Source organism: Balaenoptera physalus (assembly GCF_965194825.1).
Source record: "Balaenoptera physalus genome assembly, chromosome: 14".
Taxonomy (NCBI): domain Eukaryota; kingdom Metazoa; phylum Chordata; class Mammalia; order Artiodactyla; family Balaenopteridae; genus Balaenoptera; species Balaenoptera physalus.
The window spans coordinates 39,032,039-39,173,037 of NC_138893.1; the positions used below are offsets into that span (position 1 = coordinate 39,032,039).

Below are 140,999 nucleotides of genomic sequence, written 5' to 3' on the forward strand. Positions count from 1 at the left end.
AGGGGATTACACAAGGATGTGAATACCAGGAGGTGGGAATTCCTGGGGGTCGTCTTAGAAGCTGCCTGCCACCTATCGTTCTGTGACTTCTGGCTTAGCCAGCCTGGTGGTAGATTTGGAGGCTGCTGTTGCGTCGAGGTCATTCCCACACCACAGACCCTACAGTCGTTCCCACTCTAGTCTCACAACAGCCTTGAGTGTAGGTATTATTATTACTGTTGTTATTATTTCCATTTTATAGCAAAAGCATTGAGAGTTAAATGACTTGTTTAACTCCTCAAAATTAGTAAGTGGGGTCAAGCCAGACCTTGAACCCAGGTCTTCTGACTTTTAGGCTATGGCCTTTGCAATTTACTGTATTGTACTCGGTTGAATATGTCCCCCCCAAATTCATGTCTACCCAGAACCTCTGATATGACCTTATTTGGAACTAGGGTCTTTGCAGATGTATTTAAGGTGAAGTCATACTGGATTAGAGTGGGCCCTAAATCTAATGACTAGTGTCCTTATAAGAGGACCCTGTGAAGACACACCCAGAGGGAAGATAGCCATGTGAAAGTGGAGACAGAAATTGGAGTGATGCTGCTACAACCCAAGGAATGCCAGCAGTGCCAGCAGCTAGGAAGAGGCAAGGTAGGACTCTTTCTTAGAGCCCCCAGAGGGAACACGGCCCTGCCATCACCTTGATTTCAGACTTCTAGCCACCAGAATCATGAGACAATAGATCTGTGTTGTTTTAAGCTCCCCAGTTTGTGGTTATTTGTTACGGCAGCCCTAGAAACAGGACATGTATTATCTCCCTGGAAAGATTCCAGCCAAACTTCCCCCGTGTCTACAGTGTGTTGAAGGGGCTTCTGATAGTGAGTCAAGATGCACACCTATCCTGGTTTAGGCCCCATCTACCAGACCCCCGGAGGCTCCATCTAGAATTCAGTCTCCAGTTCCTGTCTTCTCTAATCCCAGGCCAGAGCCCTAACCCAGGGCTGGAGGAGGAGAAGGGACACAGCGAGTAGATTCATTGCCTGTGATCTCAGATGGTAAACATCACAGGACAGAAGCATGGGTACGTGAGATTTTTTTTCTTCTTCCATGTGACAGACCAAAGATTAGAATGCCTCCTCCCTTCTCCCCCTCACGTTCTTGAACTTGAATGCACTCGGGGCAGTTTGTTCACAGCAGCTCTGTGTATGTGTGTGTAAAGTTTTTGGTCATCTCAGCTTCCTCGTAATTGTGCTGGTTTATAAATAAGAAGCAGAGGTCAGGGTTCAGAGGGAATAGAGGTCGGTGTGGGGAGTGGCTGTGGGACACATCGTTCTGTGCATTCAAGTTGGCAGGTTCACACAGAGGAGTCAGCAGCGTTGTGCAACGGAGAGGGAGGCTAGAAGGATGTTCTCTAGATTCAGTGCCACGGCAAGGGGCTTGTGTTCCTATTTGCAGAGTCTTTGAACTGCAAGAATTTCAGAGGAGGACAAATAGCTCATCATGTGAATTATGATTAAGATTTAAGGATTATCTTTAAAATAGTGCTTAAAAATGACCGCTACTCTCCAGCTCATCTCCTGGTGAAAGTAGTTGGGCCACTTGTGTCCACCAGCTCCCAGTGACTAGTAATTCACAATCCATGGCCCAAAACGCTCTCGGGCTGCAAGGGACCTTAGAGTGATCTGCCTACTCATTTGGCAGACAGAGTAGCAAAGGCACAGAAACCCGCTCCTGTCTACTCAGAACCTTCCCTGTCCTACCCCCGAGTCAGATGGGCCAAGGGCTCTGCTCTGTTTCTCTCCCTACTTGCCTCTCTGCTGTCTTCTTCTTAAATTCAATCTCCATTCCTACAGCACCTATAGTTTAAGTTGTGGGCTCCAGTGGGGTGTAACCATCCATCCAGCATCCATTCATCCACCCATCACATAGTTATTGAGCAAACTGCTATGAGTCTTGCACTATGAACAATGGATATGGAGATTATTAGGACAAGATCCTTGCTCAACGAGCTTATAGTCTAATCAGAGAGAGGAAACTTGTCTGCAAGTAGCTGGACCTCCAACAAGACTCCTTCAATGGAGTACAGACTAGCTCCCCACCTATCAAACCATTTGAAGAAGTGGAGAAGAAATTGTAACTAGAGGACATGGTCCTCTGTTGACCTATATCATTTGAAAAATTAGTGGAATATATATTTGAATTTTTCAAAATAGCTCTGATTTAAAATATTCTTTTCAGTTCATGCGTCCTGACTATTGGTCAGGAAAAGCTGGATGTCATGCAGTCAAGGGTTTTCTCTACCCAGTCTATCTTCTCTGCTGCGTTCCTTCTCTGACTCAGACAGATTCATTCTTTGGACTTCAATCTTGTTACAGTGTATCTGTCCTTGGAAGGGTAATGCCCTAAGCCATATATCAGGTCCATCTTCATCCATCACCTGAAGCCCTGCTCTGGATGGGCTTTGGATGGGGTACTGCACAGGTGATACAAAGGTGCTTAAGTATGTCCAGGAGCCCTGGGCTACTGGGCTGAATAGGGGATGGAATCTTATAAATATCATGAAAGAGGTACCAACTGAATGCTTAGGGAATATTACCACTGGGACTTGGTACAAGTATGGGGGATGACTGGGAAGAAACTGAGAGAAGATGATGGGAAGTGGGAGAGAATCAGAGAGATTCTTTTGGCCATTTCATCACTTTGCCCAGCGTCAGCTCTGTTGGACAGGAGCTTACCAGATGGGGGCCTGGAGACAAACCATTACAAGGCAGCATCTTTCAAGTCTCTGTGTTTCAGTTTTATAGATAAAGGGAGCTCTGCTCTCTCTTTCCCCAACAGCTTAGAGAGAAAACAAGTCAACATTGCTTTTTAGGTTAGTGCAAATACCTTTTCTCTATGTGTAGGGACAAATGGTTCCCTGAGAGACAAATATTCACACAATCATGGAAAAATTTAACCAGAAATCAGGGAGCATGCCAGGGAGTGGCCACAAGGCATCAGAGCTTTATCCAGCCTGGTAGCCCTGACACATGTCCCTGTGCTGTCACAGAGGTCCTCATCCCGCCAAAGACTTTGCCTTACTGCTGTTTCAACTCCAATTGTCAAGGTAATTTAAAAATAAATATGTTCTATAATGTGCATATCTAAGTGGATGTACAAGTTTAGCATAGATTTGTTATAAACAGACATTTTCCCTCAAGAAAACATACTCTGGACTTCCCTGGTGGCGCAGTGGTTAAGAATCTGCCTGCCAATGCAGGGGGCACGGATTTGATCCCTGGTCCGGGAAGATCCCACATGCCGTGGAGCAGCTGAGCCCATGTGCCACAAATACTGAGCCCACGTGCCACAACTATGAAGACTGCACACCCTAGAACCCGTGCTCCTCAACAAGAGAAGCCACCACAATGAGAAGCCCGCGCACCATAATGAAGAGTAGCCCCTGCTCGCCACAACTAGAGAAAGCCCGCGCACAGCAACGAAGACCCAATGCAGCCAAAAATAAATAAATTAATTAAAAAAAAAACATATTCTGTTCATCTAAACATATTTGGAGCACCAACTGTTTACCAAACACTAATGGGGCTGAAAAGCCAAGAGTCACCGACGTGAGGTGTGGTGTCACAGTCTTCTGGGAAAGAAGCAGGAGTTGTGATTCATGCCTGCTGGGGGTGTTTCCTCTTTAGACCTAAAACTGCTCTATAAGCTACACCATCAACTCAAGGCTCCTGATGGGCTCTCTTAAATGCCACAACAAGGAATCTAAAGTGTTGTACCAATGTTCCTCTCCCTTGATATTGTCTGAAACAAAGTTCAGAAAACCTCTCTTTTATCAATGTTTCGACTTCAGTCAAATGACCTGTTGCTTTCCGCAGTGGTGCTTCAAGCACTCGGTGGGCTGTGTTCTCCGTCAGCAATCTTGTCAGGAAGACCGAGGTCAGGAAAGACCTCGGAGCAAGGTCCAGAGAAGGTCAGTGACCTCTTCCTGGTTGGATAGCGAGTGAGGATGCCGGGCATGGCCTCCCACATATGCCAAATTTACCAGACGATACGTTTATCTCACCTCTGGCTGGGAAGAACCTTAGATGTCTATTGTGTATCAAAGCCCTCACTTTCCAGATAAGAAAACTGAGACAACTGAGACCAGAGTGGGCTACTGACTGTCCAAAGCCATGGAAGTATATGTTTTTAGAAAGGGAAGTCACCTTTGGTCTTTTATGATCTAGTTTCATCTCTAACCCAAAGGAGAATCACTTTTCACATGCTCTTCACCAGGTGATCACCCAGCCCCTGCTTGAACACCTCTGGCGGGGACGACATGGTTTTTCCTGCCTATTCCATTCACAGATGTGTCTAATTGTTGTCTTGCCCTTCTCTATAATAAGAGGGCATCTGCTTTCCTGCTGCATCCATGGACAGCTGCTTCCAAAGCTACCAGAACAAAACCTGGAGACTTCTGTGTCCCAGGGGAGTTACTCTCCCCATGGATCCCTTTACTGACTTGATTGCTAAGCTTGCCTTGCCTTAGTTTCCAGTGAGGGTTAGGTCCAGATGGACTTTATTTAGTGTAGCTTAGTATGTTTGTTTATTTTGCTTTTATTTATTTATTTTTATTTTTTTAAACATCTTTATTGGAGTATAATTGCTTTACAATGGTGTGTTAGTTTCTGCTTTATAACAAAGTGAATCAGCTATACATATACATATGTCCCCATATCTCCTCCCTGTTGCATATTCCTACCACCCTCCCTATCCCACCCCTCTAGGTGGTCACAAAGCACCAAGCTGATCTCCCTGTGCTATGCGGCTGCTTCCCACTAGCTATCTATTTTACATTTGGTAGTGTATATATGTCCATGCCACTCTCTCACTTCGTCCCAGCTTCCCCTTCCCTGTGTCCTCAAGTACATTCTCTACATCTGTGTCTTTAATCCTGTCCTGCCCCTAGGTTCTTCAGAACCTTTTTTTTTTTTTAGATTCCATATAGATGTGTTAGCATACGGTATTTGTTTTTCTCGTTCTGACGTACTTCACTCTGTATGACAGACTCTAGCTCCATCCACCGCACTACAAATAACTCAGTTCTTTTTATGGCTGAGTAATATTCCATTGTATATATGTGCCACATCTTCTATATCCATTCATCTATTGATGGACACTTAGGTTGCTTCCATGTCCTGGCTATTGTAAATAGAGCTGCAGTGAATATTGTGGTACATGACTCTTTTTGAATTATGGTTTTCTCAGGGTATATGCCCAGTAGTGGGATTGCTGGGTCCTATGGTAGTTCTATTTTCAGTTTTTTAAGGAACCTCCATACTGTTCTCCATAGTGGCTGTGTCAATTTACATTCCCACCAACAGTGCAAGAGGGTTCCCTTTTCTCCACACCCTCTCTAGCATTTATTGTTTCTAAATTTTTTGATGATGGCCATTCTGACTGGTGTGAGGTGATACCACATTGCAGTTTTGATTTGCATTTCTCTAATGATTAGTGATGTTGAGCATTCTTTCATATATTTGTTGGCAGTCTGTATATCTTCTTTGGAAAAATATCTCTTTAGGTCTTCTGCCCATTTTTTGGTTGTTTGTTTTTTTGATATTGAGTTGCATGAGCTGCTTGTAAATTTTGGAAGTTAATCCTTTGTCAGTTGCTTCATTTGCAAATATTTTCTCCCATTCTGAGGGTCATCTTTTTGTCTTGTTTATGGTTTCCTTTGCTGTGCAAAAGCTTTTAAGTTTCATTAGGTCCCATTTGTTTATTTTTGTTTTTATTTCCATTTCTCTAGGAGGTGGGTCAAAAACGATCTTGCTGTGATTTATGTCATAGAGTGTTCTGCCTATGTTTTCCTCTAAGAGTTTGATAGTGTCTGGCCTTACATTTAGGTCTTTAATCCATTTGGAGTTTATTTTTGTGTATGGTGTTAGGGAGTGTTCTAATTTCATTCTTTTACATGTAGCTATCCAGTTTTCCCAGCATGACTTATTGAAGAGGCTGTCTTTTCTCCATTGTATATTCTTGCCTCCTTTATCAAAAATAAGGTGACCATATACGTGTGGGTTTATCTCTGGGCTTTCTAGCCTGTTCCATTGATCTATATTTCTGTTTTTATGCCAGTACCACACTGTCTTGATTACTGCAGTATAGTCTGAAATCCGGGAGCCTGATTCCTTCAGCTCCATTTTTCTTTCTCAAGATTGCTTTGGCTATTCGGGGTCTTTTGTGTTTCCATACAAATTTTGAAATTTTTTGTTCTAGTTCTGTGAAAAATGCCATTGGTAGTTTGATAGGGATTGCATTGAATCTGTAGATGGCTTTGGGTAGTATAGTCATTTTCACAATGTTAATTCTTCCAATCCAAGAACATGGCATACCTCTCCATCTGTTGGTATCATCTTTAATTTCTTTCATCAGTGTCTTATAGTTTTCTGCATACAGGTCTTTTGTCTCCTTAGGTAGGTTTATTCCTAAGTATTTTATTTTTTTTGTTGCAATGATAAATAGGAGTGTTTCCTTAATTTCTCTTTCAGATTTTTCATCATTAGTGTATAGGAATGCAAGGGATTTCTGTGCTTTAATTTTGTATCCTGCTACTTTACCAAATTCGTTGATTAGCTCTAGTAGTTTTCTGGTAGCATCTTTAGGATTCTCTATGTATAGTATCATGTCATCTGCAAACAGTGACAGCATTACTTCTTCTTTTCCGATTAGGATTCTTTTCTTTTTCTTCTCTGATTGCTGTGGCTAAAACTTCCAAAACTATGTTGAATAGTAGTGGTGAGAGTGGACAACCTTGTCTTGTTCCTGATCACAGAGGAAATGGTTTCAGTTTTTCACCATTGAGAGCAATGTTGGCTGTGGGTTTGTCATATATGGCCTTTATTATGTTGAAGTAAGTTCCCTCTATGCCTACTTTCTGTAGGGTTTTTATCATAAATGGATGTTGAATTTTGTTGAAAGCTTTTTCTGCATCTATTGAGATGATCATATGGTTTTTCTCCTTCAATTTGTTAATATGGTTTATCACATTGATTTGCGTATATTGAAGAATCCTTGCATTCCTGGAATAAACCCCACTTGACCATGTTGTATGATCCTTTTAATGTGCTGTTGGATTCTGTTTGTCAATATTTTGTTGAGGATTTTTGCATCTGTGTTCATCAGTGATATTGGCCTGTAGTTTTCTTTCTTTGTGACATCTTTGTCTGGTTTTGGTATCAGTGTGATGGTGGCCTCGTACAATGAGTTTGGGAGTGTTCCTCCCTCTGCTATATTTTGGAAGAGTTTGAGAAGGATTCAAATTCTCTAAATGTTTGATAGAATTCTCCTGTGAAGCCATCTGGTCCTGGGCTTCTGTTTGTTGGAAGATTTTTAATCACGGTCTCAATTTCAGTGCTTGTGATTGGTCTGTTTATATTTTCTATTTCTTCCTGGTTCAGTCTCGGAAGGTTGTGCTTTTCTAAGAATTTGTCCATTTCTTCCAGGTTGTCCATTTTATTGGCATATAGTTGCTTGTAGTAATTGCTCATGATCCTTTGTATTTTTGCAGTGTCAGTTGTTATTTCTTTTTCATTTCTAATTCTGTTGATTTGAGTCTTCTCCCTTTTTTTCTTGATGAGTCTGGCTAATGCTTTATCAATTTTGTTTATCTTCTCAAAGAACCAGCTTTTAGTTTTATTGATCTTTGCTATCGTTTCCTTCATTTCTTTTTCATTTATTTCTGATCTGATCTTTATGACTTCTTTCCTTCTGCTAACTTTGGGGTTTTTTTGTTCTTCTTTCTCTAATTGCTTTAGGTGTAAGGTTAGGTTGTTTATTTGAGATGTTTCTTGAGGTAGGATTGTATTGCTATAAACTTCCCTCTTAGAACTGTTTTTGCTACATCCCATAGGTTTTGGGTCATCGTGTTTTCATTGTCATTTGTTTCTAGGTATTTTTTGATTTCCTCTTTGATTTCTTCAGTGATCTCTTGGTTATTAAGTACTGTATTGTTTAGCCTCCATGTGTTTGTATTTTTTACAGATTTTTTTTTCTGTAATTGATATCTAGTCTCATAGCATTGTGGTCTGAAAAGATACTTGATATGATTTCAATTTTCTTAAATTTACCAAGGCTTGATTTGTGACCCAAGATATGATCTATCCTGGAGAATGTTCCATGGGCAGTTGAGAAGAAAGTATATTCTGTTGTTTTTGGATGGAATATCCCATAAATATCAATTAAGTCCATCTTGTTTAATGTATCATTTAAAGCTTGTGTTTTCTTATTTATTTTCATTTTGGATGATCTGTCCATTGGTGAAAGTGGGGTGTTAAAATCCCCTACTATGATTGTGTTACTGTCAATTTCCCCTTTTTTGGCTGTTAGCATGTACCTTATGTATTGAGGGGCTTCTATGTTGGGTACATAAATATTTACAATTGTTATATCTTCTTCTTGGATTGATCCCTTGATCATTATGTAGTGTCCTTCTTTGTCTCTTGTAATAGTGTTTATTTTAAAGTCTATTTTGTCTGATGTGAGAATTGCTACTCCAACTTTCTTTTGATTTCCATTTGCATGGAATATCTTTTTCCATCCCCTCACTTTCAGTCTGTATGTGTCCCTAGGTCTGAAATGGGTCTCTTGTAGATAGCATGTATACAGGTCTTGTTTTTGTATCCATCCAGTCAGTCTATGTCTTTTGGTTGGAGCATTTAATCCATTTACATTTAAGGTGATTATCAATATGTATGTTCCTATTACCCTTTTCTTGATTGTTTTGGGTTTGTTATTGTAGGTCTTTTCCTTCTCTTGTGTTTCCTACCTAGAGAAGTTCCTTTAGCATTTGTTGTAGAGCTGGTTTGGTGGTGCTGAATTCTCTTAGCTTTTGCTTGTCTGTAAAGGTTTTAATTTCTCCATCAAATCTGAATGAGATCCTTGCTGGGTAGAGTAATCTTGGTTGTAGGTTTTTCCCTTTCATCACTTTAAATATGTCCTGCCACTCCCTTCTGGCTTGCAGTTTCTGCTGAAAGATCAGCTGTTTACCTTGTGGGGATTCCCTTGTATGTTATTTGTTGTTCTTCCCGTGCTGCTTTTAATATTTTTTCTTTGTATTTAATTTTTGATAGTTTGATTAATATGTGTCTTGGTGTGTTTCTCCTTGGATTTATCCTGTATGGGACTCTGTGCTTCCTGGACTTGACTATTTCCTTTCCCATATTAGGGAAGTTTTCAACTATATTCTATTCAAATATTTTCTCAGTCCCTTTCTTTTTCTCTTCTTCTTCTGGGACCCCTATAATTTGAATGTTGGTGCATCTAATTTTGTCCCAGAGGTCTCTGAGAGTGTCCTCAATTCTTTTCATTCTTTTTTCTTTATTCTGCTCTGCAGTCGTTATTACCACTATTTTATCTTCCAGGTCACTTATCCGTTCTTCTGCTTCAGTTATTCTGCTATTGATTGCTTCTAGAGAATTTTTAATTTCGTTTATTGTGTTGTTCATCATTGTTTGTTTGCTCTTTAGCTCTTCTAGGTCCTTCTTAAACGTTTCTTGTATTTTCTCCATTTTATTTACAAGATTTTGGATCATCTTTCCTATCATTACTCTGAATTCTTTTTCAGGTAGACTGCCTATTTCCTCTTCGTTTGTTTGGTCTGGTGGGTTTTTACCTTGCTCCTTCATCTGCTGTTTCTCTCTCTTCTCATTTTGCTTAACTTACTGTGTTTGGGGTCTCCTTTTCACAGGTTGCAGGTGCGTAGTTCCCATTGTTTTTGGTGTCTGCCTCCAGTGGCTAAGGTTGGTTTCAGTGGGTTGTGTAGGCTTCCTGGTAGAGGCGACTAGTGCCTGTGTTCTGGTGGATGAGGCTGGATCTTGTCTTTCTGGTAGGCAGGACCGCATCCGGTGGTGTGTTTTGGGCTGTCTGTGAGCTTATTATGATTTTAGGCAGCCTCTCTGCTAATGGGTGGGGTTGTGTTCCTATCTTGCTAGTTGTTTGGCATAGGGTGTCCAGCACTGTAGCTTGCAGGTCGTTGAGTGGAGCTGGGTTTTTTTTTTTTTTTTTTTTTTTTTTTATTAATTAATTAATTTTATGGTTGTGTTGGGTCTTCGTTTCTGTGCGAGGGCTTCCTCTAGTTGTGGCAAGTGGGGTCCACTCTTCATCGCGGTGCGCGGGCCTCTCACTATCGCGGCCTCTCTTGTTGGGGAGCACAGGCTCCAGACGCGCAGGCTCAGCAATTGTGGCTCACGGGCCTAGTCGCTCCACGGCATGTGGGATCTTCCCAGACCAGGGCTCGAACCCGTGTCCCCTGCATTGGCAGGCAGATTCTCAACCACTGCGCCACCAGGGAAGCCCATGGAGCTGGGTTTTAGTGTTGATACAGAGGTCTTTGAGAGAGCTTTCGCCGTTTGGTATTACATGGAGCTGGGAGGTCTCTGGTGGACCAATGTCCTGAACTCGGCTCTCCCACCTCAGAGGCACAGGCCTGACACCCGGCCGGAGCACCAAGACCCTGTCTGCCACTCGGCTCTTTTGGGAAGTCTGAGGTCTTCCGCCAGCATTCAGTAGGTGTTCTGTAGGAGTTGTTCCACATGTAGTTGTATTTCTGATGTATTTGTGGGGAGAAAGGTGATCTCCACATCTTACTCCTCTGCCATCTTGAAGGTCTCCCCCCTATTTTGCTTTTATATATTAATGATAACCATCACCTTCAGAAAGTCCCACCCACTTTCTCTAATGAGAAAGGCTCTCATTAGAGCCTCAGTTAGTTCACTGCACTGTTTAAAACCAGGCAACAACAACAAAAAGCTTGCGTGTGCCTCCCCTGACACGCCTGCTTAAATATAATTATAGATCTGTCACAAAATGTGCGGGCTTATGACGGGTTGTCAAAGTCTTTCCCGAAGTGGGAGAGGTTGGGGGAAAAATTTTTTTTAAGTTAACTGAAAAGGAACAAAGAGGAACAAATCAAGGACCAAATGATTTTATGACAGTTTTGCATAACTACAACGTGGCAAGCTTTGCCTGGATCCATGATAATGCAGAGGATTCCTGGAAGGGAGAAAAATGAAGTTCTGTGCTGTACACGTAATTGGTCTTGACATCTCTCTTCTCTGAAGTTTTTCTTCTTTTAGCCCAGTGAGGAAGCAGGTGAGGTGAAAGGACCAAAAATGTTCATTTTCATTCATCCAGATGCAAACTGTGGGTAGACCAGAGAGCAGCCACTGAATACACACTCGGGTTTCTTTAAATGATGCCCTGCTCAAATGATTCCTGTTATTAGTTGCGTTTCACATCATGATGCCGGAGGGTGATGGGCTCTTAAGGATTTCTTGAAAAAGATTTAAAAATTTCTCTTTAAAGCCATTTGGATTTGCATCACAACACGAAGGGGAAGAATTCAGATCCTTCTGGGTTCCGTAAATGAGATCAGCGGAGGGTGTTCTAATTTTCTTCATTTCTTGGGGCCGCCTCTTTGAGGTCCTATGGGCAGCAGCCCAGGCCTCCAAACCCTGAATGGATTCCTCTCTGGCCCATGCATCCGGTTGCTTCAAGGGCCGGTGTAGACACAGCCCCACCTTGCACAGCATTTGCAGAAGCAATTTCATGTGGGATGTGTGATTGACCTGGTGCAGTGGCACCTCTGCGTCTGTTGGGCTTTTCCATGGGCTTCCCTGCATCCTTCCCTCCTTGTTGTCCAAAGCTGAATCTCCCTAGCGCTCTAGTGATTTGGCAATGACTCAACAGAAATAAGATTTCAGAACTCTGCCTGGTTTAGAATGTGCTTTCCACTTTCTCACCACCCCACTTCTCTGACCACGCCTTGCCCTGAATGAGTACATCAGCAGGAAGACTCACTGGTCCTTAAATTGCCCCAGTGGCATATTTCTATTTAGTTCTCCAGTGAACTTCCCCATCCTTCTTCACGCAGCCAGGCTAGAGAGGGCATTTCATTCAGACGTGGCTAGAATGCCCTGCCCCAAAAACAGCATCATGAAAATCAGCTTACTGTTTCCTCCAAATGAGAAAGCAATCCCACCCTTTTAAACTCCCAGGAGCAATTGTAATGAGGATTATGAACAAGCACCACAGATATCAATTTTCAAATGTAAGAACCCTTTCAAGTGCCCTAACCTTAATTGTAGACTACAGCAGTATGATGGTTTTAAAAGCCAGGTTGATGATGCCTCAAATTAAGTTATATTATACCTGCACGTGCAAAGGAAAGGGACATCAAAGAAAAAATGGATTTGGATGGCAAACAGAAATAAATGCCGGGCACAGACATTGAAGACATCTGGCTTTTCTGGAGCCTGATGTTTGTTTCTTAGGCGAGGACAGTTAGGGACTTTCGTGAGAGCTGGGTGTGGCTTTGTTACACCCTCTTACTTTGCTGCGAGTCTCTGAAGGCTTCTTATTTCCAGGCACCAAGGATGTATCAATTGTCTTAATTGTTACCCTTTAAAGCCTATTCTTGTATTTTAACAAAGGAAAGTAATCTTTCAGGTGAGAAGTCAAGGTTGATCCAATGAATGCATACAAAGTCAGGATTAGGTTATTATCAAGGAAATGCAGCTTCCTTACTCTCAACCTAGGGGACTAGAAAATTGCTTGGGAGAGGGAGGTCTTTGGGGGAATTGCTCAAGTGGAAGAATAACAACTGTTTGTAATTAATATGTCATTTGTCTTTTTTATGGGCTTTGAGTTTTTGAATTCTTGTATGTAACTTTAACGCTGCCTCTTAAGATCTTTTTACCCTTTGATTTATCTAAATGTATCAGGTTCTAAAGTGACAACATCTTAACAGAAAGGGTTTGCCCACTATGAAGCAGTATTGGTGGCTGTAGAGTCGCAGGGACCTGGGTTTGAGTCCTGGCAGCACTCTCTGGGTGACATTGGGGGCGTGACTCCTAAGCGCCGTCTCCTCGCTGATTAATGGGGGATAGTAACACCCTCACTTCCTGTGGTGCTGTGAAGGGTAGGATGACATAATGCACACAGCCACTTATACCAGGGCTGGGCACATGATGCAAAGAACATTAGCTCGTACCCAGGGATTTCCGAGGAAAATGGCACTGAGAGTTTCCGATTCATCAGGCAAACGCCTGCATCTGTAAAGGTCTCTACTCTCTATCACGCTTCCTAGGACCAAACCAGACAGCAAGAACACCCCGTCTGTGCCCAGGTTTAAGCCCTAAGTAAATAACAGATATAATCTCATGGGGAGCAAGTGCATTTTGTTATGGGTACGGAAATATTTTATCAGTCTTCAGACAAAGTAAACAGTAGATGAAAGGACGTTGTTTTTTTCCAATTTTTCTGACGTGTACAGCGAGAAAATAGCAGTGTGAGCATCTCAGCAGCTTTAGGGGCACCTGGGGTACAGTAAATAGGACCACGATGGTGTTGAGTGCAAAATAAGAGTCCTGGATGGGCCTTTCTAGACGCCTGGGTTCTAAGCCCAGTTCTGCCACTAACAGTGGGGCTGGGATAAGTCACAAGCTCCATGGGTCTGATTCCCCCTGAGAATATGATGGCTCGCCTCGTCGGTCCCCATGGTCCAGTGAACCTCTGAGTCCTCAAATCGGCTGTCACCGGCTGTCATTTCCCACTCGGGGGGTTAGTAACAGCGTTTATGACAGCAGCAGACTCATCTAATAAAACCTACCTTAGAAAAAGGCTCGAGGCAAGATGTGTTTTTCTTCCCAGATATCTGTGTCTAGGGAAAAAGACTCCACTGGCTATGCTCTGGGGTGACACAAGGCAGCCCCGCCACCACCCCTCATCGGGATCCACCTGGGGGATATGAGGTTGATGGGACCTATGGTCAAATGGAGTCTTCTCCATTGGGAGGAGAAACACCTTTAACTGAAGCCTGCGGTGATTATCCAGATGGCCAAAAAAACCTCCCCAGTCTCCATCAGCGTGATGGAAGGTCTTCACAGGGAGTTTTAGAAACTTCCATATTTAGTTCCAAACTGCACATACGAGTCAGTCTTTTGCAAACCGGCCAGCTGTCTCTCAGTGGGAGTGCGTGCTACTGTTTCTTCCTGACGTGGGTTTACTTGACACTGTCGTGCCTTTGCTCCGTCTGAAAGCAGGGTCCACTCGCCCTAACCAGAGGAACTGGAGAATCAGATGCAGATCTCTGTGGCTCTTATATGAGGAAGCAGCCTTTTGCAGGAAAACGGGCCACCAGTGCGGTCGTGTATCTGGTTTAATTGCTCATGATTTGTCAAGGTAGAGCTATCCTTTTAAAGTGCTACGTAAGCAGAATGGAAGCAGAATTAACCCAGAGAATGCCTCATTTCCCATAGTTCACTCTCCGAGTAAGCTGTTTACCTTCCATCCGCTTGCCAGCTACTGTGACATCTGTAGTAAGGATGTCACGAGAAGTCCCTCGGTTTTGCTGCCGTGATGGGCTTGCTTCCCACAAAGTGAGTGACACTCTTGCTGATCTCTTAATTATTTTTATTTTGATTCTTGACAGATATGACTCCAGTTTAAAGACTGAAGTCCTTATTTAGTCGATCGTTTTTTAAAAGCAAAGGCTGGTATTGAGACTCGGGGTTGAATATGTGGTTATGAGGGGCACACCTGTATACTGGTGAAGCTAAGTGCAGGATGGTGCTAAAAACAAAAACAAAAACAAACCCCAGAAACAATGAACTTGTGAGACTATGACAAACCGTCCACGAATCAGTGAATGAATGCCTTCCACCCAGGCCTGGTGCCTGTATATAGAGCACACAGCCTGGGCTTCAGACTCCTCACCAGCCTTTTCAAGGAGAGCAGCTTTATAAAATAGGTTGATACAAGATGGCAACACATTTGCTGGGCTAAGACGAGAGAGGCTCCAAGGCCTGCTTTCCTTTTTTTCCCCTCTCTCCTTTTCTTCTTCTTTTTTCTTTAAACCAGAACTTCCTACTTGTCTTAGTTTCCTGTTGCTGCTGTAACAAATGACCACAAACTTAGTGGCTTAAAACAGCACAGATTTACTCTCTAACAGTTCTGGAGGTGGGATATCCAAAATGTCTCACTGGGCTGAAATCAAGGTATCAGGACTGCGTTCCTTCTGGACGCTCTGGGAAAGAATCTGTTTCCTTGCCTTTGCCAGCCTCTGGAAGCTGCCCACCTTCCTGGGTGACATATTCAGAGGTTCCAGGGGCCGGGATGTGGTCATCGTCAGGGAGCCCTTATTCTGCCTTCCACGTATGCAGAACCACTGAGTGCTCTGAGCGAGGGGGTGGGGATGGGGTAGGGCAGTGATTCCACACGCCAATGATTCTCAGCACGCTGCTCTAGCTCTTGGAGTCAGCTAGGAGTCCAGAGCTTCTGGAATGGATTCGGACCAAACCTATCATTCTGGATTCTTTCTTGCAAAACCATGCGGCCCGCTGTGCATTTTACCAAAACATGAACTCAGGGCCCGTGACAGAGACAAGTGTATAAAAATATATAAAGAATTATCCAGCATATTTTACAAATCTGAAGGCACCCAGAGACAAAAGGAAAAGATTTTCTGTTGAGTTTAGCCCTTATTCTTCACAGGTAGACGAGTCTCTCAGGTAAGAGTTTAGGAAGGGAAACCTTGTCTGCAGCATAAGATACGAAAAATCCCAGAGTGCTTTTGAAGCAAGGATAAAGGGAGTTTTCACCAAGCGAGTGCATTTATTTTGACCCAACCCATACTTACCATTGTCTGCACCTGTTCCTTACCCTACGGTAAATAAAATTAGGATGTTTTTCTTAAGCAAAGACCGTTGCTGAGTTTCCCCTTAGAAAGCAAAGGGCTGCCACTACCACCAAAAGCAAGAGCAACAGATATATTCTAATGCCTTGGGACAATACACATTTTTAAGGAAAATATTTTCTTTTGGGGACCTAAAATTGTTTTTAAAAGATTCTTTCCCTTCCCGCCCCTCCTCCCCCCACAGAATCACAATCTCCAAAAAAAAAAAAACCATTTTAAAAGAGGAGGAGGTAGGTTGGATAAATGTCCATGAAACTTCTGGGCTATTCTCACTTCTTTTTGAGGGCCAGCAGCCTGCTGTGGGTTAGAAGATTATGTTCATTTGTAATAAATTTTGAGGCTAGGAAGAGGCAAGCTAATAGTCCTTTGACAAAGACCAATTTCACGCCCTTGTTTTAATCTTTAATCTGGTCACCATATGTTGTTTCTGAAGGATTAGTTAATTAAAAGACCTTATTTTGAGGATGAGCTGGACTAACATTGGCAATATGCCAGAAAAATGAGAAACTAATTGCAGAAATGTCTGCAAACATGCTTAATAATTTATTAATAAAAATTTTAAAACTTAAGCTGGACTGGAAAGAGAATATAGATTTTACTCCAAATTCACGAGCTTTTAACCCACAAGAAACAAATGCCCACAATTCTTCTAGAGAGCACAATTAAAGGTCCACAGATAATAGTAATGACAGTACCTATGGGGTAGAGACACCTCTAAATCAACTGTATTTCTGAGGTAAAATTTAAACCAGTAAGCAAGCACTACCCAGTTAGAATTCAATATTGCCTGCTTGTTATTTTTTTATACAGTAGTAAATATTTGCATAGAGTTAATTTACATAGTTGCTGTATTGTTTTCCTAAGGCTGCTGTAGCAAAGAATCACAAACTTGGTGGCTTAAAACAATAGAAAATTTTCTCTCCCAGTTCTGGAGGCTGTAAAGTCCAAACTCAGGATGTTGACAGGGCCATGCTTCCTCTGAGTCCAGAGAAGGATCTGTTTCATTCCTCTTTCCCTAGCCTCTGAGGGCTTCTGGCCACCCTTGTCGCTCTTCAGATTGTAGATGCATCATTTCAGCCTCTGCTTCTGCCTCTGCCTTTATGGAGCCTTATCTCTGTGTGTCTCTGGATCTCTGTGTCTTCACATGGTCTCCTCTCTCATGTGTCTGTGTCCAAATTTCCCTCTTTCTATGAGGACACCGGTCACTGGATTAGGACCACCCTAATATATTATGACCTCATCTTAACTGACCACATCAGCAAATATTTCCAAATAAGGTCACATTCTGACCGTTACCATTTCACTGGCTCTGCGTTTCCATCCGTATAATGGGAATCACATTTCTTGTTCCTGTCTGGTTTTAGTGTAATGGATGTATTATTAATTGTTCTCCAATAAGATCTATTCTTTGAGTCTTACTCCTGAGATCTAGTAAGATGGGAAGCCAAACTTCCTGTGGAATTAGTTTCATGTAACATGAAAATTATTAAGCACGGAATCTTTTTTCATATAAGCTTTTCAGACTTGCATTTCCTAGAACATACCTTGGGGAAGATCAGTTTAAGAATTTGCCCTATGTATCCAGTAAAAATAATAAAACTAGAGACGTTAGGTATGAGGTCTGAATGCTTGTGTCCTTCTCACCACCCCCCACCAGTTCATATGTTGAAATCCTAACCCCCAAGGCAATGGCATTAGGAGGTGGGGCCTTTGAGAGGTGCTTAGGTCATGATGGTGGAGCCCTGGTGAATGGGACTAAGCTCTTATAAAAAAGGCCCCAGAGAGCTAGCTCCTCCCTTCCACCATGTGAGGACACATGAGAGATCGACAGTCTGCAACCCAGGAGAGGGCTTTCACTGGAACCCAACCGTGTTGGCACCCTGATCTTGGACTTCCAGCGTCCAGAACTCTGGGAAATTTATATTGTTTACAAGCTACCCAGTATATGATATTTTGTTATAAACAGACTGAACAGACTAAGAGAGTAAGTAATATTCTTATCTTCAAGTCCTAATCCTTTACACACACACACACACACACAAACACTTTGAACCACTGAATGCCGCATGAGTTTTTGGCTTCGGGAGACTGTTTGGAGTTTCTACAAGTGCTGCTTAACATTTTCATTAGCTCTTGGATAAAGGCCTTCTTTCTTTGACAACTTTAAAAGATTTATGATGACTTTGGAGATGGTTACAGTTGCCAGTCATAAAAGAAAAAACAACCTCATGAGCACAACACACGGAATGATGGTCCTTGTCTGGAGTACAACCCAAGAGGATGGGGGAGAGGAGGTCGCCTTGTGGAATGACAGTGTGCAGAGCTTGGCTGACTCACTTCCCGGTGAAACTGGTTAAAATTATAAGAAAGGAACCATCAAAACCTCTGGAAATGGTTCTAAGGACAAACAATAAATGAAGAAACGTCTATTGAAGAAAAATCGACAAGAATGTGGTGAAGAGTTGAGTCTGGGGTATTTGAAACAAGACTGCATCCTCCCTCATCTCTCCAGCTCAGTGAGGTGAAGACTCCGCTCCAGACTGCTGTAGCCAAGAACACAAGGCTGCCTGACACCCCAGCTCCGAAATGGGGGGGGGGGGGCTTCCTGCTTCCTGTGAAGAGCAGGACTTGAGTGTTTCCAGCTCCCAGCTTCCTGCTGCTGAGGCTTTAGTCCCAGGCAAGCGTTGTCAGGAGGCGGATGCTCCCTGCTTCTATCCAGCCCTCGCTCCTGGAATGAAGGCTCTACCTTGGGTAAAGTGCACCAGGAGCACTGGGGCCCCTATTGCCCTTGCCCGGCTCATGAGGTATCGGTAGAGGCAAGCCAAGAGGACCTCAGGCTGCGGCCACCCCAACGTGCACTGAGCACTCAACCCCAAAACAGGAATGTCACTCAGGGAGAAGCTGTTGTGTCATTCCCAGTTCCAGAGCCCTGGCTCAGAGATTTTGCCCCGGGGGAGAGGGAGAGCAGGCTGTAAAACAGTTAGCTCCTAATCTCTTTCCAAAGGAACTGATTTTATTTATAACAGGGTGAAAAAACGCAAGTATAAAGACACTCTGAAGAACAGCGGAGGTTGTGGTTAAAGGCAATACAGAGGTGATTCATGGATTTAAAGGACAGCCTAGATTGAAAAGATTTGGCTTAGACCGTGGGGTGGCCAGTTTGGAGGAGAGAACTGAGAAATAAGACAGCTGAGGAGGAGCCCTCCTGAGGTCAGAACAAATAACAAATGCTGACTTCAGAAACTGTTCCTTTAAAGGAGCCACAATTTGATTGGACTCATTTGTAGAGCAATTGAGTACACTGTTGAAAACAATAGAGCAATCTGCTGGAAATTAGTGGAGTTTAACAGTTGGGTGTGGTCAGTGACAGAGGGGGAGAAACCCCTCTCGATACCACAGTCACTCCAGGGTTACTGCAGGCACACCCAGAGCTGCAGCTTCCTAAGGAGCAAAATCAGAGGCTTATCAATGTGTGTATGTATTGGGTTGGGGAAGGAGTGGAGAGACTATAGTAAAATAATCCAGCCAGTTACTAAAATTAAACAAGCAAAACAACAATAAGAAGTGGATGTCAGTATCCAGAGTTGCTACAATATGTCATTTAATATGTTCAGTTTCCAACAAAAAAAATTATGAGGTATGCAATGAAACAGGAAAGTATGACCCAAACACCAGGAAAAAACAAAACAAAACAGCCAACAGTAACTGCCTGTGACAGCACCAGATGTTGGATTTAACAGAAAAAGATTTCAAAATAGCCACAATGAATATGGTCACAGAACTAAAGGAAAGCATGATTAAAGAAGTAAAGGAAGGTATGTTGCGTTAAATAGAGAATGGAAATGAAGAGATAAAAATTATAAAATAAGAGAAGCAAATGGAAGTTCTTGAGTTTAAAAATATAAATAATTGGAATTAAAAAATCACTAGATCAAGAGAATGAGAAGACAAGTGACAGATTGGGAGAAAATATTTGTAAAAGACTTACCTGATAAAGGACTAAAAAGTCAATAATAAGAAAAAGAGCAAACTGATTTAAAAAGGGCAAAAGACCTGAATAGACACGTCTCCAAAGAAAATATACAGATGGCAAATAAGATGCTCATCGTTACATGTAAAAATGCTCATCATTACATGTAATCAGGGAAAGGTGAATTAAAACAACAATGAAGTATTACTACACACCTATTAGAATGGCCAAAATCTAGAACACCAACAAGACCAAAATCTGATAAATATGTGGAGCAACAGGAACTCTCATTCATTACTGGTGGGAATACAAAAACGGTACAGCCACATTGGAGGACAGTTTGGCAGTTTCCTTACAAAACTAAACATACTGTTACCATACAATCCAGCAATTGCATGCCTTGGTATTTACCCAAATGAGTTGAAACCTTATGTCTACACAAAGACTTGCACACAGATGTTTAGAGCAACTTTATTCAGAATTGCCAAAACTTGGAAGCAACCAAGATGTCCTTCAGTAGGTGAATGAGTAAATAAGTTGTGATACATCCAAACAATGGAATATTATTTGGCTCTAAAATAAATGAGGTATCAAGCCATGAAAATGCATGGAGGAATCTTAAATGCATACTATTAAATGAAATAAACCAATCTGAAAAGGCTACATATTGCATGATTCCAACCATGTGACATTCTGGAAAAGGGAAAACCATAGTGAGAGTGAAAAGGTCACCAGTTGCCCAGGGTTAGGTGGGAGGGAAGGATTAACAGTAAGAGCACAGAGGATTTTTAGGACAGGAAACTATTTGGTATGATACTGTGATGGTGGATACATATCATTATACATTTGCCAACCATAGAATGTACAACACCAAGAGCGAACCTTGGTGTATGTTATGGACTTCGGGTGATAATGATGTGTCATTTAGGTTTATCAGTAGGTTTATCAGTTGTAACAAATGTACCCCTCTGGTGCAGGATGTTGATAGTGGGGAGGCTGTTCCTGTGTTGGGTCAGGGCACATATGGGAACTCTGTATTTCCTGCTCAATTTTGCTGTGAACCTAAAACTGCTCTAAAAAATAAAGTCTATTAAAAATTCACTAAAGAAGCTCAAATGTAGATTTGAACTAGCAGAAAAAAAATTAGTGAACCTGAAGATAAATAAGTAGAAAATATGCCAGCTGAAGAATAGAGAGCAAAAAGAATGAAGAAAAATGAATGCAGCCTCAGAGAAATAGGGGAAACCATCAAGCACGTCTGTGTACACACAATAGAAGTATTGGAAGGAGAGGAGAGAGAGAAAGGAGCAGAGAAAACAAAACAAACTTTCCAAATTTATTGAAAAACAATAACCTACACATCCAGGAAATTCAATGAACTCCAAGTAGGATAAATACATAGAAATTCACAAATAAACATATCATGGTAAAAAATGGTGACAGTCAAAGACAAGAGAAAAATCTTGAAAGCAAGAAAAAAAAACTTTGTCACAAGGGCATCTCCATAAGATTAAGCACTGACTTCTCAGCAGAAACAATGGAGGCCAGAGGTTGGGGAATAACATTTAAAGTCCTCAAAGATAAAAACTGTCAACCAGATGGAGTTACTATAGACCCCACTAGTTGAAGGACATGGTCTACAACAAGACTGATCTTATGTCAGATCAACTGACTACAATCCTGATGGGATTCAATATCAAGCCACAGAACTCAGGACAACACTATAGTTACATGCAAATGAAGACACATGTAGTGTGAGGTCTGGGAGGACCCCAAACACAGAGCTTCAATGCCTTTTCCCAAGGGAATCAGCGTATGTCACCCTTCTGGCTCAATGATGTGTTCACCAACCAGGAGCTCTACCATTCATGCCCAGAATTTTTATTAGGTTATCATTACATAGGCATAATATAGTGAACATTGGACATGTGATTGAACTCTGTCTCCAGCTCTTTCCTTCCCTCTCCTCCCTGGAAGTCAGGAGGTCAGGCTGATATCATGTGGCTCAAAGTTCCATCCCTCTAATCACATGGTTGATCTTTCCAGCATGACCAGCCCCCATCCTGAAGCTATTGATACCTAGGGGCTCACTGTGAGTCAACTCATTGGCATAAATTTAGTTGTAATCCAAGGGGCTCATAAATAACAAAGATACTTCATCACTCAGGAAATTATAAACGTTTTAGAAGCTCCATGCCAGGAACTGTGGGCAAAGACCAGATAAATATAATATTTATTATACAACAGTCATGGTGTGTCATTCTTTTTATATGTTGCTAGATTGAGTTTGTTGGTATTTTTTATTGAGGATTTTTACTTCTATATTCATAAGAGATATTGGTTTATAGTTTTCTTGTGATGTCTTTGTCTTGTTTTTGGTATCAGGCTGATATTCCCTGATGAATTGGGAAGTATTCTGCTATTTTTTGGAAGAGTTTTGTGAAGAATTGGTGTCAATTCCTCTTTGAACATTTGGTAGAATTTACCAGTGAAGCCATCTATTGTTGGGATTTTTTTGTGGGAAGTTTTGCAATTAATAATTCAATCTATTTATTTTTATAAGTCTTTTAAGGCTTTTGATTTCTTCTTGAGTCAGTTTCAGTCATTTTTGTCTTTACAGAAATGTGTCCATTTTATCTGTTAAAATATTCATTTTATTCATTCATAATCGTTTTTATTTCTGTAAGTTCAGTAGTAATGTCCCCTCTTTCATTTCTGCTTCTTTGTATCACTGTTCTGGCGATGGTAGTGGGGGTAGTGCCCTACGTTTTTGGAGCGACACTCATGCTTTGTGAGCATGGCACTGAGTGGGGGTGGTAGGCTCTTATCTTCTTGGCTTGCGTCTTGTGCTGTGGAACCTCTGTCGAATGAGTGAGGTGGGGTGAAGTGTTCAGGGCCCCAGTGTTCTTGGCTTGCTGTGCCTGGGGTAGAGCCTCTACTGTATGAGTGAGGCTGGGTGAAGGAAGGCAGCCCTTGACTCTTGGCTGCACTCACCTGGAATTTAGCAGAGAGGCAGGGATAAGAGGGAGGTGGGGGGGGTGGGGAGGGGGATAAGAATGCAGGCAGCCTGCCCTCCTGGGGAACTACTGCAGCCCTTACCTGGGAACTGGAGAGAGGCCACACCCACCCAGAGTGGGGCTTCTGTTATACTGATCTGGGGCAAAGGGAGCAAGGGAATGGGTCATGGCTCTAGTGTCATGGATTCTTGAGGTTTTAGTAGATTTTCTTTTCTTTTTTTTTTTTTTTAACATCTTCATTGGAGTATAATTGCTTTACAATGGTGTGTTAGTTTCTGCTTTATAACAAAGTGAATCAGTTATACATATATTCCCATATCTCTTCCCTCTTGCATCTCCCTCCCTCCCCCGCTCCCTATCCCACCCCTCTAGGTGGTCACAAAGCACCGAGCTGATCTCCCTGTGCTATGCGGTTGCTTCCCACTAGCTAGCTATTTTACATTTGGTAGTGTATATATGTCCATGCCACTCTCTCACTTTGTCACAGCTTACCCTTCCCCCTCCCCATATCCTCATGGATTCTTGAGGTTTTAGTAGATTTTCTTGAATAAATGTTTCTTCCTTTGCTGTATGCAATTGGGACAATTTACAGAGATAGTTACTTATAGATAATTTTCACCAGTTATGATTCACTGGAGAGAGGGTCCTCAGAACTCCTCATGTGACATTCCAGAAGTATGCCTAATCTCCAGCATTAGTTTGCCTTTCCACAGAATGCGCTTTAAGTTTTGGCTTTATAACTTTAGGTGGCTGTGGACAGTTCAGGGAGGTGAAAAACAGGAGACTAAGAAAGACAACATAGGAGGCATATATGTGGGGAATGAATATTGAATTGAAGAAAATGTTAAAATATGATATGATTAACTTTGAAAAGAGAAGGTTAAGGTTATGAAGAGCTTAGTACAAAGTGGAATGCTTATAATGCAGAGCAAGACACATAAGTTAGACACACATAATCTCTTTGCAAGGTTGTTATATAATAGAACATATTGCCCATAAAGGTTGCAGAATAGCATTTTAAAACAGACTGGATCCTTAACTTTAGATGGTTGATCTCCTGAGTGACTAAAATGCAGCTTCCTCATCACCACATTCATTATGGTAGAATTTGACAGAGGTACTTTATTAACATAAATGATTAAAATAACATCAGTGTTGTACCTTTTACCTACAACACTGAGCCAGAGTGAAACACCCACGAATACTTTAAAGTTTTTAATAGCAAAGTGCAATTAAACCAAATGAGGTTCTGGGCCACGCGGGTGATTATTTTGTTCTTCCTCCAGAAAGCTAAACAAATAAAAGCAGCTGTCTTTCCTACTTGACTTTCCGCAAAAGGCTGAGTTGGGCTTGTTGCTCCCCAGACTGGGGCACAGGGTAAACAGCCTCGTTAGATCCCTGGCAATGCTTGGATTCTTAGGGCATGTCAGCTTCCTGAACATGGGTAAGCTATTGTTTTTCCCTTTCCAGGATGAGGAGATAAACCCTATTTCAAATATTTATCCTCCTTATCTTGCTTACTCTAGCAAGGGACTTGGTTGTGGTGTCATTTCAAATGAAATGCCAAATATAGAACAATTTCCATTTAAAAAGATAGATATTATTTAATGAGATGCCTCTTTTAAAATTAAAATCTCAAAAATATTAGGGGAAATGCATGCTCTCATATGTTGGTAAGATTATAGAACTTGGCCTTTCTTTGGAATCCTCCCACTCTTCCAATGGCAGTTCAGTAATTTCTTCAATAAGAGGAAGAAGTAGCAGATATAGTGATACTATCTGACAGCTTCTCTTAGCAACTGAAAATATATGGAACATATATTTAAATGGTAATTTGCAAAGTTTGGTTAAAATTACTACTTATTAAAATTGTGCTCTAAGATCCTAAAATTTGACTTTGGGGTCAAAAAGGGAAAACTAGTAACTACAGCTGGTGAAATATATACACAAATTATACATACTAAATTATATATGTATGTCATGATTATATACATATAGCTATATAGATTTAGATAGTGATCAATATATATAGTAATATATATTGAGTACTATAGAGTCCTAAGGCATAAAAGTGGTTTAAAGTTTATAGAGATGTCTTTACGCTAAAAAGCTAAATTCTCTCTGAGCTAAAAGTCAAAGTGCTTTGATGAACAGCAAAAGTACAGTACTCACTAATGTGAAAAAAATTCTCATCTTAGTTTCTCTAAAACCTAGTGATTTAAAAGCTGATTTGAAGCAATCCTGTTTCTTTATTTTGAGGGGTTGTCTCACTCTTGGAAAATAACTAGCTGCACTGAGACATCCGTGGATGCTGACAAAGGGTTGTTTCACATACTGAAAGGCAAACTTCAGACTGCAGGAGTTTGGAAATACATTTGCCTGTCATTTCAGTTATCCAAGTTCCTTGATTATATCTGCGCCTAGACAGTTGACAAGATAAGAACTGAGCACAAAATCTCATCAATGTCGATGTATTCCACGTGTCATGAAAAAAATCACATAACAAAGAGCAATATATTCTTTGGAAAGCTCTGAAGATCAAGGTCACAAATCTGTAAAATAGCACAATTACTGTATGTTGGATAGCCCATGATTTTCTGCAAACCTTCATTTTAATGGAGTTTAAAAATATCCTAAGGTTTTATATACATAAAGGATATTTAAAATATTTATTGTTGCATATTCATAAAGCAAAAAAGGGGATGAATATCCAATTTTTTTTTTAACTCAAGATCCTTTTCTTTGTAAGAAGTTTCTTGCCTCGTTAGGAGTTCAAAACCGCAATTGCATTAGGTAGAGATTGGATTTGCACAAAATTATAATAACAAAGTTACATTTGGTTACCTAAAAGTGTTTTAAATAATTTTCTGGGTCCTATTAAAAAATCTGTGTATCTTTTTTTTTTTTTAATTAATTAATTTATTTATTTTTGGCTGTGTTGGGTCTTCGTTTCTGTGCGAGGGCTTTCTCTAGTTGTGGCGAGCGGGGGCCACTCTTCATCGCGGTGCGCGGGCCTCTCACTATCGCGGCCTCTCTTGTTGAGGAGCACAGGCTCCAGACGCGCAGGCTCAGCAATTGTGGCTCACGGGCTTAGTTGCTCCACGGCATGTGGGATCTTCCCAGACCAGGGCTCGAACCCGTGTCCCCTGCATTGGCAGGCAGAGTCTCAACCACTGCGCCACCAAGGAAGCCCTGTGTATGTTTATGAACGTATCGATATTTGAATTGGTTTATAGTGTGTGTTTCATTCTAAAAAATGTTATAAAGTCCTAAGGCATAAAAAATTATTATTATTTTGAAGTAAAACTAAACAAACAGATTTTTCCATATATATTCCAAATCACAGAATCTTAGAATGATTCAGAACTTGAGGTCATCTGGTTTCATTTCCCACCCACTGTGATAAATACTTGATCCAACTATCTTACAGCCTCTCTTTGAAGACATTCATGGGCAGAGAACTCAGTGCTCTCCGTGACATGAATGACTCAATGTTTGGAGCAAGGACTAGTTGTTAGTCACTGGGCTAAGTGCTTTTCTAATATTATCAAAAAATAATTCCATGAGGTATTAATATCCAGTTTGACAGATGAGGAAACAATGTCAGAGGCGAAGTAACTTGCTCAAGGCCATTCTGTTATTAAGTGACAGTGTCAGGTCAGCTGGCACAAAATTGGTGTTTTAGACATGACACTATGCTGTGTGACAAATTCACTCTCATTTTACATGAATTCTCTTTGCATAATGTAAGATAACCATCACAGGCTTTCCTCCCTCCTACCCCCAAAGAAACATTTTCTTATTCAACACTCTTTCTCATATTACTTCTCATTACCCTCTGGTTACCCTTCCCAGGACACCCACAAAGCTAGCAGTGCAATTGTGGGAAATAGAAGTAATCTTTTTCCCACTTTAATTTGCTCTAAAAAGTTAGAAATATTAATTTGCAAAAGTTCAAACAATACAAAAATATATCAGGTCAATAAATACTAGTCTTTCCCTCTCCTCTATATTTAACTCTATATAGTCATTAGGAATTTGTTGTGTCCTTCCAATTAGCTATTTCTTGTTTCTCTCTGTATATGCAGGCAGCCCTTGCTCTGAACAATTCTGATGTGCAGTTTCAGTGACTATAGTTTAACACCAGTTCCCCAACAACACAACTCCAGTTTCAGTTATCACAGTATATTCACTGTAATTACCTATGTACAAACCTCACTGCCAGCTCTTCAGTCCACACATCACTCTGTAATAACAGATGTGTCCCATGACCATGACTAATAATGTCGCTTTCAAAGTCTGTTAGTGACTAGTCACTCTTCATGTTATTTAGTTCATGCACAGATAGCAAATCATGCAGTTGTGTTGCCTTACTGTTTTCTAGTGATAGAGCCATGTGACATTTTACAAAAGTGGAAAATCGAAAGAGGGAATTGGCCTAAAAGACAAGAGGTACAGCAAAGAAATGAAAAGTGAAAACACTGGAAGTGAAATTTGAATGGAACATAAATAGAGTTACAGAGGAAATAGCTGCCCATGGGAATGTTTGATGGACTCTAGGTACACAACCAGAGAAACGGAGTGAACTTATTAACATAAATGAGGAAAGTGGCTGTGATGAAAAGATTGATGATGTCTCAGAGGAAGTGACACTGGCAAAAAAAAAAAAAAGAACTTCACATGAAAGGAACTCTTGGAGAATATAGCACAGTACTGAAAGCACAAAGATTAAAATGTTGGTAGCTCGTCCAGACTTAGAAAGGAGTGTGACAATTTGCCAGGGCAGAGAAAAGGTACTTGCTCTATCTCATAAATTTATGATGGGAAGAAAACAAACAATGTTCAAATACTCTTGATAAGTTTCCTTAACAGAGAAATGAAAACTTTATAACTCTCAATATTTGTAATGTTTTAAATTAGTGTGCTAAATATTAGCTTTATTTTTAAAATTTTCCCATACATTTATAACTAAGAGTTTTTAATATTTTAATATTTTTAAAGGTCATGGAAAGTAATACTTTCTCCCATTGATTATTAAGATTGCTTTGCAGTTTCAGCTTACATGCATGGTCTTTTTTAAAAAAATATTTATTTGGTTGTGTGGGGTCTTAGTTGCGGCACACGGGCTCCTTGGTTGTGGTATGCAAACTCTTAGTTGCGGCATGCATATGGGATCTAGTTCCCTGACCAGGGATCGAACCCGGGCCCCCTGCATTGGGAACACAGTCTTATCTGCTGTGCCACCAGGGAAGTCCCTGCATGGTCATTTTTATAATCTTGCATTACTGTACAAAGATTGTCAATGTCATTTGTGTGTGTGTGCGTGTAAACAAATATGCACCTGTATAGAACTAGTTTTTTTTTTTTTAAACTAGAAGTTGGTACCTTTTGACCCTCTTCACCCATTTCGCCTATCCCTCACTTCCCAGCCACCAATCTGTTCTCTGTATCTATGAGCTCAGTTTTTCGGTTTGTTTGTTTGGGTTTTTGTTTGTTCTTAGATGCACATGAAAGTGAGATAATACGGTATTTGTCTGTCTGACTTATTTTGCTTATCATAATGTCCTCAGGGTCCATCCATGTTGGTGCAAATGGCAAGATTTCCTTCTTTTTTTATGGCTGAATAATATTTCATTTTATTTGTGTATATACGTGTGTGTATATACACACACGTATATACACGCACATACATGTATCACATCTTCTTTATCCATTCATCCATAAATGGACACAGGTTTTTTCCATATCTTGGCTCTTGTAAATAATGCTGCAATGAACATGGGGGTGTATATATCTTATCAAGTTAGTGTTTTCATTTTCTTCAGATAAATACCGAGAAGTGGAATTACTAGGTCATATGGTAGGTCTATTTTTAATTTTTTTAGGAACCTCCATACTGTTTTACATAATGGCTGCACCAATTTTAATGCATTCCCACTAACAGTGCACAAGGGTTCCCTTTTCTCCACATCCTTACCAACATTTTTTTTTTTTTGTCTTTTTTGATAATATATATAGTTAAAAAAATAAAATAGGATATTTACATTAATTCTGTTGATGGACATTTAGGTTGTTTCCAGTTTTTCACTATTACAATTGCTGACACACTTTTGTGCACATATGCAAGTACTTGAACAAATCGATTTCTGTTAAGTACAACTACTGGGTCAAGACATTTATGCATTTATAATTTTGATAGATATTGCCAAACAGCCCTTGAAAAAGATGTATAATTTATATTCCTTTAAACCATTACAAAAGTGCACATTTCCATGTGCCCTCACCAAGACCTCTTAAATTTTGGCAATTTCATGGGCAAAGAGATCTATCAGAAATCCTATTGGGTTTACCTCCACAGTGTGTCAGTTCTATCCACTTCTCCCATACTAATCCAATTCATAATCCACTCTTTATTGCTTGGGCTAATAGCTTCCTAACTGCTTCCTCTCTCCTGGCCCCATTCCTCATAATCCATTTTTCACATAGCAGCCATAGTGATCTTCAAAAACATAAACTAGATCACATGACTCCCTGTTTAACATTCCTTAATGGCTTCTAGCTGAACTTTGAAAACTCAGAATGCAAATCACTCCAAATTTGGCTGCTGCCTACCCTCTGACATTGTCCCCATCCTCCTGACCCCCACCCAGTTCAGCAAGTTTGTGCCAGCCTCATTGCCTTTTGTTTCTTAATGGAATGCAGGTGCACAAAATTGTATTATCCATAACCCTTGGTTTTATCACTCTCAGTAAAAACTCCTGAATCACTTAACACACAAGCTAGGCTGTTGATACAACTCACATCTAATGGTCACCCTCATCTCCCTGCCTCCTCCCACCCAAACTACCTACCAGTCTTAATCTGGTAGTTATCATTTCCTTGTTTCTCCTTTCTGACAGAGTTTTATCTATATGTATTCCTAAAATATTTTCAGTTGTTTAAAATGCTATAGAAAGCGTATCATGACTTATAGGATTCTAAGCAGTAAAATTATCTCATGATATACTTAAAACAGCACAAGAGAGAAACATGGCTTTAGAGGGAAAATATTTAATCTATTTCATGAAAATAATGTACAAAGCTTTAGAAGAGCGGCATTAGGTTTCAGTGTACAGTATAAACAGATTCTTGTTTTCTATAATCACACATATTATACACTTCGAGTTGGTAACGAAGGCCACTGTGCACTCATTCCAAACCATCTTCTGTTAACACACGCACTTGAAAAAGTCACTGAAAATAGACTTGAAATAAATGTAGAAACAGTGTTGTATAAAAATATATTACTCTATCTACATGAAATGCTTAAAAATGCAGACGAAGTAAATCCTTTTAGAACTTGACCATGTCTAGAAATATCAATATATGACCCTGTAAATTGGATTTTCATTTCTTTTTTTATTTTTGAAGAAAAAATAGAAATAATCAAACCCTTGGAATGACAGAGATGAAGTTAGCACAGCAGACCAACTCTATTCTCAAAAATAAAATCACAAGTTTATACACACAAAAGAAGGCAAGAGTCTTGAGTTTTTAAAATTTGACAAATTTATGCAGTGTTACAATTTGAGTGAGTGTGTGTATATATGTATGTGTGTGATATATATGTATCACAAGCAAATTTTGATTTGTCCATAATCCACACATGAAGTAATGACAGCAATTAAAACATTTCTAAACTGGCTCTCGATGTACCCTAAGAGTGAACATTTCAAACTTTTAAAAAAATATTAACCTATGTATAATATAATTAGAAACATATACCTCCAAGTAGAGAGAAATTACTTCTAAAGTCATGTCGGGTACTGATCTCCTCCTTTGGAAACTGACGTATTAGGAATTTTAGAAGAAAAATTTACCACAGCAAAACCAATCTACTGTATCTGTTATTCTGGAACCATATAGTTCCTCAGTGAAAATTCTATAGAAACTACTATACTATTGTTTTCCAAGAGCGGGAAGCCTAAGGTGTAGAGAGGAAGCGGTCATGTGTTTTTACAGGTAAATTTGGATGATGAACATCAGGGGCACTCGGGGAAAACAGATTCCAACTCCATACAAACACATACTTGTTAGTGTCTGAACAGTGCAATGAACACAAAAGGTAGCCATCCTGCACATGCTCACAGAATGAATATATTTCTGGTGGGATTAAGAATAATGACTACAACATCTAAAAATGGAAGATAGTTCCAAGGCTGAGCCCTTCTTCATTTTCAGAAAGGAACGTGTCTATTTTTACCCTTCATTACCATAATTTATCAACTGTTTTGCCCTATATACCTTAACACATACTTTTCATACTTTTCACTAGATAAAGAATCAAAAATACTGTTTAAACTGGTTCTATTCAAATCTGAGGGCTGATTTTTTTTTCCCCTCTCAGTATTATGAGGTCTCATTTCATTTTATTTCAAATGTAAATATGTAACCAAGTATATTAAAAGCAAAAGGTAATAAATTCTGCTTGTCCATCTAACTCATAAAAAAATCTGACACTTTTGCTTAATTCTGTATTACTGAAAAACACCAGGTCTGCAAGTTGCTGCTTAAAGAGGAAGGAATTCATACCGTGCCCTGACATGTTACAAAAATACTTTTGACTATATGGCTGTTAAGCGCTCCACTGTGCTTGTTTAGTGCTTCTTAGTATATGGTTGTTGGTATAGGTCGGGAAGTAGATTGGGAAATACTTGGCGATTCTTTCCTTTTGGTCGTGGGGCTTTCAACAGAACAAAATGTCCTTCGGTCCACTTGAGAGCGACATGCCAGTGAGGAAGAGGGACACACCAAACAAGGAATAACTATAGCCGGACAAACATTCCACAAGTATCTAGGGTTCTCATTTTCCAACTCCAACCTTTGAAAAAAACTAAACCAAATCAGCACACTAAGAAATGGAGGGGATGCAGTCAGAGAAGCTGACCACGCTGCCTCCTGTTCCGCTTTTCCCAGGCTGTGGTCAGACCGGCAGCCTCGGCCCGAAGCAGCCAGGCTGACCTGCAGTCTAATAATATGTGAAAGGGCCAAGGTCTGCTGGTCACAGAATACACACAGGAGATCAGTCCAGCCTCTACCTCTTAACGCCATGCTTTCTATTACCCTACTGCAAGGAAATGGGGGGAAAGAAAGCAAACTTTTAATTATTCAGGACAAAATCATGACTTGCGGTTAGTGTGAATTCATTAAAAAAAAAAAAAACCATGTGCCACAGGAGGAGGAAGACGAGGAAACCTTGGTGATTAACAGTGAATTCTAAAGTATGACGCTATCATTACCTTTTCAAGTTGATGTACATTTCTTTATGGGTTTCAGAAGTGGAATTTTATAACAATGTTAACAAATTATAATATTTAAATTAGCAAACAATTTAAATGAAAAAATCTGCATTCTTGTATTTGGATGATCACGAATCATAATCAATGGTATGTAGCATTTTACTTCATACCTTCTAACAGTACCTAAAGCTGGAATCATAGGTTGACCTGCTGAAAACTTTACTGTAATAGAATTGCAAATATTTGAGTCTTGGGGGGGGTGGGGTGAGGCCTACATACTTCAGTGCTATTTATGAATCAAGTAGGCAGATGACTTTGTGTTAACAGACTGGCCAAATATTATGTTTCTAGAGCTCACTTTGGTTATTAAAACGGTATTTTCTTAAATATGAATAAGCTTTTAAGGGTTTGAGAGAGTCCTGTGCTAAGAATTCTGTGAGAAGGTCTTACAATCACCTTCTGAAGACCAATTAAAATAGCACTGTTGGAACTAGAACTGAAAAGCTATTTAATTCTTTAATACATCCATCTGCCAAGAAAAACTGGATAATATCTGAATTTAAGAAAGAATGGTACATAAAATCTTCTGGGAAAAACAACTACACAGACTGTTCCAAACCCTGAAGGATAACTATGTACAATGAAAAGTCCCCAAAGCTAATATAATTAAACGGATTTACTTTACATTTCAAAAACAATCACCACTAGGATTTTTTGGGTTCTTTGTGTTGATTAGTTACTATATATAACTATGAAGATTTATGCTTAAAAAAAAAAAAAAAAGAGAGAGGCAGGCATCACAGCATGGTAGTTGAGTAGATGCACCAAGGCTCGGCCAGTCCTAAATGTGTGATCTCCATTATACTGGTGTAACTGCTTATAACTTCTTTATGTCTCAGTTTCTTCATCAGGGAAATAAGGAAAAATAGTACCTCCCTCATAAGGTGGTTGTGAGGATTAAATTAGTTAATACACAGAAAGCACTTAGAAAAGTGTCAGGCACATAGTAAGCACTGAATAAATTTAGCTATTATTACTTTATTTAAGTATTGCCAAAGGCTTAAGAAAGCATTCACAAAAGTAAGTACTCTTAATCCCAGTCTGTTTTCACTCTACATCTAGGAGTACAGCTAGGAATCAGGAGATCTGTGTTCAAATAAAAGATCCATCACTCACTAGTCACCCTTAGTCATTCAACAGAACTGGCTGAGCAACTGCCGGCACCAGGCACCACTCCAGCAACAGCCATTATTCGGGGGGGCGCTGACCTTGAGACACGTTGCCAACATTCTAAAGCTGCTTCCTCATCTGTAAAATGGACATAAGATCTACCTGTCTGATTCATAAGGTTATTCCAAAGCTCAAATGAGGCAAAACGCATGCAGGCACTTGGAGGATCTGGGAAAGCACCGTCAGAGTATGTTCCAGGAATGTGGTTTAGGGTATGTCTGGACCCTCTAAGGAAGTTTATTACGCATAGTTCCAGGTCTTAAAAAAAACTTTAAAAAACAGAACTGTAGGTACATTTCTTTATAACAATGTTTATAAAATAGTAATATGTTTATTATAAAACTTTCTCTTCTTGAATTCCAACTCTATGGAGTGTATTAAATACCAACTGGTTGCAAAGAAAATGTGAAACCATGTGTTTATAGACATAAGTTATTATCATTATTATTAACTAAGCCAATAACTAGCAGTTTCATTATTTACTAACTGCTCTACAAACACTATTTCATTGAGTCCTTACAGCAACTCCATAAGGCAGGTATAGCAACCCCAGTTTATAGGGCAGAAGCCAAGCGACTGCAAAGTCTGTGCTCATAAACGCTACGCTACATCACACAATAAAAACTCCAGCAGAAAAAGCCATAATCATTTCTGTCTCCACCAAATCACATACTTAAGAGAAGTGGTAGATCAAAGAGCTCTAAACTGTGTTCTGATCTTTGGTAATAAAAGTGACTTTAGAAAAGCTATTATAGAGCAAGTCCTTACTGTTCACTTCATTTTAAATCTTTAAAGCACATTCCCAGTTGGGTTTTGTTTTTTTTTAAATAACCCATTGCTCAATGAAAAAAAAATTACGGAAAAGCAGAAAACAAAAATATTCACAAGACCACCATTCAGAGTCCACCACTGACACAGTCCCTCTGCGTATATTTTTATGCAATCCTTGAGCTATGAAATTTAGTTTTTGATGATTGTTCTTAAACATGATGCCAAATATAATGGCTAGACTGTTTTTAATCGGCAGATATAAACTAATGCTAAATGCTGGGCAAGCAGAAAATTATATTACAGAGGTATGTATTATTAATGTCCTCGCAAATTTTCCAACTATGGAAAAACAAGCAGAGAATAACTTATTTCAGTGGTACCAGCTCCAAAGTATATTTGCCATGTGAGAAATTGAGTTGATCTTTGTATCTGCATAAGTATACATACACATACATATATACATACACTCATCTACATATACTACGCTTTTTTTTGGCTGTTTTAAGATTTATAGCTTTCTGCAGGCCTGATAACACTATAGCTAAATATATTATTAGAACAGTTAAGGAGACAATTATTTAGTCATTGAACTTTACCAAAAAGTTACACTTATGGGTGATTAAACTGTAAAGTTTCCCCTTGTGAAAAGGTTAAATATTTGCTTCAGACAGCATTTTCAAGATAAGCAAAATTCTTTTCAGAGATATCAATCCTGAGTACAAATTCAGAAAAGAAAATTCTACCATTTGTGAAATGATATCATAACGAGTGGCAGAAAAAATGGTGACAAAGCAGCATAATAATTTAGGGCAAAGATCCCAGGTATTATGTCTAAGTGTATGTAATGCCACATTACTGGCACTTTGATTACAGTGACTAACACTAAAATCTTTTTTTAAACTATCACTGAACATAACTTTTGCTTTTCCTCATGCATAAATTAAAAAATATGCAGAAATCCTTATAGAAAACAGAAGTCAGGAATCACAAAGTTTTTAAAAATAAACTTTCTAGTGCTTCCTCTTATGTAAGAGATTTATGTTAGTCATAAATTCTAGGAACCTATTTATACTGCTTAATATGATTTACAAAAAAATCATACCAATCCATATAAATAATATTTTGAATGTAAAAAACAATGCAGACTAGTGGCTGGCTAAGAATAAGAATTTTCAGTAAAACTGTACTTTGAAAGTCAAGAAGAGCATAAGCTTAATACTAACAGAAAACTCTGTCTAGACGAAGTGAACATTAATATATTCTAAGAAATTTTTGGATTTTAGTGTACATGAAAATACATACTGTGTGTATATTTGTGTATAATACTGAAAAAATAGTTATCAGGCATTCCTGAAATAGCAATTTAAAACTGTATATACTTCTTTCAGAGTGAAATTATTGTCCTTAAATAGGAAAAAATTAAGCCAAACTATCCTGTCCAACTGGAAATGAGAACTATAATAATAAAATGAGATTAAAAAATTACTATGGCCTATTCTCCATAAAAGAGAAAATTAATGTTGTATATCCTTTTATTACAGAACATATTTTTTTTATGGAGAGAAAAGGTTTATGCGGTACGTATATATAATTTTAAACAGAATTCCTTTTAACTTTACATTTATACTACTTCTCTTTAAAAATATCTTTAGCAGGCTACAAATTAAATGAAAGTCATGATCTATGCATTTCCTTACTTCAGATTTAGGTAACCTGAATAAAAGAAGTGTATAGTATGTTCAAAACTATAGTTCAAAAAAATATAAAGATGATCATGCTTAAAAAATTACACTTCAAATTGAGCACTGGTTTTGAAGGGAGAAGGCATATTATGCTATATTGTCTATAAATATTTACTGAATAAATGTGATTCACCTGTTTTTAAACATCTTGTAAGCTGATTAAACCACAAACATGTTGAATCAGTTTTAGTAAAAAGAAGCGCAGGGGCTTTTAGAATAGTTATAAAGAGAAATTATGTTTAAAAAACCTTTCAATATCTTCTGGTGACTATTTCTTTTAAGGTTAAAAAAAACCCCACCAAAAACAGTGTCATCAAATCACTGTATGTTTCCACCTTAATATTTTAAAGTAATATATTAAGATATACTATACATATTAATAGCATGAAAGTGCTTCACATTGAAATTTTCACTTTGAAGGCTTGACAGTAATTTTTAAAAACATCACAATAAATGATCATAATTTAAATTCTGAATATGGGAACCAAAAAACCCCCCAAACCCAACAAATCTGCATTTAATGCTTCAACTGAAATGTAAACTTCTAAGACAACATACATACCCATTTACATCAGATTCAGTGTCACAGTTCTTTAAGTGGTATCACAGTAATGTGTCCCAAAGTCCCTTTCTCCTTGAAAGTCATAACATTTCTGTGGATTCATCCGTTATTTGGTAAGACTGTTCAATTCAGAAAAAAGTTAAAGGAGTGAGCCTGTATGTCCTTAGAGACTCTAACTTTTAGAAATATAGAAATATATTTTCTGTATATAGAAATATACAGAATATTTAACATACCATTAATAATGGTATGTTAAAATAGCAAATAATTTATAATAAAATAGACTGAATAAATATATCTCAAATGAGAAAATCGCAGAAGAGAAGAAAGAACATTTTTACCACCTAGGTACTCTTTAAGCTGCTACTGTGATGAAAAGACGTTTTTGGGGGCCTAAAGCAGAGCTTACACCTTGAATGGCAGGTGTCCTTATAATATGTGGACTGGATCTTAACTTCTGTTTAAAGTTATTGTGAAATCTACACATTCAGAAGTGCTGCTTGAAAAATGTAAAAAAGTTAGTTAAAATATTTGGTATCATTATTGTTACCAGTATTCACTGCAAATTATCTCATGATGATATTCCGTCCTATAATGTGGACTTAAGTCTTGTGCCAAATAGCAGCACAGATTACAGGATCATGGTTCAAATCACGGTCAATGACTTAGCTGGTACACAGTGAGAATGAAGGAATTTGTCTATAATAAATAAATAAGGAGCATAGCTTTATTTTAGTATCAGTTGCGAGAGCTCAACAATGGGTTTCTGGGTACCCAGAAATAAAGCTTCTTTTCATAAATTACACAGTGATGGTGGGGATGGAGAAGAGGAGGCACTGGCATGCTGGCCAGCTTGCTAAAATATATACTTGAGTTCTACTGGAGGTATGTAGTCTTGTTGTGTATCGGTTATTTGTAAAGGCTGACTGAACAAAACTCCCTTCATCATACAGGCACCGCTGTCTGCACTACAGTAATAAAGAAATACGCTGATAGACAGAACTGCTTCAAGTGATAAACAATCCCCAGGAATCTGCAGTGAGATTGTTGGTTGACTGGAAATGCTCTCTATCTCTCCAGATGGTATCTGTCCTTGAAGAAGCCATTCATTGCCTAGAAAATAAAAAGGTAAATTATTAAGACTGTATAAGAAGTCAAGTAGGAAATTGGACAAACCTTACGAACACTAGATTCATTCAACAAATATTTACTGAAAGCCTCTAAGTGCCAGGCATTGTGCTCTGTGTGAAGGATACAAAATAAGATATAAGAAGTTCCTAGTCTAATCATCTTGATGTCAAATTAAAATTCTTCCTTTGAACACTGTAAAATAAATTATAAAGTTATTTCTACTGAAATCAAGATGAATATTGCCAATATGGTTATAGATTTAAAATGTGATTATAGAATTAAAAATGAAAACTATTAAGTTCTAGAAATAAACATAGGACACTTCAGAAAATAGATCATTTTTACCAGATAAGTGTCTAGAAATATAATATGCAAACTACAAAATAATCTGGGGAATACAAATGTATGTACAACTCTGCAGTGACTTTCAAGTTAAGACAATGATGAATTATTGAATATCCAAAGGTGGTAATAAAAAAAAGCCACTGATTTTTTTAGAAACAAGTAACACTGAATACATTATTCCAATGGACTCAATGTAAAAAACGAATAGATTTTGTCTACCTCATTTTAACACATAAAACTCCTCTGAGACTTAAATACATAGATTATCTATGTAACAAAAGTCTAAAAAACCACTAAAAATCATTGAGTCTTCTAGTATTAAAGTTTTTAAAATGTTTTTATTCACCCAGTGCCTTCTCTCAGAAGGAACATATGCGTCATATTGAGGAAGTGCATACTTAGGCTGACATTCAGCATTAGCTATTAAGAGCCATCATTGGGAAATGCAGGACCTGCTTTCCTGCCATCTTAAATAGAATACATTGAACGTAATCTAACAACCTAACAATGACTCAGGGCCATCTGTACAAAAACTGGACCATCTACTGAGTAGTGATGAAATTCTATGTCTACTTTTTAGCTTTTCTCTCTTTTGACCTCAGGATGAGTCAACAGACTAGAGCACCTGCCTCTACTGGTCCTCTTCATCTCTCCTTTAGTTCACTGCTTCTAATATTCTGTTGATTGACTGAAAAATTAAATTCGAGATAAATATATCAAATAAGAGTAAGGAGAATGTGAAAGGTTGAGAATCTAGAGAGTTAAGTGCAGAGCTTTTAAACAATTTTTTTTAAATTCTCTGGCCTTTTTGCTTACTTCTGGACTGAGGAATATGTTTGACTTTGTTAGATAGCAGGTTAGTCGGGGAACTTCTTATACGTTAAATGAAAACAGGAAAATAGTAAATTACGATATTTTAATGTCCAATTCTAGAAATAAAACATAGTGTTTCTCTAGATAATTTTTAGATACATCACATGTATCTAAAATAGACAGCTAAAAATAGCTAAGAATTTTCTCTTTGGATTACTTCACTTTAATACTATCCATGTTTTGTACTCCAATAACTTGATACTAATTAACTTGTATATTTGACAAAGTAGAGTTAAAATAAACATGTTAATTTACCAGTATCCTATTAAAAAATACTGTTAATTTAATTTTTCTGTGTGCAATTAAAGAGCAGTTATCTCCACATGATGCAATGCTTTCAGACTAATGGACACAGGCAGAACAGTTAAAGTGGCAGTTGAGGGCTTGCTCTGAACCTACAGAGGACTGCGGAATGAATGGCCAGGGTCTGAGTTCGCTTCTGCCCAAACATCCTCTAGTACTGCACGGCTAGCTTCAAACATCCTCTAGTACTGCACGGCTAGCTTCAAACATCCTCTAGTACTGCACGGCTAGCTTCAAACATCCTCTAGTACTGCACGGCTCAGCCCTCTCCTTTGTGGGGAGCAGACGGGGGTGATTGCCCCACAGGCTCAGTCAGTCACTCCGGAGACAGCAAACTCTAACCCAGCAGTTCCTTCTGGCTAGCCTACCAAGATCTCTCTGTTCTCTTGGTGTGGATACCAAGCGGGCAGTTGCAGGACAGTAGCTGCTGCTCTGAGAAGGTACCAAGGTAAGAAGGCATAATGCCTGGATCTGGGTAATGTACAAAAGAAAAGTGTGTGAGAGGGCATGAGAGAGGAGGAGTCGGGCAGCAAATTCAAAACTGAGTGAGAACCTTTGAAAGAGCGTGGGAGACTAGGACAGAACAAGATCACTAGAGACAAGAAGTCAGAATTTAGTTCTGGACTCCTACTGTTTCACTTTAAAATTGTTGTCTACTCTGTTAGAGATGTTGGAAAGCACTGCTATAAGACAAGCAGTATACTGATTACTTATAAATTCATGAAATAAGTTGACACTGTGATTCAAACACACACCCAAATCTTTACATAATTTACAGTAACTGAATACTTTCGAGAATAGACTCAAACAGGAAATGTTCTGAGATTAAAAGATCACAAATTAGTGACTGAGGACAAAGGCTCTGCCTGGACCTAATCATAGTAATTCGTCTGTATTTAATTACACATCCTCCTCCAACAATGTTTTTTCTTCTACTTGAATGGCATACTTTTAAGCAATGGCTTCGGCATCCAATTTCTTGTAGCAAGAAAGTTAATGGGGCTCAAATTCTACCTTTGGAATCCCTAGAGAAGAAAACACAGCTTCAGGCTTAATAACTGGTAAGTCAAGTCCTAATGATACTATTGAAATAAAATGAACAACAATTGAAAGCGCTAAAGCATTTGACAGATGCTATCTGGAAAAGCGAAAGATAATAATAAAACAACCAAAGAACTGAATTAGAAAGAGTTTGTGTCAAGTTAATTCAGTTAAAAGCAAGAATATATTTTTTTAAAAAATCAAACTCAAGGGAAAAGTCAATTTAATTCTTTAGAATAGAATCTGTGAGATTTAGTGGTATAGTGGTAATCACAATTAATACTGGATCAGGACCCCAGAGACCTGCTGATTAAACTGCTTAGTCAATACCTACACTTCTGCTCCCTTGTGCCTCATCCTGGCTGGAGACAAACAGCCTCCACGTGGACTAGCCTGACTTTCAATTCATGACAGCCAGCCTCAAACACAGCCTTCCGGCCGTTCAGTACACACTGTATTCCCCTCATGCAGTCACCACCCTCCCACCCTCCTGACCCTCTTCTTTTTTCAAACCGCCAAAACCTTCTCCCCCACCACCTCTCACTCCCACTCTCAGCTGATGGCCGTGCTTCCCAATAATTAAGAAAACAGAAGCATGCAGAAAAGCGCTTCCACAAGCATCCACTCCACAGTTACCCATCTAGATCTCCGGGTCGCCCACTGGGCCCTCCCTCCTTACCGTGGAAGTGAGGTCCACGTCCCTGGCAAAGGCCAGCCTGCCACCTCTCCTATCCTCCTAAAGGATACCCCGCAACCATATCCTCATTCCTTTCCTCCACTGATCTTTGCCATCAATCTAACAAACCCGCTGCTCTCTCAACCCCGTTTTCCCCTGCGGGCAACTGCTCTCTTTTCCCTTATCTTTTTAGCTAAACTCCTCAAAGAGCTATCTATATTTGCTTTCTCCAGTTCCTCTCCTTCAATTATTTTTTAACCTGCTCTAATCAGGCACCTCCTCCATCACTCTGAAACGGCCCTGGTCGAGGACATCAATTAACTATAACATTGAATCAACGATCAATTCTTAGTCCTTATTTCACCTGATCTATCAATCGCACTCAACACAACTGATCACTCTCTCCTTAAAACACCTGCTCCAGGAAACTACCCTCTCTCGTGGTTTTGCTTCTACTTGCTTATTCACTCTTCAGTCTTCCGTGTGGGTCCCTACCTCCCTCCTTGATCTCTTTATGCTGCAGTGCTCTAGAACAGGGTCACCAAAGTATAGTCTGTGGACCGGTGCTGGTCCACAAACCATGGTGACTTAAGTACAGAAACCAAGAGTGAGGTTTGAAAACTTCTGTAACATCCAAATGCGTAACTGGTGGCTTTGAATTTTATATGTCTTTAAAAAACTAATTTCGTTTTTAGGACTAATAACCCTAGAGCTAGTTTGAGATGGAGTAGCACAATGGAAAAGACACTACGCTAAGAACCAGCAGAGCTGGGTTCAAATTCCATCTTTTGACCTAATTCAATATATGCCCTTGAGCAAATCACTTTACCTCTTTGAGCCCATAGTCTCCTCCCTTATAAAATAAGAGGCTTAAAACAGATGGTGTCCTTTGGTGCCTTTCAGCCCTAATATTCAAAGGCCTAACATTCTAAGACCACACCAGTCTGCCTCATGTAATGAATCTGCTTAATAGCCAATGGCGGCAATTATGATTAACTTCAGGTGAGTTACACTGTTATTTAATAAAAGAGAGAAAAAATCTCAAAGGCTAAAGAAAACTGCTAAAGTGGGGTTCGATCTGGATCTTTCTGTTTTACAAGGCCTTCCTCAAATCCTGCCCAACTGTAGAGAAAACATATCACAAATGAGAAAAATTACTAGATCAAATGCCAAGAATTTACGACATATTTGCATTTGCAAGATTACTGTCATACCTTCAGCTGCTAGAAACCAGCAACTGGGTGCTCCTTCAGTTAGCTTTGTTCCCGATGGGAGGTCTAATCTTAGCTCGAACTGAAGAGTTTGCCCTGGAGATGCAGCCACTGGGGAAAGTCTAATGCCTGGAGCAGATTTAGGTAGTCTGGGTAAGGTCTTCTGTTTTTCTGCTAGGAATGGGCCGTCCACCGTAGCACTTTCAGATCTGAAGACTGGGAGCTAGAAAACAAGAAAATCTGTTTTTTAAAGCACAAGTACTTTATAGTATTACAGACTGACAGAGCTTATTTTCAGACTTCAGTACAAACATGAGATTCTGTGTCAAGGAAACTTAATTGCCATTCTCTTCTGAATCAGAATGTGTTTACTTAAATTTCCTCATGATTATTATTTTGTAGGTTCAGAAAAATATTTCATCCTGGCCAAAAAATTGCCAACATTTATGAATGAAACTGAATTAAATTAACTGTCCAATATGTTTATAGATAGCAGGAAATTATCAATTTAAATGTAGTGGATATAATATACGCCCTCTTATAATTTTCATTGCCAACTATAAGATGTCATTCATCTTATATCAGAGATCTATGTCAAGAGAAATGACACTTATGATGGGAATCTGTGTTTTTATTTTAAAACACATCTTGGAAATTCCTAGAATTTTAGAAAAAGAACTCTTGCATTTTTCCAGGCAAATGTGATAATATAAAGGGGTAACTTGTATTAGAGTCCATGTCCATATCTTTAAAATTAGAACTTACTTAAGTTTCTTCCAATCTTATTTTTAAGTCTTGAGAAATGTGGCTCCTAGAGCTTCCTTTAAAGATTATTTGGTAATGGATTCACCATAGGAAACAAAGATTACCCATTAGTCAGAGGATCATTAAAAAAAAAACACCCAAGATTAAACAACCCAACCCACATAGTTTGTATGTGTAGTGTGTCAGTATGTCCATACATTTAAAAACAGATCTGAGTCCTTTTTTTTTTTTTTTTCCTTTTCTGAAAGTTCATCAAATTCTCTCCAACTGATCAGCTCTGTGCTTTGTGACCACCTAGAGGTGTGGGATAGGGAGGACGGGAGGGAGGGAGATGCAAGAGGGAAGAGATATGGGAACAAATGTATATGTATAACTGATTCACTTTGTTATAAAGTAGAAACTAACACACCATTGTAAAGCAATTATACTCCAATAAAGATGTTAAAAAAAAAATTCTCTCCAACTTCTAGAATCTTTCTCAAACACTCTTGGCACAAATGGAATTTTTATTTTAAAAATAACAGGATATCCTTGGAATAGGCACCCACTCACTACTCTACCCACATGTTTCACTTTCACCACTAGAGATGGCCTAACCAAAAGTGCCTCTGTTGTTGCTAAGGATCTTAGAATCTTTCTTAAAATGATGCCCTTTAACTTAAAGATTACTTACCACAGAAACTGTTTTTGTTTCTAAATCCATCACTTTAATTTGATGGTTATTGGTGTCTGCCACATATAATAACTGACCATTCCCTCCAATACACAAGCCTCCTGGTTCATTAAAAGTTGAGTTGGTAAAACTGGAACCGATAACATTACTTGCATCTCCAGTTCCCGCTAATGTTGTACAGTTTTTTGTTTTTGGATCCACAACTTTAATCTAAGAAGACAGAACAAAAATTTATATATCTGAAGCTCAAATGCACATTTGTAGTATGGAAAAGTATCATATTAAGCAAGCCAGAGAATTGCTGATTGACATCAGTATTCTTAATAAATCTCAGAAAAAGAAGAGACATTTCCATATTTTCTTGAAAAGCCAAACATTCAAATTACAGTCTAAGGGGAGATATTTCATTCTGAGAGCTAAACACTATAAAATCCCCAGTTACATCCTGTCTTCTAGAAGCAATCTTTGATAAAATTATTTAGGGAATTAAAAAAAATTTTTTAATGTTCTTTTCCCTCACAATGGGACAGAGTTGAACTGACTTTCTTCTCATGAACATCTAACATTGGCTGAGGATTTGGCTACTTACGTTAAACTTAATGATTCCTCACTGTGTTTCAATTACATTAAATTCAGTCTCTCATCACAAAAATATTAACATTTGGGATCCACTGATTTTATAAAAAGGAAAAATGCACAGTAAAAATGCAGTAGAGACAAAAAAAATGGAAATGCTGATGAAAATGGAATTATTTGCTAACAGGTGTGGCAACTATGCAAAGGCTCAAAAATGTTCATTTGTTAGTTGACATGTTAATTTCCCTGCTACCTGCCTTCTCATTTACTCAACATGTTACTAAGCAGCTTTAATGGCTTGCAATTCACAATTTTTGGCTACAGTCATTGGGAATTTGTTCAGTCCTCTCCCCCCAGCTCAGAGTACCATCACATCCTCTCTGCAAGAAAGGACCAAGAAAAGAACAGAAAGGCTTATGTACAGTTGTCCAAAACTGTCATTCCTCGCTATATTTTAGTGGCAATTGTAGGAGGCTCAGAGATCTTTCAGCATTTTAAATACCACAAGTGAAAAGCAGGGTATTATATAATTCTTTCAAGACTCACCTTGTGATTGTAAGAGTCTGCCACATAAAGTAAATTCCTTTTCTTGTCCCAAGTTACTCCAAGTGGGTGTTGAAGCTTTGCATTGATTCCTACTCCATCAACATCACCAAAAGCAAATAAATTCTTTTATTTTTTTTTAAAAAAAGAAAGAAACAGCATGTATTAAAATTTTTTACAGTGCTTTGTTAAGGTATAAAGTGAAAATTAAGATAGCTGTACATGCTACTTAAAGGGGAAAAAGTCTGATTTCATATAAATAGGGTTGGGCATTTGAATGAAATTAGAAAAAAATGATCGAATTCTAACTTGAATTAATTTGTGGTGCTTAGGAATTTTATTCACAAAAATCACATATCTGGATCAGGAATAGGTCAAGTCTACTAATCTGGTGCTCTTTCCACCCTACTGCTAAATACCTAATCTATATTTTCCCCTTGCTTGGTCATCAATATTTTATCCTTCCTTTTTCCCTGAAACTTTGACATTTACATATAATCAAGTCAAGTCATTTTATTTTCTTAGGTGGTTTTGTTACTTGTATTTCTTCCTACTCACATTTCCTTTGGTTTGACTTCCATTTTAACATGGATAAGCCAAGAACTTTCTCCTTCCTAAATTTTATTAATTCTTCACAATTCAGAAAATCACAAGCTTGTTAAAGCAGGCACACCACGTGAGAGTGCTTTTCATTACCATGGGATCTCTCTCTCCTCCCACAAGGTGCTTCACTGCTCCATCTTTCAGCGAGACGGTTCTCACTGTACTGCTCTCACTATCTGCTACAAACAGGCAGCTCCAGGGATCCTCTGAGGCCAGAGAAAGACCTGAAGGTTGGGCAAAACCTGCTTTGTGAGGATATGAGTTATTTCGATTCTCTTCATTTCCACTTCCAGCAAACCGAAGGCAGGTTCCTTTTTTTAACTCACTAAAAAAGACAAATTCATAGGTGAAGTCAACATTGTTATACTGTGTCCAATTTCATTAAACAAATGAATGTAAATGATGAAATCAATGGTGCCAGCATTATATACAAAAAAAAAAAAAAATCCAGTGATCTTGGCCTAAATTGTGCAAATCACCTTTCACTGTCGTTTCTAATCATTAACGTATTGATCCACTGTGTAGGGACCTACCTTTCTACCTTTTTTTATTTTTGACATACACAAAAGTGAAACCATTCTCAATGGCAAGACAGGAAATCACTGCCAAATTTAGAAATATAAGAATAAAGATCATATCATTGATGGGATAGTTTTTTTTTTTCTTCCTCCAAGTGATCAGAGATAGGTACAGCTAGATCCCACCTTTACTTCCTGACCTCTTCTTAGCTTCATGCAACATTAGGTTCTGAAAGGGAATTAAAAAGATCTAGGTAATCTTTTCTAGCTCTTGATAGTTTAAAGCTTAAATTTTCATTAAAAACGTTTTATTTTCTTGTATATAAGTGGAGACTAGGAAAAAGAATTAAAAGAATAATTAGTGAAAGATAGCCAGGTACTCATTTTAAGAAAATAATATAAGATGATTACACTGCTTTAACTAATCAATTGTACAAATCCATTTCTTATATACACTAGGGAAATTTCCATTTAAAGGACTATCGTAATGATTCCTTTTGTAATGCAGAGAAAGTTTTATACCTTGGTTTCTAAGTTTATGTCAGAGGAACTGTAAGGAAGACATGGTAATGTCCTGGGTTGAGGGAAGGGAAGAAGCTGACTTCAGATGCAAAATAATGAGAGACTATATGTATATCATTTCCTAATAGGGCACAACATGCAAAAGTCTAAAATGACCATCATATCATTTACTGGTTGATATGATCCCAATGCTAACTTAGGTAGGGAGCTGGGAGTGGAGGCAAAGGGATACAAAATGTATAAATACAGCCAATTATTCAAGGAACTTGTAAAGATAACCTACTCAGAGAAATACATGTAATAACGAATATGCCAAACAAATAAAGGAGTTACAACAATTTTAAAAAGGAGTTCCCTTAATTAAAGGTAGAAAGAGTGGGGAGAAACGGTAACTTCTAAAAGCTCAGGAGTTATTACCACTTGAAGATCAGTAACAAATAAAGATAAAGCATCCTTAAAATTATAATACAGGTCAATGTGATCCAAATGGACACTTTACTATTGCGAACAAGTGACAACTCTACTTATGTGGAAATTTAGTCCACTCTTGACCATCTAGGTCCAAAACAGCCATCGCTTACAAGAGCATATTCTGGTCATCTCTGCTACTCCTTTTTTCCTCATCTTATACGTTATTGGTCCCGTCACTGTTTGGGCGACTATCATCTCTGGCCTGGATAACAGCAATAGCCCCCTCACTGTATCTCTGTCTCTAGTACTGTCACACGCCAAATGCTGCCAGTGTTCTTTCAAAAACACAAATCTTATGTCACTTTCCAGCTTAAAACTTTCTATAAAGGTATGCGGAATAACTTTCAAATCTCTAAAAAAGACTCACAAGGCACTTCATGATCTGGCTGCTACTGACATCACTAGGGTCATTTCTTGCCTGGAGAACCTCTACTCTTCCGAACTCCTTCCTACTCTCTATCAGGTTTTAGTTTAGTACCATCTTCCAGGAAGCCTTCCTTGATACCTCAGATCTTATTTATATCAGGTGTTCCTCTTATTTATGTAAGGGACAACTTCAATTTAAAGGACTACTGCAGTGATTCCTTTTGCACACAGCACCTGTACTTCCCAACTATTTTTTGTTTGCTGATCTGATTCTTCCTCTGAAAACCCACTGAGGAGACAGTAACCACATCTTCTCATTTTATTCTTAATATAGTAAACATATCATTTCATCCCTACTGCCAAGCATAGTGCCTAGTTTGCTTAATATTTGTTAGATGAATGATTAAATATTGCAAAACATCATACAAAGCAACACACACATATACACTCTTTAGAATATCTGATATTTTGGATTATCTATATAACTGCCCCTTTCTACTGATAAAAGTAACTGAGGTGACTGGCACTTACTTTCTAGGGTGGTTTGACAGTCTTTATGGTCTATGACTTTCATTCATTTATTTCTTCTGCAGACCCTTACTGAGCTCCTATCGTGTCAGATACTGTGCTAGGTACAGGGGACACAAAAGTGAATGAGAAAGAGTCCTTTCCTTTAAGAGGCAGTCTACTAGGAGAAAACAGTTATGTAAACAAATAAGTGCAACCAAAAACAGAAGGTGAGAGAGAGAGGGGTGAGAGGGAAGGAGATGGGAGGGGAGGGCGGGGAAGGGAGGGAAAGAGAAAGCCTGGGGTGTTAGGGAGAACAGGAAAGGCTCTATAGAAAAAATACAAGAAAATCTGTAGAGACACTACTTTTCCATCTTTATATCCCTAACAGCGGCAGCAACGCTACCAACATTTACTGTACATGCCAGGCACTAGGCTGAGCTCTTCACACACATTAATTCTCAAAACAAGCCTATTGAGGTAGATATAAATAAGGAAACTGAGGCTTAGAAAGTTAAAGTGACTCTCCTAAGCTCATGTAGATACTAAGTGGCAAAGCCAGGACTCAATCTCAGGCCTGACTACAAAACCTGAGCTATTAACTACTCTGCTATGCAGTCTTCAAATATCTGAATGAATGATCAGGGATATTAGAAATATGCATGAAAATAAAAGATGCTTCCAGTTCTCCTTGTAGATGCTCGGTGGGACCGCTCTTCCCAAGCTCCCCAAAGTTGGGTGTGGTCACAAGCCTTACTTGGGCTGATGAAAGGTGAGTAGAAGTGATGTGTGTCACTTCTGAGGAGAAGTTTTCAGAGCCAGTGAGCAACTCACCACCTCCGTCTCTCTCTGCCAGGACAGCTGGCAGAGCTCCGGACGGTGGCTGCTGCATCAGCCTGGGGGGCAGGGTACTGGTCCCCCAGCAAACAATCCTCGTCCTAAGCCACCCAGGACCTGGGCCACTGCTTATGGTAGCGCGCAGCCCAGCACATCCTGACTAGTACAGTGAGAGCGACGAGGATGGAGACTTCGGGAAGAGGAATTCTGTGAACGCCACATGTACCCAAAGAGAGATGTTATTACCACTTACTTTTTCTTTGGTAATCTGCCACAGTCCAACAGGAATGCCCATATCTGATGAGTCCCTGCCATGGCTATCCACAGAATGTCATCTCTTTGGACCTCTGAACCTTTATGAAAATAAACAGTAATTACTATATATATATATCTGGTTAATACAAACATTCCCAATCTTTCAGAAATTTAAATTAAGGGAAGACAGTAGTATGTTTATAAATCATCGGATAGAAGAAAGTAAAAATATTTGCCATGTTTTAAGTCATTTTGGAAATTTTTCCATTTTCCTCGTGAAAAGTTTACTTCTTTAGACTTATAAATTTACATTCACAGAAATCCAAAGTATTCTTAATAGCAAAGTGTCCCTCTGCATCTCTGGGCACAATGTTTTTAAACATCTGATTTCTTATTTTATGTGACAGAAGAAATGGGTTGACACACACTCTCCAAAGAAACTCTGGCACTCAAGTACCTAAATTACATGCTTTAGGAATATAGGAATAGTTCTTTGAACAATTTCTCATGAAAGGACTGTATCTTGTAATAGTTTAAGAAATGTATATTTCTACCCCAGTATTAGCTTTTAGACTTAGACTTACATCACTGCTGCTCTTTAAAAATCTACTGTTTAATTGTTGTGAACCTTTTTCAAAAAGATATGGTTGACATGTAATAAACCTAAGAGTACAATATATTACAATATAGCTGTTTTCTAAAATTAATAAATAATTTTCTGTTTTTTAAGACTGATATTACAACTTATTACAATGTGACAAGGCTCTGTTTCTCAAATTAATTCTATTTTAAAAATATTAAGCTGTATTCTGAAGCTACTTTTACATGTAGTTGAGACATTTTCACTAAAATAATTTGGTCAGACATATGCTAAAATAAATATCTTGGAAATGCTATTTTATTTGTACTTTCTTTAACTTCAAGTAGTTGTGTCCAGAAGGAATTGTTCTTCCTTAACTTGAATTACTTTCAAATGTCTTTTAATTTAACAAAATTAAATTTTGTTAATTTAAATTTTGTTTAACAAAAATAATGTTGATGGTCAATAAACTGTGGTTGCTATGTGCCAAGCACTTTACAGAGATTATCACTTAAATCTTCTCAAAAGGCCCTTCTTACAGGCCCTTTACAAAAGAAACTGAGGCTTAAGACAGGTTAGCTAACTTGCCAGGATCACAGAGCTAGTAAATGAAGGAACTGGAATCTGAACCCAGGAAGTCCAACAAGACTTTAACATGCTGCCTCTTTCGCTGTGTTAACTGCTATCATATGAAATCTAAAGGAAAGTAGTTTATTTCCATTTAATTTTTCATAGTCAAATATTTTTAATAAACATAAATTATATTAAAAGTGACAGTGGCATCCATATATTCTGGGGACTCAAGTCTCTGCTTAATCACTTTAGAACTAGATCAAAAGCTTTTCATTATTATATTCTTTTATTTTGTTTTGCCCCTGCCATGTGAAGACAAAGGTTGAAGGTGACCGTCTATAAGCCAGAAGAGAGCTCTCACCAGAAACCAATCATGCTGGCACCTTGACCTTGGACTTCTAGCCTCCAGAACTGTGAGAAAATAAAATTCTGTTGTTTAAGCCACCCAGTCTGTGGCATTTTGTTATGGCAGCCCGAACTAAGACATTCCCCCTGAGAATAGAAATGAGACAAGGAGATCTGCTATCAACACTTATTTAGCATCATATGAAGGTCCTAATTCATACAAGAAAAAGAAGCAAAAAGCATAAAGATTGGAAATAAAACTATAATCATTAGAAGATGACATGGGTTTAAAGCCTCTCTACTTTGCCAAGGAAGAGCTGTGTTGGTATATACAGGAGTGAAAGACCAAATCAGGTCTCCATTATCTACTTCTCCAAACAGGCCAGGCTAGTTCAACTACGGTCTACCTATGAGGCCAAAGCTTCATCGTAATATTAGTGTGAGCATCTGTTTGGTCTTGGTCTCTGTGTACTTATTTCCTTTAGAAGCTGGAGGTATGAGAACTAGTGTAGAAGCAGAGGCTGTGTCAGGTCGGGATTCAGGAGTTTATGATTCTACATACCAGTTGATGAGGATGATAATGACGACGGGGGGCATGGTGGTGAAAATGAAAACCATTCAGAACATTTCCTGTTCAAGGCACTGACCTAATAATCACTTTATATGGATTATTTCCTTTAACAACATTAGCAAGTCTAATTATTATCATCTTCATTTTATAAAGAACTTGAAATTCAAAGGGGTTAAATAATCTGTTGGTATTCACACAGCTAAACCTGGAAGAATAATCCATTAGTGAGTCCAATTCCAGATTATTAGTGTTCTGATCAGAATGAAGGAACAACAGAAGTGAGCCTGTGCTCTTCTGGCCAATACTCTGCTTGGCCCGTTCTCTTTTCCCTCCTTTCCACCCCTGCCCCATGGACTTAGCTTTGGATTCAATTACCCAAGTGCATTTTAATGTGTGATCAGAAATTGAGATCTGATCAAATGTAACCAAGGCTTTATATTCCAGTATTTGTGGCTAGGTCACTCCTTCTGCCCTTCTCTTCTTGTAGCCTCTGGAATAGCCTGTGGCCAAATAATCTCTTTCAAGTATTTTTTCCAGTCCCTTGCCTTTCCATTTTCGGTTTGGTTCAGCTTACCAACATCTCCTTGAGATTTTTATAATGAGAATCTTATAGCAAACAACAATAACAACAGACACTTATATAGTACTTTCTATGTGCCAGGCACTGTTCTGGGTGCTTTCCATATATTAATTCTCATAATTCTCACAATAAGCATTTGAGGTAGATATTATTAGTATCTCCCATTTAGATAAGGAAACTGAGGCATCAAGAGGCTGAGTAACTTGTCCAAAGTCACACAACTACTAAGATGTGAAACTAATTAGAACCCAAGTGGTCTGGCCCCAGAGTCCAGGCTCATCACTTCCTTGCTAAACTGCCACTCAAGAAGTTTTTACCCTGCCTAACCATTTCACTGAGGGCTGAAGAGTTTGTTCTTGCAAATAAAATGGGAGTTAAAAAAAATGGGGGGGGGGTGTAGTCTGGCATTTATAATGTCTATCAAACTAATAAGAATCATGTTTATACTGTTCATCCTGGATTTTTAAATCTAAAGTATATAGTTGTGGGACTTCTCTGGTGGTGCAGTGGTTAAGAATCCTCCTGCCAATGCAGGGGACATGGGTTCGATCCCTAGTCTGGGAAGATCCCACATGCCATGGAGCAACTAAGCCTGTGCACCACAACTACTGAGCCTGCGCTCTAGAACCCGCGTGCCACAACTACAGAAGCCTGTGTGCCTAGAGCCTGTGCTCTGCAACAAGAGAAGCCACCACAATGAGAAGCCCGCACACCGCAACAAAGAGTAGCCCCCGCTCGCCGCAACTAGAGAAAGCCTGCGCACAGCAACGAAGACCCAACGCAACCAAAAATAAATAAGTAAAATAAAATAAAATAAAAAATAAAATTTCCATCCTGTTGGGAAGAAGCCTCTTGACTTTCCCCTCAGCTTTAAAAAAAAAAAGTATATAGTTGTATCACCAAGTATGGGTATTAGTTCCTTCTAACAAGAATGTGGCAATCATGAACATTTCAACCTTAAATTAAGAGCGCACTTGAGACTTCCCTGGTGGCGCAGTGGTTAAGAATCCGCCTGCCAATACAGGGGACACGGGTTCGATCCCAGGTTCAGGAAGATCCCACACGCTGTGGAGCAACTAAGCCCGTGAGCCACAACTAATGAAGCCCATGTGCCTAGAGCCCGTTCTCTGTAACAAGAGAAGCCACCACAATGAGAAGCCCCTGTACTGCAACAAAGAGTAGCCCCCGCTCGCCGCAACTAGAGAAAGCCTGTGTGCAGCAACGAGGACCCAACGCAGCCGAAAATAAATAAATAAAATAAATTTATTAAAAAAAAAAAAAAAGTGTCCTTAGAATCACTGACTTACAGCAGTCACAAATTAAAAATAAAAAAAGGACAATGCCAATAGCTAAAAAGGTTTTGGGAGTTAAGTATTTTTAAAGGCAAAATCCCTCATAATTATCAATTATCAAGAAGGATTAGTGAAATAGTTTCAGAAAACAGGAACAAAATCAGCAAATGAAATATGAATATAAAAATTACCTGCAGTCCAGCTTTTAAAAATTCTGTGTTATTTTAAGCAACTATGCCCAAAACAGATCCCACTGACTGGAACCCTCTTAATGGCATCTGTGAAATCATCCATTAGTGTAAATGGTTTTTTCTGCACAGCTTCTAAATCTCCCCTGTAAAGCAAAGCCTTAATCCACCAGGAAAAAGCAACAAAGTCTGCCACTGCCAGAGCACAGGAAAAGACTAATTATAACTGGAGGAGGGGGAGAGGAAAAAAAAAAAATCTCTCTACCTCTGGGGGAGGGGTAAGGAAATGTCTTTGGCCAAAGACCCCAGACACCAAGTAGAGATTGCCCACTGCTGGGAGAGAAGCAGGAAACGCTTCAAAACCACTCACAGATATAAGACAGAGTTTAGCTGCCAGAGAGAGAAGGAACAGAATCACTGAAAAAGCTCTAAGCTCTCCACCTCGTTTCATGGAGGCCCAGGCACACAGTGCCTCCCTAAGACTGAGGCTCACCAGAACAACAGAGAACTCTCCCTTAGCCCCAGTGCAACCTAGTACGGAAAGACAGCAGCAGTCTATCCCTTGGGGATCTGTGCTGGCTGACTGAAAGCTGACGGTGGAGTACTAACACTAAGAAAAAGTCCCTAGCATCTAGCCCCCCAGGCTTAGGCAACAGCCCACTGCTGGAAGACTGTGAAAGCTATGGTGATTTGACAGAACTCACAGCAATAATAAAATCCAGATCCAGGCCAGCTTCTGACTAAATTGACTCGACCTCCCATAATAATGACAAATACTATTGATCTCAGACTCTATAGTTCCACGCATGACTGGAATTTAACAAAAAATGAGAAGACGCACATAAATGTAAGCAAAACAAAATTTAAAAACAACAAAAAACCATTTTCAAGAGACAAAGCAATCAACAGAAACAGACTCAGAGATGACCTGAAATTTAGATCTATGACATAAGACTTTGAAATCACTATGCTTACTATGGTAAAGAATCTAGAGAAAAAGATGGCCAACATACCTAAATAGATGGGGAATTTGAGCAGATAGATGAAATCTCTAAGAAATAATAAAATGGAAATACTATTAGAAAAAGAATAATATCAGAAATGAAAAATTCCTTCAACAAGCTCATCAGTTGACTAGACACAGCTGAGGAAACAATCAATGACTCTAAAGATAAATCAACAGAAATTATGCACACTGAAACACAAAGAGAAAAAAGGGTGAAAATTTAAAAAGACCCAAAACCATAATATGTAAAAGTTGTTGAATATAATATTAGAATCTAACATATGAGTAACTGAAATCCCAGAAAGAAGAGAAAGGAGCAGAAAAACTATTTGAGAAGATAATGGTTGAGAATTTTTCCAAATAACGAAGGACATCAAGAATCCTAAGCAGGGGCTTCCCTGGTGGCGCAGTGGTTGAGAATCTGCCTGCCAATGCAGGGGACACGGGTTCGAGCCCTGGTCTGGGAAGATCCCACATGCCACGGAGCAACTGGGCCCGTGAGCCACAATTACTGAGCCTGCGCGTCTGGAGCCTGTGCTCCGCAACAAGAGAGGCCGCGATGGTGAGAGGCCCGCGCACCGCGATGAAGAGTGGTCCCCACTTGCTGCAACTAGAGAAAGCCCTTGCACAGAAACGAAGACTCAACACAGTCATAAATAAATAAATAAAAGAACGTGAATTTCTTAAAAAAAAAAAAAAGAATCCTAAGCAGGATAACTCCTAGACATATCAATCAAACTGCTGAAAACCAAAGAGAAAATCTTGAAGGCAGCCAGAGGAAAAAAAACATTTTTTATACTAAGGAACTAGGAAAAGAATTAAATCAGACTGCTTGTTTATACTATATGTAAGCTGTAACACAGTGGAATGACATCTTTAAAATATCAAAGAAAAACAAAGCCAATCCAGACTTATTTATGGAGTAAAAATAGCTTTCAAAAATGAATGCTGATTACTTTTTCAGACCCTCCCCCTCCAAAGAAAGGGCCAAGAGAAATCATTGTTAGCAGACATGTGCTACAAGAAATGTTAAAGTTAGTTCTTCACGCAAAAGCAAAATTATTCCAGCCAGACACGGGATTTTTAAGAAAACAGCAACTTTGGGAAACAGTTTGGCAGTTTCTTATAAAATTACACATACACTTATCACATGATCTAGCAATTTCATTCCTAAGCATTTGCCCAAGAGAAAATATATGTCCACATAAAAACCTGTACACAAACGTTTATAGAGGCTTTAATCATAATTGCCATAAACTAGAGACAGCTGAAATGCTTACCAACTGGTTAATTAATAAACAAATTGTGGTACAGCTGTACAATGGAATACTACTCAACAATAAAAAAGAACTACTGATACATGCAAGAACATGGATGAATCGCAAAAGATGATGGTAACTGAAAGAAACCAGACATACAAAACTATACTGAGGAACAAGAAATCATTGCTGCCAGTGGATGGAGTGGGTAGAGTGGGTGGTAGAGAGGGAGGGAGGGAGACTGAACAGAGTCATGAGAGAACTTTTTGGGGTGATGGAAATATTCTATATCTTGATTGTAGCAATGGTTATAAAGAGTCTTCATAATAGAACTTACACCTATTAAGGGTAAATGTTACTTTCTGTAAATTATTACCTCATCATTTGGACTGAAAAAAAACCTTATAAACACCAAGTCAGTGTGATAATAGTTATTCAGATATAAAAATACTACAACTGTGTTTATTTTGTTAAAATAAAAACACACTAGTCACATTATATAAAATTTATTCCTCAAAAAAATTTTGTATCACCTGATAAGAGGATAAATGTATTTTATTTAGAGCATATTAATGGAAGTCAGAGAAGCATGTTATCTAAGCTGTAGATTACCAGACAAGCATACTAAATAGTTGGATTTCAATCATTAAAGGTCAAATAAGTACAACTAAATATCTATCTAGGGAAATGCTGATTAAAGGGCCAAGGAAGGTTAATGGGATTTGGGCACACTATCCTTTCTGTAAATGATTTTAAATCAGGTGAAGTCTGAAGTACTTAGAGACTAGCAAGGGTTCTGACCTTTACGATAAAAAAAATTCTCGGGTTATTGTCTGGCATGAGTGGAGACAGCACAGACTTGATATGCATTCTAGAAACATGGCAATGTTTCTGGTGAAAAAATGAATTTATTGGAGTTATTTTAAATTATTTTTAGTGCATTATAAAGTTTTGACCATATTTAGAGTGATATTCAAAAATGGACAAAGATGAAAATAACTTTTGTAAAGTGATTTTTTGTAAAAATCAATTTATGTGAATTATTTCCATGCTTTTATCACTGTAATGGCATAATTAGGTTAAATATTCAGGTACTATTTAAAATACAAACACACACACATTTACATATTACATATATATTTAAAATAATCAGAGGTATTTCAAGTCCCTTTCCCTAATCTCTTTTTGAAGTACGCTGTTCATTATCTGAGTCTCTTGGTGGGGTATATATTCAACTGTATATTGTCTGTTATTTTTCACTCTCTTTATCTGATCTATTTTCTTTCCTTTTAAGGTTTAATTTTTACTTAAATATGCATATGAATGGATAACTGTTCTACATAAAGTTTAAATAATAACTAAACATCCATGTGCACAACACCAACTCAAGAAAAGGGAAGATTATTTGAAAACTTCTGCATCCCTCTGTGAGCATATCCTCCTCCTCTTCCCAGAAGGAACTACCAGTCTAAAAATTTGTTTTTCATTATCTTCTTTGATTTAAAAATGTTACCATGTCTGAATGGATCTCTCAATGTATAGTTAGTCTTGCTTGCTACTGAACATTCTATAAAAGGTGCTTTTCCACTCAACAGATTTCTTGATACTTCTCCATGCTGTCAGGTGTAGCTGTGGTCCATTGTCTGCACTGCAGAACAGCTTAATATATGAAGATACCACAATACCTTATCTATTTTTCATGTTTTCCTTCTGATAATTCCATCCTTTCTCATATTCCTAACTATGGCAGAATTTCAGAAATATTCTATATAATTCTTAAAGTATTAAAGAATTTAAGTGCTTACAAGAACAATTTTTCTTAACCACAGTCCCCTTCAAGTTGCATTTAATCCCATATCTGCTTAAACCAGTTGTACAATTACATAATTTAAATATATTCAAACCAATTCAATATGAATGAATTGGAAGGAAGTTTTTCCTCTGAAAACAAAGTTAATACTTTGGAAAGACAATAAAGGCAAGTAGCAAAGTCAAATTATTAGTGAATAAGATGTGGAAAGACAATTGGAAAGAACAGGTTTTAAAAATTTCAGCCCTGTTTTCTTTGCAGGTGTTTTAAAAACTCATCACAGTTTAAGGAAACCAAAACAAAACATTGTGATTGGTATAAGACTGTCAGAAAAGACACACTTAAACATCAAAAGACTGGTTTAAAAATGTACATTTTATAAATGTACATTTATAGTTCTTAACGCATTTTTAGTTTTATGATTAACAGATTCTTTTTTCCACATGGATCAATTATCATACCCAATCAGTTCAGTAAATTATTCTACTGGATTTATGTACTTCTACTTTTATTTCACAAAGTATTCAGGTAGTTACAAGGAAATAAACCCTAGTAAGATAAATAAATTTAAAATAAGAAAATTGAAGCAATAGGTAAATAGAGTAGAAAGGAAAGATACAGCCAAGTAATATTAAAAAATGAATGTCATGTTTCCATTACACTTTGCTAGAGACAAATCTGTCTCCAAGTTTCCTAGGAATCAATATAACAATGCAAACATAATCAGTTATGATATTCAAATTATCCAGGAGCTTAAAAACAAACTTGATACTTAGAAAAAAACATAATTATCTATAACACAGAAAAATTCTCTGGTAGATAATCAGAGGTTATTTATAAGACAATAACTGAAATTAGCAGCAAACCCTTATAGTAAAAACAGTTCAGAAGTCCCATAGGACTGTTTTTGATGAAATATATAATATGAAACATATACACATATAAATGAATGTAAGATATGTTGATGTGTTAATATATTTTTAAATGAATGACATGATATCAAAATATAGTTTAGTAAAAACAATTGTAAGGAGAGCAATTATTCTATGATCCAATTTCCCCATACTCTGACAATATGCATTAATCCAGGATTAGACTTCAGAGTGATTTAAAGCAGTGGCTCTTAAAATGTTTTGGGGTAACACACCACTTTGAAACTCTGATGAGAATCTGACCAATTCCCCCAAACCTCAAATAGAATTTCTGGGAAATTTTAGTACTTCGCAAAATCTAACCATGAATGCCTTGGGTATATAACTCAAGGTTAAAAACTTTTGTAGTCATTGTGATTATAGGTCCTTCATACAGTATTTGAAAACCATTTTCTCTTAGCATTTTGAAAGGTGTTGAGCTTATTTAAGTGCATTCAAGATTACTCCTCTTGCCAAGTACCTGGAGTGAAGCTAATTTAAACTGTAAGTTAAATGTGGAACCATATGCTTTTAATGATCTATTGAGCTAAGGTAGGATTCACTTCCTTTTCTAAAAGCTGAGCTTAATAAAGACACAAGCCTCAGCACATCACTCCAGTTGGAAGCTGAGGGAGTACTTGTCAACAGAGCCAATATTTTCCTTGGAAAGCAATTTGGGTACACTCTCAATACGAGATAAACTACCAGAAATTCCATGCCATAAAGTATGACTGAAAAATTTTTAGCCTATAAAAATATGTAAGTACTCTATTAAATAAATCCAACTTAGTAAAGCATCCGGTAAAGTACACCCTGTTTTTAAGCAATGTAAATTCTGAAATATGTAACAGATTGAATTACTGGTCTCAAGTCTTTATTCCTCTGTGGTAATAATACAACCACACCCTTGCCATTGCCTCATTGTAGGCAAAGTGCATTATCCCTGCCCCATAACTTTGAGCTTAGCTATGTGACTTGCTTTAATGACAGTAGGTAAGCAGATATGACATGAGCAAAGGCTTTACATGTGTGTAACTGGGCTTACTCTCCTGTGCTCCTGCCTTTTGCCAAAAGAATATACCTCAGTCAGCTACTGGCTCAAGGAAAAGGAGAAACAAATGGAGCAGATCTGGACACAAAAAACAGTCTGGAACCCAGCCCAGGCTCAGCCTTGATCAACTGAACCGCAACCCTGTATGTAAGTGAGAAATAAAGGTTTAGGTTTATATGAGTTTGGGGATGATTTCTTATGACGCTTTACTGTGGCAATTACTGACAGTAAATACAGGCTGTAAGATGTAAAATATAAATATCAATAACTGAATTGCTATATGGACTATTAACTATAAATCACTGGGGGCTTACATATTAAGAGAATTGTTTTTTCCTTGAGGGAAGGTAATAACATACCAAAATAACAGTTCTCATCCACTTTGACTATTTTACTAACAGATATATTTCAGACTGTTTTTCCATCTGTAAGATTATGTTCAAATAGCTCAGGTGTGTACCAAAAGCAGGGAGGCAAGACTAGTTAAGTCCTGATGGGGATGAGTATTTTTAACCCTGAAATTATTTAGAATTGCTGGCACATGGTGATAAAAAGAAGATCGAGGTGTAGTTGGTTTTCTTATTGTTTTTAAACTCTCTACATATAATATGTCCCCTTACTGATTGCTCTTGAGATACACTGCTCCCTCTACCTTCTCAACCCCTCCCCACTGTGAGGCACTAACACAACTCTTCATTGTCAGGGCACCAAATTCCAAAAATGGAATTTTCAAAACTAACTTACACAAAATACCTAAGTTACATATATTAAGTGCAGGTAGTACCAGAAGTTCATTCAGTTACTTTATAAATATTAAAAGGTTTATAAAAAGTTAATCACAGGGCTTCCCTGGTGGCACAGTGGTTGAGAATCTGCCTGCCAATGCAGGGAACACGGGTTCGAGCCCTGGTCTGGGAAGATCCCACATGCTGCGGAGCAACTGGGCCCGTGAACCACAACTACTGAGCCTGCGCGTCTGGAGACTGTGCTCCGCAACAAGAGAGGCCGCGATAGTGAGAGGCCCGCGCACCGCGATGAAGAGTGGCCCCCGCTCGCCACAACTAGAGAAAGCCCTCGCACAGAAACGAAGACCCAACACAGCCAAAAATAAATTAAAAAAGAAAAAAAAAAGTTAATCACAATGAAAAAATTAAGGTCTTTGAATTATAACCAAATTGGCATCATAAAAAAATTATCTCAAATGTAAAATCATCCAACTAAGATGGTGCTTAAGTCACTCTATAAATATATTAAAATCATACAAACCATTTAGCTCCAAGTTCCATTTTCAATATATTCTACTAAATTTCTTTCTTCGTTACTCTGGTTTTAAACATGTAGATAACCATGTCAGCACGCTGAGGGCCAGTGAAAAATAAGAGTACTAGCGCTCCTGAATTATCTTTTAGTCAAGTAATATATAGGTAATAAAGATTGTAAAAATAAGGCAAATCTCATTTTCAATTATCTGAGTAATTCAGTAGGATAAAGTTTTTACTTTCTAAATTAAGTTTTATTTTTTAATTTTATCTTTTTCTTCCAGTTTTATTTATATAATTGACATATATAGCACTGTATAAGTTTAAGATGTACAACATAATGATTTGACTTACATACATCATGAAATAATTACATTAAGTTTAGTGAATATCCATCACCTCATATAGATTAAGAAAGAAAAGAAAAAACAATTTTTTTCCTTGTGATGAGAACTCTTAGGATTTACTCATCTTAACTTTCATACAGACATACAGCATTGTTAGTTATATTAATCATGTTGTACATTATAGCCCTACTTAAGTATCTCATAACTGGAATTTTGTACCTTTTGACCACCTTCATCCAAATCCCCCACCCCTGCCTCTGGTGACCACAAATCTGATCTCTTTCTCTATACGTTTGTTTGTTTTTTGAAGTATAATCGACTACAACTCTATGATAGCTCCTGGTACACAATGTAGTGATTTGATATTTCTATACATTGCAAAATGATCACCATAAGTCTAGTTACCAAAGATATTGTATTATTATTGACTATATTCCTCATGTTGTACATTGCATCCCTGTGACTCATTTCTTTTGTAACTGGAAATTTGTACCTCAATTTTCCTCACTTATTTCACTCATCCCCACCATCCCCTTCCCTGTTTGTTGTCTGTATCTATGACTCTGTTTCTGTTTTGTTATGTTTGCTCATTTGTTTTTAGATTCCACATATAGGTGAAATTATACAGTATTTGTCTTTCTCACCCTCTAGGTCCATTCATGTTGTCACAAATGGCAAGATTTCATTCTTTTTTATGGCTGAGTAATATTCCATTGTATATAGGTAAAGTTTTTTTTTTAACTACTCAAAAGAAGCTATAATAATTAAATAAAAATTTTATTGATAATCTAAAAAAACCCGCTGTCATTTCTTGATTTTTCACATGACAGTAAATAAAAAGGACATTGTTAAACAGTATAGTGCGTGAATAATCTTTTGAAATTCTGAAACTATAATCCTTCCAATTTCAGAATATTCAGAACTATCTTAATTGGAAGCTGCAACTAAGATGAAACTCTTTAACATTAGAGAAATACATACCCTATCTTGTGTATAAAATATAATATGTATGTAATGTTACATGTTATATATAATGATATATTTACTCTATCGTCTATATATTACTGCTGGCTTTGTTTTTATGCAATTAACACATCCCAAGTCATTGGTATAAAATCATAAAATAACTAGTAAAAGAATTAATCCAAATGAATGTTCCCATATCTTAAAAATCTTACTTTTACTTATATTTAATATCAAAAGTTTACATACCTGACCTTCCAAAAACTACATCCCAAGGAGAACTAATGGGCTGTTCTTCTCCTTTAGCTCCACCTTCTTTATCTGTACCTTGAATTCCAATGCCAGCTACAGTGCTCACCATCTCAGCTTCTAGGTCAATCTATAGACATTAATACAGGTTTTATGCAATGCATCTATTTCCAGTAGAACATACAGAAAACATGTACTTTATTTATAGTATGTGTGAACTTATTATATGTTAATTAATAAAACTGAGTGGTTTTTAGTGTGTAAAAAAAAAAATGTGCAACATAAATACTTAAAAAAAAAAAAAGCTTTAAAAAAAGGCTAATCAAGTACATGGTGACCTTGTTATTGAAATGCATAAAACTCAGTCCTTTTCATTTCTCCATCCGTCCATTGCCCCACTTTCCTCTTACTCCCCTCCCTCATCATGCCTCTACCAGAACTGCTGTTGATCTCATCTCAACTATAAAATACTTTAAAAGCAGGTGAAATTTGAAAATTTAAAGCAGAATCAAGGGAAACACTTGCTTCTTAAAATTAAATGTATGTATTTCAATTATGCTTGGCTAGTAATTGACACATATGGAGCTTAATATGTGGTAAGACCTAATCCAAGTATCATCCATCCATCCATCTTAATAACCCTATGACTGTGATTTTGATTACTTTAGAGGAAACTGAGGCACAGATCATTAAGATCCCAAGATCCCACAGCTAGTAAGTCAAGGATCTTGGATTTGAACCAGTTCTAGCTCTACTACGTTATATTGCCTCTGCTTCATAAACCAAAAAATCAATGCATTCTACTGAAAAAAGAGGCTCTGGTTTCATCTCCTGAGACACTTTCAACATTTTATCATGAAAAATTTCAAACACAGAGAAAGCTGAAAGAATACTGCACCAAACATCCATATATCCACAGTTCACTGACTTGCTTTATCACGTATCTCATCCAGCTATCAATCCTTCAATTCATTTATATTTTTTGATGCATTTCAAAGTAAATCATAAACATTAGTACACTGTCCCTAAATATTTCAGTAGGCTTGTCATTAACTAGAGTTCCATATTTTTTCAGATCTCCTTTTTCCTTTTTTGAGGCAAAACTTACAACGAAATGCACAAATCTTAAGTGTATCACCTGATAAATTCTCAAAAATGCATAAACCTGTGTGGCCCCAACTTATATAAAGATACAGAATGTTACCTTCACTCCAGAAAGTTCCCTCATACCTCTTTCCAGTCCTTCTTGACCCCAGTGGCAAACAGTGTTAATTTTTTTTTTTCCATCACAGATTAGTTGTAACTCTTCTAGGATCTCAGATAAATGGAATCATACAGTAATGAACTCTTTTGTGTGAAGCTTCTTTCATTTAACATGTTTGAGATTTATTCATGTTCCTTTTTATTGCTGAGCAGTATTCCATATAAGGAATACATCACAGTTCATTTATTTATTTTCTTACTGACAGACAGCTGGGCTAATTTCCAGTTTGGGGGCCTTCAAATAGAGTTGCTATTAATATTCTTGTGTAAGCCTTTTTGTGGACATGCTTTCACTTCTCTTGGGTACACACAGAGGACTGTAGCTGCTATGTTATAGGGCAAGTATATGATTAGTTTGATTAAAAAAACTCCCAAAAGGTTTTCTCCAGTGCTCTATCATTTTCTATTCCCACCAATGATGTATGAGAGAGTTCAAACTGCTCCACATCCTTGCCAACCTATGCTATTGTCAGTCTTTTTAATTTTAACCATTATACTGGCTATACAGTGGTATTTCATTGTGGTTTGAACGTACATTTCCTTCTCAGCTCATGATGTTGATCACTTTTCTATGTACTTGTGGTCATTCTTATATCTTCTTTTGAAAAATATTCAAATCTTTGGCTCATTTTTCATTGGTTTGCCTTCTCATTTTTCAGTTGTAGAAGCCTTTATATTTCATGGATACTAATCCCCTTCATAGATGTGTTTTTGTGAATTTTTGTGACTATTTTCTGACAGCCTGTGGCTTTTCACTTTAACAGTGAAGTTTAATAGAAGTTTTATATTTAGATAAATTTGAATTCATAGTTTTTTTCTTTTATGATTTTTGTTTCTGTGTCCTGTCTTTGAGAAACCTTTGCCTACATGCAAGTCACAAGGATATTCTCAAGTTTTCTTGTAAAAGCTTCATAGTTTTAGCATTTACATTTAGGTCTGTGATGCATCTTGAATTGATGTTTGTATATGGTGTGTGAAGTAGGGGTCATGTTTATTTTTTCCCCATGTTGGTATTTAGTTGTTCAAGCACATGTGCAGAAATGACTTTCCTTTCTCCCCTGATTGATTTGATGCTTTTTAGAAAATCAAGTAACATGTAAACACTGATGTGTATAAAATTGATGACTGATAAGAACCTGCAGTACAAAACAAACAAACAAACAAAAAAAACAACTAATACTAAACTTTCTTTGGGTTATTTGTATGGAATGTATATAATTATATAATGTAATTTGTATTTGTATATATGTTAATATAAATGTTTCAGACATTACATGAAATTTCTAAAAATCTTATATGTTCTGGTATAATGTTATAAGTCATAATTCTAGTTATTACTTTAAAATGTATATCTCAGAAATAACTAAATTTCCTTGTCAATTGCATTATTATGAACTTTCATCAAATATTTAACCGTGGTCATTTTTAAGTCTTTTGTCATTTACAGACAGTTCTGGGTGTACTCTGATGCTTTCGCAAAAATGTTCCTATAAAAGGGTTTCATCTTCAAGGAATTCATGGAAAAGACTCTGACAAGTATAGGTTTCTGGTAACTGACTATACTGCTGAACTGAATGAATAAGCATTATCAGAACTCTAATGGAAAACTGATGAATTCATAAAAGTGCTAACAAAAGATCAAGATAAAAAAAAAATTAATTACATGGGACTGAGTGAACTGATGAGGATGATTATAATTTTTGTGACTTTCTCTTTGAATAAAAAAAAAATCCCACAAGGACTCAGAGGCAAAAAATATACAAATCAATTTTCACTGCAAAGTAAAGGAGCTGTTACAGTGGAGGATTACTGGACTGAATGTCAATATTATGACATAGTATGAGTGTGTTTCGTGTTTGGTAATTGCAATCTGTTGCTTTTGTTGTGGTCATCCATTTACAATGCTTGGTGTCAGTTTATTTATCTCTTGTAAAAATAAAATACAGTGTGTGTGTGTGAAAAAAAAAAGGTGAAAAGACAACTCACAGAATGTGGGAAAGTACTGAAAATCATATATCTGATAAGGAATTTGCATCCAGAATATATAAAGAACTCTTACAACTCAATAATAAAAAACACAAAACACCCAATAAAAAATTGTCAAAGAATCTGAATAGACACTTCTCAAAAGAAGATAAACAAATGGTCCATATACATAGGAAAAGATGCTCAACATCATTCCTCATTAGAGAAATGCATATTCCAAACCACAATGATAGGCCACTTCACACCTAGTAGAATGCCTAGAAGTTTAAAAATGGAAAATGAAAAAAAAAAAGAAAGAAAACGGAAAATGATAAGTAATGGTGAAGATATGGAGAAATTGGAACCCACATATATTGCAGATAGAAATGTAAAATGATGCAACCACTGTGGTTTATTGAGCACATTCTCAAAAAGTTAAAACACAAAATATAAAACATACGAATCAACACTTCCAGTATTTACACACCTACCCAAGAGAAATAAAAATGTATGTCCACACAATACTTATATGTGAATTATTTATAAATAGCCAAAAATTGGAAAACACCTTAAATGTCCACCAACTGGTAAAAGGATAACATGTGGTTTATACATGCAATAGAATGCTATCCAGCAATACAAAGGAATTAATTACTGACATGTTACATCATCAATGAACCTCAAAAACATTACACAGAATGAAAGAAGCCAGACACATAAGACCATATATTGTATGATTCTGTGTATATGAAATGTTCAAAGAGGCAAATTTACAGAGACAAAAAGTAGATTAGGGCTGGGGGTGGGAATGGGGATTAACTGTAATTTGGCATGAGGGTTCTTCCTAGGAGGATGAAAATGTTCTAAAAATGATTTATGGTGATGGTTACACAACTTGTTAAATTTACTAAAAATTCCTGAATTATATTCATGAAATGGGTGACCTTTGTACTATGTAAAATATATCACAATAAAGTTGTTAAAAACACACACACACAAAATACTACATGTTTTACAAGGTCACAGATAAATAAGAAGATGTGAATTAAACATATCAGAAAGGCTGCCTATAGGAGTACTTATGTACAGGGAATGGCAGGGGAAATGGGAATGGAGATGAAGAGGAATTTACAAATTAATAAATAAGTTAATCTAACAAGAAGACAGGTCAGCATGGAACAATGATGTTCATGAGCTGTGAATGTAGGAGTATGATCAACCCTCTGCAAAGGAGATCTTAAACAAATGTAAAATACAATAAATATTTTATACTTTTAAAACAAAAGGAAGAAATCATAATTCTCTCATTTCCATTTTTGCAGACACTAAACTAAGTCATAAAAATGACTTCGAGTAACCTATATTTGTTATAATGATTATGCTACTTAAAAAGTATTTGAAATGCAGTCAATACTCCAAAACCCACTAAGTCCTAAAGCAAGAGAAATAACATAAAATCAAAAAAGGACAAGTACTCCCTGTATGTTGTGGGCTACGTATCTTACTACTTCAATATCCTGTTAGATATCTATGACACTATGGTGAATTTTAGAAGCATAGAACCCCCAAAAGATAATGATAAAGAAATACTGACCTCTAAGGAGTTAGTAACATAAAAGCACTTTTCCCAGAGTATACAACATTAAGCTATTAGTCCTATGAAAAGTTCTGCCTAAAAAGGGCTCCTTGGTGAAATAAGTTTAGAAATACCACACACACATCCCCCCACTAGTGTATTCACAATATATTAGCATATTAAAATATATTAGCAAGACTTTCAAAAACTAAGTCTGCTTTAATTTATAAATCTACAAAATCCTTTTTTCATGTAACATCATTTCATATTAAGAGGAATTTACGCTTTAGAAAATGCTTCATTCTACAGATGTTATTTGCTCATAAATTCATTCAACAAATATCTAATAAATACCTACTGTGGGCCAGGCACTGTTATAGGTGCTTAGGATTTCAGTAGTAAAGAAAACAAATGTCATACCCTCATGGAGATTTACATTACAGAGGTTATTATTAAATGTTCTACATATATTTTTTCCTATTATATATATATTAGTTGATAATTTTGTAATATAAATGGTCAAAAATATCAAGAGAGAGAAATAGCGAGAAAAGCAAGGAAGTACCTGAATGTACTTAGGTACAATATGTAGTACATATATGTTCAGACAGAATGGGTTAGATGAACTTACTTATTTTCCAAATAGAAATAACAACTTAAAGACCAACAGGTTACAGTCAGAATACTCATCAATAAGAAATGTTTAAAATAACTAGATAATACTATGCAGTCATAGTCATATGACTAACATGGAAAAAAACAGTTAAAAAAAGAATGTAGAAATTATGTATGTACATTATGATTCCATTTGTTTAAAAAAGAAGATTCTCTAGAGACAGTCCTTTCAATATAAAATTATTTGTACGTGAGTAGAAAATTTCTGAAGACACAAATTTTAACAATGGTTGGTTATCCCTGGAGAGCCTGAATAGATAATTAGGAGACCTTTTTTACCTTTATGTATTAATTCATTTTTTTAAAAACAAGATCATATATTACTTTTATAATGAGATAAAAGAAATTTTAAGACTAATTGACAGATAAGTATTCCCAGACAAAGCATAAGAGCTGAAGGGATGCAGGAGTGGTATGGTTTTTTTTTTTCTAAGTTTGAGAAAATTTAACTGAAAAAGGACAAAGCATCACTTTATAAATAGTAGTTAGGAAAATACCTCAAAATGAGGAGCTTTGGGGTGATTAGGTACATGACTTTAAAATAAAGGATTAAAAAAACGATTTGATGGGTTTGTCTAAGAATAAAGTTAAAGCAAGTAACCTCAGAAAAAAGCTGAATGAGGATGATCTGAAGTATCTAAGCAACACCCTCTCACTTCAAATATTTATGTAGCAAGTAAATATAAGTTTTTCTGATTAGAAGGATTAAAACTTAATTTAAAATGGAAAATTACCTTTCTTATAAGGTGGTTTTCTGTATCTGCCACATATATGATATTATCCATTATGGCTATACCTTGTGGTGAGTTAAAAGTTGACTCTGAAAACATTCCATCTTTTCTTCCAGGGTTGGGTCCTACAAGACAAGATAGCCGTAAGACAAAATTTTTCCACTTAGAGTTATCTCAAAGTAACACCGAAAAAATAAAATTTGTATTTAAAGCTGGGATTTTAATATAAATAACTTGATACTTCTACCTAAAAACTAAACTGTATCCCAAGATACCTATTTTTCTCAAGAGTAAATTTTGCTAATGACAGGGCTTACTAGATAATGGTTACTAGTACACTTTAGTAGTATATATCAGAAGAAATTACTTCAAAAAGCATCTGAATTACCTATTATCTAGACTAGAAAGAATTAAAAAATAACTTAAATCTTTTACAATCTAGATGAATGATTTTTAACAATTTTGGAAGATAAACTCCTTTGATTATAACTGAAAATTACAAACCCTTTCCTTACAAAAATACACACGCCCATAAAATGTCACAGGAATTTCAAGGGGTTCCTAAATCATGAGGATCATTCAAGCATTTCTTAATAGCCCATGAATCCGAAGTTAACAGACTTCGTTTAAACACTAGCTCTTCCTAAGCTGATTATCTGGGCAAGTTCTGTGTGTCTCAGTTTCTCTTTTGTAAAATGGAATTAATAATATACCTAACTCATAGCACTCTGAGGACTAAATAGTACAGGTAAAGTGCTTAGAAGAATGCCAGGCATATTTTTGTTTGCTCTTATTACTATTATTAATAATACTATTTATTATTGTTGGTGATGAGAGTTCCCTGGGGAAAAAAAAGGGAGAGTACTGTGATCACTTCAGATTGGAAAATACTGTATACTATAACCTCCTCTCATATATTCATGAGATACATTAGGCAGAGTAAAAGATCTGAGTACAGTGACACCACCACCACCAAAAATCTTTTAAAGCACATCTGACCAGTATTTCCTGAGTGTATCTGACCACAGAATTCTTTTTTAAAAATTGTAGAATAACTATAAGTTTATCACAAGATGACAATATTCCTAGAAACACGTTTGGAAAAGGTAGCTTGCTGCTGGTTCCTCTGTTTAACAAAGGAGAATATCCATCTAAACTATTTAGAAAATTTTAGAATCTATTAAAAACTTTTAACCATTTAAATGTAACTTGCTATAACAGATGCTTTTTGAGTAACAACTGTCAGAACTTCCTGTTATTAACCAAAATACCAAGTTGCCCAAGCAAAATAAACAACACAGAACACACACGAACTCTAACAGAAACAACAAACAAGAAACAAATGAATTCAAGAGCTAAGGGAATGATACCTTGGCATACTAAGAATAGCCCCAGGGCTTAGGAAACAGTTTATTTTTTAGTTTATTTATTAGTTTATCTGCATCAGGAATGTTGATATCCCTACTTTATGTACTAACACTGCATGTGTGACTAAAGTAGGATTGCAAAGAGATGAATTACTTTTCTCTTTGACTAATTATGTTGTCAGATGTCAGTTCAGCCTGGTGAGCAGGATTAATAATGTACTTAACAGATTTTATTAATTATATGTCAATAAGAGCCCTTTTTAGATCAAGACCAGGGAGCTATGGAAGAAAATGATCTATGCCTGTATGATACTTTTATTTCACTACAACCAAATGGAATGGATTCAGAAGTATGCTTAAGTTCTTATGGAAGGAGAGAAAAGTATAATAATATACAAATCCTACGTTATTTCATAATCTAAGACTCAACTTCCTAGGGTATTGTTGTGGTCTTAAAAAACATATGGCTAGGGACTTCCTTGGTGGCGCAGTGGTTAAGAATCCGCCTGCCAATGCAGGGGACATGGGTTCGAGCCCTGGTCCGGGAAGCTCCCACATGCCACAGAGCAACTAAGCCCGTGCGCCACAACTACTGAGCCTGTGCTCTAGAGCCCGCGAGCCACAACTACTCAGCCTGTGTGCCACAACTACTGAAGCCCGCTTGCCTAGAGCCTGTGCTCCGCAACAAGAGAAGCCACCACAATGAGAAGGCCGTGCACCGCGACGAAGAGTAGCCCCCACTTGCTGCAACTAGAGAAAGCCCGCACGCAGCAACAAAGACCCAACGCAGCCATAAACAAACAAACAAATAAATATATATATACACACATTTATATGGCTATATTTTGATGGAAAGTGAAATACTTCCATTTAAAATGCCCAACATCTAAAATGTATATAATACTTTCATAAGATACAATAGTGTGGCAGTTTTTTGAAAAAACAAGATGGGATATATGAATATACTTGAAAATTACACAAAAGATTTCCTCCTTTTGATCTTAATGGAGTTTTTTGGGTAGTTTTGTTTTTGAGGGAGTGAGAAAAGATTAATTCAGACACAATTAACAAAATAATTTCTGATGAAGTTAAAATCAGTCTATATTGCCCTTCTACAATTAGTTCTTATTTATAAATTTCAATTTTAATACATTTCCTTGAACTATTTTTTTACATGTATAACGTAAAATACATTATATAACATAATTAGCAAACTTTACCTCCAATGCTGTACTGAATTTGTCCATTCCTCCAGACGACCAAAATTCTATGATGTCCAGTGTCTGCTATTACCAATCTATTAGAAACATGGTCTACTGTTACTTTGCCAGGAAACAGCAATGGTGAAGGTGGCAAAGAATCTTTATAGAGTTTTATTCCAATTTTATTATCTCTGATCTGTCCCCTGTCTTTGTAATATTTTAAAGCTATTGAAGTATATAAAAGTAATTTCTCTCTATGTCCTTCTCCAATCAAAGAAAACAACATGTTTCCACGGGGTCCAAGTATGATCAGAGTTGGCCAGCAGGAAACTTCTAGTTCTTGCCAAAGGCTGGCATCTGCATCATTAACCACAGGGTGGGTGATGTTGTATCGAAGGATAGCACTCTTAACGTTATCCAGGACTTTTTCATTTGGAAACTTAGCCGAGTGAACACCAACAATCAGAAGACCATCTAAACGGGAAAAATTATATGTTGAACATTATGAAGTATTAAAGTTTGAATATCACCATCCACATATTAGGTTTTGGGCCATAAATAAGTATAAACAGTCAGAGATTAAAAAAGAGGAAACACAGAACTAAATTAGTATCTTCAACTGCATTTACACTCATGAATAAAAAATTAACATTTAAATATAAATTCAAACACATATGATCAAAACCATGCAGCTATATTAAGTTTAAAACCCTGTGTCCTTTATCTAGATAAAGCTTTAAAATAATATTCTCTATTTTCTTAGAAGATGTTGAAATTTTATAACTTTTTTCCACCTGTTTTAGGCCCCTTTGAAATTCAGAGTGACTATGATTGCTTTTTGTTGGTATTTATTATCACATTATCCTCTTAAATTTTTCTGACCTAATTCTATTATAGATTAACATAATGAATGTGAACAAGATGTTTCCATAAGGTCTTTGATTTATTTAAAATTCCTATTGTATAGTTCTTATAACAAACCTTGTTGTAGACAGCAGACCTGCTGAAAACTAAAAACTAAAAACAACATATTTCTTCTACCTAATCAATACAGTATATCAAGAAAATAATATAGAAAGAAAAAGTATGAAGTGTTAGGCTGGATTCAGAGAAAAACTCAGCATTGATTACCAAGTAACATGTTATCTCGGGCATGTTACTTAATCTCTCTGTGCATCAGTTTTCTTATTTGTAAAATGGGAAAATAATAGGAATTGCCTCATAGGTCAGTTTTGAGGATTTAAAAAGATAATCTGTATAAGGCATTTAGCATAGTACCTAGTCTACTGTAAAACTTCAACAAATGTTCATTATTATTATTTTTTAAAGTTATAAGTACAAAGATAACCAATAAAATAAAATAAAACCAATAAAAGAGAAATACAACATTTTCTATATATCAAAAGAAATCAGTAAAGTAAAATAGCAAAAAAGCACACCATGTTGAGAAACAGCAAGTAAAACCTAATACACAAAATAACACAATAACTCTACATAATAATACTTATAAATAAATGTGAATGGGTTTAACTCATCTACTAAAAAGATTTGGATCAGAAAAGCTAAAAATAAAGATATGCACAAACATACGTGGGCAGAGAGCCTCCCATCAAGCCTCTTAGATAGCCTCAACCACCAGAGGGCAGACAGCAGAAGCAAGAAAACTACAATCCTGCAGCCTGTGGACCAAAAACCACAGTTACAGAAAGATAGACAAGATGAAAAGGCAGAGGGCTATATACCAGACGAAGGAACAAGAAAAAACCCCAGAAAAACAACTAAATGAAGTGGAGATAGGCAACCTTCCAGAAAAAGAATTCAGAATAATGATAGTGAAGATGATCCAGGATCTTGGAATAAGAATGGAGGCAAAGACTGAGAAGATGCAAGAAATGATTAACAAAGACCTAGAAGAATTAAAGAACAAACAAACAGAGATGAACAATACAATAACTGAAATGAAAACTACACTAGGAATCAATAGCAGAATAAGTGGGGCAGAAGAACGGATAAGTGGCCTGGAAGACAGAATGGTGGAATTCACTGCTGCGGAACAGACTAAGGAAAAAAGAATGAAAAGAAATGAAGACAGCCTAAGAGACTTCTTGGACAACATTAAATGCAACAACATTCGCATTATAGGGGTCCCAGATGGAGAAGAGAGAGAGACAGGACCAGAGAAAGTATTTGAAGAGATTATAGTCGAAAACTTCCCTAACATGGGAAAGGAAATAGCCACGCAAGTTCAGGAAGCGCAAAGAGTCCCATACAGGATAAACCCAAGGAGAAACACGCCGAGACACATAGTAATCAAAGTGGCAAAAATTAAAGACAAAGAAAAATTATTGAAAGCAGCAAGGGAAAAACGACAAATAACATACAAGGGAACTCCTATAAGGTTAACAGCTGATTTCTCCGCAGAAACTCTACAAGCCAGAAGGGAGTGGCATGATATACTTAAAGTGATGAAAGGGAAGAACCTACAACCAAGATTACTCTACCCGGCAAGGATCTCATTTAGATTTGATGGAGAAATCAAAAGCTTTACAGACAAGCAAAAACTAAGAGAATTCAGCACCACCAAACCAGCTCTACAACAAATGCTACAGGAACTTCTCTAAGTGAGAAACACAAGAGAAGAAAAGGACCTACAAAAACAAACCCAAAACAATTGAGAAAATGGTCATAGGAACATACATATCGATAATTACCTTAAACGTGAATGGATTAAATGCTCCAACCAAAAGACACAGGCTTGCTGAATGGATACAAAAACAAGACCCGTATATATGCTGTCTACAAGAGACCCACTTTAGACCTAGGGACACATACAGACTGAAAGTGAGGGGATGGAAAAAGATATTCCATGCAAATGGAAATCAAAAGAAAGCTGGAGTAGCTATACTCATATCAGATAAAATAGACTTTAAAATAAAGAATGTTACAAGAGACAAGGAAGGACACTACATAATGATCAAAGGATTAATCCAAGAAGAAGATATAACAATTATAAATATATATGCACCCAACATAGGAGCACCTCAATACATAAGGCAACTGCTAACAGCTATAAAAGAGGACATTGATAGTAACACAATAATAGTGGGGGACTTTAACACCTCACTTACACCAATGGACAGATCATCCAAAACGAAAATAAATAAGGGAACAGAAGCTTTAAATGACACAATAGACCAGATAGATTTAATTGATACTTATAGGACGTTCCATCCAAAAACAGCAGATTACACATTCTTCTCAGGTGCGCACGGAACATTCTCCAGGATAGATCACATCTTGGGCCACAAATCAAGCCTCAGTAAATTTAAGAAAACTGAAATCATATCAAGCATCTTTTCTGACCACAACGCTATGAGATTAGAAATGAATTACAGGGAAAAAAACGTAAAAAAGACAAACACATGGAGGCTAAACAATACGTTACTAAATAACCAAGAGATCACTGAAGAAATCAAAAAGGAAATCAAAAAATACCTAGAGACAAATGACAATGAAAACACGACGACCCGAAACCTACGGGATGCAGCAAAAGCAGTTCTAAGAGGGAAGTTTATAGCTATACAAGCCTACCTCAAGAAACAAGAAAAATCTCAAGTAAACAATCTAACCTTACACCTAAAGAAACTAGAGAAAGAAGAACAAACAAAACCCAAAGTTAGCAGAAGGAAAGAAATCATAAAGATCAGAGCGGAAATAAATGAAATAGAAACAAAGAAAACAATAGCAAAGATCAACAAAACTAAAAGCTGGTTCTTTGAGAAGATAAACAAAATTGATAAGCCATTAGTCAGACTCATCAAGAAAAAGAGGGAGAGGACTCAAATCATTAAAATCAGAAATGAAAAAGGAGAAGTTACAACAGACACCGCAGAAATACAAGGCATCCTAAGAGATTACTACAAGCAACTTTATGCCAATAAAATGGACAACCTGGAAGAAATGGACAAATTCTTAGAAAGGTACAACCTTCTAAGACTGAACCAGGAAGAAACAGAAAATATGAACAGACCAATCACAAGTAATGAAATTGAAACTGTGATTTAAAATCTTCCAACAAACAAAAGTCCAGGACCAGATGGCTTCACAGGTGAATTCTACCAAACATTTAGAGAAGAGCTAACACCTATCCTTCTCAAACTCTTCCAAAAAATTGCAGAGGAAGGAACACTCCCAAACTCATTCTATGAGGCCACCATCACCCTGATACCAAAACCAGACAAAGACACTATAAAAAAAGAAAATTACAGACCAATATCACTGATGAATATAGATGCAAAAATCCTCAACAAAATACTAGCAAACAGAATCCAACAACACATTAAAAGGATCACACACCGTGATCAAGTGGGATTTATCCCAGGGATGCAAGGATTCTTCAATGTACGCATATCAATCAATGTGATACACCATATTAACAAACTGAAGAATAAAAACCATGTGATCATCTCAATAGATGCAGAAAAAGCTTTTGACAAAATTCAACACCCATTTATGATAAAAACTCTCCAGAAAGTGGGCATAGAGGGAACCTACCTCAACACAATAAAGGCCATATATGACAAACCCACAGCAAACATTTTCAATGGTGATAAACTGAAAGCATTTCCTCTAAGATCAGGAACGAGACAAGGATGTCCACTCTCACCACTATTATTCAACATAGTTCTGGAAGTCCTAGCCACGGCAATCAGAGAAGAAAAAGAAATAAAAGGAATACAAATTGGAAAAGAAGAAGTAAAACTGTCACTGTTTGCAGGTGACATGATACTATACATAGAGAATCCTAAAACTGCCACCAGAAAACTGCTAGAGCTAATTAATGAATATGGTAAAGTTGCAGGATACAAAATTAATGCACATGCACCCGAATGTTCATTGCAGCACTATTTACAATAGCCAGGTCATGGAAGCAACCTATATGCCCATCAACAGACGAATGGATAAAGAAGTTGTGGTACATATATACAATGGAATATTACTCGGCCATAAAAAGGAACGAAATTGAGTCATTTGTTGAGACGTGGATGGATCTAGAGACTGTCATACAGAGTGAAGTAAGTCAGAAAGAGAAAAACAAATATCATATATTAATGCATGTATGTGGAACCTAGAAAAATGGTACAGATGAGCCAGTTTGCAGGGCAGAAGTTGAGACACAGATGTAGAGAATGGACATATGGACACCAAGGGGGGAATACTGCGGTGAGGTGGGGATGGTGGTGTGCTGAATTGGGCGATTGGGATTGACATGTATACACTGATGTGTATAAAATTGATGCCTAATAAGAACCTGCAGTATAAAAAAACAAACAAAACAAGTAATACTAAACTTTCATTGGGTTATTTGTATGGAAATATGTTAATATAAATGTTTCAGACATTACATGAAATTTCTAAAAATCTTATATTTGTATTTGTATGGAAATATGTATGGAAATATGTTAATATAAATGTTTCAGACATTACATGAAATTTCTAAAAATCTTATATTTGTATTTGTATGGAAATATGTATGGAAATATGTTAATATAAATGTTTCAGACATTACATGAAATTTCTAAAAATCTTATATGTTCTGGTATAATGTTATAAGTAATAATCCTAGTTATTACTTTAAAATGTATATCTCAGAAATAACTAATTTTCTTGTCAACTGCATTATTATGAACTTTCATCAAATCTTTAAAAAAAAAAAAAAAAAGAAATCTCTTGCATTCCTATACACTAATGATGAAAAATCTGAAAGAGAAATTAAGGAAACACTCCCATTTACCATTGCAACAAAAAGAATAAAATACCTAGGAATAAACCTACCTAGGGAGACAAAAGACCTGTATGCAGAAAACTATAAGACACTGATGAAAGAAATAAAAGATGATACCAACAAATGGAGAGATATACCATGTTCTTGGATTGGAAGAATCAACATTGTGAAAATGACTATACTACCCAAAGCAATCTACAGATTCAATGCAATCCCTATCAAACTACCAATGGCATTTTTTATGGAGCTAGAACAAATCATCTTAAAATTTGTATGGAGACACAAAAGACCCCGAATAGCCAAAGCTGTCTTGAGGGAAAAAAACGGAGCTGGAGGAATCAGACTCCCTGACTTCAGACTATACTACAAAGCTACAGTAATCAAGACAATATGGTACTGGCACAAAAACAGAAACACAGATCAATGGAACAAATTAGAAAGCCCAGAGATAAACCCACGCACCTATGGTCAACTAATCTATGACAAAGGAGGCAAAGATATACAATGGAGAAAAGACAGTCTCTTCAATAAGTGGTGCTGGGAAAACTGGACAGCTACATGTAAAAGAATGAAATTAGAATACTCCCTAACACCGTACACAAAAATAAACTCAAAATGGATTAGAGACCTAAATGTAAGACTGGACACTATAAAACTCTTAGAGGAAAACATAGGAAGAACACTCTTTGACATAAATCACAGCAAGATCTTTTTTGATCCACCTCCCAGAGTAATGGAAATAAAAACAAAAATAAACAAATGGGACCTAATGAAACTTCAAAGCTTTTGCACAGCAAAGGAAACCATAAACAAGACGAAAAGACAACCCTGAGAATGGGAGAAAATATTTGCAAACGAATCAACGGACAAAGGATTAATCTCCAAAATATATAAACAGCTCATGCAGCTCAATATTAAAGAAACAAACACCCCAATCCAAAAATGGGCAGAAGACCTAAATAGACATTTCTCCAAAGAAGACATACAGACGGCCACAAAGCACATGAAAAGATGCTCAACATAACTAATTATTAGAGAAATGCAAATCAAAACTACAATGAGGTATCACCTCACACCAGTTAGAATGGGCATCATCAGAAAATCTACAAACAACAAATGCTGGAGAGTGTGTGGAGAAAAGGGAACCCTCTTGCACTGCTGGTGGGAATGTAAATTGATACAGCCACTATGGAGAACAATATGGAGGTTCCTTAAAAAACTAAAAATAGAATTACCATATGACCCAGCAATCCCACTACTGGGCATTTACCCAGAGAAAACCATAATTCAAAAAGACACATGCACCCGAATGTTCATTGCAGCACTATTTACAATACCCAGGTCATGGAAGCAACCTAAATGCCCATCAACAGACGAATGGATAAAGAAGTGGTGGTACATATATACAATGGAATATTACTCAGCCATAAAAAGGAACGAAATTGAGTGATTTGTTGGACGTGGATGGATCTAGAGACTGTCATACAGAGTGAAGTAAGTCAGAAAGAGAAAAACATATATCGTATATTAATGCATGTATGTGGAACCTAGAAAAATGGTACAGATGAGCCGGTTTGCAGGGCAGAAGTTGAGACACAGATGCAGAAACGGACATATGGACACCAAGGGGGGAAAACTGCGGTGAGCTGGGGATGGTGGTGTGCTGAATTGGGCGATTGGGATTGACATGTATACACTGATGTGTATAAAATTGATGCCTAATAAGAACATGCAGTATAAAAAAAATAAACAAACAAAACAACTAAAAAAAAAAAGATACGTGGGCAAATGAAAGCGACAGGAACACAAGGGTGTGATCCTGGTAGGTAGGATCTACCCGACAAGGTAGATTTCAAGCCCCAAAGCATTAAACAGCACAAAGGAAGAAACGTTTTAATGTGAAAATCATTCACAACAAAGATAAAACAATTAGGAATATCCATGTACCAAGCAATAAAGGAAGCAACTTACTGCTTCTATTTAAAAAGTTTTCTATTTCTGTTCCAGTGGTTATTTTCTATTAATACTTTTTAATCATATTATAAAAGTGTTAATCCCCATTTTTTATAACCTTTTACTGTCTGGCCTATCATTTTTAAATGGCATCCTTTACCACTTATTACCTATACAATAATCAATAGTCTTCTGTTTCCCCTCTCTTCCTTCCATCTCTCTTTGGTTGCATTCTTTCTAATTTTCTCAGAATATATGATTTTATGTTATTCTTCTACTCTCGGGTGATGGATTTATCGACTTAGCTAAGTTGGAATTGTTTTCCAGTACTCTATTCCCTGCCTAGCTCTGGGTTACCCTGGACCACAGGATATTATGTGAGAGAACTGGAAGGTGTTAAAGGCAGCAGCAGCCACATCCTCTCTTGTTGGAAGACTGGTGCAGGGCACCAGGTGCCACTGCAGTTGACACACTCTGTAGCCCATCTACTGGCTCACCTCAGTGGCTGTGGGGTAGCAGCTGGGCCCCGGCAGCTGCACCAGCTCCTGCCAGATCTCCTCCCTCAGCTTTTGCAACTCCTGGGCCAGCCAAGTTTTTAGCTCCTGATGAAGGGAACAAACTTATTTTTCTGGTCACCTCATTATTTAAATTGGAAGCTTACACAGGTTCCAGTTCATGCGTTCAGACTGTAGTTTACCCTTGATCTCCCCTACTTCTTATCCATCTTTCCTTTTCAACTGCCTGAACTTCTGACTCCAAATTGAGGCATTAGACACAGAAGCAACAGCTATATATATGTAGACTAGTTAACCAGCTCCCACAATTACATAAGGTCAAGTGCCTTTAACAAATCCTTATTATTTCTCCTTACTCCTAGTGGCCCTTCTCCTCTGATCAAACTCTCACTGAGTCACCAAAACGCCTCATCCTCGTTGGTCACAGCTCTACAAATACATGTATGAAGTCTTCATTCATCCGTTTGGCGTTTCCTTAGTCACACCTGGTTAGAATCTCCCTCAAGTAGATTCACCAAAAAGGGCACATGGGCACAGTATTCTCTGAGTTCTTGGACATTCAAAACTGTCTTTCTAGGACTTCACTGGTGGCACAATGGTTAAGAATCTGCCTACCAATGCAGGGGACACGGGTTCGAGCCATGGTCCGGGAGGATCCCACATGCCACAAAGCAACTAAGCCCGTGTGCCACAACTACTGAGCCTGCGCTCTACAGCCTGCGAGCCACAACTACTGAGCCCATGTGCCACAACTACTGAAGCCTGAGCGCCTACAGCCCGTGCTCCGCAACAAAGAGTAGCCCCCGCTCGTGGCGACTAGAGAAAGCCCGCTCGCAGCAACGAAGACCCAACGCAGCCATAAATAAATAAATAAATAAATTTATAAAAACAAATAAAAAAAACTTTCTATAACCCTGATTGATTCTTGAAAGGCAGCTGCTTAGATATAAAAGCCTTGGTTTGTACTTCCTTAAGATTCTTAGAAATGTTGCTTCACTGTTACCTTGCTTTGTATGTTATTTGTGAAAAGTCTGTCCAGTTTAATTTACATGTCTTTCAAAGTCATCTTTTCCTAGAGGCCCTGAGGACTTTTTTTTTTAAACATCTTTAAAGTGTAATAGTTTTACTAGCATACTTCTTAGGCTGTTCTGGGTATTTCCCCTGGTATCTAGTAGGCCCTTTCAATATGTAGATTTAAGGTTCCTTTTATTTCTGGAATGTCTTCTTGGATTCTAATTTTAGATATTAGTTCTGGTCAGTTGTTTCAATTTTCTTCTTCAGTCTCCAAAGTAGTCTTATGTTGGATCTCTTCTCCCAGTCTTCCAATTCAATCATTTACTCTCTAACCCTTTTTACTTTTTTTTTTTTTAAGCTCGTTTTCAGTCTCTAAGTCTGTTTTTATATACCTGCTTTAGCTCAGTGCCCCTTATAACATTTTTACATGAATTTATTATCCCTTGGACACCCTGTAATTTAGTCTTCATCTCTAATATTATTCGGACTTTTTTCTTCTATTTCATTTCTGGTTCAATCAACACTCATTTCTTCCTTTGTTTTGGGGTGGGGCGTGTCCATTTGTTTTTAGTTTTTACATTTCTGATTCAAGCTTTTTCATTATTCCCAAATACTTTTAGAGGATATGTCATTCAATATGGAGGACTGTGTTATAGTTTCTGTCAACTTTTTGATTAAGTGAGAATTTTCATCAGCATTTCAACTTTGAATCACATTTTCAGCTTTTTACAGTTTTATATGGATGTGATCTGCTTTTTAATAATCCTAATCATTTTTTGGACAGAGCTCCTGGTTTGAGAGTGCCCTCTTCTGACAGTCCCCCTTTTCTGTGCAGTCTCTTTTCAGATAGCGCCACTGGAAGAAGGAGTTGATGTGTATATTCTTTCGTTTCTGCAGCATCCTTAACTTTTCCCGCTTATCTTCTTCGTTCCCTTCAGTAGACTGTCTCCAAGGGAAACTACACACACCTCTACATATCTGATTCTCTTCCAGAAGCAATGCTTCTCTGAGGCTTCTGTTCCCAGTCCCACACTCTTTCAAGAGCAAGTACTATGTTCTAGTATATCCAAACCTGTGTTCAGTATTTTGCAGTTAGTGTTGGAGTTTCTCTTTCTGCAGGTAAGGGGATTACTCTGTTTGTGCTTTACCTAAGTCCTCTGAACCACTTTATTTTTTTCATGGAGTCTTTTAAGCCTCCCCCATTTCTGTTCTCAGCACCTGCTGGCTAGTAGCAGCAGGATCTTTAATGGAATTAAGTTTATTTCACAACTTACAGGTAATTTGAAGGCCATGATATTCTCTGTCTCCTCGTATTGCTGAACGTAGGATCAAGTGTGGTTCTATTTACTCTCCCTGTTGTTTTTATGTTTGGGGAGCGGGGGAAACGGACATGGGGAGATTCAAAATTAGGGAGCCACCATTCTCCTCCAAACCCAGAAGCAGCAGAGATAGGTTTTTGTTTTTAACATCAGGTTTATTGAGATATAATTTAAAGTAATTTTGTACTTTGATAATTTGTTAATTGAGTAAATAAATATAACTGAGTCCTAAAACCAGCCTCTAACTTACTGGAGAAGAACTAGAAGTTTTCCAGTAAGATAAGGAACAAGGCAGAGATGTCCACTGTTTCCACTACTATTTAACAATAAGTAGGAAGGGTGGTAGTAGACAATAAAATCAGACAAGAGAAATCAGTTACAAGAGTTAAGAACTGGAAATTTTCTTTGCAGATAATATGATAGTATGTTAGGGAAACTCCAGAGAATCAATTACAAAACTAACCCAAATAACAAAAGATTCAGGAAGTTGTGGAATATAAAATTAACACACAGAAATCAATAGACTTTATATACCTACATAATACCCAGTTTTGGAGGATATAATGGTAAACAAAACCCCATTTACAATAAATAGGCATAAACATATGAAAAGACTTGTTCAACTCCACTCCAAAATGCCATTTAAAACTACACCGAGATACCATTTCTCATGTACTAAACCAGTAAAAATGTAAAAATATGTCAACACATTTTACTGGCGCGGCAACGGGGAAAGAGACACCATACACTGTTAGTAAGAATGCAAACTGAGGGAATTCCCTGGCAGTCCAGTGGTTAGGACTCCACGCTTCCACTGCAGGGGGCCCAGGTTTGATCCCTGGTCAGGGAACTACGATCCCGAAAGCTGCGTGGTGCGGCCAAAAGAAAAAAAAAAAGAATGCAAACTGGTACAGTCCTCCTGGTACGGAACACAGCAGTATCTAACAAAATTGTATATACATTTAACTTTGACCCAGCAATCCCACTTCTAGGAATTTACCCTTAAGATATACTACCAGCAGTACAAAAATGTATCCACAAGATTATTCAGTGTTTGTAACTGTTAAATATTAGAAACAAAGTAAGGGCCAATACATAGGATAGGAGAGTGGCTGAATAAATTATGGTACACACATACACACACACACACAAAGTACTATGCAGCTACTAAAAATAACCAGGAAGTTCTTTATAAACTGATATGGAGTGACTACCAGGAAAACTTTCACATGATAAAAGTGAAGTGCACAAAAATGTCAATAGTATGTCAGTTTTTACGTTAAAAAAAAGAAGAAATTTAAAAAAAGAAAAAGAATGGGACAGAAAGAATGAGAAGGTAGGAATAGGCAGAAGAGATGGGTGGATGGATCTATACTTTCTGTATAGTTCTGACTTCCAGACCATGTTATAATTTTGCATACTCGAAAACAGAATCAACAGAAATGGAGAAAGGGGGCCTAAAAATACAAACAGAAACAAATGAATCTAGCTATATTTCCAATGAATAACATAACCTCATGGGGGGTGAGAGGGACTAGTTTAAGTAATTTTTAAATTAGTTGAGAGACTGGAAGCAGAGACACCCCACTAGCAACAAGCATGTCTAGTGCCCAGATCTTGGTTTCTCAAAACCATTCCCAACGTTCAATACTAAAAGGAATGAGAGCTCCTTGGAGAAGTGGCTGATTCAGAGATGGGGCTGGGAAAGTACACGATGAACCCGGAAATATTTTGTTGTGACAAGTAAAGAAGTGCTCAGAGAATGATAAGGACATGTCAGAAGGACACAGGTGATAGCTTGAAGGGGATCCCATTAGTCAAATATGGAAAATTTGAAAATCAAAACAAATGATTGATGATTTATAATAACAAATTAAAAAAGAAACCATGAGTTGAGTCCAAATATATTTTATATATATAATATATATACACAATATATATCTTAATATATTACATCAAAAAATGTATTTTTTTCCTTTGGTCAATAATATCCCAACACTTCTTTGAAAAAGTGATGACTGAGGTGAGATCTAAATGATGAGAAGATGTTAACTATGTGAGGAAAGCAAGAGAGATTTCAGGGAGAGAAAACAACACATTGAAAAGTGGGACAAGACAGAGACTGAAGAAGGTAAGTGACTAAACACAGAGAACAAAGGGGAGCATGGGACAAAACAAGAATAAGCATGCAGATAGGGTCAGTCTTGTAAGTCATAATAAGGACTGAGATCTTTTTCTTAAAAGCAATGGAAGTCAGATGGAGAATGAAGTGCAAGTCTCAAAGATACTTCAAACTAAACTCATGAACTTCCCCTCCAAATGTCCTTTCTACAGCGTTTCCTGTCACCAAATGGCACCACCGTCTTTCCAATTATACAAGCCAGAAACCTACCTAGGATATCTCTGTAATAACCAACCAGCCCTCTCTCATAACCCATAGTTAATCCATGACGGAGTCCTATTGATCTTATCATCTATAACGGGCTAAGCTATTATCATATCTCACAGGGAGCACGATAGCCTTGTCACCGATCCATTTCTTGTCCACTAATTAGCTGCCCACCCAGGAGATGAACTGATCTTTAAAAAACACAAATCTGATCACATCACCCTCTGGCAGAAAATCCATCCTAGGCTTTCCCAATGGAAAACCACATGCAAAAACCACATCTCACCTCTCCAGCATCTTTTTCCACTCTTCTTCCCCTCCCTCAGGGTACTGTAGCAACCAGGACTTTCTTCAGTTCGTCCAGAATATCATTATTCCTCTTGCTTTAAAGCCTTGACACATAGTGTCTCTCTGCCTGGAACGTTCTCACCCAGTAAAGTCATACCTGTTTTTTAGATCTCAGCTCAATTTTTACTCTTAAAAAAGCTTTCTTTAATTCTTCCAGATTAGAGTAAACCTCACTATTTGTTTTCATAGCAGTCTGTAATTTTCCTTCTTAGCACTAATCAGAAATTATAAAAATATTTGTGTGGTTATTTGATTGTAAGTTTTCCCCTTGTTAGACTGTAATTCCTATTAATTATTTAGGGACCATACACTGTTTTATCATTTACCAGCATAGTGCCTCATACATAATAGGAAATGAATGGACAGGACATAAATACTGAAGAAACATATTTGTACGATATATAAACCACATCATATTGTCTAAACAGAATATCTATATTGATCTACATACAAGGACAACTGCCAAATAGCTATGCATCTCCTTTTTTCAGTGTCAACAACCTTAAAGTATACAGAAATTTTTCTTAAAATATTTCGCTTGTTCTGTTAATCATACACAATAAAAAACAGGATGTAAAAGATTCTTCCCTTTATGGATCTTTTGACAACACATGGATCAAAACTACTACCTTTAAAATAAAACATGGAAAGAAGAAAAGGAAGAAAGAGAGACGAGAGGGAGAGGAAAAAGAAAGGGAAAGAGAAAAGGTGAAACCAAATAAAAAGAATAACTGCTTCTAAAATATTAGTAATAAAATAACTTTTTAAAATCATTTAAGAAACTTCAGGGAATTCCCTGGCAGTCCAGGGGTTAGGACTCCGTGTTTCCACTGCAGGGGGCATGGGTTCGATCCCTGGTCAGGGAACTAACTACAAAGGTCTTACTTTTCAGAAACGTGTAGACATATAGATGCAATTATGCATAGTAGTATATAACATATTTATATATAGTATATAGCAGACAGTACAGTTTAATCACAGGCAGTATAATAACTTAGTTCAATGCAAAAACTAAAAATATTTAAGGAGTTTTAGATGTTACAAAACCTGTAAGTTGAGGCATTTTGAGATCTAAAAGACGAGCATGACTTTACTAGGCAAGAAAGGATGAAGGCAGGTCACGGAGGCTAGAACACCCCGAGGGAAGGGAAGAAGGATGTGGAGAGATGGAAACATGAAGTAAAAAAATCAAAATCACCCGAACACTAAATAAAAGCAGAGACCAGAAGCAAATATGAATTTTTTTTAAATTTCAAAAACTGACATTTCCCTGTGTCTACATTAAACACTCTGAAAGTTTGCCATATATCAGCCAATATTTTCATCATACTTTAACTATTTAAGAACAAAGAATAATCAATATATGGGGTGCTGCAAAAAGGAAGTGTGAAGTGTGTACAAAAAAGTTAACATAGCAGGCCCCACTACTATTCTTTCAAAGACCTGCTTACAGGCTGGTCCTTGCCTGTATTTCGGAAGCATTGCCATCATTCCCAGGACTGATGACAGTAGCTCACAAGGTCTAAAGTGCTGGGTGTTGTCTCTAGTGAGCTTCCCTGGTTGGCAACATCCAAACTCACTATAACAACTCCTTGCTGGGGGAATTAAGCACCTCTTACGCGACTCCACCGAGAGGACCCGGCTTGCTCCTGGTCTCCCCTGGATTCAGCCCCGTGCGTTTGTTCCCTTGCCTGATTCTGCTTTGTGTCCTTTTGTTGTAATAAATTATAGCCATGAGTACAGCTACATGCTGAATCCTGTGAGTCCTCCTAAAGAATTATTGAGCTGGGGGTGGTTTTGGGAACACTGACACAGAGTAAAATTGTATATTGACTCATGAAAAGGTTTAGTTTCCCTATGAATTAGAAATACATTCTTCTAATTTTTAATAAAGTGAAAAATAGCATATACCACATAACGAGAATACCAGCGTTTATTCAGCAGTGTTATGGCATTTAGGTTTTTAAAGTCTGATTTAATTATATATTAACACTCACCTAGCAAACACATTTTAAAATATGCCAAGTTTTCCTACTAGATGTTTTCTTATAAAACAAGTGCTTTTCCTTAGATGATAGCCATTGTGCTAAATTTGGGTATTATATATCATTAATGTATCCAGCATAAACAGGTAAAAGAAATTAGAAACCCTCAAGGAGAAACCAGAACCATTCATTACTATTAAGTATCTTTTTACTTTTGCTTTAGATCTTTGGCATTTATAATTTCTTTTATGCTATTGTGAAAGTGATACTGGTCACCATTACAAACCTGACTTTAAAAGCTGTTTACAGAGGAAGGAGACTGAGTATTAAAGTGGGCTTCTTTCAGAGTGTTTTTGAATTAAAATGCACTTCCTCACTCAGCTGAGCATTTCCAGCTTACTGATAAAATGAACTGAATATTTCATGCAATAAAAACAGGCTGCTGAATGTCTCTTCAAGAACATAAATAGCATTGCTGAAGATAAATTCAGAAACATATCAGATAGTAATAAAATAAGACACAGCATCATGATAAATTAGGAGATTGGAATTAACATACACATACTACTATACATAAAATAGATAACTAACAAGGACCTACTGTATAGCACAGGGAACTCTACTCAATATTCTGTAATAACCTATATGAGAAAAGAATCTGAAAAAGAATGGATATATACATATATATAACTCATTCACTTTACTGTACACCTGAAACTAGCATAACATTGTAAATCAACTATACTCCAATAAAAATTAAAAAAAAAAAAAAGACAGCAGCAAGAAAGCAAATTTAGTGACAGCCTACTGAACTTTCATATGATAATCTCTAGGTATGCCTGTTTTTGTGAATATGAACTGAACTTATCTTCTAAGCGATACAAAAATCTTTTATTTCTAAGTTACCAGCATCTTCATACAGCAGAATAATGAAGTAATGTTTCTTTGAAATTACAATGTTGAAACCACTTACAAAGTATTTTACTTTTCAGAAGTGTATTTATATATTAAAAAGTTATTATTTTTTGTCACAACGTGTTATAAAAATATTTTCAGTAAACTGGTAAAGAGATTGTTAAGGATCCATTCTAAGAAGCCACTGAATTTGCTTCAGGTATGGGGTTAACCAATTAAGTTAAACAGTCCGTTAGGGGTGATCTTAAGTAGGAAATGGTTAACTTTGGGATTTTTAACCCAGTCTAAGTGCCATTCTGAAACACAAATCGTACTGTCATCCTCCTCTTAAACAAGTAAATCAAAAACAACCTTAAACATCTCTGTACTTTCAATGGATGAAAAAGTCCATTAACTTGACTATTAAGAACGTTATACAGGGCTTCCCTGGTGGCGCAGTGGTTGAGAGTCTGCCTGCCGATGCAGGGGACACGGGTTCGAGCCCTGGTCTGGGAAGATCCCACATGCCGCGGAGCAACTAAGCCCGTGCGCCACAACTACTGAGCCTGCGCGTCTGGAGCCTGTGCTCCGCAACAAGAGAGGCCGCGATAGTGAGAGGCCCGCGCACCGCGATGAAGAGTGGCCCCCGCTTGCCGCAACTAGAGAAAGCCCTCGCACAGAAATGAAGACCCAACACAGCCAAAAATAAATTTAAAAATTAATTAATTAATTAAAAAAAAAAAAAGAACATTATACAAAGCCCTTCATAACGCTGTCTGAACCTAATCTACCTTCCTCTCCTTTAACTTTTCCCAGGGGCCCCTACAATCTTGTGACACTAAACTATTTACCACTCTCCAAACCTACTCTTCTGTGCTTCCCTCCTTGTTTACCTGTCACTTCCTCAGCCAGGAGTGTCCCTCCTGCCCCATTTTCATTTTCAGCTGCACTCTTGCTCATTTTTCAAGTTCCAGCTTAATTGTCTCCTTCTCTTGAGAAATATTTTCCAAAGCTTCTAGGCAAAGCAAGTTACTCCTTTCCTCATGTTCCATAATGCTTTAATTCAACTTTGTTACATGTTTCCCCAGCAGTTAGAGTACCCTGCACATAATACATACTCAATAAATGTATTTATTACGTGGACTTGAACAAGACACACAAGTATCCAAAACCTAGGAGATAATGAAATACTCATCTTTCTTAAATATAGATGAATTTTTGAAAACATGGTTTAGCTATTGGGAATATTTGAGTTCTTGGTAACTCTCATCAATAGGCAATTCCAATATACAGCCTGTTACAATTTAAAAGCATCTGAAGTTTCACTTGCACTGAAGATTTTACCCAACACTCCTTTTTTTTAAACTAAGTTTCAAGAAATCCTTCATTTTTGTACATGTATACTCTATTCTCATCTTTACTCTCACAAGATCAGTGACCCCCCTCTTCTTTTTAGTCACTGCAAAGAGGACAGCTTCAATTAATTTAAGCCTAATTAAATGCAACCTTTAATTCGTTTCATTTATCCCATATGCTCTTTTTAGAAAGAAGTAAACAAGAAAAAAAATCTGAAAAAATGCCAAAGTTCTAAAGAAAATATTAAGTATAATCTCTTACATTTTCAGAATTTGTAATACCATAAAAAAAGGATTTCCTAGTGTGCTTTGGAAAACATTAACCTTTATAAATAATTTTTAAATAAAGCTGGGTCAAAGAAAAAGTATCTGTTATAATATTTTGCCTTCTAAAGTATTAGTACAGGTAGTAGTTTATGTCACTGGAAATTAAAGGAAGTGTAATCATATTTCCTAATAAGAACTTTAAACCTTTTTATCGCAACAAGAAGAATATAAAATTAGTCACACATTTCATTTTTTCTTTTTTTCATAGAACAAATTTAGGTAAGTCCAGATATACAAAATGACCTTTTTAAAATACTTGATCATGAAAAAAGTAAACTATGTCCTATCTTTAAAGAAAAACCATAGACTAAATGCTGGTTCTTTAGGAAGGCAAACCATTATCACTAAGCTTAATTCTTCATGAAAAGGTACATGGAGTCCTTAATTCACAGATTAGAAATTACTTTAGAATCATTGAAGTCTTGCCAAATGTTTCATTCTCCTATGAGCAAAATGAGTCAGCTACTCTTTCAGTGACTATGCCAGGACAGACTGTTAGAAACCAATTAAAGGGTAGATACCTTTATCAGAGTATGTGTGTTCTAATGCATGAAGATCAGGCAAAAGGTGAATACAGTTTATGCAGCAGTAGGTGAAGAAATCAAGGACGACCACTTTTCCACATAGATCCTTGTAGACAGAAATAGATTCTTCTGTGTTCAGCCATTCTAATCCTGAAATTTACACAAAATAAAAAATGATTAAAGGAAATGATAAAGATAATTTACTTAAAATTTTCTATTAAAATGTGAACAATTATTAATTCTAAGGAAGGGATTGGCAGGGCAGGAAGCGAGTGGGGAGGTAGGAGATGGGAAAGCTACTATTATGAGACAGTCTGCAAATATAGTAAGAAAAAGCTACTAAATTCTTTCAGAAAGGGTATATTAGTCTGTGTGTGAAAGGAAGTAAGATTAACACATTTAGGTAAAAATAAGAGGAAATATCAAATATTAAAAGGACTTAAGTACATGATTAGGTACAAATGGGCTACTGAGAATGAAGGTCAACCTTAATAATAAACTAAATATCAAAAAACAGTGTTAAAATATAAGGATAAACATACAAAATACCTAAGCCAATTTCATAAAAGAGCTGAAATGCTCTGGATTTGAGTGAGACCTTAAATACAAAATATTTTAAATGCAAAGTTAAGCAAAACACACTGCTATTATTACAGATTTCATGGAAGCAACATTAATATTGAAGAAGAGCATGTTCCCTTCCCTCCAAAGAAAAGAAAAACAGAATCTCATTAATCTGTGCTTTTGTAAATTAGAATTTATAATTACTTGACCATGATTTACAATTTTAACTACACACTATGAAGAAAAATTTTGTTAAACAAAAGTAGATTAAAAGTACAGCATCTCTGTTTAACCAATTTAAGAAAACAAAGATAATGAGTTTGTTGCTTATAAGTAAATAAATGCAGCTACTAAAAGTATTAATTATAACTTGAAGCAGGTATTTGGAAATATTTTATAGAAACTGAAAGCCAAAGCTGGGTGGAACAAATGAATAACAGCTAACAACTAATAACAGCAACTGAAGTTACTCAATTAAAACAAAATTCTAAAAAAAAAAAAAAAAAATCTGCAAATCAAACTAATATTTCTGCCAATTAGTCACACCTAGTGAGGTTTAGGGTACAGTGAGGTCTTAACTATCCATTTTGATAAAGTTTTAATTGTATGCCAGATCAAGTGACCCTATAAAACTTTGAACTGATTATGTATATTTCAAATCCTAATATTAAAATATTTATGAATTTGTCTCAAATTTATTTTCTGTAAATAGTCAAGTGACTTAGATTGGGGAGGCAGGGAAAGTATAATTACATGTCAGTTTTTGTGCTAGGTGCTTACCAGACTTAATAATTCACTTTATAATAACAATAACAATGAATATAACTTTAAAAGCTGCTAACAATAACATTTACTGAGCTCTCCTATGAAGTAAGAACTTTAGATATATTATATAGTCTGCATAATAAACCTGAAAGGTAAATAACTGCTTCCATTTTATAAGTGAGGAAAGTAAAGCTTGGCAAAGTCAACTAACTTGCTCAAAATCATGCAACTGACAAATGGAATACTTGGGATTTAATTCCAGGTCTGTCTGAATCCATCCATTATACCACACTGCTTCCCATAAAACATGTTTCTTTGAAGAAATTAACAAAGCACAGTGTTTTTGAGTTATGTTTATGACTTCCTGATTACAGTAACTGATAAAGAAACCAAGAAAAAACTCACATCTAGTATTCTGTTCTCAATAATCAGGTCCAGCAGAAAATTTGTCTGTGTCAAATATGAAGCCTGAATATTTTGTTGTATTACGTATGAGTCACAAAGATCAAATCTCATAGTAATAAAATACACTCATCGTAGATACAAACAAGAAAATAAAAACACTGGCCCAAATCCTAGCTGCTGGCATGCCCGTTTTACGACAGGGTACGATATATAACTAACTTCTTAGAGACTTAAAAAAAAAAAAAATACACATTCATGTATATAAACTTTTAAAGTTTCTTTGATGGGATAAGAACTAATGCACCCAATTCTTTTGATAGAATGCCACAATAATTCAAGTCCAGTATAGGATTAATAACAGATAAAATAAGCACGTATGAAGGCGAGAGCAAAAGTCTTCGAAAGACACGAGGCTGTCGTCAGAGGCAAGGTTCCAATAGACCTCCCATGAGATACTGAACCCTGCCACATCCAACCAATTAACTATACATGTGGTTTCAGTGTCATGCCAGGAGACACGCCAACACCACCAGGCAAAACAATGCCAGTCCCAACCAAAGAAGGTAAAGTTCGGTTTCGTTTATCATAGCAAGATGAGCTTCACAAATAGCACTGCTGGGAATATCAGTTCCCTCGTGCTCCAAACATTCACAGAGCCAGGATTCAAACCTGGAGACAGGCCATAATTGATACAGATTTTTAAAATTACAAGGTTCACGACTTTGAACGGAAGAGTGTGGCACAGTTAAGAAACCGGCCGATGCAGTGGGGGGGATGGGGGGTTGTCTGTATAATCCAACTCTAGCCGTTCTCAGTTGTGAGGCCCTCGGCAGACGACTTAACCTCCCTGCCCCCGGGCCTCAGTTTCCCAACTATAAAATAGGGCTAAGAAGAGCACCTCACATGGTTTGCAGAGAGGATTAAATAAGATAATACGCTTGTGTTTAGGGCTGTGTGTGGCCCATAAGAAGTGATCAATAAATGGAAGCTAGGATGATGAACAAAGATGATGACGATGCTGGGCAACCAGCCTGAAAGGGCATGGACACTGGAATCACTGCCAACAGGGGCCACGAAACAGTCAGGGAAAGTCTATTGAGTTAACACACGGCCCGGGCAGAGAGCGAGGAAAACAGAGACGAAGATGCTTTTGCCCGCCCGGCACAAACCCCCGGTCCGCCGCCGCCGCCGCCGCCGCCTGGGGCCAGAGGCTCGGCTGGGCGAAGCGCCTCTGCCCGGCGCGGCGGCAGAACCACGCCTCGCCCACCGCTTCAGGGGAGGGCGCCGTCCCCGAGGAAGGGGAGGTTCCGGGAGGGGTCCCCACCCCGAAGCCAGCCCCTCACCTTCCGGAAACTCGGGCACTGACAAGTCCTGCTCCCAGCCGTCCACCTTCTGCAGATACTGGTAGACCAGGCTGTCCTTCTCCTCCTGGGTGACGGCGTCGAGCAGAGCGTACTCCAGCGAGGTCTGAGCCGGGAGCAGGCCCGAGAGGCTGCAGCTCCGGGCTCCGGGCGCCGCCATGTTCTCTCCGGACGGTCCAGAGGCGGCCGCAGAGCCCGCGGGACGGTCTCGTTTGGAGGGAGAGGGACTTACGGTCCTTTGGTTTCAAAACCGCACATTCGCCTCACTCTCCACCAGCCCCACGCCACGCTCACAGCACTTTTTTCAAATGCTAAAGTACAAATTGACGCAATTCCCAGGCACGTAATTAAACTACCGTCCCAACCTACCCCGCCCCTTCTAAATCTTCTCGCCGCAGCTGAGCCTGGACATTCAGAGCGCCAGATTCAACATGGAAAAGGCTTCTGGGCCAGCGTTCTAGAAGCTCCAAGAGAACAATTCCCCACCCTTCACTTTGGAAATGAGCAGGTTTTAGAACTAAAACAAACCAAAATAAATCCGTAGGATTTAAAAGGGCCCTAACTTTTTTTCTTTTTAAAGTCTCACGTTTAGGCCAGGATCAGCCGATTCGACACAGCATTGGGAAAGCGAAGCTGTTCCCGCCACGGCACGAAAGGTAAAGGAGTAGGCTTTTTAAAGTTGGGAGTGACTAGCCAATGGCCTTGGCTTATACGCAAACGCAGCGTTTTGTTACCCCGCAGTGATGGAAGTGCAGGTGCGAATAGATTGTCAGCCAAGCAGGGGGAGGGGGCACGATGGGAGCGGACGCAGCTGCAGCTACTCCCGAGGGGCGAGGGTGGCAGGTGGGCGGCCGCGGGGATCCCTGAGGGCCCGGCCTCTGTCTTCAGAAGTGGAGAGCCCTGATGGCTTCTGTGGATCGAGCTGTGCTGGCAGCTCCCTCGCTCCCTTCCCTGGAGGGGGTGAGGGCCCACTCCGCTGGCCTTGCGGCCTCTAATGCCCAAAGAGGCGGTCGAGCCGGTGGGAGGCATCAGGCAGGTGAAGCTTGGTTTTGAGGCTGCTGGAGAGAGAGCTGATCGCCTTCAGGCAGACCACCTCTGCGGTCTGGAGTTAGGAGTGTGGGTGGCCTCAGTGCAAGCACAACTTGACGTACTTGAATTTTGTTTGTTCATTGTGCAGTGTTTGTTCATTGCCGCTGGAGGAAGATACTGGATTGACCCAGGAAACTGAAGTTGTCGAATATCCACCAGTCACGGATAAGGGCGCCTGTTTTTTTTTTTTTTTACCAATCACACACATTTGATTATGGTGTGACTAGCGTTTCTAGCAAACTAGTAGCCATTAAGTGTTTGGAACACCTGCTGAGCCAGTTGCCCAGGGACTGTGGTTGGATTTGTGAATTATTTGGACAATTGTCCAGTTGAAAGAGAACTGACAGGAGCTTTATAACAATTTTACGAAGCTCCTTCTAAGATTAAACTGTTAAACCTATACTTCCCATTGGGGTTTAGTGTTCAAAGTATTACTGATACTACTTTTTATGAATCAAGTCCTGGAAAAAGCCAAGATACCTGAATGAAATACACACAATTTAAAACTCAGATGTTAATTTTATTGTGCTATAAATGAAACAGCAAGTGTTCTCAGGTATAAGGTTTGTAGTTTGCCAATATATTCATTATCAGGGCTTTAGATTCCCATCAAGTTGGTGGGTTTTTTGTTACTTTTTTTTCCTGAGCAAAATAATTCCATTTAAAAATTTTGTAACAAGACATAGACCCTCAATTTACTTAAGATTAGTGCTTCTTTAATGATCAAAATCATTTTGCCATGTTAGAGGATGCTTTTCTGGAACAAGACATCTGGGAATACAAATCCAAAAGAAAACCCAAACCAGTACATGCAAATAATTGCTCTGAGAATATTCCAAAATCTGTTGAAAAAGCAACAGATGGACAATACCAGTCAAAACGAAACAGAAATAAAAAAAGAACTGTAGACGGTAAAAAGAAGGTTAAGGCCCCCGAAATGTGCCTTGGAGAAACAGACAGTCAGACTTCTTTCGTTTCCAGTCAGAACTCTAGTTGTGGAGACGGTGTTCAGCAGTGCCAAGACAGGGAGGCCACTCCAGGAAAGCACTGTAGGACTCACAAAAACAAACACGTGTCTCCGAAGATACGACCAGTTTATGATGGGTACTGTCCAAACTGCCAGATGCCTTTTTCCTCCTTGCTAGGTCAAACACCTCGATGGCATGTTTTTGAGTGTTTGGATTCCATACCAGTCTCCGAAACAGGTAAGATTCCAAAAAAGATAGTGGACTCTAAATAGTCAAAAAGACCTGCATGAGGCCAGACATATCAGTCCGGTGAAACAAGCCAGGTAAGCTGTAAACCAAAAGTGAGATGAGATACTCAAAGTATAAATGACTTAACTGTAGAAGGAAACAAGGTAATGCATTGTTACGCTTCTTGTGAACGGTAATTGTAAAGAATGTTGCCAACTTGAAAACAGTTTAAATGCATTTCACTGTTTCATAAGAGTCCCTAAAAATCTGTGATTTTTCATAAATGTTAATTGAGCACATATTATGCTAGATATTTTCACCTGCATAAGGTAGGTGGTATTGACATCTGATAGATGAGGGTTCTTAAAAGCTAAACAGCTTGCCCATTTTATCATCTTTTATGAAACAGACTTTTAGAGAATCATGAATGTAGTCCAGCCTTCTAAGTACGGCTGTGTTGGGGTCATCATGCTAATAGACAGAAAGAAGAACTAGGAAGGAGTGTTTGGTTATTAAGATTCTAATAAATAAAATTGTGCCAAATGAGAACTGAAGTAATACTATGTTTCTGTTATCATTTAAACTATATAATAAATATCGTGTTTAATATGTAGAAAATCCTACTTGTAGTATATGGAGAATGGGTTGTTATTGATGATTTGATTATTTAAAAGTTATATATACCAGACATAAATTTTTAAATCTCAAAGAATCAAAATTCAGTAAAATAAAAATAATATTCAGTATGGCTTTCGTGTTAACTATGATTCAGAAGACGTTTTATTATTAACTTCTAGTTCTCATTTTAAAGTACTGCATGAAGATGCAAAATAACTTAAAAAATATTGGCACTAGCCTTATACAGCAGAGAAGGCCTCCTCAAATGCTAGTAATTTGTTTTTCAGTGGCTTGAAAGTCAGAAATGGCAGTTGGAATCCCATGGTGAGCTCTCAGGGTGAAATGTCTTATAGATGAAACCACCTCAAAGAGTTTTTCTCTTGGTTTTTTCAGTGATTAAACTCCTTTGAATGGATAATCTCAGGTGGATTCTTCTTGAATTGAATTTTATTCTATAACATATACTTTTATGAGGTGGTTTTAAGGTAATTTTTAAGCAATGAAGTCTCCAGTTTAATGTGACATCTTTTTTTTTGGGGGGGGGATCATTTTTTGACAGGCCTGGAAATGATCATACAAGGGGTGGGGTATGCCAAGATTCTTTACAGACTGTTTCTCAGTCATAATGGTATGACAGGGAATAGTTTCCAGATTATTAAAGCCTTATTATTAACCAGTTTATCAAATTGAATTTCAAATCTTAGAACAGAACCTAAAATGTTTAGGGTATGAACAGCTCTAATTAAGATTGCTATTACTGTTTCATATACAGTGTGAATATTAAATAATGGAACCTAATTTGGTACTGCAACTGTCATACGTATGCGTTGCCTGATAAGATAAAAATTGAGATAGAACTTTAGTCTGTGAGAGACATACCAGCCTTCTCTACTCTTTATTGCTTGAGCAATAGTGACGTAGTGAAACTGATGGGATCAATTTGTAGCACCTGTTTAAGAAATAACTAGTGCAAGCATGACGTGCATTTTGGAGGAGCTCATATTTGTGAAAGTTTTTAGTGGGGAGAAATAGGTGTTAGTCTTAAATTTTTTGGGGGGAAAAGAGTATTTGAAAAGAAATTTAAAAGAATATATTGATTTAAAAATAATAACTAGCACCTTGCAAAACCATACTGGATTACTGTTATTGTGTGCTAATTTTTTGTTTGTATAAAGATAGCTATTGTCCTAAAGCCTCAAAGTTGGACTGATGACTTTCCACTTAAATGTTAATTTATAGTGCTAATACTGTCAAAGCTTAGTCTGTGCTTTGATCCGGTAATACTTTTTTCTTTATTAAAATTTTCAGAGTGTCCTGATGCTCTTCAGTGTTCCTCAACAATTCCTTCTCATTACAAGAGATACACTCATCTCCTGCTAGCTCAAAGCAGGGCTAGTAATTGTCCTTTCAGTGATCCATCCCATGAGTCAGGTGGGAGTTTCAGTGAGACTAATTCAGGCTTTCTTTGTAGCCTTAAGGAAAGATGGTCTCCATATCAGAAACAAACAGATAACTTAAAAAAAAATGTTTCAACTGATCCCTTGTTAGTGACACAATGTCTAAGAAAATCTCAGTCTCCAACTGAAACTGATAAAAAGGTTTCCTCTTCAACAAATATCCAAACTTCCCAACAAGTCCCACAATTTATAGAACTTGTTAATCATGACAAACTGGTAGGATTTGGTTTGCCTCTTGCTGAAGAATTAGACAGTCAAAACAGCCCAGAACACATAAATTTGACATTGCCAGAAAATGACTTTAGCAACTGTGAAATCTCCTATTCTCCACTTCAAAGTGATGAAGAAACTTATGATACAGGTGAAAAGCTGGATGATTCACAACAGGAACTATTCTTTACGGAAAGCTCTAAAGATGGCAGCCTAGAAGAAGATGAAAATAGCTCCACTTTGTCTAAAAAACTCCATGACCCTTTACTGAAGGACCAGGAGGAGAGCTGCCCCGAAATGGATAGCTTCTTAACTCAGGAGAAATACGATGAAGAATTGTATAAATGCAACACTCTCAATGATTCATCTCAACTTACTTTCCAAAGTAAGAGTATTATTTTACGTGATGATCCAGCATATACTGATGATGATTTTATATTGTTTCCACCTGCATTAGCAGAGAGGTTTACTTCTCCTAGTTACCAAGCCACTAGAGCAAAACCTGATGAGCCAGAATTTCACTCATCTCAATCAAATAAAGAGAAACAGGTAATTGAAGAATCAGCTGTTTACAATCAAATTTCTCTTCGGTTACTTAAGAGTAAAATGTCAAAACCTTTTGAAAGCCAGCGAGGAGGGTGTCATTCTTTCCAACCAACCCAAAGTAAAACTAGAGAATTATCAAGTAAGAATTTCAATGCTAAGCACAATACAAACTCAGCATGTTTCTGCAGAAAGGCATTAGATGGTACGCTAGACAGTAAAGTTACAGCTTTAAATACAGTGATATTTTCTAGTACACCTACTGCTGCTAAGTCTTTGAAAATATTGCCATCTGGCCCTAAGTGTAATGCATCACAACCTTCTACTAAGGTAATGAAGCAAATGGATATAGGTGTGTATTTTGGACTACCACCCAAAAGAAAAGAAGAGAAATTGCCGGTGGAAAGTGCATTAGAAGGGATGAACTTAAATACAGTTGTAAGTCCTAATGAAAAGAGGTCCCGGCAGTGCAAGCGGAAAAGAGAAAAATCTTTAAGTGATTTAGAATTAGAGACAAATAATTTAAGTGAGAGTCAGCCCTCTGTGGAACTTTCTCGTAAGAGGTCACAGCATCAAAGAAAGAGACTTAAAAAGTCAGATTCACTGCAGGAAGGAGTACATCAGAAGAGTTCAGGTCACCGTAACAAGACAGAACCTGGAACAGTCAAGTTAAGGAAAGACAGAGTCTTCATAAAATCAGCTCATGGCAGGCTGCAGAGAGGGAACACGAAAATCCCAGAGTCATCGAATGCAGGAGAATTAAGGAAAAGGACATGTCCATTCTATAAGAAAATACCTGGTAAGTTGAAATATCAAGGCTTACTATATCTACGAAGACGCAACTTCTTTGAATTACATGTTCATTGCCCGTGTTATGTGTGTGTGAAACAATTTTTTTGTGCGTGTTTACTTTTTATACCTCATCGGCCTGTAACAGATTTTTTTTCCTATTTAATCTTTTTTACTCCATTCAATTCAGCAAACTTTTATTAAACGTATTCTATATATAAGGTACTATACTATTTAGATAGATATTACAGATCTGACAAAGATTCATATAGATCAGCTTAATACAGAAGGAGGAAAGGCTCTCTGTAAGTAACCATAATAACAGTCTCTAAGCACTTAAGAAAAATGCAAGTACTAAATAGCTTCAAAGAAGGAAAATGTTACAGGTTATACAGGTCATAATAAATGCTAAACATTTTTAAACCATATCATAACTTAGTTTCTCAGTCTTTTCATGTTCTTATAATTTCTCATGTCTTCATAGATGAGTTAGTAGAAAAATGTGTAGTAAAATGAATTTTATTATTGAAGAAAACAGGTACCCTTCTTCTGAAAAGAATATAAAACTGCCCAAATATACTTGGTTTCAGAAAGATTTTTTAATATGCTTTTTTGATATTCTAAATCTATTCAATATAATTTGTTCAAAATATTTATGTAAAGAAAAGCATTTATGTACATCATAGTACCAGTTCTGTTTTTAATAATTATTTTGATTAATTTTCTGTATTTTAAGTGAGCCCAGAATTAGTGGGCCATGTGTGGACAGGCCTCCGAAGAACTGTGGAGGTATGTTTATTTACCTGCATATCACAGTCAGCGCACTTGTTTTTTCTCATGAACAAATTTCAGAACAGCTCAATCTTTTGTTTTTTTCATTATTGCTCCTCTAGGGAGCCTTTTTAGGCTTTTTGTTTGTTTGTTTGTTTCCCTTCCTCCTCCCCACCTCCCACAATGAAATTCAAATACTACAGATACCCTGTTTATCTGTTATTGTACTGTGGCCCTTTGGAGGGCCATTAGATTATTTGGGTCATTAACCATTTTTGCCCCTTAGAAGCATACCAATATCACCCCCATTGAGAATTCATGTTTTAAAAGAAAGTTAGCATTCTCCTTTTGCTGTTTTGCAGAAGTGAAGGATTTTAGGTGCCCAGTAAGTATTGTGAAAACATTCAGCAAAACAAAAAAGTAACTCATTTGTAGCTTAGTATTTTTAATTTGTTTTTGTACAGTTATTCATTAAAAAGCCTATACTGGGATATTTAATGGAAGCTTATTATAAGACTCATTTTCGTCTCTAGTATCACCTTTTGCTGAATTTATGTGGTGTAGATTTTTAAATTAAAATGTAAAGTTAAGTTGGAAATGAGATGTAAAGGTGTCAGAGGGTTTGCTATATAAGCAAATTAGGTTGCTTTTACTTAGTTAGCTATTGCTCAAGCAGCTGTGTTGGTGTTTTCATTGTAGGGACTGGCTTTACAGTCGATGCCTTTCAGTATGGATTGGTTGAAGGTTGCACGGCCTATTTTCTCACACATTTTCATTCTGATCATTATGCTGGATTGTCTAAAAACTTCACGTTTCCTGTTTATTGTAGTGAGGTAAGTTTTAGTATTCTAAATCCTGAATTTGTAGAATGCAGTGAATTTCTAACCAGCCTGGTTAAAAAAAGGTAATTAAGATTGTAAGATCTATCCTTCTTCTAGAAAATATATGAAAAAACACTCCACATTGAGATTCTAAAATTAAATGAGTTATTGTCAATAGTTACAATAGATTTTTTAAATTATGCTTTATTATGTGGAAACAATAAATATTGATACCTCATGATGTACTGAAACACGTAAGTTTCATTCAGTAAATATTTACTGAGTGCCTAAAAAGATACTCAAGGCAAAATACCTAACTTCAAGGAGCTTTCAGGCTACGCATTCACAAATAGTACCGCAATGGGATCTGTATTGTAATAGAAAAGTGAACAGAATGCCTAAAAGGAGGGAGAAGCGGGGCTTTACTGTGTCCTAGGCTAAGGTTAGAAAAAGTTTCACGGTGAAAGAGATACCTTGAACTAATTATTAAAAGGTGAGCATTTTAATGTGTACTACTAAGGACTTTGGCTAGAATTTGATTTTATCCTCAAGCATTCTTGAATTATCTTCTTTTTATTAATGAAGCAGCTGAGGCTTGGAGAGGTTAAGTGGCATGCCCCAAGTCACAGAGCTAGTAATGGCAGAGTCAGAATTTGAACGCAGGTCTGTCTCATTTCAGAACAAGGCAGAGGAAAGAGGAGAGAGCCTTCCGGGTAGAGAAGAGTTTGTGTAAAGGCACAGACACCTAAGAAGTATGCCCATTCCAGGAACTTCAGATAATTCACAATCACTAAAGACAAGATAGGAAATAACAGGAGATAAATCCACAGAAATGGGTAGGGGGCAGATCATGAAGGGTTTTGTATGACATGATGGAGATAATGGACTTTTTACAGGTGAGGGAGAATCAGTGACACTGTTTAAGCAGAGTTGTGACACAGTCATTTTAGAAAGTTCTTCCGGGCATTCTGGAGGGTTTACATGAATATAAGTGGGAGAACCAGGAGATTATTAAGATGTTTGGGTTCTAAACTAGATATGAAATAAAAGACATATTTAATGTTTTAATGTATCAGCAATAAGCACATCCTGTTTTGCAGATAACTGGCAATTTGTTGAAGAGCAAACTTCACGTGCAAGAACAATATATCCATCCATTGCCAACAGACACTGAATGTATAGTGAACGGTGTCAAGGTTGTTTTGCTAGATGCCAATCAGTAAGTATTAAAGTTACCTTAGTAATACCCTATTTTTAAATATTCAAAAGGAAAACACATTGCATGGCTATTTAAGAACTTTTTATTGGAACTATTATGCTTGATATTTTATAAATGTCTTATTTAAGTAAGATAAGAAACACTTAAGTAAAATGTGTTTCTCCTTTTGAAAAATAATATACCCAATTACAGGATCAAAGATTAAACGTAGAGAGATTCTCTAAGTGTTCTCTAACCCATTTTTTAATGCAGTTTAAATTACTATGCTTTACATGAGACTCCATCTTATTTTTTTTTTTAAATCTTTTAACATATTGCTGCTGTGCTTTAAGAGATAACCTTTTGCCATTTTCTTTAATATCACTTATATAAATTAACAGCTGGTACTCCATTCAGATTCTAGAGGGGTTTTTTTTTTTTTTTCCTTTAAGAAATCCTTTAGGTTTTTGATACTAAAGTCTTGGAAGATTTTTTTCTTGGAAATTGTTTTTCTTCTTCCCTCATGTTTTTTAATGTAAAGTACTGCCAGGATTCACATTGCCAAAATGTAACTGTCAGTCAGCTATGCATCTTTATAATTTCCATAGAATGTTAGCCTTATGTACCTTAGAGATCATAGATGCCTAGAGAATTAAATTTAAGACTAAACCTAGGTTTCCTAAAATCCAGGCCTGTTATTTTTTTCAGGTTGCCTATAAGTTTTTGTCTGCTAACTTTGCTGCTGTTTATTTTTTTAATCACCAGTTATGATAACTCAGGTTCTGATTTTTTTTTTTTTTGGTCAACTTTATTGAGGTACAATTTACATAAATAAAATGGACCCACTTTAAATCTTTGCTGAATTTTGACAAAAGTAAACACCCATGTAATTCCCACCACAATAAAATGTGGAAAATATTCCCCACCACAGAAGTTTTCCTTGTGCTCCTTCCCAGTCAATCCCCAGCCCCGACTCTGACCCAGGAAACCATTGATTTGTTTTCTATGACTATGGATTAGATTTGTCTTTACTAGGGATTCATCTAAATGAAATCATATACTATCTTCTGTTTTGTATCTGGCTTCTGTCACTCCTCATGTTTCTGAGATTCATTCATGCTGTTGTGTGTTCCTTTTAATTACTGAGTACTATCTATTGTATGGACACAATACAATTATTTTTTCTATTCACTTCTTGTTGGACAACCGATTTTTGTTTATTGATCTTGTATCCTGAGACCTTGCTAAGCTTGCTCATTAGTTGTTGTAGGTTTTTTGTAGATTCTTGAAAATTTTCTACATATGTCATCCACAAATAAAGATGCTTTCGTTTTACTTCTTTCTTTCCATTTAGAATGATATTTTTTCTCTTATTTATTGTACGGGATTATGCTTTCAATACAGTGTTGAATAGGAGTGATGTGAGCAGACATATTGCCATGTTCTTGATCTTAAGGGGAACGCTTTCAGTCTTTCTCCGTTAAGTATGATGTTAGCAATAGGTTTTTCATAGATGCCTTTTATCAGGTTGAGAAAAATCCCTTCTATTCCTATTCTGCTGGGAGTTTGTAATCATGAATGGGTATTGAATTTTGTCAAATGTTTCTTTGCCATCTAATGAGGTGATAATACAACTTTTGTCCTCTATAATGTTAATGTGGTAAATGACAAAGATGGACTTAAACCAGCCTTGCATTACTGAGATAAACCCCACTTGGTCTTCATGTATTACCCTTTTTCAAAATATATAGCTGGATTTGATATGCTAATATTTTGTTAAGGAATTTTGTGTCTGTTTTAAAAAGTATATTGGTCTATAGGGTTTTTTTTAACTACACTTTTGTCTTATTTTGATATCAGAGTAATACCGGTCTCATGAAATATTCCTTCCTCTATTTTCTAAAAGGTGTCATGTAGTAATTATTTTTATTTCTTCCCTGTTTGGTGGAAAATCTCTAGTGAAGTCATCGGGGCCTGAATTTTGGGGTCAGGGAGATAAGGGGAAGTTTTTAATTACAATTGTAATTATTACCTGTGTTTTCCTAGAATTTAAAATGAAAATTCTCTGTGTTTTGGCAGTAATTTCCAAACCCCATTGTGTCAGGGGTCCCCAAGACCACCTTGAGGCTCAATGGTTCACCAGAAGGACTCACAGGACACAGAAAAGCTGTTTTATTTGTGGTTACAGCTTATCACAGTGAATGGGTACAGATTAAAATCAGCAAAGGGAAAAAGGCAAATGGAGGCAAATCCAGGAGAAACCAGGTGCAAGTTTCGAGGTGTCCTCTTCTAGTGGAGTGGCACAGATGTGCTTAATTCTCCCAGCAACAGTGTGTAACAACACGTAGGAGGTGTGGCCAACCAGGGAAGCTCAGCTGAGCCTTGGTATCCAGGGTTTTTTATTGAGGGTCAATCATGTACACATGCCACACCCATGCTGATTGACCTGGGCTACTCAGACGCCAGTCCCCTAGAGCAAAGACAGATATTCACCATAGATCACACTGTTAACATAAACTAACTTATCAAACTAGTAACACATGGCCCAATGTGTCAGGCATACAAAACACTCTTAGCAGGCAGCATATTTCAAGGACTCAAAACTTATCTCCCAAGGGCCAGCCAATGACTATTCCTAAGGACAGGCCTTTCTTGGGGACCTGTGGAGTTTGCACAACACTGCCCTGCTGAATTAACCCTTTCCTGCACACCATTTTGTGTGTGTGTGTGACATAAATTTCCTTAAGTTAAAATGCTACATACCTTTGTAGTACAATGCTATGTCATTGTGGTCAGCTAATAAAGTATATTAACTTGTTGATGTTGAAATGAACACTTTCTTTAGATGCTTTGCCTGTGTTAAGAATATTCCTTTGAAATGTTTGTGTTCAGCTGTCCAGGTGCTGTCATGATCCTTTTTTATCTTCCTAACGGTTATGTCATACTACACACTGGAGACTTCAGAGCAGATCCCACCATGGAACGTTCTCTTCTTGCAGGCCAGAAAGTCCACACACTTTACTTAGATACAACGTAAGAGAAACTTTGTTTGTGTACTTCTTTTTTCCACCAACAGCATTTGCCCTGCATGTTATGAATAATTTGAACTTTTGCTTAGTTAATCAAAATGATGGCTTATTGTCAATTATCATTTTAAGTATTTATCAGGCGGATGCTCTTTGAAAAAATATATACTTAAGAACAAATTTTGGATTGCATGGCTTAACTGACTCCAGCTCAATTTTTATGTAATATCCTTTTGAAAATATGGTTTATGTAAAAATCTTGTTACTGAAACAAGGATGAAAAATTTGGGAGCAAACTTTAGGAAAACGCCTTTTAAAGTTATCCTTTCAAAGTGTCTGTGTAACTATTAAGCATGATTGTGAAGAAAAAAACAGAGAATGAGATTCTGTCTGAATATTCAAACTTACTTTGTTCCTTTCTCCAAAAGGTAATCTATAAGTGGCAACCTTGAATTCCTAAGTGCTATAAACATAATGGTATAAACTATTATCTTCTTTTATATATTAAAATACCTCATCAGTTGGTCAGAAATTATGTTAACCATTTCAACCTGTTTCAAGAAGAAGTGAGTTTGGATGGCATATCTTAGTAAGAGATGGTCTTTCCACAACTGGTTTTCTAATACTATAGTTAATTCTTCCATTCACCTAAATACTAGGTGAACTAAGAAAATAATTATTTTTAAACTTTTTTTTGTTACTTTATTCTATTCTACATACAATTCTGATTTCTTTGTGAATATAGGGGATATGACTAAGTCTTTTCTTAATAATAAGAATTATAGCTGACCAGCAAAAACAATTTTGAAAATTGGAAAAATATTTCTTTGATGTGTGTACTTTATGAGATTTTTAGTGAAAAAGTGCTTAATTTTCATCTCAAATATCTATAACTAGTAGTCTTAGTGTTAATTTTTCATTGGGTGTTATTGTATTGAAGTAGACCCAACTGGATCTGCTGTAGTCCCATAATACTATATATATTTCTATATCTCCTAAAAGAAAATAACAACCAGATGAATATTAACTGTTTGATTTAATGCTACTTCATTAAATTCATGTTCAGTTTCATTATCTTAAAAATATATATATTTTTACTAAATCAGAATTCTTTAGTCCAAAAAGATAATCCCTATAAATCGTATTTCCTTTGATAGGGATTAGGGTTAAAAAAAAAGAAGATATTAAGGCTTATAATTCATAGCTAAAATAGCTACCTAGAAATATTCTTGAAGGAAAAAAAATGCAATTTCTTTATTTGAGGGTTATAAAAGAAATATAATTAAAAAGGTATATTGAAATGTATAGTTCCATCATAAATAATCAATAGCTGGTAACAAATATTTTAACCACAGGCACTGGTGAGATAACTGCGGTGGTGTTAATGTACTATACTGCTGTTGTATGTAATTTTGCTAAAGCTTGTTTTCTAAAGTAGCATCCAACTTAATGCTATGACTTTCTTCTTGTTCTTTTAATAAGTACCATATTTCCATATCACAGATATTGCAGCCCAGAATACTCTTTTCCGTCTCAGCAAGAGGTTATCCAGTTTGCCGTCAACACTGCCTTTGAGACTCTAACTCTAAACCCACGTGCTCTTGTTGTCTGTGGCACTTATTCTATTGGAAAAGAGAAAGTCTTCCTAGGTGGGTGGTAGCTGTAGCTAATTTACTGTATTATAAAGATCAGATTCTTTTTGCATAAAGCCCGTTCAGGCTCTCTTCTTTCACTTGATATTTATTTCCTGAAACAGTCCAATATTACCTTTGAAGTTGAAAGAAAAATTTGATAGAGTTTGATTCATTTAAATTTTGAAAGGCTTAACTTAATGGAAACATTTGATAAGTATGTTTACAGTAGCCTTTATATCTACAAAATGTTTATAGAGCAAAAGTCCATGCTACATTAGTATTTTAGTAAACTTTGAAAGATGACTAGTGCATAGTTCTTTCACTGCATTCTTTGATGATAACCATCAATTAATTATTGAGACCAGTTTTAGTTTTTGTTCCTAAATGATTTTTGGATATGTAACTGCAGTTTGTCTACGTAGTATTGTACCATTTTGCAAAGTACTTCCATTTCTTCTTAACTGTGGTCCCATAATGTCAAACATTAAGATGTGAAATGATAAAGCTAAGGTTTTAACTCCTCCAAATTTTGTTTTTTCCCTCCCTCTAACTCTTTCCATACATCTTATGCAATTTTTAAATACTAGGTCTTTAAAAATAAATTCTTGGCTTTCTCACAATTTATTCCACATAGTTAACTGACAAACCTGTTCAGCCTTTTTGAGATATTATGGCAAAAGTGTGAATGTTTTGAATTTCTTTTAATTTGGTAAATTCTTATTTTAAAGTTAAGTTGTAATTTTATTTTTTTTCATAAGCTGTAATTTTACTATTTTTAAACTTTTCCTTTGCCTGTAGCCATTGCTGATGTTTTAGGTTCAAAAGTGGGCATGTCCAAAGAAAAATATAACACATTACAGTGCTTCAATATACCAGAAATTAATTCCCTCATCACTACAGACATGTGCAATTCACTGGTTCACCTTCTCCCAATGATGCAAATTAATTTTAAGGTAAGCATTCAAGAGATATATCTTTTTAGGATGAACTAGAAAAGGCAATCTGATGACTGTAAACTAGAATCCCATTTTACTTGCATTTAACTTAGAGGAATTCAGTTACAGTGGAGTCAAAGTAAACTTTGCCCTAGAAAATCTTTTAAGTGGAATTTTAAATGTTTTAAGTTTTTGTGTGTGTGCAGCTGTATAGAGTAATTCATATGCCCACCAGGAGTTTAGGAACTAGAGAACTGTCATAAAGGAAGAAACAAAAATAGAAAAGTGTGCAGCTCTCTGGTCATTCAAACATTTTGAGATTGTTCTCCATTCTTCCTGGATGAGTAGGGAAATGAGTGGAGAATTCTAGGGAGTTCTTACTTTTCTTCAGGTCTATTCTGTATAATATTAAGCCACTATAACATTGATATATGTTGAAAATATACTTGTGAGGATTAAATGAAATAGTAGAAGTGAAAGAGAAAGTTCTAGTGCTAGTTCTGAGATATAAATGAAGATACATATGACATGACCTCCCTGTGATTTATGGGGGCTCATTTGTCAGATTTATTCAGATACTAAGATTCATTCCATTTACTAACGTTTTGACACCTTGCAATGGAATACATCAGACCTATGTATTAAAAGTAATTCAGAACATAATGTACACCAAAAAATGTGTTTTTAATTTTGCTATAATGTTTATGAAATAACTTTTATGGAGCTTTTTGAAATAGCTTAGGTGTTGATTACTGTATCTGTCTTATAAATAATAACACATTGTGTAAAGAAAATTAGTATTTTAGTTCTATCCCTTGAGTAAGGAAATTCTCACTGGTGTAACTACTCTTTTCATGAGATTATGGTAAAAATTTTATGGCCTATTTTCATGAGTATGTAATTCATAAAAATGTCAAGGATAATCAAGTCATAGTGTTGTCCATTGGTGTTTAAGCCAGCTTTGCAAACATATATTAAATTTGAGAGGCATCCAGTTTGCATGGAGGCTAATGAGGATGTTGGTTAATTATAAAATGAACACTGATATCCTGCGGAGGGTATAGCATATTTTTATAATTTTTATAAAGATTACTTCATGCAATACAGTCTTATTTCCTGCTAACTTAGTTTCATTTGGACAAATTATCCATTTAGGGGGACAACAGGGGTGGGGAAGTCAGAATATTATGGAAATGAAGGGACTAGACCTTTTCAAGAATAGTGTTTAAAAGAGCCATATGCTGTGGAGAGGTCATGTAAGGAAAAAATGACCTGCACAAGAACTGTTTCAGTGAAGTGATGTTGGAGAAAGCCAGTGACAGCAGAGGGCTAAGGAATGAATGAGAAGGTATACAAATGGCCAAGAAACACATAAAAAGAGGATCAACACTGTTAGCCATCAGGGAACTGCAAATCAAAACCACAGTGAGATACCACTTTACACTCACAAGGATAGCTATAGTAAGAAAGATAGACAGTGCCAATTGTTGGTGAGGATATGGAGAAACTGGAACCCTCATGCGTTGCTAATGAGATTGTTAAGTAGTGCAGCTGCTTTAGAAAGCAGTTTGCTAATTTCTTTCTAAGTTAAACATGCAGTGACTATATGACCAGCAATTCCAGTCCTAGGTATGTGCCTAGGAGAATTGAAAACATATGTCCACTTCTACACAAATGTTCACAGCAGCGTTATTCATAATAGCAAAAAATTGGAAACAACTCAGATGTCCATCAAATGATGGATGGATAAGCAAAATGTGATATATACATAAAATAGACATATTCTTCAGCTGTAAAAAGGAATGAATTACTGCTACATGCTACTATATGAAATGAGCATTGAGAACATGCCAAGTGAAAGAAGCCAGACACAAAAGGCCGCATATTGTGTGATTCCATTTATATGAAATATCCAGAATAGGTAAATCTGAGGAAGTAAGTAGATTAGTGGTTTCCAGGGCTTGAGGGAGAGGGAATGGGGAGTTACTGCTAATGAGTACAGTGTTTTATGGAGGGCTGATGAGATGTTCTAGAATTAGATAGTGATGATGGTCATACAACCAACAACCACTGAACTGTATGCTTAAAAAAACCCCAAAAAACTGGCAGTTACCTGCTTTGAAGACAAAAAACAAAAAAGGGATATCTGAAATCATTGCCTGTATTATTTCCACTATTTGTCATAGGTTGTTGGTATTGTTCAGTAGCCCTTCCCCTTCCTCCATGAAAGTGACCAGATATTGATGACATTTTTTACAATTTCATATCTTCAGAACACAGATGGAGTAGAAGCTGACAGTTACCATAAGACTATATTTTAGTTGGTACTTAAAGCCAATTTTTTTTACCAGCCAAAAATAGTTTTATTGTATCAGAGCTAATGACTTTTTTGTGAAAATGTAAACCTGATACAGTTGTCAGGGTTTCTAAGGCAGGCTTGAAAGACTTAGAAACCCTATAAATAAAACCATTCGTGCTACCTAGTTCAACATCCCAAGTTCAAATACGTTAAGTATGTAGTTTACTATCACCTCTGATTTAAACCTGATTCATGGGATGTGGTAAAACATGATAACAGTAATGTTATAGATGATTATTTGCATACCGAAAAAATAACTTTAGGGACATCTACTGAATGCATTTTAATCACAAACTGGTTACCAGTAAACAGAGAGACAAGTCATAGATCAGGGACTTTATGTTGACTAAATCATAATAAAATTCCTCATGATAGTAGTTCTGCAGTTGTGGTTAATGAAAGACTAGTGGCTGTCGGCAGTCTTCTCTGTGTGTTTGGCTTATATGATAATATCCTATGTTTTTGTTTGTGGCACAGATTAATGATGTTTTCATGGTAGCTCTAATTTGTCTCATGAAAAGCATGAAATTACTTCTGATTGGGTTCTCCCGAGTGTTTTTACAGAGACAAATAGGAATGGATAAGTTTGATGACCTGCATTGATAGCTGGACTCTCAGTTTATGATATTACGTGTATAATTGCTCCAAACCTGTTTCCTATTATTTCCTTTTCTTTGTGAGGACAGGAAGAGAGAGGGATTAGTAATTAAGCAAATAGTATTACAATAGATCCTAGACTAAGTAAGACAAAAATCTGAAAATTTGCAGGGCCAGGGATATGGTAATGAAAACTTAGTTATATAGCTATAACTTAAACTTTTTTGGAGGGGCAGTAGTTGGTAAGAAATATGACTGTTTAATGGTAGGTATACAAATTAATAAAAGATCATTATTTGATGCAAAAGAGAAATCAAAGAGTTATTATTAATTCATCAAGTGAAATCTTAATGTCTGATGAACTCAATAAACTGTTCAACCTTTAAATAGTAATCAAAAAGAAAGATTAAAAAAAAAATGATGTGTTTGTCTTCTACCAAATTGGTGTACTTTTAAAAAAGGTAATATTTCTATGCTGAGATTCAGAGAAATTGGCACTCTTCATCCACTTGGATAATAATGGAAAAGAGGGTAAATCCTCAACTATTTCCATTTCTAGAAATTTATACTAAAAAATGAGTCCTTTCTGAAGAGATCAATCTGTAAGTTCCTAGGTGCTGATGGTATAATAAATGATGAGAGTCTTAAAAAGTTAGGAAAGGTCAGATGGTTTCCATTAAAAAAAAAAAAAAAAAGACTCAGAAGGTGGTGTTTATTGATGTCTTCCCCTTAAGCTGTAAGCTTCCAAAAGGTGAAGGCTGTGTCTCACTGACCACTCTGACATCAGCACCTGGTGTTAATACTGGAACAGATATTTATTGAATGAATGGGTGAGTGAATTTGTCTTTATGATTTCTTCAGAACTTCCTACCAGCATCTTTTAAAAATTCAGTAGAGTATGTATGGTTAAAGAAGAAAAAGAAGACTTCTGGAAATCCAAGATGACACTATATACAGTTTAGGTTTTTTATTATTTTAAATAAAATTAAAATTTTATTATAAATTTACACTAAGCCTTTGACACTCTGGGTTGAATCTTTAGCCCAAAAAGTATTAGAGTTTTTTTGTATCCCTCATGCCATTATTATCTTTATCTGGATTTCTCTTAACTTTCAAAGGTTGAACCTTTGTCATTGATTTTCTGAGAATCTTACCTAATGTCCTCACTAATGATGACCTCACTAATGACGACCGCAAGATTTATTAGCGTATTACTTCTGATCATAGCACCGTGAAAAGTTTTGAAATTATTCTAGTTCATGCATAAAGGGTGAAAAGGAGTAAACACTTGAAAAGGGAACTACTAGATACTATGCATCTTAAAATGTGTGTCTGAGTTGAGTATAATGCCATTATAAAGTTATTTCCATCTTTTTATCCATCTGTCAGTCCTCTACTGCTGTATATGTATGAGGATATATTTGGATTGATGTTTACCAGTGTTAATATCAGTATCTCTCATAAGGATAGTATTAGATGCTAGTATCTCTAATATCCTAATAATTGTAGGATTTGGAGAGGTGTTTGTTTTGTTTGTTTTTGGTAGCTATCTGAATTGTAATTTTAAAACACATGATTACTTATCTTTAAAGTTGCCTCATCTTATTTTTCTCAGAATGTACTTAAACTTGTTTAACTTTAGATACGTAAAGGGGAAAAGATTTTTTTTTAGGTGATTTTATTTTTGGGGGGAGCACAGCACTAGGTTTTCCAAGTTAATGTTCACCAAGTGAAAACTCCGTGACTGTGCCAATGTAACATTTTAATCATTCTGTTTTATTCCATATAACCCATCTTCTCTGACCATTAAGTAAATATCCTGTTTTTATTTAACAGGGTTTACAGAATCATTTGAAGAAGTGTGGTGGGAAATATGATCAGATTTTGGCTTTTCGACCTACAGGATGGACGCATTCTAACAAGTTAACTAGCATGGCGGATATTATTCCCCAGACCAAAGGAAACATTTCAATATATGGTATAATTATGCAATTTTTTTACTCTTAATGTTTGTAATTACCTTACATTTTTTTTAAAAGCAGTAAAATTAAGATCCAAGGAAAAAGAGACACCAAAGAATCTTTAATAATTTAACAGGTTCAAATCATTCCTCATGCTGTACACCTGTATCTTTAGTATGTTGTAAATGCATATAAAGGAGTATTACTTCAGTAAATAGACATTGACTAATACAGATCAGTCCATATGTGTGATCAGTGACATGTAGGGGAGATTGTAGAACTACTTGAAAGGAGGGGTGGGTAGTGCCATTTTGTCCTGGAAGTTTAAATGACGCTGCGACACCAAGAGCAGGAAGACAGTCGATTAGATGTGACGACAGCAAGAGATACAGACTTGACTTTAATTTTTTCATCTTTGAAGGATGTTTACCATTGTCCTCAGAGATTGGCTTATTACAATAATGGCTGATGGAAACATTTTTGGATCCTAGTTTACTCAAAACAGGACCCTTTCTCCCTCTTTCTCTGTGGTATTTGATCTTCAGTAAAGAAGATAAAGAGATTTTTAGTACTTAATTTTTTTTTTCCTTTTTATGTGTACAAAGCTTGGGGATGGAATCTGCTTACTTGCAGTGGAAATCAAGAGTCTTCTGCTTGTTACTCTTTAAATTTTACTCATATTTCTTCCAGAATTTTCCTGAAATCAATAGCTGGGCAAAGTGCTTAAAGGGAAGAATTGTTTAAAAAGAAAAGCCTACTTATAAATAAGAATCTATAGAAATGCATATTATTAAGTGTCTACCTAGCAAAGTAATGGAATTTTTTAATGTTGAAAAGTTTTTGTATCATTTTAATATTTATTATTTGTAAAAGATACTAGCAAATTTTGTTATCAGAAAAAAAGCACCAAGGAATTTTTGGCCAAAATACTCTGGATTGCTTTCCTTTTCTCTTTTATTTTATTTTGGGCTTGTGCAGTTTTCTTTATTAGTTTGATTTTTTAGTAGGCACTGTCTTTTGTGTTGCAGGGATTCCCTATAGTGAACACAGCAGCTACCCAGAGATGAAACGTTTTGTTCAATGGCTGAAGCCGCAGAAAATCATACCTACCGTGAATGTTGGCACCTTGAGATCCAGGCGCACAATGGAGAAATATTTTAAAGAGTGGAAGTTGGAAGCTGGATATTGATGTTACCTCAAAGGACTCAGAAGTAGTTAAGTAACTTAGGCCTAGCTTGTTAGTAGTTAAATCTTCAGTGATATGATATTTCACTTTATGTGAAAAACCTCATGAAGGTCACTCATACAGCTTATTTTCTCGTTTACGTTTGAATAACATGTTCACAATGCAGAGCCTCTCAGCACCGTCAATGATAATTGAGACTGGTCTGCCTAGTACCCTTGTTTCTTGCCCCTCCCTGTGGGGCTGTTGTATTCTGCATCCAACAGTAGGAGCATAAACATAGGCAGGTTTGGGGACCAAAGGATTCATGATAATAAACTAGATTGAAAGCATTATATGTAAGTAATTACGTATCTTTAAAATTATTTAATATAGGGCATATTTTTATGAGATAAAGCTTTTCTATGATATGTATACTTAAATAAAAAATTGATCTTAAATTTGCCATCGTGTCGTTTGGTTTTTAGGATTTATAGCTGACATTTATGCAATCTTATAAAATTTCAGTGACAGTAATTCAACATTTGACTCTGAAAAAGATGACTCAAAGAGACGAAACAATTACCCAGTAAATGATGGAGAAAAGTTTGCGTGAATAATGTTTATCTGAATTGTTTTCTGAAGACATCAGATAACTAAAAGTTTAGATTGCAATTTTTTTTTTAAAGTGAGATTATACAATTTATTTATGAGTCTTGATCTCTCCAACAGAGATTAAGTAACTGATCCAAAATGAAAATTTGGGGCAATACATGTTAAAAATGTTTCTATGGGGTTTAAATAAGAAAGTGGCTAGCATAATGAAAGTATGCCTGTGTATATATATGTATTCTTCCATTGCCTCTAATGAAATTAATGTAGGGATTCCTTAATGTTTTAATGGAAAATTATTTTCTGTGATGATTTCAGTCACCAGAAGAATAGTACTCTCCATCAACTTTAATTTCATAAACCTGGATTTTACTTTGTTATGGCGGTGTTAGTAGGGAATCATGTTTGGGGAAGGAAAAGCGTTTGGGGCCCAGTAGTAATAAATCCAGTGTAACTATGTTCTGAGTTGATTTCAATTACATATTTAAAATATTTTGACTTCTTTGGGCTTGGTGTTTTAAACTTTTTATAAATCATTAATTAAGAGTTATAACTAGAAAAATTGCATGTGGTCTACAAATATAGGTATTTTTAACATAGGGGAGATGGCCAAGTCATTTAAGGTCTTTTTTTTTGAGTAATAGTTTTTTCCTAGAATTGTCATTTTTCATTGGTAAAAAGATTTTTCATGATTTTGAATGTTTTACTTTGGAAATCCAGGCATGTTATTTAAAAGCAGCCTCAGCCAGCTTATTTTCGAAAACAAAAACATCTTTCTACACAATTAGCACCATTATGGCAGCTTGGAATGATTTGTTTTGCTATTATTCTTGCAGAATATGCAAAACCTCATTTAGGGACCATCCCAAATATGGGATTTATTTTACTAATAAGTCACAACAACCGAACTTTTCAAGGCTCTGTTGAGAACTGTATGTGAAATTCTTAGTTCCAATAACCTAACACTTTGGTAGGTAAAAATTTTCAATTTTAAAGCAAAACAAAAGAAGAAAAAAAATCTACCATCAACCCAAAATAAATGGATGGCAGCTCTTGAACATCCTTACCATGTGTAGAGAAGAAGAAATAGAATTAAGCCAACAAAGGGGAAAATGCTTTACTATACATTACATGTATTCGGAACTTTTCAGAAAGCTCCTTTACACTCTTATCTAAACATTGAATTACCAGATGCACCGACACTTGACAGGATGTTTTCAAGTTCTCATGACTTTGATTTAATAGGAAAACCTTTTCCACTTGATATCAATGCCTTTTATTTCTAAGTTATTTATCATGTACCCTGTATTTATTAATGTACCTAAATATGAAACTGGTTTTCAGAAAAACTAAATTATTGCTTTCTTCAGTTATTGAGTTATATTCTTGTGAACCAAATGCATTTAGAATTTCCTTATTTGGTCCTGAATAACCATCTATACCAGACTAGGGAACTCCAAGTACTAATACCCAAAATTATCTGTATTGAAAGACTATTGATATTGCCATGTAACTTTTCTGGTTGTTTTATTGCTGTTCATTCAGTTCATTTGGTATTGATCTTAGAAAAATTCCAAATAAGAAGTTATCTGAAATCAGCAAAATCATAAGCTAATGGTTATAGATAATAGAATGGTTTAGGTATGAGAATTACTTCTAATCTGAATAGTTGGAAGCTTTTAACTTGGTAATCATTTTGTATGCTAATTATATTTCATCTTTCCCTTAGTATCTACCCCTTCTCCAGAAAGTAGCCATACTCTCTTTGCTTAGGAACTCAATCCCCCATGATTTCACTGTTCTATTTTTGGTAAACCAGAAATAATTTATAAAACACTTGTTATGGAGTGGACCAATTATAAAACGCCAAGTATAACACAAAATTATTCTTTTCTTAAACAATCATAGCTGGGCCAGAACTAGGGTGAGGCAGGAGAGATGCCTAGAATGTAAAATTTAAAGAGGCAAAAGGTAAAAATCCTTTTTAAGGCTGACCCTGCACTTGCATGACCCTGAGAGTGAGTGTCTCCTTAAACGCTACTGTAGGAAATCTCTCATGCCTCAACTTAGTTCCAGGTCTTGATTCGTAGCACCTAATTATGTTTTTTTGCTATTTTGGTAAATCCAAAGTGGTTTTCTAAATAGAATATCATTATAGCTTTGTTTTTAATATACATTGAAACATAAATATTGTAATCTGAATTTAGGAGAGTACATTTTCAAGAATTTCCAGATTCATCGATATAGAGCTAATTATACCAGCACCAAAACCCAGATTCCTTTGAGATCCTTCCCCTGGGGTATTGTAAACACTTTCAGGGCGGGGCTCATATCTTACTCATCTTATGATCTAGTACCTTTTTCGGTATGTGGTCTGGTTCAGAGACAGTTCTAACAGATGGTAAATGCTTGAATGAAACTTGAATAAACAGTGAAAAATCCATCTATGTTCTAAGAATCTGACTTCCAAAATTCTTTTACATGTTTTCCTCAGGTGAAAATAGTGTGATTCCAGAAGAACCACTGAAAATAAAAATATATTGAAACTACTCAGTTGATTGTTTGGGTATATTAAAATGTCCATTACTTCAGTGTAGGAACAATTTAGAGAATAAAGTTTTTTTTTTGTCAAGATCTATCACTTTAGTTTACTTGTCACTAAAATCAGTCACTGAGTATTTGAATCCTGTCTCTTAGAACTTATTCTATTTTTTGAGTAACTGCTATGTGCCCCACACTATTCTTGGTGTTGTGTGGAAATTAAGAATAATTCAGTCTAACAAGGATTTATTGAGTGATTATTCTGCATAAGGTGAAGGGGGTACAAACATGTTCTTTGTTCAGGGATTCACACAGAAATAAAATAGTCTCAAATGTCAGAAAAGTAGTATTAGGAGAGAAAGACATGTCCCTAGGCACCGTGACAAGTGCTATAATACCAAACACTTCAAAGGGAGAAATTAATTCTGATAAGGAAGAGTCCATAGAGAAGATGCCTTTTTACACAGTCCTTAAAAGATTAACAGACCTTTCATAGACTGGAGAGAAATCTAAGAGACAGCCGAGTCCTGGAGGTGTGACAGTATAAGTTGTGCAAGAGGAGCTTTGAGCAATTGGTGTGTTGGCATGTGAAGCTCAGACTAGAAAGAATAGGGTGAGGAAGATGGCATACAATTCTGATAAACCTACTAAGGAGTTTAGAGGTCATTCTGAAGAATATTGAGAGTTTTTGGAGATTTGGGGGCAGTCAACATATACCTATGTGTTGGAAATGAAGTAAAAGTGAGATAGATATTGATATATACACACACACTTATACATATATGAATATACACAGCTTGACAGGAGAACTGGGCTAAGCCTTGAGCCTTGAGAAACACGATAATTATGGAATATCTGAGGTGTTGACATTTAACACAAAATCCTTGCCTTTGAGGAGCTTAACATTTCCATAGGGGGCTGGAAAAAAAGCTAATATATGTAAAATAGTTAAGAGATAAATTAGTGTGGTTTTAGATCTTGAGAAAGGAAAGTTTGGGGTAGGTTGGAGTTGTATGAACTAGTTGATGAAATAGGATACACGTGAAACTAATTAAGAAACAAAACAGCATGTAAACAATTCATGAGTGATCAATTGAACTGGTCTTTAAGAAGTTCATTTAATTTAAATCAAACTTGGTTTATATAAGTGCTGCTCTTCTGTTTGGGACTACATTTTGTGGTTTAAATCCCTATAAAGCTATTGTAGATTACATAGGGATTTAAAACACCTAAGAACACTATTTGTTTGTCCTAAATATGATAGACTTTTTTTCAATGAAAGAGGAAATTTCGTAAAGTCAAATTACATTACCTGTATAAGCCCTTCTGCTATTTCAAAACGGAAAGCAAGGAGCTTAAGATCATAAAGCAATGCTCAAAGCAATGCTTTAATACACTATTAGATAATGTTATTAAACTGTTTTTTTTTAAGTTTGAAAGAACTGTTGTGGACTTCCTGCTGAGGCTCTGAGCTCTGATTAGGTATCACGTGGGATAAGCAGATAAAATTGTAAATGAACTAAAAGCAACAGTGTCTGGAAGGAGAATAAAGGCCAAATACCCTTGTTTTGCTATATCAGTCAGTTTTTTTAATTAGTGTCTTTTATCCATGGAAAGAGTGCTAAACTCTGTTTTGTTATGTTTTGGTTTTCTTTTTTTTTTTTAAATAGCTTTATTGATTTATAATTCACATACCACCACATCACTTACCCATTTAAAGTGTACAATTCAGTGGGTTTTGGTATACTTACAGAGTTGTGCAACCATCGCCACAATCAGTTTTAGATTATTTTTATCACCCCCAAAGAAATCCTATGCTCATTAGTAGTTACTCCCCAGGCATCTCCTCTCCTCCCCACCACCCAACTGACTACCATCCACCCCCCCCCACCCCCCACCCCCGTCCTGGGCAACAACAAATCTTCCTGTCTCTATAGACTTACCTATTCTGGATATTTCATATAAATGGAATATAGTACATGGTCTTTTGTTATTGGCTTTTTTGACAATGTTTTCAAGGTTCATCCATACTGTAGCATGTATCAATGTAAGTATTCCATTCCTTTTTATGGCTAAATAATATTCCAGTGTTTGAAAATACCACATTTTGTCCATTCATCAGCTAGTGGATATGTGGGTTATCCACTTTTTGGCTCTTGTGAATAATACTGCTGTTAACATTTTGTACAAATTTTTGTGTGAACATATATATTCATTTCTCTTGGGTATGTACCTAGAAGTGGAATTGCTGGGTCATATGGCAACTCTGTTTAAACTTTTTGAGGAACTCCAAATTGTTTTCCAAAGTGCTTCACCATTTTACATTTTCACCAGCAATGTATGAGGATTCCAACCTATCCACATCCTCACCAACACTTGTTATTATCTGCCTTTTTGATTACAACCATCCTGGTGGATATGAAGTGGTATCTGGTTGTGGTTTTTATTTGCATTTCCCTAATGACTAATGATGTCGAGCATCTTTTCACTAACTCTGTCTTGAAAGATTGCACTGTACAGAAAGCTCAATTAAATGATTGTTCTAAAATGTATTATTTAAGCCTAAGCAAAATAGTCAGTTTTTATAGATTGTGGCCTTGATTTGCTAGAAGATGATGATTAATAATGACAGGTGTATAATTTTGGTCCGATGAGAATTATTTGAATTATCAATAATAATAAGATAAATTTAAATGCATAACAGCATTGCAGATATCATGAAGTGGTTATATGCAATGCAGGTAACACAGATTTAGTGCCTCAGATTGCAGAAAGGAAGCAAAATGATCTTCGTAATTATAAGTTGGAAAGGAAGACTTGAGATAGGAAGTTTTAAAATATTATGGTTGATAACAGCAGCTGACCTTGAATAAGCAGTGCAATTTAAAAAAATGGTCAACAATGTTGATGTGAATATATAAATGTAAATCTTTATCGAGTTTTTAAACTTTAAAATTGCAGCATGAACAACTGACACTGCGGAAATACAAAGGATCATGAGAGATTACTACAAGCAACTATATGCCAATAAAATGGACAACCTGGAAGAAATGGACAAATTCTTAGAAAAGCATAACCTTCTGAGACTGAACCAGGAAGAAATAGAAAATATAAACAGACCAATCACAAGCACTGAAATCGAGACTGTGATTAAAAATCTTCCAAAAAACAAAAGCCCAGGACCAGATGGCTTCACAGGCGAATTCTGTCAAACATTTAGAGACGAGCTAACACTTATCCTTCTCAAACTCTTGCAAAATATAACAGAGGGAGGAACACTCCCAAACTCATTCTATGAGGCCACCATCACCCTGATACGAAAACCAGACAAAGATGTCACAAACAAAGAAAACTAGAGGCCAATATCACTGATGAACATAGATGCAAAAATCCTCAACAAAATACTAGCAAACAGAATCCAACAGCACATTAAAAGGATCACACACCATGATCAAGTGGGGTTTACCCCAGGAATGCAAGGATTCTTCAATATATGCAAATCAATCAGTGTGATACACCATATTAACAAATTGAAGGAGAAAAACCATATGATCATCTCAATAGATGCAGAAAAAGCTTTTGACAAAATTCAACATCCATTTATGATAAAAACCCTACAGAAAGTAAGCATAGAGGGAACTTACCTCAACATAATAAAGGCCATATATGACAAACCCACAGCCAACATCATTCTCAATGGTGAAAAACTGAAACCATTTCCTCTAAGATCAGGAACAAGACAAGGTTGTCCACTCTCACCAATACTATTCAACATAGTTTTGGAAGTTTTAGCCACAGCAATCAGAGAATAAAAAGAAAAGGAATCCAAATCAGAAAAGAAGTAAAGCTGTCACCGTTTGCAGATGACATGATACTATACATAGAGAATCCTAAAGATGCTACCAGAAAACTAGTAGAGTTAATCAAGGAATTTGGTAAGGTAGCAGGATACAAAATTAATGCACAGAAATCTCTTGCATTCCTATACACTAATGATGAAAAATCTGAAAGAGAAATTAAGGAAACACTCCCATTTACCATTGCAACAAAAAGAATAAAATACCTAGGAATAAACCTACCTAAGGAGACAAAAGACCTGTATGCAGAAAACTGTAAGACACTGATGAAAGAAATTAAAGATGATACAAACAGATGGAGAGATATATCATGTTCTTGGATTGGAAGAATCAACATTGTGAAAATGACTATACTACCCAAAGCAATCTACAGATTCAGTGCAATCCCTATCAAACTACCAATGGCATTTTTCACAAAACTAGAACAAAAAATTTCAAAATTTGTATGGAAACACAAAAGACCCCGAATAGCCAAAGCAATCTTGAGAAAGAAAAATGGAGCTGGAGGAATCAAGCTCCAGGACTTCAGACTATACTACAAAGCTGCAGTAATCAAGACAGTATGGTACTGGCATAAAAACAGAAATATAGATCAATGGAACAGGATAGAAAGCCCAGAGATAAACCCACGCATATATGGTCACCTTACCTTTGATAAAGGAGGCAAGAGTGTGCAATGGAGAAAAGACAGCCTCTTCAATAAGTGTGCTGGGAAAACTGGACAGCTACATGGAAAAGAATGAAATTAGAACACTCCCTAACACCATACACAAAAATAAACTCAAAATGGATTAAAGACCTATATGTAAGGCCAGACACTATAAAACTCAGAGGAAAACATAGGCAGAACATTCTATGACATAAATCACAGCAAGATCGTTTTTGATCCACCTCCGAGAGAAATGGAAATAAAAACAAAAATAAACAAATGGGACCTAATGAAACTTCAAAGCTTTTGCACAGCAAAGGAAACCATAAACAAGATGAAAAGACAACCCTCAGAATGGGAGAAAATATTTGCAAATGAAGCAACTGACAAAGGATTAACCTCCAAAATTTACAAGCAGCTCATGCAGCTCAATATTAAAAAAACAAACAAACCAATCCAAAAATGGGCAGAAGACCTAAATAGACATTTCTCCAAAGAAAATATACAGATTGCCAACAAACACATGAAAGGATGCTCAACATCACTAATCATTAGAAAAATGAAAATCAAAACTACAATGAAGTATCACCTCACACCAGTCAGAATGGCCATCATCAAAAAATCTACAAACAATGCTGGAGAGGGTGTGGAGAAAAGGGAACCCTCTTGCACTGTTGGTGGGAATGTAAATTGATACAGCCACTATGGAAAACAGTGTGGAGGTTCCTTAAAAAGCTAAAAATAGAACTACCATACGACCCAGCAATCCCACTACTGGGCATATACCCTGAGAAAACCATAATTCAAAAAGAGTCATGTACCAAAATGTTCATTGCAGCTCTATTTACAATAGCCAGGACATGGAAGCAACCTAAGTGTCCATCAACAGATGAATGGATAAAGAAGATGTGGCACATATGTACAATGGAATATTACTCAGCCATAAAAAGAAACGAAATGGAGTTATTTGTAGTGAGGTGGATGGAGCTAGAGTCTGTCATACAGAGTGAAGTAAGTCAGAAAGAGAAAAACAAATACCGTATGCTAACACATATATATGGAATCTAAAAAAACAAAAACAAAAACAAAAATGGTTCTGAAGAACCTAGGGGCAGGACAGGAATAAAGACGCAGACGTAGAGAATGAACTTGAGGACATGGGGAGGGGGAAGGGTAAGCTGGGACGAAGTGAGAGAGTGGCATGGACATATATAGGCTACCAAATGTAAAATAGCTAGTGGGAAGCGGCTGCATAGCACAGGGAGATCAGCTCAGTGCTTTGTGACCACCTAGAGGGGTGGGACAGGGAGGGTGGGAGGGAGATGCAAGAGGGAGGAGATATGGGGATATATGTATATGTATAGCTGATTCACTCTGTTATAAAGCAGAAACTAACACAACATTGTAAAGCAATTATACTCCAATAAGGATGTTAAAAAAAATAAATTAAATTAAATAAAATTGCAGCATGCTATTTAAGATCTTTTGTGAAGGCTCGATAATGAAATAAAGAACTTATTTGGGTCCTGTTTAGTCTTAAATCCTCTAATTATATAATTCCTGGTTAACATCCAGGTTCTTTTAAGTACATAATAAAGCACAGTGTTTTAAACAGTTCAGCTATTCACGTCATGAGAATAATCATCCAAGAAACGTATCTTTTTGTTTCTAAGCTGTTGACGTTTATATAAGAAATCTTTACTTATCCCAGGTTGTGTTCTAGTAATTTATTCATATGTATTAAAATTTTTAACAAGTTTCTGATGAAGAACAGGTGAGTTAAGTCAGGAGTCGTGAGAAGGTCAGCATAAAGTTATTTTTGTCACCATTTGAAATCCCTGGACAAAAGGAAACAGATGGGTTTGGTTACATTACCCTTGCTGTGCCAAATAAACAATTAAGGAAAATGTTAAATATCCTTTTGCTGCACATCTGCGTCTAGGCTAGGAATTGTGCTTAACGTTAACAGTGCTGGCCTTTCCAGCTGCTCAATATTTAATGGTAGAAGCTTGAAAATTTTTTAATAGATAGCATGAAAAAGTTCATTTAAATCCTCATTGAATGACTTAGTTTATTAATTCAGGAAACATTTACTGGGTGCTAATTATCTGTAAGACACTCTGCTGGGCAGAGGAAGGGGCTTGGATTCCTTAGGGGGACCAGGTAGCCTTTAAAGTGAATTTTAAACATGAGTACAATTGGGATACTCATAAAAGATAAAAGCTCAGAGTGGCAATTGTATCTAAAAAATACCAAAGATGGTTGTGAGAAAGGTTCCACTGAAGAACTAGGTGGGTAGCACCCATAAAACCAAGAAACATTGAAGTGTCCACAAAAGGAGTTCAGGCAATAAACAGAACAGTTCTAAAACAAGCAAAAATACAGAGATACCTGCGTTGACAGGGCTTGTGGAATGTACAAAGTAAATGAGGAGTCATAATATTGAACACATTATCGGGGAAATAGGATGGTGTGGGCAGAGATAGCGTCCAAGTTGGGAGTTGAAAGATGAGTGTGGCCTGACCATCCCCTCCTGGCATTCAGACACATTCAAAGCAACAACTTGACAGAGGCATACTGGAAGCCTCTCGAATCTTCCACGTCTCACAAAAGTATCAAAAGGGGAGTCTTCTTTTCAATGTATATTTGTTAAAAGTTATTGTAAAAGGAGAGAATTCTTAAGCTAAAATATTAATGGAATTAGTATTAATGGAATTTCAATTAAATTGGTGGATAGACCATGCTTATTTTTCTCCTCTCCTTCCCAGAATCCATTAACATGGTAGTAAAGGTATTAAAAAGAAATAAATTCACAAGAATAATTCCATCAGTGGTTGAGAGATTCAACAAGAAATTTCTGGAAGACAGAAAAAGGTCAGCTGGGCAGACTAGACGACAGATGGTATGATAGAGACTCTGGAATGAATTGAAGCTGTGTATTTGTGTGCATATGTGTATAATTATGTAAGTGAAAAACAAATGATACTGTTAACATGAGGCAAACCAAAAGCTACACAAGAAAGGAAAATAAACTTCAGTTAAACTACTCGGTTCTGCAATGAGCAATATTAACACTGATGTTAACAGTGATAATGATTTAATCAAAGTCAGTGATGTAATGCTAATAAGGAATGGAAAAGGGGAATATGTGAGAGAGAATGGTTAAATCAGTTCCCTGCTGAAAAGTCTCCTGTGGGTTCCAAATGCAATTAGAGTAAAAGTGAAATTCCTTACCATGGTTTAAAATTCCCACATGGTCTGGTCTCTGTCTACTTCCCTGAACCCATAGCCTCCCACCCTCCCCTCTTGAACCATCATTCAGTGACACTGGCCTTCTTTCTCTTCTTTAAACAAGTCAAGATCTTGCTCTCCTCAGAGCCTTTGCCCTTGATTTTTCCTGTGTGTAAAATGTTCTTTTGTCAGAGAATAAGTTGGTCCCTGTTACCCATTCTCTTCTCCCACAGGAATAGAATTTTAGCTCAGCACATGGCTGCCCAGAATAGAAACCACATTTCAAGTTTCTCTTGCAGCTAGCTGTGACTATGTGACTAAGTTCTGGCCAAAAGTATGTGAGCATAAGAGATGGGAAATTTCTGAGTTGTGCCCTTATAAAGAAGAGATGTACCCTTCTCTTTCTTCCATCTTGTTCTGTGAAACATGAACGTAGTGAAGATATCTAGGACCTTACAGATGAGGAGCAAGAAAACAGAAGGAGCCTGGACCCCTGGCTGGCCTACCCTCAGGCTATTACATAAGGAAAAAAAAAAAAGAAAGAAAAAGAAAACAAAGTCACTTGTTTAGGCTATTGTTATAGGGTCCGTTACATGCACCCGACCCATATCCTAATTAATACCGTTCTTGTTCTAGATCTTCACAATACAGGCTCAACTCAAATGTCATTTCAGAGGAACATTTCTTGACCACCTTACCTGAAGTCATTCTTACTCTGTTTTACTTTCTTTATAGCACATAATAGTATATTAAATTGTCGTATTTAGTTATTTGCTTTTTAATTGCCTTTCTCCTAGAATTAAGTTTCACAATGTAATAATCTTGTCTGTTTTGCTCATTGCCTGGAACGGTGTCTGGCACATAGTAGTGAGTAAAAGGTATTAGTTGAAATATTGACTCCATCACACTGCAAGTCAATAGATAAAATAGATCAATCAATACAAAGTGGCATACCCATATTATTTGGAAATACAGAGATCAATTAGTAAAAACAACAGCTAAAATATTAAGTGGCTGCTTCTGGGGACCAGGGCTGGAGGGGAGACCGTTGGCACAGGGTGCTATTGTTTTTTTATTATAAACCCTTTAATACTATTTGATTTTTTTTAACGTGCATTTATCACTTTGGGAAAGATCAAATTTAAAAATAAACAAATCAGTAAAACACTGTGCGGTCATCACAGTGGTAGAAAAATGTTTAATGACATGGAAATATGAAAATAAAAAGAGTAGGTTACATAACACGTCAGTATGTAGAGCAGGACCCATTTTTGTATATATATGAAGGATATATGCATAAAAAAGATGCTATGTTATAGTCAATGCATATGGCAAATTCCTAACTTTAGATATAAATGGATATTCAGGTTTTATTAATAGAATCAGCTTGTTCCTGATTAACAATGTTGAATGAATATTTAAAGACTTTAGGTTTGAAGAGACACCATGTTATCTTCCTTCCTAGGTGTCCTACAGGCCACTTAATGAGCCATTTCTTGAGGAGTTTTACCCTAATCTAAGAGCCACTGAAGTGTGTTAAGCAGAGATGGCGTGATAAGATTGGTTTCAGGCAGTTTTCTCTCCCTGTATTGTGGCAATGGTTTGGAAAGCCAAGCCTAGAATCAGAGAAACGATTTAGGAAGCAGTTGACGTAATCAAGGCCAGAAATGATGGATTCCTCAAGTGGGAAAGCAGCGGCTGGGTTAGAGAGAGGAGGGCTGCCTCAAGAACAACAGGACAGTGTTAGCAGGATTGGTGAGAGTGAGGCATGTTCTCAACTATAAGCTCCGTGAGGTCAAGGACCTCCATCCCAGGGCCAACCTAGAACGGTGGCTGGTACATGTGGACACTCAGTGAATATTTGTGATCTAAAGAAGAGGAAAGAATCAAGGGTGAGCTCAGAAGTCTGACTAGGTTACCTGGGTGACTGTTGGGCTGTTCGCTGAGCAGTGACTTGAGGGGCAGCATGGAGAGAGGGAGACCAGCGAGTAGCTTGAACTTGTTGGCTTACAGATTCCTGGTACCTGTTGACACAAAGGCAGTCGGGGAACATTTGGATCTCCAGGGCTAGAAGATCTTGGCTAGAAATAGGTTTGAGAGTCACCAGCATTCAATGAGGAATGCTGCCAATAGAACATTAAGATCAGTTCTGAAAAATGCCCGTAGTATTTAGAACAAAGAGGTCGTAAGTGATGATCACTTGGGGAGCTTAGAATATATGAGGAAATAGGGACTGGGGACCATTTTATTGTATTAAGGAGACTGACTGAGTGAGCTACCACCTTTTCCTCCTTTTTAGGGTTTTCCCCTTTTAATTTTAATGCTTCTCTGAACTTGTAACCACTGCTACATTGTCGCTTTCTTATCAAGTTTCCAGTGACTAATTTGGCAGCAGGAAGGTTTTTCCACTTGGTCACATTTGTAATCAGTGCACTATCAGTGAGCTGACAGCACTTTGTTTGTGCTGGTTCAGAATGTGGCCCTACAAAACCAGTCCTCCAAACGCTTGGCTTTTCCTGCTCTATGATTACATCCACAGTTCCTATGTGTCTTTTTCACCTTTCCTAGAATAACGATACACACACACACATGCACGCACAGACACACTCAATATCCAGAAAAAGATAATAGATTTTGTAACTGTACAAATTATGCTGCTGTCATATTTTTGATTATTGATTGACAATTGGATTGTGTATTTTTCCAAATTTTCTTGACTAAGGATATTCTCAGCACATGAATATTTTTCTCTTTTTTTTGGCCTCACCAGGCAGCATATGGGATCTTAGTTCTCCGAACCTGTGCCCCTTGCGGTGAAAGTGAGGAGTCCTAACCACTGGACCGTCAGGGAATTCCCACATGAATATTTCCTGAATACAGCATTCCCCCACCTTTTTCTTTTTTCCCTCAAGCCATTATTTCTCTTTTAGCACACCTCCATAATATTATTACTTTTCCTTTGTAATTAACCAGCCATGCTTCTTGCTTCTACTTAAACAACACGAAATCTCTCTTTCTCGTCTTGTATTTCATGATTTTCTCTTTATAATAACTCTTGTAAGCAATAAGTGATTTGGCAAATTACATAGGAATATTAAAGGCATGATTATTTTGCGGTAGCTTGTACTGTATTCAAACAAAATGTCTCTAATTGTATGCCACCTGTTTTGTCATCAAAACATTTACTCAAATACTACTCAGCACCTTCTCGGTGGCAGGCACCACATATGTGCTATAAATTTCAATAGCAAATACAGGCCTGAGAAGCTATTCAGTAATTTTGTGAATGAACGAGAAAGCTCAGGCAGTCACTGATACAGACAGGAGTTTGTGGGGAGAGTATGAAATGAGATTAGACGTCACACTTGGAAAAATCTGTAGATAAAACCATGACAGCTATGGTGGTCCCTACCACAGCAGCCCAAACAGGAGCAGATAAAGTGATGGATGGCAGGTCTTGAGTACCTTTTAGAGATGAACATGAATGGGTAAAGCACCCTCACTTCCCATGGCTATTTGATGATGAAAACTTTTTGGTTGGAATGGCCACCAACCAAAGGAAGAGGGAAATTTTTTTAGCTCCAATTAAACATGGTGAAATTAGCCAAATCAGCTGGGAATACTAACATCATTACATGATGCTCAAAGGAGTCAGGTGTTAGCTCTGCAAAAAGGCCATTGGTATCATCATCATACAACTTGTAATTAATTTATGACTCTCTGAGAAGAGATATTGCTGACACGGGAGGTGTCATAATGAAAAATTTTGGCTTAGTGTACAGAGATTATAATTCAGGCCTGATTCTGCCACTAATTTGTGACCTTGGGCAGATGAATTCACTTCCCTGAATTACTGAAATGAGGTCTGTTTCCTCCACTAGAATGAGAGAGCTGATAGATCTCTAGGTCATGGCTATATAATTCTATGAGTCTGTTAGCTCAGTTGCTATTTTTTTTTTTAAAAATTAATTAATTAATTTATTGGCTTGCTGGGTCTTCGTTTCTGTGCGAGGGCTTTCTCTAGTTGCGGCGAGCGGGGGCCACTGTTCATCGCGGTGCGCAGGCCTCTCACTGTTGCAGCTTCTCTTGTTGCGGAGCACAAGCTCTAGACGCGCAGGCTCAGTAGTTGTGGCTCACGGGCCTAGTTGCTCCGTGGCATGTGGGATCTTCCCAGACCAGGGCTCAAACCTGTGTCCCCTGCATTGGCAGGCAGATTCTCAACCACTGCGCCACCAGGGAAGCCCACAGTTGCTATTTTGTTCAGAGTGTTTCATGCTTTTCCAGGACTTGGACATGATGGTTTTGGTCAAGCTACTTATCACAATATATATATTCTATAATATTAAAATATGTTAGATGAGAAAATGTTTTAAATCAATTTATTTTATTATTTAATTTAAATATATATGTATGTGTATATTTATATATATATACATATCTATACATATATATAAATATATAAATGGCAGAACTTCCTCCAGTTTAGATTTGGGGCCTTGAAGGTAAAGTAATGGAAGAATTGATCCCTTATAGTGGTATTAACTAAAATGGTTGTATTAACTCTAAAATAGGACCAGGAGCCAATAGCAATAGACCTGCCCGTCAGTAAGTGAATGAAAGAGTGATAAGCAGAGCACATTCATTCTTCTGCATTCTCAAGCGATAGTGAGCACACAGGAGCAGAACAAATCCACAAATGCAGATTATTCATTTTGATAAACAAGGTGTTATACAAGCAATTGGTAAGACCTATATATTACATCAATTGCCAAGTAATGGCATAGTTTAGAACTGCAGTGTCCGGTTTCAGCCTAGTGATGCAGTACATTAACAGGTTCTGGCAGATCTATGGAAGCTCTTTGGTGATTTTGTTGGTTAATAATATACAGCAGTATCTGCTCTTCCCCTGAACTTAGAATAAATTGATGATCCAAGAGGCATCAACAAGAAGGATATATTTGAAGGTTTGGGGTGGCTCTGGGGAGAATAGAAGTTGAGTGACCCTGAGTAAGAACTGCTCATTCATTTCCTATTCATAGGAGGGAATTTTGCATTCCATTCCCTTCCATATACTCAGGATTCCCTCTATAGGCTTAAGATAGCCAGATTCTCAGATGGAAAATAGCTTAATTCCCTATAAGGCAAGGCAAGACAGAGGCCTGGCCCCTAGTGGGAGCACAAGAGGACAGAGCTATTCTGCTTTTGGAAAAAAGAGTGGCTTTTTAAAGTTCCGTTCTTTCTCTCTCTCTTTCTCTTTTTCTCTCAGTTAGTCTCCAGAGCCAGCTTTTCAACCACAAGTAAGATGGATACAAACACACCAGATTCAAACTCCACTGGTAATTGTTCACCCATTTTGGCAACACCTATCTTCCTAACAGCTAAAGGATCAAAAGATAATAAGCATTACCCTCTGTTTATCCCTAAAGGGGTCCCTGGAGACAATTTTTTCACCATTTCTTGGCTTGGTGAGAGAGGATGTTGTTAACCAACTGCCATTTTACTGGTCAGATTACAGTGTCAAGACTAACAGGGCAGCTGGTTTGCTTCACCGATAAAAGAATGAAAGTCCTCACTTGTAAATAGCTTTGTCTGTGTTAGCAACCTCTTAAATTAGCCTTGCTACCCTTGCATTCCCCAATGGCTACTTCAAAAGCTCTGCTGCTTCTTAGGCTGTGAGTCACCCTGGTGACTCATCTTGGTAATCAGTTCCTGGAGGTTTTCGCTGTGGCAGAGTCTCAGCGCCTGTGTGTGATGGCTTTGAATCTGGTGGGATATGGTGAATCTGTGTTCTGTGTTTGCCTGCTCCTGGTAATGGGAGTGTTTGTGTGGAGTGGGATGGGGGAGGATTGCTCCCTTGCTAGGATCTGAGCAATGGTGTGCTACTGAATTTCGCCGCCACTTTATACACACCTATCAGATTCGTCCTAAAAATAAGAAAGGTAATTTATTCCCAGTTTTATTCCTAAAAATAAGAAAGGTAATTATGCCAAGACTGCAGAGAGCAGCCTCTCAGCTTTTCGGAAGTTCTGAGTCTCACCTGTAAGTTCTGCTAGCAGATGATGCTTTCTACCTACTCCGTCTTCTTAAAAATAGTCACCTGATAGACTTTGCAACAGCTTGTGGAAAAGGAGGTTGGATAGTGAAAGGAGAAAAGAATACAGTGCCTAAATGAGCCAAAAAAGAAGGAAGAAGAAGAGGAGGAGGGAGAGAAGAGACAGGGAAAGGGGAAAGGGAAGAGGAGGAGGATGGTGAAGGAGGAGGAGGAGGAGGAGAGAGAAGAGGAAGAACAGGAGGGGGAGGAGGAAAAGCAGGACGAGGGGGGAGGGGGAGAACAGGGAGGAGAAGAAGGCAACCAGATGATGAAATGAGACCATTTTTTGAAACAAAGCATTTGCCTTTATCTCTTCCGAGGCATCCAGAAACCTCCCACTGTGGACTGTTCAGTTCACTCACAGAAGGACTTTCTAACTCCTCATGGGTTTCTTTCTGAGCTTAGAGATCGCTCGGATGACAGCTTAATAAAGGGGTGAGTATAGCTAAAAAAAAAGACACATTCCTGGACCTAAATCAGTATCTCCAATGGGTGGAGGGGGAATCTGGGGATTTTCAATCTGCAGGGGTTTTTTTGCTTTTGTATTTAAGGAGGAAGGACACAGATTATTCTTAATGCCCCCCCAAAATTAGTGAATCACTGCTTTAATCCATAGGACTCAGAGCTCTGTTTTCCTCCCTGTAAAGGATAAAATTTAACAGTATTGTAGCACTTGCATCATTAGCCAAGAAATGGGGGTGTTGCTTAGTTCTAAGCATCCTGAAACATTAAAGAAATATGTGTGTACAAATATTGAAAGAAACAGTTGCTTCATTGCTATGATACATAGTCAGATATCGTGAAAGAGACCATCACCATAAGTCACAAAAAGGAAGTAAATTAGGAAGCTCATCTACTGGTGGCTTAAGAATATAAGTACTATGTACAAGGAAAAAGATGACACACCTGAAAGCAAAGCTTGAATGAGGAAGTGTCTTTGTTAGGGGTCTCTCAGCAGACTTTACTGCAGTGAATTTCTAGCACAAGCTGCCTCCTCTCCATGATGGAGGCATTCTTCCCTGCCTCGTGGTGGATACAGCAGCTCATTACCCACAGTTTGCATGTTGTGGGTCCAGGAAATGCAGCTGACTTTGAAGAGTACCATAAATCTGAGGTGGAAAAACATTGAGATCTAATGCCTGGCCAGGTAGCTGGCTTATCCCCAAAATGCAAGCCCATGTTTCTGGGTTTTCTCTCCTGGGGACTCAATGTGCAGGGGCTTCCAGAAGATAATCAGAAATGACCCACAGAGGGGTAGAGAGACAACCCACCTCATGGTGTTAGATAAAACATGAGGTACACCTGAAAACCTGGTATCTGAGAATAACTCAAGACACAAGCAAACAAACAACAACCCAAAAAACCCCTATGCTTTCCATTTTGTATTCTGTAATGACCCATGTCTTAAACTTTTTTTTTCATGGATAGGAGTAGAAGAAAGAAATTCTTATACGTACTTAAACTTAAACCAAATTAACTCTATCAAAAATAGGATCATTTTAAATAAACAATGGGATTGAAGAATGGAACATTCCAAGAAGAAAACAATCAGTAATTAAAGTTTTTTGGTGGTCAGTAATCCACTGAATGGATTAAATGAACATTTTGTGGAACGATGAATTGGATAGAAAACAGTTCTGTTTTTTATGTATTTATAAAGGTTTATGTTGCTAAATTAGGGAGTTTTTCACTTTTATACAGTCCTTATAGGTTTTGACAAATACTGCTTACCTACTGACTATTATTAACTTCAAACAATAAAACAGCTAGTTATTTTATCAGCAAAACAAGTTTATTTGGGAGCAGCAAAGAATTGCAGTTCAGGACATGCAACTATGGTGAACCACATGCAAGTCTAGTAAAACAAAAGAGAGGAAACTTTTATAGAGGAGAAGGGGAAGTTGGGAGGGGCTGTTAATAAATAAAAAGTCCATTGGAAGAAACTGGGATTTCGAAGTATAGTAGCTTTTCATTGGCTGAATTGTAACTGTGTGTCATTGATTTCTTGTCATCAATCAAGTAACAGAGTTGAAACTGACTTTTAACTTTGTAAACTTCAAGTGCTGGAATGCCTGAAATCATTACATTACACGAGGATTACTCGAAAAGCTGTCCTTCTGTTCTTGTGTTTTGTCAGCCTTTGAAATATTTAGCATGTGTGGATTTGAATCCAATAAAAGATATGTACTTTCTATGTACCTTAGAATGAGAAAATAGTGATAGAACTTCACTTGTAGTAAGTTGGGGCTTTCCTGTGATGAAGGGAACAAATATGGCCATTCTGCATTGTAAAAGCTGAGATTGAATTTTGTTGTTTTTTGTTTTTTTAAACATCTTTATTGGAGTATAATTGCTTTACAATGGTGTGTTAGTTTCTGCTTTATAACAAAGTGAATCAGCTATATGTACACATATATCCCCATATCTCCTCCCTCTTGCATCTCCCTCCCACCCTCCCTATCCCACCCCTCTAGATGGTCACAAAGCACTGAGCTGATCTCCCTGTGCTATGCGACTGCTTCCCACTAGCTATCTATTTTCCATTTGGTAGTGTATATATGTCCGTGCCACTCTCTCACTTTGTCCCAGCTTACCCTTCCCACTCCCCGTGTCCTCAAGTCCATTCTCTACGTCTGTGTCTTTATTCCTGTCCTGACCCTAGGTTCTTCAGAACCATTTTTGGTTTTAGATTCCATATATATGTGTGTTAGCAAATGGTATTTGTTTTTCTCCTTCTGACTTACTTCACTCTGTATGACAGACTCTAGGTCCATCCACCTCACTACAAATAGCTCGATTTTGTTTCTTTTTATGGCTGAGTAATATTCCATTATATACATATGTGCCACATCTTCTTTATCCATTCATCTGTTGATGGACACTTAGGTTGCTTCCATGTCCTGGCTATTGTAAATAGAGCTGCAGTGAATATTGTGGTACGTGACTCTTTTTGAATTATGGTTTTCTCAGGGTATATGCCCAGTAGTGGGATTGCTGGGTTGTATGGTAGTTCTATTTTTAGTTTTTTAAGGAACCTCCATACTGTTCTCCATAGTGGCTGCATCAATTTACATTCCCACCAACAGTGCAAGAGGATTCCCTTTTCTCCACACCCTCTCCAGCATTTACTGTTTGTAGATTTTTTGATGATGGCCATTCTGACTGGTGTGAGGTGATACCTCATTGTAGTTCTGATTTGCATTTCTCTAATGATTAGTGATGTTGAGCATGAGACTGCATTTTGTACTGTTCTTGGTACTGTTTTCTTCTGACTCCAAATTTTGAAAGTACAAATGAAAGCCATGCCTTTTTTGGATTAAAATAAATGATAGAGAGTAATCTCCTTTTTGCTTGTCAAGTGTTTTATTATTTACACATCCCTGTCCCACTCACCTCACTTATCCAAATCCAGACCAATATAGGAAGATGTCCTAAAAGTCCTTACTTAGAACTTTGGTTATCAGTTTGTTCTCTTTCAAGAACCAGGTCTGCACAAGCTGGGAAAGTTCCTGGAGGTAGGTTGGAATAGAAGATCCCTCCCACTTTTGTTCCACATCCTTATATCCCTCCAAATGCCACTACTTCTGCTTTCATGTGTTCTACTCAGACTGGTAACCTAGTGTCATTCCATCTTAGGGAACCTGTAGGGAACTGGGGGAATAGAATGACACCACACTTTTTATTCCTTTTTTGTTCCTGGCAGACTTTCAAACCATCAGATCTTCTATGAGATGTTTAATGCTTCTTACCAATTCATCCAATGAATCTGGGGGTTAGGAGTGCTAGGTTCAAGTTCTCATTTTGCTACTGAGTTACCATGGGCATGTCTTTTGACTTTCTGGAGTCTTTCAACCTTACTCTGAAGATGAGACTGTTAGATCAAATGGCCTCCCATACTCCATCCAATTCCAGTACTTTCTGTATTAGGGAGAATCTTTGACTCTCTGCTATGAATGAAACATATAGGAGACTGTAAGGACAGACAGGAAACAGAAGTCCTGGTACCTGCCCTTCAGTAACTACAGTTCAGTTGAGGGGTTAAGGCTTTCAAACAAGAGTCAAGTTATCAGTCCAAGGCTATGTGTTATGAAATGCCCAAGCAGCTGACTGCCGAGACTCACAATTCTGATTGCAGAGCTTGAAAATAATACTGGATACAGTTTGTAAACAGATCTGTGAGCTCTTGGGAGGCCAAATATCATCAACAGTCTTTTGCAATTTATTGGAGTAGGGACAGGCATCTGCGAATTGTAGATATTTACATAGATGAAATGCAATACTCTAAGGGGATTAGACTGCATCTCAGTAAAAATGAAATGTCTAGTCACCATATTGTAAATTTAATTCCAACCAGAATCTTTATTAAGCCTTTTGGGGCAGGAGGACATGGGTATATAAACATTTTAAAACTCGGCTGTTCTCCAGAAGCCAGCACTCTTTCCAGTTGCTGAGAAGAGAATGTCCTATTTTAGTCACATTTAAGTAATTTTAATTGAACTATTAACTCCTTATTAGCTAGTCTGAGACTAAGAAAAAGTCAAGGCATGTACAAGTATTTAGAACAATGGCTACATTTGTGATGAGTATTCTTAACCATTCTCGGTAACAAGTCAGGGTCTTCATTAGATCAAAGCCCCTAGTATAGGGCTCTGTACATGCGAGACACTCAAAAAATGGTAGCTGAGGGATGGACCTTGAAATTCCAATATACCCGAAAGCCAACTTTAAAGAAAATAATTAACAGTTGCACATTTGAAAATTTCGTATGTGGTTTGCATTTCGATTGTTTTTTCATCTAAGCCATATTTTTCAAATGAGGAAACTGGGGGGTCATAGAGATTAACTTGCTCAAGATTACACTGCCATGGCATCAAGGTTCCTTCACCTTTAATTTTAAATTCCATGGTTCTTTCCAAAGTCTTGAACATTTAGAACATAAATACAGACATAGATAGATACAGATATTTCTCTCAATAACTTTGCATTTTTTGGAAGCAAAGAAGTCCTTGAGAAAGAAACATCTTTTAATCTGTGATTTCTTTTCCTTCCCATTCCGTTTTCCAGGCTTTCATATATCTTGCCTTGGTTTAATGTGTTGAACTTCCCAAATATCAGACCCAAAGATAAGTTTCAGAAAAAGTCAAAAAACACAACCTTGAGAATAATTTTTAAGAAGTCCTCCAGTCTTTAAAGATTCCTTTTGGCGTCCAATGTACATTTGAAGTGGAGCAGGACCCTATGGTCCTTGCCCCGCCATGTCCTCAGCCTGCCTTTTGTCCGTGGAAAAACTTTAGCCAAAGAATAAGTTTAATCAGACAAGTGAGAAATGCAGAAACAGAGGAAAACAGTCAAATGACACCAAATAATAATAGTTTAGTCATTAAGCATAGTCAAGGACCTTTAGGTCCTCCTTAAGGGCTATAGATAATATTCTGAGCCATATCCTGTGAGCTGTCTTATAGATACTGAAACCCCACCAGGTGGAAGAAGTGAATTACCAGGCTGTAGCCACGACATAAGCTGCCACAATTCCGAGAATTGGCCTCAAAGAAATGGAAACAAACTGACCCTGGAACTGAAGATTAACTATGCCCGAAGCAATCGAGATGACACTGGTCAGACCACCGATGACCAATTTCAAGATGACTGTCAGAGCTGACTGTATTGTTTCTGCATGTAGCTCCCTCCCTCTGTCTATAAAAGCTCTTGCCCCCTGATTGTCGGGGGAGGGGGGAGTCGGCCTTTGGACAGGCGTCCGCCCTCTCCCCACCCCCTCAGTTGCCGGCCTCCGAAATAAAGCAACTTTCCTTTCCTACCAACACTTGTCTCTCGAGAACTGGCTTTCGAGCGGCCGAGTAGCCGGACCTGGGTTTGGTAACACGTTGGCCAGACTTCTTAACCAGGGCTGGCATCTGGCCTGGTTTTTTATTTCCCTCTACTGCTACCTGCTGGTAGTGGATGTGCAATGGCATCTTCTAGACCAGAGACCATGTGATCATTCATGTTTCTAGGGTCAGATTCTCTGTAAATCAGTGATCCTCAGCTTCAGCTGCTTATTAGAACAACATGGGATGTTTTCAAGAGTACTAATGCCCAAGTCTCACCCCTAGAGATTCTGATTCAGTTTGGTCTGGGGAGGGGCTCATGCATTGGTATATTTTGAAAAGCTCACCAGAGAATTCTAAATTGTAGACAAGATTGAGAAACACTGAGCTAAATCAATTAAATCTCCCTAGTACAGATAATAGGAAGGTTAATATAACTGTGAAAAATACGCATTCGATTTTGTCATATCTAGACCAGTACCCCAATTTATTTCTTAGCGCTGGTACAACTCATTTCAGCTCTAGGTAATTTTTATGGATTAAAAAAAATTGAAATCAATTATTTTCTCTGCAAACTTTCAGGATTTTCCTCATGACTAAACAGGAATCCAGCCTAAAATAAGTTAGCTTTATTATTTTACCGCATTTCATATTGTAAGCTATGATATAAATGAATACTAAAAATAAAGAGTTATGAAAAATGTATAATTCAGAAAGAGGTGGCTTGCATTTCATATTAATGTTCCTGTGAGCTTAGCATTCCTTTATCACGTGAGTCCATGTTAGACTAAGCCAGAGGCTTTCTTACTATTATAAGCAGGCAGATTGAAAACACGATTTATTTGAGATTGAATTTCTGTCCAGTCATGAGGAAAACTGAAAATTTCAGAAGGAGAAATTAATATAAGCTTTACACACACACACACACACACCACATCATGTACAGATCTTATATATTTTCACAAATTACAAATGAATGGGAAAAAGGATTTGATTTTCTTGGAAGTGAATTTAACAGATGATCCAAAGAACATCTATTAGAATAAATAAATGTTTATCCTGTATTCCCAGGAGGTATTCCATAGGCCTGCAGGTCGGGAAGAATTTCCACACCCTAGTCAATCCCAATCTCAAATAGCCCAAAGGAAAACATGGCATATTTATCCTTTAGGTCCTCATTATTTCTGGGAGGCTTTATATCTTGTCAGGACAGAATGTCAGAATCTATCATCACCTATACCTGTGAGGCCTTGACACTTTGACCGGCTGGACTTCCTAGCATTTGGGAAACTACAGCTGTGGCATTTTTTCTTTAACTGCGTGAGCTTTCTGGAAAAAGAACAAAACCCAAAACCAAACCAACCAAAAAAAACTCACCTGGTATCTTTCGGCCTTTAGGCCTTCCCTTAGCTTAAAATTTTTTTTAAACACACAAAAAATTCACAGTCTTGTTAAGGAGCGTTTTCTCAGTCTGATGGGGGAGAATTGCCAGTGTTAGCCTCAAGGGCAATTTTTATGGAAAAAAAATTATGTAATGGAATACAAACAATTACTTAACAAGATGATTCTGAAAATTTCACTGAACTTAAAAGATTTCCAGTAAATATGGTCTTAAAAAAATAAGGGCACATGAAAGAGAAGCAGAATAAATTCATTTGTTTTTAGTCTTATTGCCTGATTTCAGCCTGATTTAAGTTCTGAAAATATTGTGCAATTATTTACTTTCATGGTTGAAGAAATGAGTTACAAAACTAGGGAGATGTGATCTTGAAACCATTTGAAAACAACCCACCAGCCCAGTCTCTCACCCTTGTTTTATCTAGAGGATTATAGTCCTGTGAATTTCCCAGCATTATCAATTTGGATTTAGCCAAGATTCCAATTCTGACCATTCTGATTCCCAGAATAGACCTAGGGGAGGTAATGTGATTTTTAAATTTCTATTAAAATCATTTTGTACATGGAAGGAAATCATTTCAGTGACCTTTGGTACTGAAAAGGACATGAGCCGTTTTAAATTCCTGAGATTAGTGTCAACATCAGTCAAAATGTTATCACTAAGATGGATTGTTCCACCTGGTTCTATTTAAAACTAAATGGGATTACTCACAGAGATCCAATCTACTTCATCAAATTGTTTGGGAGGGAAGACTCTTTATTTGGAGGCCAGATGTGGGTTTAAAGTGGAGAGGGATGGGGACCCAGAGAACTTGTCATTCATCTAAGGTTGCACAGCAAGTCATGGCGAAGGTCAGACTACATCCAGATGTTTTGCTGTCCATCAGCACCCCACTGCCTTGGGAACCCCACTGTTAAATGCATTGGCAACATTACTCTCTTTTTAGTTCTTTTGATAAATGCAAACCTCTGCAAGTTCTTAATTTCTTCCTTTGTCCAAATGGTGCACTTTATCATTGGTATGTTAAATTCCAGACTTTTTATATCCAAAAGTTGTTGCTAGGAAATGTCTGATCCATTCCAACTACTTTGCAAATGCAGCAAAATTATGAAGTGAAAAATATTTGAGGCCTTTACAAGGGTACACAAGTGGGATTGTTACTTCTCAGGACAAAACCAAGTTATTCAAGAGATTACGTTTGCTGGGAGGCGAAAGCCAAGAAACCGCAATCCAACAAGACCTAAGATCACGGCAAATTCACGAAAGTGTTTTGAAATTGTCAGCATGTTAAGTGTATTTAAGTTTTTAAATGATTAATTAAAATAGATGTATTTAATCAATAGCATAGTTATACTTAATTTTAGGCTAAGTACATAATTTTTTTAAATAAGGGTTTAATTAAATAGTAACCAGTATGCATATTATGAAATAAAATTCATATTTTATGGCAAGACAAGAATAATTCAGACATAAAAAATTTTCTCTGCCCTTTGGCCTCCTTTCTCCCCACTACTGTGCATTGTGTATCTGCATTATACATCGACCAAACTTCCCCATTGGCAGACATACCTGCTCAACCATAAGAAACAACATTCTCCTAGCATCAACAAGACAACTCCTTAAAGATAACATTCCTTCTTAATCTTGTAAGGGGCCATGATGGTGCTTAGATCTGGATTGTGTAAACTGTCAATAGTACGTCATTTAATGTATAGCCCTCTGTCTCAAAACTTTATATAACTATGCCTTGACTTCTAACAGGTGGAACAATTCTCAAAGCTTCCTGAGATGCTTTTCTCGGGTTAAAATCCTCAAATTTGGCTCGAATAAAATTTTCCATTTCTTTCTTAGATAGTCTGATTAATTTTTCATCAACAGTATTATTTAGGAGAGTTTGTTTTATTGTTTTTAACAAGAGAAAAACAAACAGAAGTTTATTAACTTGTATACTTCAGGTATCCATGGGACACACCGAGGGAAAATCAGAAGAGTTTATTTTCAGTTCAGAAGTCAGTCAATAAAAATTCTTCCTAGAAAGTATTGGCAGAAAATACATACTCTCTGTCAACTTTGTATGGAAAACACATCTACTATTATAATTTCTGTGCTGGAGGTGATGATTTTACCAAAATGTAAGCTCTATGAAAGCAAATATTTTTGCTTTTTTTTGTTTATTGCTACAGCTCTGGTGCCTTGAATAGTCCCTGGAACATAATAGGTGCTGGAAATATTTGTTGAACCAATGGTTTTTCTTAAACAAATACAAATTGGTCAGCAAGTAGCCAGGACTGGAAATTTGGAGGATTTACCAAGGCCAAAAAGCATTTAATACTTAGATCTTATTCCCACTTTCAGGTTGAGGTTGGTCATCAATTTGAGAATAAGGACAGGATTTTGGCTTTGACATTGATTTTTACTTTTCAAATCTTCAGCCCATGTGTTTGCAGCCAGGTGTTCACCTTGACAATTTGCAATGCCTGAGGTGGCAATAGAAAGAAGGGTTATATTTCATCCACTTTTATATCTTCAGGATGTCTTGCACATAGTAGGTTTTCAATACACATCTACAGATTTGCATTGAACTATGCAACTTCAGTTTTAAGTGTAGCTTTCTATTTTTCTTGGCAAATGTTAATCTGGGAAAGAATCAACATAAGGACTGAACACGTAGGCATACTGTTATTCAGTCCTGCTGCGATGATTAAGTTTGGTTTTATTTCCGACCTGAAATGAAAAGCAGTTCACATATGGGAAACTGCTGCCCAATTCCTCTCCACCTGCCAGTCATTTTTCAAGAAAGTGCTATCTGCATAATTCTCCATGTTGTTTTCCAATGGATTTATGTCGTCTTAAGATACTTTGGTTATGTATTTCAGTACGAGGCCCCCTCCAGGGCCAGGTAGGTTGACAGGAAATGGCTATGCACTGTGGTGCCCCCACCTAATCAGGACTCACAGTTGGGGGGTTGCATGGCAGAATTTTCGCATGAGGGCACCAGGGAGAGTTGGGATGGGGAGTGGACTCCCCACCACCCCACCATACCTTCCTCTGTCCATTTATATTCCTCAGAGCTAGAACAGTAACTGTTATCAAATGCTGACTTTCAACACACTTTACTTCCTTTCCAAATGGTAATCTTCACATCTAGAACCATGGGATCCAGAATTTTCCTGTCTGGAAAGACTTACCCTTTGCTGGGTGTTCATTTTGGTCTTTAATAATTGACATCCTGAGAAAGTCAATGCAATGTGTAAAAGCAGCTTCACCTGATGGTCACTGAATCTTCAAGCGACTGCCACACACTCTGGGCACAAACTCCCACCGAGGGGAGGGGGACCCAACCTTGAAGGCACAACATTTATGCCCTGAAGTTGGGTGATAGGTTGACTGAGTTTTTGTCATTGCAGATGAAAGAAAGCAGATGTGGACGCTTCAAAGTGTGGTGATCTTCTAAAGAGTAGTTCTCTCTGAACCCAAAGGGGCCAGTGGTCAAAGGTGGCTTAATTTGAAGCCAGATCACTTCTTGACCCCTGGTCCACATAGTCATAGCATTTGATTTTTCCATTTTGTGCAGTGCAGTGAAAAGGGACTTCTTATATCATGTCATTTCTATGTTAGAGGTCTAGCTTTAAATTCTTGAATTGCTTAGAACACAAGGACTAAATATATGATAGAACCAAAGCCTCTAGAGAACCAGATTCTCTGATACACTAACATATAGAAAGAGTTGTATTAGCTAAAGAGCTCATAGAGAAGCGCTGAGAGTTAAAAGCCTGGGAGAAAGAGACAAAAAGAAAAAAATATCAATAGGCACATGAGGAATTAATTTAGAAATTATAACAATAATAATAAAACTTGGCACTCTTTGTTAAATGAAATTAAAAGAAATTTGGACTACAAAGATCTCAAAGAACTATTTCCTCTAAAGAATCCTTGGGAAATGTGTCTCTGTAAAGTACTTCATCTGGCTGCCATCTATCAGATGGAATTAAAGAAATAAATCTGTTTATTCACTGCCAACCTCCTCACTGTTGTTTTTTCAACATGGAATAATAGACGAGTTATTAAGTAAAAAAGTTATTAGTTATTAACTTTGAAAAGAGGAAGAAAGGATAATTTTCATAAGGGAAGAAAAGTAGATACAGGAAACCACCTTGACTTTATGATGACATCAGGATATATAACAAACAAAAATGAGATCTATTGACATTGGCAAAAATACAATGATGCAGTGAATACCCAGAAAAGGTCAAATCAAATAAGTTGGGTTTGTCCTACCCTTTGTTCCCTCAAAGGGTATGACAAATTATAGGAATTTAGGGGAATTTATCTTTAAGGCGTTGCATTTCTTAACACTTTGTGGGAAAATTAATTCACATAGACTGATAATCTCAGTGACTACAGAAGCCATCTGGTTTTCCATGTCCTCTGAATAACTTCTTTGACATGTGCCATCTTTCCTGGTTAGTCAAGAGCATGGAGTCAGATTCCTAGTTCTACCATTTAATAACTGTGTGACCCTGGGCAAATCACTTCACCTCTCTGATCCTTAGTTTTCCCATCAGTAAAATGGGGATACTCAAATAGCTAACCTCATAAGATTAGAGCGAGGATTAAATGAAGTAATGCTTACAAAGTGCTTGGCACTCTTCCTGCTATAT

At 37.1% G+C, this 140,999-nt stretch overlaps 2 protein-coding genes and 1 long non-coding RNA gene across 6 annotated transcripts; 2 read left to right on the forward strand and 1 right to left on the reverse strand.

The window, feature by feature from the left end:
• Nucleotides 1-7,308: 7,308 nt before the first annotated feature.
• On the forward strand, nt 7,309-32,826 carry LOC309642470. The gene is made up of 2 exons (XR_014253223.1): nt 7,309-9,990; nt 10,310-32,826. It is a non-coding gene; the product is annotated as an uncharacterized lncRNA (long non-coding RNA).
• A 4,164-nt stretch (nt 32,827-36,990) lies between these two features.
• Nucleotides 36,991-91,932, reverse strand: NHLRC2 (NHL repeat containing 2). Its single transcript, XM_082424032.1, has 11 exons — nt 91,750-91,932; nt 88,670-88,822; nt 70,283-70,738; nt 67,699-67,820; nt 61,486-61,615; nt 48,500-48,599; nt 45,119-45,350; nt 44,426-44,548; nt 43,304-43,513; nt 41,869-42,088; nt 36,991-37,398 (listed from the first exon to the last, which is right to left on the reverse strand). Exons 1-11 carry the CDS (start codon nt 91,925-91,927, stop codon nt 37,142-37,144), a joined length of 2,181 nt encoding a protein of 726 aa, XP_082280158.1. The 5' UTR covers nt 91,928-91,932; the 3' UTR covers nt 36,991-37,141.
• A 421-nt stretch (nt 91,933-92,353) lies between these two features.
• DCLRE1A (DNA cross-link repair 1A) lies at nt 92,354-116,341 on the forward strand. Of its 4 annotated transcripts, none has more exons than XM_082424023.1 (10): nt 92,354-92,423; nt 92,945-94,061; nt 95,979-97,679; nt 99,140-99,273; nt 100,362-100,480; nt 103,352-103,492; nt 104,989-105,134; nt 105,918-106,072; nt 110,847-110,988; nt 112,000-116,341. In XM_082424023.1, exons 2-10 carry the CDS (start codon nt 93,596-93,598, stop codon nt 112,158-112,160), a joined length of 3,165 nt encoding a protein of 1,054 aa, XP_082280149.1. In that variant the 5' UTR covers nt 92,354-92,423; nt 92,945-93,595; the 3' UTR covers nt 112,161-116,341. The 4 variants fall into 4 exon arrangements, 3 of the variants coding, with proteins under 3 accessions (XP_082280149.1, XP_082280151.1, XP_082280150.1); XM_082424024.1 differs by having other exon boundaries at nt 92,396-92,522; XM_082424025.1 differs by lacking the exon at nt 103,352-103,492.
• The last annotated feature ends 24,658 nt before the right edge of the window (nt 116,342-140,999 follow it).

What these genes read in the sequence shown, in the direction of transcription:
- NHLRC2 (XM_082424032.1), bottom strand. Translation starts at nt 91,927, where the DNA reads ATGGCGGCGCCCGGAGCCCGGAGCTGCAGCCTCTCGGGCCTGCTCCCG. An exon ending in TGTAGTTTTTGGAAGGTCAG is followed by an intron (nt 48,600 to 61,485) that starts GTATGTAAACTT and finishes ATTTTCATAAAG; the next exon opens with GTTCAGAGGTCCAAAGAGAT. An exon ending in GAGGAGAGAGAGATCCCATG is followed by an intron (nt 44,549 to 45,118) that starts GTAATGAAAAGC and finishes AAAAAATAAAAG; the next exon opens with AATTTATTTGCTTTTGGTGA.
- DCLRE1A (XM_082424023.1), top strand. Translation starts at nt 93,596, where the DNA reads ATGTTAGAGGATGCTTTTCTGGAACAAGACATCTGGGAATACAAATCC. An exon ending in CATACCAGTCTCCGAAACAG is followed by an intron (nt 94,062 to 95,978) that starts GTAAGATTCCAA and finishes TAAAATTTTCAG; the next exon opens with AGTGTCCTGATGCTCTTCAG. An exon ending in TTCCTGTTTATTGTAGTGAG is followed by an intron (nt 99,274 to 100,361) that starts GTAAGTTTTAGT and finishes CCTGTTTTGCAG; the next exon opens with ATAACTGGCAATTTGTTGAA.